At 45.5% G+C, this 144,179-nt stretch overlaps 1 protein-coding gene and 1 long non-coding RNA gene across 3 annotated transcripts; one reads left to right on the top strand and one right to left on the bottom strand.

Annotated features, from left to right (window-relative positions):
- The first annotated feature begins 73,643 nt into the window (after nt 1-73,643).
- SPRED2 (sprouty related EVH1 domain containing 2) lies at nt 73,644-141,047 on the top strand. 2 transcript variants are annotated; one of them, XM_065682262.1, is made up of 6 exons: nt 73,644-73,949; nt 111,738-111,915; nt 113,241-113,409; nt 116,266-116,330; nt 136,157-136,306; nt 137,470-141,047. In XM_065682262.1, exons 1-6 carry the CDS (start codon nt 73,903-73,905, stop codon nt 138,118-138,120), a joined length of 1,260 nt encoding a protein of 419 aa, XP_065538334.1. In that variant the 5' UTR covers nt 73,644-73,902; the 3' UTR covers nt 138,121-141,047. The 2 variants fall into 2 exon arrangements, with proteins under 2 accessions (XP_065538334.1, XP_065538336.1); XM_065682264.1 differs by lacking the exon at nt 73,644-73,949 and adding an exon at nt 102,045-102,158.
- On the bottom strand, nt 74,744-75,863 carry LOC136015800 (uncharacterized). The gene is made up of 2 exons (XR_010613354.1): nt 75,793-75,863; nt 74,744-74,969 (listed from the first exon to the last, which is right to left on the bottom strand). It is a non-coding gene; the product is annotated as an uncharacterized LOC136015800 (long non-coding RNA).
- Nucleotides 141,048-144,179: the final 3,132 nt, after the last annotated feature.

Raw genomic sequence — 144,179 nt, 5'->3', positions numbered from 1 at the left:
CTAAGTGCTATGGTAAAGGGAAACGGCTAATGCCGGTGTGAAACAAAACAATTTGAAACCACAGTCCACTGAAACACTGCTCAAACACAACTGCACTGCCTGCTGCTCCATTTTAACTAGTTTAATCGCTTGCTGACCAAGCAGGGCTTATAACTGTTAAGGAATATATGTTTGTACTTTTCTTGTATTTTTCAAAACCAGAGATTTACAAGACGAGCTCCAATTGTAAGACAAAAGTCACCCCATTAAATCTTAACAGATGTTTCCCAAGTTTAGAAGATTAAGAAAGATTTCAGCATCAAAAATCAAAGAAAATATTCTATGACCTTAAAAAAGGATAAATCACAAAGCTCTAAACAAACCAAAAGTCCACTTTGACAGCTGCATCTGACTGAATTGATGAGGTGCTATTGATGTTTGGATTAAACTATGCCTCTGTGATCAAGTACTCAAACATGGGATAAAAGAGGAATATATTCTTTAATCCCACCAACTAATTTTGTGTAGGCAGCAGTCACAGAAAGCAGTGGTTACAGAACAAACGTTGGAAGTGGCTTCACTTTTGCTTATTGACAAAGCTATTTTTATTTCATTAATTCACCAAGTATACTATCAGCGTTTAAACTAACACAGGGAAATCTATATCAGGCACAGTATTCTCCACAAACAAATCACTGAAAATTTCAAAGTCATTAAAGGTAGAATCGATAGGATATGATTCTGAAGGGCTAGAAAGATGCAGTGCTAAAGTGTAATAGAAAAATTAGATATTGATTCTTTTATATAATCTTGATAAACAAAGTAAACAACACAGGAGATTCCAGTTCTGGTTTTATAGCATCTCTTCTCCAAAAAGGAAAAGCACAGGTTAAGAGACAGTTAAGTAACCTTTTAATTATTGTCCTCATCTATCACTCTGTAACCCTAGAAACTTCCCACCTCTTGGAGAAGACTACATGACAAGTGCTTTCCAAAACTCCCAGCAAGGGAGGAAGCAAAAGCTAGGTTCCAGATGCTACATTAGTGGGAATCTATATAGGAGAAATTCTAAAACAAAACTAGCAACCTGGATACCTGGATTCTCATCTGACTACAACTGGGAAAAGGCTTTGGAGCAAATGAGAATCAGATCTATAAACAGTGACATTGTGTCCACTGCTGTATGCTGGGATACCTCCTGATTCCAGACCCATCACGAGCAGGATCCTGTATGAAGGAATGGGAAAGACTCTGGCTACTTGCAGGAAGACCAGACCCAGGCTGACACCAGGTTGCACCATGCAAAAGTGACAAATGACATGAACCATGAAAAAGAAGAATAACAATGTCTTCACCTGACTTAGAAACCTAAAAAAGGTATATTCTCAGCTTTGGGATAGTTTAGACTCTTTATATGCACGTTTTCAGGAACAAGTTGGATGCAAAAAGAACTTTACATTGCTATCAGTTTATTGTCTTTACAGTCACTTGTTCTTGAGGGATGCCAAAACACACAATAATGTGGCTGGAAAACACCAGATGAGAAAAAGTATGTGGGAATATGTCCATGTATTAATGGATATTTATATAAAAGTATTGTGTTTCTGGGTTGTAGAAAAATACACAGAATATTGATAGAAAGTTTGAGCTTATTGCTGCTTCTTAGTTTCAGCTGGATAAAATAAATCTTTGCGATTCTTTGTTTCAAACTCTTTTTTTAACTCACAAATATATCTGCTTATGTTTCCAGAATCATAAATATGAAACTAAGCAACACCACTGGTTATGATTTATATAGCCGGTCTGTGACTATTATGCAAAGGCAGGTTTTACCATTACAATTATATTTATGTAATTCTGACAGTTTTCTTTGTGTTGCTAGGGAATTCTGTAAACAAACCAAATAAAACCACAGGGTACTTCAATAGCAGTGACAAAATTTCATAGCCACAATACTGAGAATATGGTCTAATTATTCTATAAACACACTTTGATTTGTTTACTTCAGTGTCAAATTAACTTCAAATATGTAACAACAGTCACTGATTTGATATGGTATACAATACTGCCAGAGACTGCTTTCATTGTAGTGTGTGTAAATCTATCTCTTTTGAAAATGAGTTCATTTCTGCAAGCGGCTCTGCCGTACATTGTGAATACTAAACAGGGAAACACATATGCAACTTATTTGAAAGAAAATTATTTCCAATGAATTTTGCTATGATCCAGCATATTTGGGCTCCATTTTCTTTTTCCTTTTGCACAGTAGAAGGAATAATTTCTAGGAAGATTAATAACTCATGACTTAACAGAAACAAATTATAATCTCACAGGGGAAAAATGAGCCAAACTAACCTCATCTCCATCCATGCATTTGCCCTGAACCAGTAGATTGTGCTTATTTTAAGAGAAAGACAGAACTTTGACATTATAACCAATATATAAAACTGGGACAAAAATCAAATTTCTTGAACAGTTGCAAAGAACACTGATCCTGGAAAGATGCACTGAAGAAACAAATGATTACACTGCGGTTTTCATTTCATACTATATTTGACTGAACTCTAATCCAGGGAAAACATCAACAGCTTACAAAAAAATGGCTTAAAAAAGAAGTTCTTTACTGTGAGGGTGGTGAGGCACTGGAACAGGTCACCCAAAGAAGTGGTAAATGCTTCATCCCTGACAGTGTTCAAGGCCAGGGTGGATAGAGCATTGGGTGACATGGTCTAGGGTGAGGTGTCCCTGCCAACGGCAAGGGGTTGGAACTGGATGATCATAAGGCCCTTTCCAACCCAAACCATTCTGTGATTCTATGTTGAATTTTTGCTCTGTTTAGGGAGCTCTTTTCTGCAGAGCAGTTGCTGCATGCCATGACCATCAGTGGTGGCAAGTAACAGATTCAGTAATGGTGCTCTCCACAAATTACTTCAAAGTGGCTTGTGATACACATGCCACAGCTTGGAAAACCCTGGCTTGTGCCATAAAGTGCCTTTCACAGAGAAGGATCTCCAAATGGTTCACAAGCTGCACATGCTATAGACAGGTCAGAAGCCCACTCACTGAAACAAGACCAGCTCAGGACGGAATGAGGCTGCCAAATGGCATCTGTAAAACTAAATAAGATCATTAAGCAGAAAAAAAGAAGCAGTCCCATATTCTGCCAGTGCCAGCTGCTCCTGCCCATTTGCCTGCATGGTACTGGGAGGTGAGACAATGTCCAGCGGACCAGCCTCCCTTTCAGCAAGTGAGCAGTTAATGTCCCCCTCACAAGGGTATAATGCAGAGAAAAGAAGACAGGAGTGGGGACTTGGGACCTGTCCCAAAAGCAGAAGGGGATAAAAATGGTAGTAATGAGAGATACCACTCACGTTCAAGGTCTCTCGGCTCTGGACTGGCAAATTTCCTCCCCTGACATAAAGTTTTGCAGTTTCATTAGGCAGGCAGAGTGAGGTGTCCCTGCCCATGGCAGGGGGGTTGGAACTAGATGATCTTGAGGTCCTTTCCAACCCTAACTATTCTATGATTCTATGATTCTTCAGAAGACCAAACACCCATTCTTCCCTGTCTGGAAATAGCAAGACCTGCAATGAGGTGGGAAAGATGAATCTCCACTTTTTAATCTTCACAATAATAGGCCTTCAGCAAGTCTGTGCGAGACACTGACTCAAAAGAGAGAGGCATACATCCCTTTAACTCCATACCACATGGCTTTCCTACCATGGAGGATGTGACTGCATCCCAACCTGTTTATGCAAGCTGTCTGCTGTGAAAAAGAGCAAAATATTTGTGTTTCAATAACTGAAATGTCAAAATATTGCAGAGAATCACTAGAAGTTTGGGGGATCCTGCAGGGATTTCACTTCCCTCTCCCTGTAAGGCAACCTCCTGGGGTTCCCAGGTTTCTCATGAACAAGACAGACACTATTTTGGCAATATGAGAGAGGGCCAGAACAACCTCCTATGAGTGATTCTGGAGAACAAGGCTGGCTGCACAGCTGATGACAGTGTTGGGCTGGCATTCTTTCTGGCTCTGGCATGAGAAGTGATAACAAACAAATGGATTCTAGGGGAAAACAATCATAGAGACAAGATGTGAAAAAGCCACATAAAGAAGTGTTGTATTTCCTCTGGGACATAAGAAACCAGCTTGGCAAAGACTCCCTGTTTACCTTTACACTCAAAGATCGGGGAAAGAATTGAGGAAATGGACTAATAAAAGGCAGAGGATCTGCCACTGTGTAGGGTCAGCCCCCAGCACGTACAGATATCAGTACTGCTCGGGTTGCTTCAGCCTTTTGGTCTCTACATAAACACTTGCTGAGACATCTCACTCCTGTTCTGCTGTGGGACACTTGAGGAATCTTTGGACTCACAGAGATCCCAGTGACTGTGTACTGTGGAAAGGATTTGGTCCCAGGATGCTAACATATATACAGTGTAATCATCAGCAACACACCAAAGCGGACACCAGTGTTGCCAGCAGTGCACCTCAAATGGTTCCGAGCAGCGACACAAGGACTCACGCCCTTTAAAGGACTAAAATCGTCGGGAAGAAAATACTGGATTTACAGTCATTAAACTGAAAGAATCTAGGGATTCATGGAGAACACCATGGAGTTTTACTACTTGTGAGGTAGAAATTGTGGAAATTAACAATGAAGTTGTGGAAATTAGAGGTTATTATTACAAAGCCTCTACTTAAGGGATAACGTTCTTGGCAGAGAAATATATGAGGCAATAAATTGCATTAGTAGGTGATAATATTCCTAAAGCAAAAACTGCAGTGATGGGTAAGTAACCACAAACACCGTTATACAATAAGGGATAGGATAAAAGCCATCACATTGTGCTTTCTAAAAATATTTCATATACACACATTATTTTCCCCCATTACTAGTGTGTTTAAGAGTATTGTGCTTCATCCTTCTTGGCATTTCCGTATTTACCCAAGTAGTACAGATGAAGTCTAAACGAATTCATTCAGAGGTGGGCCTTCGGACACCTGACCCACCATTGTTAAGGATATACAGATGGTTTGTAGATCAAGTTCATGGTTAGGGAAACATTTTCAGCTTCACAGAGGCCCTCTTATATAGTTCTGTACTTCCATAAGCACAGGAGTACAGCAAGGAAACAAGGGGAAAGGACCATCTTCCCAGAAATCTGTGGTCTATCCCTCTGGGGGCACTTCCACTTGCACAGATAATAGAGAGCCCTAGGTCAGCTCCTCAAGCTGATGAGGGTATAGAGAGCAAATCCCTCCTCCCCATCCTTAGCTCTTAGTTTTCCTAAAACCCACTCCTCCCTCTAACTTATTCAGGGTGAATTTCATCCAAAAGAAATAAATCTTCTGGCACACAGCCCATATGGTTACCTGAAGCAAAGCAAATGAAGAAATACAGCAAGGGCCTTATCTTCATCTTTCTCGTACTTCAGACTTCGCTGCTCGGGGCTCTAATGGCCTCTTGGGCTATTCCAAGACTGTGGTAACAAGGATTCCCTTTTTTCCCTCATTATGTATGGCTGAAAAATTTTTACTGTTTCACAAGCCATGAGCTTCACTGCCATTATTCCTGACTCCATCACATCACTGTAAGCTTGCTTTATGTGTATGGAGCACACACCAACCCCAGGCTACACTTAAACTCGCTTGGAGATGGGAGCAGAACTCAAGATGCCATTGTTATGTGCAAGTTCCCAAGAAAATGATTCCTCCTCTACAATTTGCACTGACTGACAGTGAGCATCCATGAGTGGGAGGTGTAATGGAGCTGATTTTGCCCTATAAAACACTGCTTAGCTCACAGCCCATCTACCTGGCTATTACTCAGTTTCTAGAAAAGGAGGGGGTGCTGAAGCCTCTGGAAAGACCAGTTTCAAGCCAGCATCTAAAGGCAACAGAGGGAAACTCATTCCTCCAATGGACTGGTGAAAACTGTTATTCTCTGAAGTCAGGTGCCTGGAATGAGGATCTATCCCTGTCTCTAGAGTTTGGGTTCCCTACACTGGGGCTACCCTCTATGACCACACTTCCCACTCTGGAATAGTGGCAGGTTTGTGCGTGCAGACATTCCCCAGCTCTACCATTAACCCCTCTCTAGCTCATTTAATGAGTTTGTGAGAACACTTCAGTATCTCTTTTCTGGAATGGTTTTATGGATCCAAAGAGAGAAGGGCAGAGATGATGGGGGTCTGTCGCAAAAGGCCCTAAATAGTTTGTCACCATATTTCTTATGGGCCCTCTTTTAAGTATAGAAAGGCCACAACAAGGCCCTTCTGAAGTCTTGTCTTCTCCAGGCTGAACAACCCCAACTCTCTCAGCCTGTCCTCTTAGGAAAGGCATTCCATGCCTCTGATTAATGAATGCACTGATTTGCACTCCTTACTTTTGAAAATGGGCCCTTCCAAAGTCATCTTTTATTTATCATGTTGATTTATGACTTCTGGAGGTGAAACACAAATAACACTGTCCTTCTGTTAGCAGACAAGAAGACTTCCCTGTACCCAAGGACCCCACCATAACTGTCGCACAAGAGCAACAGGCTCTGCTGCTATCTTGGGCTTTGTAACTCCTGGTGGTACTTCCAAAACTCAACACCAAAGCAGCAGAGCTATTGCTCCAAAGAGTAAACTGAAACTTTACCATCTGTTCCTCTAGGAACCTGTCATTCTTTGACCGTTCTACTTATCAAAGGACCAACATTAATCGATTAAACTCACCCTGCCATGGACAGGAAATCCCAATAGAAGGCAGCTGCCCAGGAGGGATGAGGACCAGTTAGAGGCTGGAATTGGAGTTCTGCAGATCAGCATTTATTTCTCCACACTACATAGATTTCCTGTGCAGTCTTGGGCCAGCCACTCAATCTCTCTGTGAGCTGGCTCTGTGTCTGTTACAGTCGGGTCCACATCGCTATGTTATTCCAGTGTGCCTCACTTGAGACTGAGACTGAGGGATCAGCAGGTTTCTCAAGACAGCACAGCCCAGCACAAACTCTACCAGTTTGCAGCAAGAACCCTCTTCCAGAGATGGCTGTGCCACCTGGGGACGTTCTCAACACCCAGTATCTGTTACTTACCTAAACTGAGTCCCACCTGTATACTGGTGGCACTGGCAAAAAGGCTCACATGAAAGAGCTCCCCAAATCTGCATCCAGCAAAGTGAAATTGCTCAGTTCAAATCATCTGTTTAAGATGGCATTTTTCATTTTGTCTTCCAGTGACTACCAGTGACTGTGTTTGAGCCTTGCCTTTCTGTTCCACTGTGAGCTCAAAACAGCTATATCCACCTCTACTCTCCTCCCATTTCCCTAACGTAATATGCAATTTCTCCTATCTGCTGCCAAACCCACCTTGTCTCCAATCCCCAACCCCAGTTTTAGCACACATACACATTCATCCAGCCCTACACACCAGCTATCTCAATTCTGCAGCATTCCAATCCTGAGGACACCTTGTCGAGGCAAGAGTCAAACATTCACTTCACTAGCTCTTTGGCATCTAAGGAGTACAAACAGCCATGAAACTCTCTTGTGTAGGAAAGCAGGAAGACATTAACTGTAAAATCCTTCCCAAGGTATTTTCTGTGAGTCCTCAAGGGATGACATCACCTTGCCTGAAAGTGGGCCCCTCACACACTTTCAGAGAAGTTTGATTCATTTTCCACTATCATTTGCTAACCCAACAATCAATAAACTGGTCATTGGTTGACAATCAGTTTAAACCAACCCATCTGGCTTTACCTTTAACGGATTAGGGACAATGCATATGATCCCTTTTGCAGGCAGAGTTATTACACTGAGAAAAAACATCTGGATTGTTTTCAGCTCTTGCAGCTGCTTGCAAAGCCTTGGACACAACAGCAGCAGTATTAAGTGAGCGACACAACAGCAGCAGTATTAAGTGAGCAACACTCCCACTACACGGGCTGAAGCTGGTCCCTTTGCAATAAGCATGTATTTTTACCTATAAATGGGTTTCCAGGCCTTAACATCTGAGTCAGATGTGCCTCTGTTACCTGAGAACTGAAAAGAAGCAAAGCCAAATCCAGAGCAGACCTTTTCAGAGGAAGACCTATAGAAGTACCTGAAAGCAATATAAGGCTTTAGGATGTTTTTTATATCTTTTTTTAATATAAATATATTTCCTACTTATCATACTAGCTTATAAAAAGGAATATGCCCATATGAGTAAGTCTAACTGATGACATTTTTTGCCTGTCCTTTTAAATACCCAACACAAGGATAATGGCAACATTTTTCCCAAAGCCTTTTTTTTTTTGCCCTCGGTGGAGTCTTCTCTCTTACCTCCTCACACTTCTACACGTGTAAGATGAATACCAGCTGCATTACCAGCTATGCTGCCAGGATTGTGTGCAAGAACAAAAGTCTGGGGATTTCTAGCACATGCATTTGGTGTGTCAGACACTTCATGGAGTGCTGCAAATCCCCAGTGAAGGCTTTGGATTTGTGTACGTTGGCCGTAAGCAAACACATTTCTTCTGTATCCCTCAGTGCTCACAGAGGCCTTGTGCCACTCACTTCTCCATGTGAGCGGACCAAACTGGCTTTCATGCATGTGCTGCACCAGGTTATGTCTCTGCTGAAAGTCACCCCAAGGAAAAACAAATTAGTAGATATCACAGTTCTTTGTGTTCTTTTTTCCAAAGACAAGATACATTTGGGATGCAAAACAGGCAGAAAAAAATTAATGTAAACCTGTTTAAAATATTAACCCTCCTATCATGGTAATGAGGTTTCTGTGTCTTTCTCCTCACTTCACTTTGACATGTTCTACCTTACACATTCCATTACTACCAATGCACAGGGCAGTAACACACCTTCCAAATCAGCTGATGCCAGCTGATGGTGCAGACAAAAGACCTAAAAACCACCCAACATGTTAAATCACACTGTGAGCTGTTGGGGGAATTGCTGCAAATGACTGTCCTGAGATTCACAGAAGAAAAAGCCCAAGCCACACATAACAGGTAAGGGTTTCTATTTCTGCACCTTCAGTAGATCAATTTGTAGCTGACAGGATGTGACAAGAATCCCACTACAAAAATATTACTTCCACAGATGAGCTTCAAACCCATGGGATCATCAAGGCAGAGGATGGGGAAAAGTGTGTGGGGGCAGGGGAAGTTCTCTCCTCACTGAAGTTCAGTCAGATGCAGTAAATATCATCAGCAACTGTGCATTGACATACCATCCCGCCAAGGTCTCCAGGTGAGGCAAAACTGGGATTAATGTTCTTAATTCATCATATTCTAATTTCTGCAGGAGCTCTGAGGACTGTCCTGTTCCGTTGCTGATATAGCCTGGGCATACAGCAGTGCTATCACACCCTTCCATCAGTGCAAACTGAGATCTGGTGTCAAACTGAGATCCTGATCTCCCTCTAACAGGAGGAAAAGTGCCATTTTCAAATCAAAAAGATCTTGGCCCTGTTCTGGACAGGTAACTTTCCAGAATTTCCCTAAGATCTTTTTCTTCTGTGTCTGCTCCCGAGTGGAACCAAATCTTTGAGAGGCGAGGCTCATAGCCAAGGGCTAGGAAAATGGTCATTCAATAGGAAGGAAGGCAAAACACAAAGGGCAATTGGGAAACTATGTTTTTAGTAAATCAGAGCTACCTAAAAATTTGAAGTGCATGGCACATAACTTCTCTGAGATGCTCAGTCTTCTAACGCATTTTCTTGCCAAGACCTAAGTAAAAGAATAATAAGGCTGAAGTCTCAGTTTAAAAGATGAAACTCGGTACCTAAGCAAACTGTTCAGTAAACTTCATTGCAAATTAAAAGGGCAAGTAGCCCAGACTGACTACAAAATGGGCCCAATGGCTTATGCCACTGTCAAAATAGGAAGAGGCTACACCTGAATCTAAAGTCATAGATTCTCCTTTGTTGAGTTCAGGTCTGCAAAGCAGAAGGGAAGCAGGACCCTGTTATTCTGTTAAATGGCAGGAAAGAGCCTTCCTTATTCAGTCCAAGAGCAATTCTTTAGCTGTAGAGCACTTGTGGGATGGGCTCTCCCCTAGAAATCACAGAGAAACCAGGCACCAAGCAGAGGAGAAAAAGAATCTGATATTGCCAGAAAATCCTGTTACATGTTGCTGTTAGAAGAGGCTTCAAACAAATGACCTTTTGGGTAGCTTATGTCAGTACTCAAGCTCAATGAATCATTTAGTCACTACTACTATTCACTCAGTTGCTATTGAATCTCACTACATCCAATTTAACAACTAACAGCTACAACATTACCTAGCACGTCCAAAGTCAAATACCCTCAAGCTACTCCAGAGAGGGACAACAGCAAATTAAAAAAGATGTAGATACCTTCAAGGCAGATACAGGAATACCAACAAAAAGGTGGCTCAGAGGTGTGCTACCTTTTTTAAATGGTTCCTTAATAGACTGTGGGTGCGTAAGAGAGGAGTTGGCTCAGCTGCCTACAGTAGAAACCTTAATGGTTTTGCAACACAGTAAAACACACACAGAGCTGAAAGTAAGCTGGAAGACAGAAACCAAATTTGGGGTCAGAAAATAAAAGGGCCTCTGTACCTGGCAGGAAGAAGGGAGCATTAAGCTCAGCCAGGGGCTTGGAAACACCATGAGAGAGCCCACGTTAGGAACAGGCTGTTTTGCTGGTGAAAATGTCAGTTGTGAGTCTACCTGCCGACTCTGCAAATGCATTCATAAGAGCAGAGCGAGACAATTTAATAAGCTCACTCCCGCTGCCAATTCCTTTTCCTCCATTAAAAGAAATAACCCATCCCTCTGGTTCCAGTCTGCTAACCATCTGGCATAAAGCCCAAGCGGGGCTCGGCTCTCCAGCCCTGAAAAGGCAAGAGGTGAAATCCAGTCCTTGCTTAATACGAACAGTGTAAAGCCAATTTAAAAGTCTTTAAAAATCTATCTTTGATCGAAAGGAAGATGTTGTTTAATTGAAAAGTCTCCTTTTCTGGAACAGCTGGATTTTCCTCAAGCTGCAGCCACTTCAAAAGGATTCCCAGTAATGTCAGAGCTTCTTAGGTTTAAACTGTCAGCATAGGAAGGGCTGCTACAGGCTTTCGTCTCCTCCAGGTTCCTAAAGACCTCTGGTGTATAAAGATCCATTTTAAGTAATATAAATGCTTTAAAAATACAGAAAGGAGGGAAAATGCTAAGAAAAAGAATTCCCTCCAAATATAAAGTTATCACAGTTTCTGCTGAGGACTGATTTCTGCAGCAGGTAGGTATTTTCTCTAATATTAATACTTTTCTTTCTTGTACCTTAATTTGCATAACATGTAAAGAGTAGTGAGGTACCCACTGCTACAGACACCCAAAAACACGGTTTGGAGTTGCTGCTTTACTTCAAATGCATTGCATTTAAATGCAGATGGAAAATGCACTTAGGCAGGCATTATTATTCAATAAAGTGTGCCCTGTCATGTCTCATCATGCTTGACTAAAACTTTCTAACTGTGGCATAGATGGCATAAAAATAGGGATATGCAAGTATCTGGATGGAGACATAACATTCTCCTCCAGGGAGAGCAGACAGCAGCTTAGCAAAACTGATGGAATTCCCAAACCCCACTGAGCCCCCAGAATAAGACAGACTGACTTTTTTAAACTTTCGCAATTGCCCTCCGCACCTTAAACTTCCATGACCCATGTAAGGATTTACCATTTGTATATATATACAGCTTCAAATTCCTGGCACACACTGTCTTTATAGATCAGCAGAAAACATAGGCAATTGGCTTTAAAAATCATTCCTCCACACAGACAATGCTGAGGTCTGTTCAGGATTAAAGTAGGTGAACAGAGATGCACCTGTATTGTCAAATCTATGGGCTGCTCAGTGTCAAGGACAAAAGATTTGAGACCATTTCACTGTTGGACTGGGGAGAGCTGTGCCCTGGCATCTGCAGAACATCAGGTAGGATTAGTCTCTCTGTTCCCTCAGCTCTCTGCTGGACTCACACAGACCATATTCAGCTGGTCTGGATTCTACTACATCTCCACACCTTGCTCTTCCTGCACATAAGCTCTAATCACAGATTCACAGCCTGGTTTGGGTTGGAAGGGACCTTAAAGCTCATCTATTTCCACTCCCCTGCCACAGGCAGGGACAACTTCCACTAGAGCAGGTTGCTCCAAGCCCTGTCCAACCTGGCCTTGAACACTGCCAAGGATGGGGCAGCCACAGCTTCTCTGGGCACCCTGTATCAGCGTTTCAGCACCTCAGGGAAGAGCTTCTGCCTAAAATCTCATCTCAGTCTCCCCTCCGTCAGCTTAAAGCCATTCCTCCTTGTCCTGTCACTACTCTGAGAGACTTTCTGTTCAGCAGCTCGTGTAAGCTTTGGCACTTTCCCTCCTGGACTTAGATCTCTTAACAGGGAGGTCTTGTCCATGTGTTTCTTTGTGCTTAAATTCCTCACTTGCACAATAAGAACCACAGGACTTCAAGGGGTATTTGTGAGGACAAAACAGGGCTGCTCAGAGACTGTAGGAATGGAAGTCATAAAGTGAGACACTGCAAAACATATGACAAGAAAATTTTCTAGAAGACATGCACATATTTAATAACAACTGATTTTTGGGTTCCCCATGCATGAGAACCCATAAGGACTCTTCTGTCGTGTCACACTGCATTAGTCATAGTCATACCAGCGTATTCCCTTTACAGCAACTGGGGTGGCTGCTTTTCTGAATACTCATGTTTGCTATCAGTAGATTTGGGAGTGAGGGACAAAGAGTCAGACTAGGACAATTAAAAGCTTATTCTATTATCAACTACTTGAATTGCTATGCTACCTCCATGCTGTCCCTGGTGTCATTCTATTAGTTTTTGGAATTACAACAGGGATAAATTTGGCTCAATGTGCTTAAATATTTTTTTGTATTTGATACTCATGGCTGTATTTATATCCAAAGCAATATGTCTCTTATTACAAACATAAGTCTTTGTAATGGCATAAGCCCTGAATGCATAGGACATTTAGCCCATAAAAATAACCAAGGTCTGATCCAGTCTCCATTGAAATCATCTACAAAACTCCCATAATTTCTGATGGGAAAAGAATCAGGCCCCAGCTTTTCTGCCCTTAGAGGGGAGAACTGCATTATGAGTTAGTGGTAATATCCCCATATTGATGAGTCACTCACTTTGCAGTACATAACATTTTATGAAGTAGAGAATCACTTTCCCTAAGCAATTACAATTTTGAGACAGGATCTCAGGCCCTGGCAAGTTCCTTTGTTTCACAGCCCACTCCTGTGTGGCACTACAGCCACTCTTAATGCCCTGCCTGGTTATTTGCTAGGGTAAATAACTGGTAAAATGCGGTTTCTGTGATAAGAAGAAGTCCCAGATGGATGTTAAAGTGTGGGTTAAGATTCCAATGAGTGAGCATTTTCCTTAAACTTCTCATCCCATTTCTTCAGCTTCTTGATTAGGGACCTATCAGTAAGAGTAACAACATCCACCTCTGAAGCATGTTAGCCCCACTGAAAGGAGTCCCCTTTAACCCTTGCCCAGTGTTCAGTATGAACAACAGAAGCTTATCACGTATGTAACAACATGAGCAAGTGCAAGTACTACAGAAATCTTTAAAAACCTCTGTGTGTGTTAACCACAGCACTGGAAGAAATGTGGACATTACTTCTACCACATCTTGGGAAATACTTCAGACCACTAACAAAATCCTCCCATATCTCCAGCAAGGCTGCTAAGATCTGATGTGAGCTCTGCCCACAGGAACAATGGCTGCACTGTGAGCATTCTGACATTTACTGCTCCATCAGAGAGAAAAGTACGTGTTGGTATCAATTGCTCAGCTTTAGCCAGTGAAAACAGGAAGATTTAATTTTAGCGGATGAAGCCTCCAAGCCACTCCTCTGTATTAAGAAAGAGAAAAGATGTAAAAATGGACAGGGCATCTAAAGGCATTTGCTAGACTGGTCTGCAGGGGTGGCTGTATTCTGCTCAATTCGGAAGCGTTTTACAGTACTTAAGCAAAGCATTACCTTGGCCACTTGCTCTCTCTAGTGGCCGTATGGCGAATAACGTAAGCCTTCAGTAGCTCGTACAACGTTTCAAACGTTTCTAATGGAGAAACACTTCTAGAAAAGACAAAACTACAGGCTTTAAACGGAGATCATTAAACATTTTATCTGCAACTCAAAGCTTTGTCCTCCTCCCATCAGGCTGGGAAGGATGTAGGAAACAGGACTGAAGTATGTGATTTTCCTCTAACAAACCTCCTTCAGCTGGTAACTGAACTCCCTGCTTCAGTTCTCAGCATGTTCAAAGTGTCCTTCAGGCACACTGCTGATGTACAGAATGACTTCAGATGGGGGAGAGGGATGATTCAAACAGTGAAGATCCCAGTTCTGTTTAGCTTTTACATGGTATAGTACAGAATAGAACCTGCTCAAAGTCCAAGTGCAGAAAAAAATGATGCTCCTAGAAATTAAATTGCCATGGGCTCTGCAAAACATTCAGTTCTTTTTTGAAAGAGAAATGTAATTATTATAACCCAACACAGTCATATCAGCCAGGCTTTCTGAACCAAAGTATCTGCTTCCTCTTCCACTATAGCTTCTGCTCTTACAACCCTCAGATTGCCTGGCAGCACTGTAAATCCACTTCTAACATTTTCCAACAAAGAGCTGCGGACCTTTGAGTGATGTTCTACTAGAACTGGAGAAGAAGACTTTTAGAATTTAAAGAAGAAATAAAAGTTATAGATGAGAGTCTAAAACGAGTGGAAAATAGACGTAAAACAACGACTTACTGCATAACAGCAAAGGAAAAGACAGTGCCAAGGCTTTGGTTTTAAATGGAATACTTTCGTTCCATGAAATGTTTTAAATCCAGAGATTGACGTTCCAAGGCACTACCTCAGTCTATTGTTTAATGACATTTATAACTCTATAATAGTATTTTTCAAAATTATTGCTTAGGCTTAACATTTCTGGTTATGGAACAGACAATACAGTGATGTCACGAATGCAAAGTTAGCAAATTATAATCTGTCATTTGGCTTTAAATAAGTGTATTTCTTCAGACAATAGGCATGATGAATATAAGCACAAATGAACCATGAATCTTTTCAATTATTCTTATTTAGATTCATTTTCCTCTGAATTTTCATTTAATTCCAATCACAATCTCTTTACCATAAATCAAAGGCAGCCCTGTCTTGTGGCAACATGTCTACTTATTAGAATGAAGAAACACCTGTCATTAAAAATAGCATTTCTGTGATCCAAGGTTCTTTGAGTCTTGTGTTTGAGGCTATATTCTGGAGTTTACAATATCGTCCCTTCTTTCCTACCCTCAGATTGCTACTATCAACCACAGTAGTTACAGGGAAGCTACATTGAAAGCCTTTAAACCCAGGTAACCTGTGGTGAATAAGGGTGTGATTCTCTTAGTGCTAGAACCTCAGCTCATCTACCCATCACCGTTCACCTCTTGCCCTGACAGGATGGAAATGAGCTGGTATTATCAAAATAGCCCACGTTACCTCACTTGGACTCAAGCCCAAGGCCTGAGAGATTCCAGATCCAGCTTTTCAGTTCAGGCAGATCCTCAGGGGGACAACATGGGCTCTAACTGCATCAGTACTAATAAAGATGCTTAGCTTTAGCTGTCCCACTCAAGTCCACAGCCCCCTTGAACATGGCAAGCAGCTGGTCCAAAGTTTCCCAGCCAGAATCCTTGTGCTCCATCTGGCTCCTGCTGTCTTTTGAGTTGCAAACCACACATCTGCACTGGGATTCCCATGCTGCTCGTGACACCCTGAAACCCTCCTTCTGGATGTCGTGGTCTCAGCTGAGGTCATGACCCCTTGCGAGAGTAAGCAAATGCATCCTAACTCTCCAAGTGGCTCCAAAAGACTCCTGTCATGCCCTCTGTTGGGAATCCTGATTTAAAGCCCCGCACAAAGCCCTAGGGTCGTAGGGTACAAAAACTGTGCCACGATTCCTTTATGTTGCTTCTCCCTCACCTGTTTGCCTCTTAATACCATATCAGGTTTTAATCTTCTGTTTTCCTAACCTTTGTGGCAAACAGTTGATCAACTTCAGCCCACTTCCCAAAGTGATCCTGCTCACCCGTGGAGCCTCCTGCTCCTCTCTCCTGACACTCCTATTGTAAGCTAGGAGAATAGGCAGAAGGCAAGGAGATAATCAGGCAGCCAATGTGGTCTGAATACAAGTCTCGTTATCTCTTTATGCATTCTCTCCTCAAATTGTATGACCTGCATTTCAGGCACCCTTGGGCTTGGGATTTACATTTTTAATATCAGGGGCTTGTGACGCCGTCCTCTTGTTGGTTAATTGGTATCAGAGAGCAAGTGTTTTCCCTTCCACTGAAATAAATCTCCCCTAAAGCTGCAATTGCTCATTCTTTTGTTCCAGCCTCATTTGAAATGGGTTCTGCAAAGCCTCCACACCATGCTAAATAATCTTCAACTCTCACTTTTTAAAATCTGTTGGTTTATGCCTTAATGGCTTTGATGGGCTTTGCTATTCAGTCTTGTTACTTAAACCACTTTCCTCCTATTCCTAAACTCTGTGTTTTCATTCATCCTTACCACAGTGGACTCTTTGAAGCTGAAAGGATTTATTTATTATCCAGAATACTTTTTGCCCCTGATTTTGGAAACATACCTTTTTAAAAGACAATGTGACACAGTTCAGGGCATTTTCTTGGTCTAGAATATTGAGCCTAAAACAAATGCATTTTGTGTTCTGATTTGCTGAAAAATCCATCTGTACCTCACAGGGAAGCATTTCTCTAGTGGATCTGTGTCAGCTCCAAACAATAGAAACGTTGCACTCATCATCAGTTTAATGTGATCTGAAATAACATTCTGTTTGAATTCAGTTGTTAGTGGTATTAATAAAAGCTAATCAGTAGCAATGGTGAATTTCTGGAAGATTACTGCACATGAGCTGTAATCCTCTGTCTTCAATATGCATTGCAATTTTAAATTAAACTAATTTGGACACACATAGGAAATGTCAGTCTGGGTAACACTGTGTAAACAGGCTGAAGTATCACAGAGGAGGATCAGGAACAAATAAACTCGTCTGTGTGACTTTGTTCTTAAATCAATGTTGACACTTTTGCTGCTTCTACAACGATAATGTAACTTTCAGCTCCTTCTTCATGTGCTGTCCTTATTGTGCAAGCATGGAAACACTGAAAAGTGTAATCATCATTTTGCCAGTCATTTATTTTAATACTGTTCTCCAAATACTTGAAAATATCTAAAAACAAGGGCAGAATTTCCAAAGCTCATCTATTAGTAGGATGCAGTCAGCTCTCTTTCCAACCCACACACAGCTTCTTTGAAAACTGGAAAGATGTCCATGGATTTGAAATGTTGCCAGCTGCTTCCATGCCAAGATAGCTGATGTGCCCAGATTCCTCTATTCTCTGGGGGGAAAAAAATGCAACCAGAACCAGGAGCGGAAGTTGTTTTGGTTTCTCTTATATTTTTTCCACTGATTCCAGAAAGAGATGGTGTCTCCAAAACACTCTGGTCAAAAAGAGGTTTTCTAGTGATTGAAGCTGTGATTCAGCTGCAGAAGACATGGGCCTTGAGCCAGCCCGAAGCCAGAGATTTCACTTCATCTGGCTTCTATGAGAAAAGAACTGAATCCACACTGAGCCCCAAATTTCTGGGCTGACATGGAATAACATTTGCCCAATTAAAGTCCATCTGGAGGCTTACTGCATAGGAGGATACAGTAAGCTTTTACTTCTTCAAAGCAGTCATCTACAAGGCTTGGCTGGAGACTCTTGCATTCTGTGACCTAGCCAGGACACGATGGTATTTAATGGAACTCTTACTCTTTTTGTATTGCAAAATGGCCCGTGGGAAAGCTTTGATTTTCCTCCAGCCATGGTCCCTCACCTGCAGTACTTACATGCTCCAAGCTGCAGGCTAAACACCAGGTTTAAGGGTGTGGTCAAATACAGAGGCAGGAGTCGAGGTCTGTATCTGCACTGGGTAGCCTGGGGTTAACCCACTTAACTACTACGTTACAGTCATCTGCTTAGTTTCAAGTCGAGAATAACACCACTTATTTTAGTATCTCACAAGAGGGGAGGCACTAACAGCATTAGTTGGTGCTTGCAAAGTGCTCTTGAAGTTGTAAAGAATTTTAAGTGCTATTTTGAGAAGTTGTGTGCTAGCATGACAACACAGGCCGCTCCTTACCAGGTCTGTCAGTCAAGATGGATTTCTCCAGCATCAGTTCTCCAAGTGATGCAGTTACCTGCTCAAATTGTGGCTTAGATTTCCCCAGTGAACAACTTGGAGGGATCCTGCTCTTGGGCAAATGGGAAAATTGAAATCCCTTGACAGAAAGTCTTCCAGCAGTCCTTCCAGGTTAGAAACAGGGTTCTGCACTATAAGATACGCTGGGGCATGGTGGTCTCCCCGCACCTCAGTGAAGTGTTCAACAAGGACAAGAAGAAACATAGCCCTGCTCTGCAAAATTCACCATGGAGCAGTTGTTCATAGCCACAGTTCCCCATGCTTCCAGGAGGACAGTAAATGGAACTTCAAAGCAATGTAGTGTACTATCTCCACACTCCAGTAATACCAAGCAGTATCCATTGGGACTGATCCCTGTTAGTAAGCACAGCAAAAAGACAGCTTGCCTGCCACATATTTTTCCCAATTTTTGCATGATGAGAGAGTCTCAGGCATCAGACAAACATTCAAGACAGCTGAGCTGTGGTAATTGCCCACGCATGGACACCGAATCTAAGGGAGGACTTTGACTCATCTGAATTAGCTTAACTTTCAACAACAGAAATCAGCTACATTCGAAGTGCATTCCAAGCTCGGGGACTAAGTGGTTGTGCATGCATATTCACCACAGGTCAGACAGCATGTTTGAAAATATTATTGCCAAAACTGGCTGACAGTCTTTGTCCTGATTTAATTACTTTAGACATGGTATTTATTTTGTAAACTAACGAAAGTAAATCCACACACCCCCTTCATGCTGACATTTTTACAGAAGAGCAATGGTATAACTTCTACTACTTTCACATATTCTCATCTTCTTTAGTTCTGGGCCCCTCATTACAAGAGATATTGAGTTGCTGGAGCAGGGCCAGAGAAGGGCAACGAAGCTGGTGAAGGCTCTGTAGCACAAGTCTGATGAGGAACAGCTGAGGGAACTGGGGGTGTTTAGTCTGGAGAAGAGAAGGCTCAGAGGGGACCTTATCACTCTCTACAACTACCTGAAAGGAGGATAGAGTGAGGTAGGGTTGGTCTCTTCTCCCAAGTAACAAGTGATAGGACAAGATTAAACAGCCTCAAGACACATGAGGGAAGGTTTAGACTGGATATTAGGAAAACTTTCCTCACAGAGAGGGTGATCAAGCATTGGAACAGGCTGCCCAGGGAAGTGGTGGAGTCACCATCCCTGGAAGTGCCCAAAAAAACGTGTAGATGAGGCCCTTAGTGACATGGTTTAGTGGTGGACTTGGCAGTCCTGGAGGGACAGTTGGACTTGATGATGATAAAGGTCTTTTCCAACCTATTTGATTCTATGATTCTGGCCACAGAGGATGTACCTCAGTCACCGCCCAGCCTTCCACCTCCGCTAGAAAATATTAAGAGTGGGCAGGTCATGCAACAGTTAAGTGTTGTTCTAAACAAATGGGGCTAAGTAACAATCCAGCAGCAAGTCCTAGTAAAAATGACCCAAGTTAAAATGGCAAGGCTTGTTAGCAATCACTTTAACTAGTGAAGACTACTTAAATTAAGTGGGTTTGTTTGGACTTCTATCAGTTGAGGCAGTGACCCCACATACAGTTCAGACAGCAGATGTGAAGGGAAGAAAAGGAATTAGACCCCTGTCATTGAGACCACAGGTATTAAATTAGTGAGAAGCTAAGAGGAGAGAGACCTTCAGCCAGCATAACTGCCTACCTTAGAAAGGGACATCTGGGATAGCACCTTTCTTAACTGAGCGTAGCAGTGACTCTACCTGGAATCTCCACAGCTCACACCCCACAAGTCCTGCAGCCTCCTCCCTGCAGTGTTTAGAAGCCAGGTGTGGATAAATGGCTCCTATCCTGTGCTGCTTTGGCTGCTGGCGCTGGTTTTGCCAGTGTGCCTCTTCCACCCTGGCAGTATCAGCCCAGGACTTGAATCAGTAAGTCTGAACCCAGAAACAAAACAAGCCTGCATCACCTAGAGGAGACAACCTGTCTCTCCCTTTGCTCATTGATTAGTACTTTTTAGCTGCTTCTACTCCCCCTTAAAACTTACAATTCAAGAAGAGGAGAAAAAGAACTCCTTTTATCAGCAATAACAGTCATGTAAAAAAGAAAACCTTTTCTCACTAATTATGAGCATTGTGTTCGCAGTCCATTTGCTTTTGATCACTTCTTTGCAGTTACTCCTTGTACTGCTGCTTCATCCTGCTCAGTGAGTAGGACAGCAGAACAGGGGGATCCAGTACCATGTACTGCTCACCTACGTCTATTTTTGCGTAACCTTAGTGAGGCCTTTCCACCTCTCTCCCAGAGGATAATTAAGTATAGTGAGGGATAACAGCAGAAGTCCAGTGACAGCAAGTCCTGTCTAATGGTACTCTTCACAGGCAGAGCATATCCTAAAACAGGTGGGCCAGCAGTATTATTCCATGGATTTTTCCCTGTCTCAAAGGCAAAAAGAAAGAAACCAATAATCTAAACATAGCAAAGCACTGGAACTGATATTATTTCCTTGGTTTTCCAAAGGAGTGGGTGCAGACAAGATAACTCTGTGCTTAAGAAATGAAGTTAGAATAAGAGATGAGCTCAGCATCCCCAACTGGAAAGGAAAAAAAAAAAAAAAAGACAATTCCAAACTGTTTTCTGTTCATCTTGTTTGCAACCAGACAAACCTCATTACAGCTGAACTTCTGCAGAGCATCATAGTGACATGCAACGAACCACTTGCAAAGTATGCATTTCCTTCAAGTGTCCAGAACAAACTCTGGAGCTGGGGCCAGCTGTTTGTTAGAAAGCCAAGCTTCGGGCAAAACAACCTTCCAAGCTTCCACACTTGCTCAATTTGCCAATTAAACATACAAAACAAATAATGGGGAAAGGGAAGAAGGAGGGGGGAATTGCAGTGTTGCTTTGCCAGAAAATGTCAAAATAAGCCAGAGATAGGAGCCAGTAGAGCTACTTACACCACATTATAATATGCAGAGCATTGCCTGCCTCCTGATCCTGATAGTAATTTGTCATTCTACTGAAGCCTCATTGCGTTTGTTTCCTTTAAGGGAGCCAGAAGTCTCATAATCCACCCCCCATCTTTGAGTGAATGTGGTCAGGCTGCCTATCAAGACATTTCAAGGGAAGGCCAAGATCCGTGCCTTGGAAAGCCAACAGTTTCTCCGTCTGTCCGGAAACCTAATGGACACAACATTATGTGGAACAGTCTGTCCCAGCAAAGGGCTGAACTACTAATCTCTGGCTAAAAGCAGCAAACGCTCCTGCTCTGGAAGCACAGTGAGGTACAGCTCTCAGCCAACGCACACAAGCAGTCAGCACTGCAAAGGATGCCTTGGGATGCCTCTCCAAGTTTTAATACCTGCCCTCTACCTGCATCCGGAGGCAGGTAGCCACACACCAGGCAGGCTAAAGACAGACTTGTGTAAGACCTTCTATATTGGACTCATCCTGACGTCCAGTTTTGTTTGCACCAAGAACACAGCAACTGGACACGACTTAAAAAAAGAACAATGCTGAAATCCTCTCATTTTATCCATCTCTCTGGCTCTCTGAGGGATATTTCTGGCTGGGAATTATGACTTAGCAGGTTGGGTGTCAAAGCACACTCACTGTGGTAGCTCAGGTCCCTGTGCAAGCTAATCCAACCTTAAGGAGAAGTCAGCTCAGTATTTCAGACAGAGCTGGCCTGAAACAAGTTTGCACTTCTAAACCCCACTCCCCCTTCCCGCTTCTAAAACATAACATACCTATCTTAAGCCAGGCCCCCAGCAATGCCTGGGTTGTCTCCCTACCCTAAGACTTAAATTCTTCTTGCCTTTACACGCAGAGCTCAACTCTGTTTGCAAACCTGTCCTTCTTTTTCTAAGTTTTTCCCTTTTTAAGCATCCAAGCTTGAGGGTAAGGTTCCACAGTATTCCATCAAGCTGTTTTGATCCCAACTTCATCCCTGTAACAGAAGTCACATAATCCAGCCTCCTTCCTCACACTGTTATTGGTGGTCATACATGTGGACCAGTTTAAGGAGCCAGCACAGCTGAAAATAACCAACACTAGAGAAAAAAGAAAGGAGTACGTTTCAGAGAGATCAGTCTCCTGAACAGATTCACTGCACGTGAATGGAAAAGGAGGGAAACATCTTTCCACGGGAAAGATGCAACAAAACAGTATGGACGTACTACAGTAGAACTATCCTCACGATCCGTGGCCAGGCCAGAACCTGAGGGTAGATGGACAGAATGAAAGGAGGAGAGTCTAGGGTAGCTCCAGCAAGCTGTGTGTACCTAAGCCCAGTTCTGAATTCTGCACTGCACTGTAGCACTGCAGTAGAGACATACATATGCATTGATCTCAGAGATGGCAAGCAAACCCATCAGCAGTGACTGATTCATCTGTAATTTCCCTTTCTAGCTCCAAAAGTGCCCCGTGAAACTGTTCAAGAGTCTTTCTTCGTATAAATCAGGAAATGCACACATTTGCTTCATTCATTTATTTCTCTCACTACTAGATGCCCATCTTGCAGTTAGAAAGCTTCTGACTGCCCTTAAACTATAGCTCATATCCACCCTTTACTACAGGAAAAGCAGCAAGTCTTACAAAAGACAGATTATTCCAACCCACCATCCTGGTTTAGACTATAGCAATGAAAAAAGGTCATTGGCAATTTGGGCTATTGCTAAATGTGCCAATGGGTTTGGTTTGTACTCTGAAAGGCAAATCAGGTCATTGCTTCGGCAAAACTGCCCAATGCTTATTGTACATGGTTACTGCAAAACCTCCAGCAAAGATATATTTAAAACCAAAAAGTTTTCACAGACTCTTGCCTACCCTCTTGCCCCCACATCTTCTTTTTCCCACCCCAGAATCTCACAGCTTTACTTTATCCCTGACTGCAAAATCAGCATAGAAAGTGAAACCTGACAGGAACTGGGGGAGCAGTTTTTAATTAAAGGCAAAACAAACCTTAAAAGGATTTTGGACATTTTAAAATATTTAAAGACTGCAACCACAAAATCAAAGTTTTGTGTTTCGGGTACTTTTATGTACTGGTCTAACCAAAACCAGCTTTGTATAAAAGTACAGTTTTGCAAGTCAGCCCACTTCCATAAAGAGAACTATCCCCTTAAGCTATTGCTGAAAGGTCATTTGGCCTGCAGGGACTTGCCCCCTCCTCTTGTATGCTCCTGTTAGCAGAATGGGAATGACCCAGCATCCCATAAACCTCTAAGCCCTTAAAATACCAGAGGCAGCCCAGTCAAAGAGTAAGAAAAGCTATTAATTTGGCATTCATTTCCCTTTTTAGATGCTTGGTGTGAGCTGTTTCTGGACCTGGATGCTGCAAAGGCTCAAACACAGGTTTAGCTTTACACACTGCATGGGTTCTATTTACTTCAACAATTGCAAACACTGGGAGGCCCAGGGACTTACAGACATACTGGAACTCAGGCTCTTCTATCTCTTTAAAAAGGATCCCATCTATCTGGAAAGCCCATTTGCACTGGGGGGGTTGGGGTTATTAACGTATTACAGTTACATTACACCATGATTAGTCCAACTGAAAGAAAACAGCAGGAAGAAAAAAAAATAGCTCCTACTTCCTCTCCACTCCCAAGTTAGTTTATTATGTGCATTTGACGGCCCTTCACGAAGAGGCAGTAAGACCCTGAACCTGCAATGACCCCTGTTTCCACACAGAACATATGCGCTTCAGTGCAGGGCTTTGCCTGGAGAGGGCTCCTTGTCAGCTGAGCTCCAACATCCCTGAGCAAGCAGGAAAACAAAAACATCTTTGAATATTTTCCCTTAAAAAAGAAATGAGTAAGTCTAGCAGAGTCTGAATAGTCTGGTTCTATGAGACACTTCCTATCCTGTGGTTTTATAACTGAACACATCCCTGCAGGTGCTGGATGCTCCGCAGGTCTGCGCTATTTGTGTGTATGGCACCATCCTGCAGCATCTTGAGCTGTGTTACTCAGCACCTTTAATTCTTTCTGAACCCTGCAAGAGTTGAGGGCACTCAGCCCCTCTTCGGATGGGACCCAAAACTAGTTTACTTTGATCTTAAGTGCCGGAATTGTTTGTGATTAAATCTAATCTACTCAAACACTTGAATTTATCCGTTCCCCTAACACTTGCAACTTCACTGAAAACAATGCATGTAGAAATCACTAGCATCACACATCCTACTGAAGATGAAGCTAATTTACAGAACCTAGCCTTTAAAATACAAGGATTTCACAACAAATCTGTTGCTATAGCAACAGAGTAAGCTTATGTGAACTTCAGACATTCATATTCATAGAAACTCCTGAAGCAAGACTGACTGTTTGCCATAACATCCCTACTCTTGCCAAGTTTCAAATAGTGCATGAATTATGCCAAAAAAAATGGGTGTGACTAATACAAGCACACAGAACACCGAGGGGAAAAGAAACACCCAAGCTTTTGCCTCTAAGGCAACATTTGTTGATAGAAAAGATGGGCATTTGGAGAGCATGCCTTTTCCTTCCCTCTATCTTTTTGCTTTACTTACACTTCATAAAAGCCCCACATGCACATTTGCCTCCCATAAATTGTACGACTGCTAGTAATGGCACATCTTTGCAGTCTATAGAACAAATCTTGTTTTAAAGACTTGCTCCCTTTGTACTCCCTTGGTATTTAAGGAGCACGTGTGTGCTGAAGGAGGAAAGTCAGTCTGGTTTAACTCATACCCTTCTCTCACAGAGCTGCAAGCAATTCTTTTTGCAGCCTCTGAGAAAAGCATTCCCAGCCTTAGCCTGTGACAAGCTCTGCGACACCAAACCCATCTCTCTCCCATCCCCTCCTGCCCCTCTCTTCTTTGCACCCCAGCCCAGCCTGCCCAGTCTCATTTACCAAGGTCAGACTTTTCTAAGGACCAGCCTGCATTTAACGTGCTGTATCCAGATCCAGAAACTTCCTGCTAATTACTGTGGTCACACTTCCTAATCCAACAAGCATCAAACTGCACAGTAGTCTCCCAAGTGGAATAGGTCACCTAGCTATCTGCTGCAGGTCATTCACTTGGCAGATTCTTCTTGATGAAAGATAGTTCTGCAAGGTAGCTGTTCCAACATGAACAGCAATCTAGACTAATTACATGTGATACACCCACTCTGACTCATGCAATAGCACAGAAGGAAAGGGAGGGAGGAAGGGGAAGATGAAGAGAAACAGGAAGGGTAAGCACAGTAAGTCTTTAACTCATGTAAGGAACAGAGGAAAGTTTCACACTTTCCACTCTTCCCTATGGAACAGAAAGCTTCTGCAAATTTTGGATTACAAGAATTTATTCAAATCAAGATGTTACCCCTCTTCACCTGCCCCGGCTCCATTTCCCATTACAATTCAACCAAAACATTTCCTTCTCAGAACTCAGTAACTGTTTTGGGGTTTGATAAACTCTATAAAGGCTGAACACCACATTATTCAAGCAGCGAAAGCATCTCTCTGGCTGTCATTTCATCCCATATTCCCACAGTTGATTTTACATTCTTTCACTCTGCCCAAATCCTGATTTTTGCTTAATGATGGAATTAACCCAAACACATGTTGAGAGCAGAATGTGAAGACATGGGAGGGCTCAGGAGACTCTGTAGAAAGGAAAACATAAGGCCCAGAGGATTAATTTTACAACTGATGTTGAAATTCAGAGTGGGGATATGGAAGAAGGATTTCTTCTTTGCATGCACTGCTTCAACATTCAGTCCACCTTCTCGGGTCAAGTGCTAGGCCCTGAACCCATAATCTTTCACAGCATGTTCTACATAAAATGCTGGTCTCCAACATGTGTCCTGTCAGGCATTATGTCAATGTGCCTTCCCTCCTTTCAGGAGGAATGACATCCACAAAGCTTCAGCTCAGCAACTAAGTGCGGACAGAACTTTATCCAGGTCTTAAGATGATCACCCCACAACCCCTATGGGCTTATTAGCATAGCTGTTTTTCATTTATCTTGCCACTAAATTGATTTCAAGTGAGTTGAACAGTGTTCATTATAGAGGCTGGAGATACACTGTTTGATAGAAGTCAGCCAGGTCAATAACTGAAGGCAAGAACATGCCATCTCCTTGGAACAAAAGAGTTGGCCCAATGGGATAGATTAAGACACAACTTGTTGTAACATGGTTGCTTCAGGAATGATGCCATGTGGCTGGGTTTCCTTGCATGAGTCCTGTCCTTGGTGGAGGTTGTACTGGTTGCATTTGATGTTCATTGCTGCACCAAAGAAAGCCATCTATGTGATGCTAGCTGATTATAGTATCTTCTGTTAGAATGGCTACAAACGATCAAGAATGAAAGGCCATGAAATACATTAGGTCCTTATGATTACACAACTTGCTGAACCATTTTGTCAGTCCATTGACAAGTCCATTTGTGAGAGAAGGAATTTTCTGAGAGCTAGGCCTGGAAGCTGGGAGATATTCATAGAATCACAGAATGGTTTGGGTTGGAAGGGACTTTAAAGATCATTAAAGATCATCAAGTTCCAACACCCTGCCACAGGCAGAGACACCTTCCACTACAGCAGGTAGCTCAAAGCCCTGTTCAACCTGGCCAATCTTGTATGAAGTATGAAAACAAGAGAAAAATAAGGGGGCAGGGGAAGAAGGTGAGAAGTCACAAAACTACTCATGGTCCACGGATGATTGCAGAACGCCTGTGTTACCTGAACACTTGACCTTGCTCTGCCCTGGATAATTCACAATGCTGGCATCAAGTTGCCACTTGCCAGGAAAATCGTATTGGATTACTCACCATCACATGAGCCAGGCCTACCTCCAAGCACTGCAGATTCGACCAGTGCTGAAAATTGCACGTATTCATAACCCTTTGCCAATTGACTGCCTATTTGCCAGCCGTAAGGGTTTTGGTAGTTTGCCCTCCAGCCTTGTTGCTAAAAGCACTCAACTGAACATAACATTTCTGCTGAGCATGCTGCGGCACCAGCAGACACTATAAAGCCAAATGTGTGCCTGAGGGCTTGTTCAGAGCTCTTAGAAGGACTTGCCTTGCCTAACACAGGCCTTGGGTCAAACTCCAGTCCCTCATATCAAGGCCAGCAGTGGGGTGAGGAACCAAGACGTGGACTCACTCACTAGATTTTACACCACCAATCACAGCTGTTTTACCCTTAATTTGAGTTAGAGGTCACCTCAATCTAACTGAGCCCTGTCATCTGATTCTGAAATGCTGGCTGTGGATTTTGTCTTCTTGTTTCACAATCACATTTTGGTCTCAAGTGATGGGTTCGTGAACTCTGGTGGAGCACTTTCACTCCTGTCTGGTCACAGCACAGCATTCACTATACTGCACGAATGCATTTTCCTCTCAGAACTTTAGTAAAGGGCTTCTGCAGGATGCAAACCTGCACTCCCTCAGGCTTTAGACCATGCATTCTTCCAGCACCATAATGTCAGCATCCTGAGGGCAACACAGACAGTCCCTGGGAAGGACTAGCAAGAGGATCTGGAGCTTGCTTTCATTTCTACCCATTACACATTTCTGGTGTCCTCTACCCTTCGGCAGAAATACTGAACTACCAGAAAGCAGAAGCAAATTCTTATAGTTTCAAACTAATAGTAGCCAAGGCTGTGTTGGCAGGCCAAGTAGTGCCCATTGCCTTTAAATGGATTAATTCTGCTGTTTGGAGAAGCATGCAAGTGAGTCTTGGCAGAACAGGAGTTAAGATTTCAGAGTGGTTGTCCTATAATAGTAGCTTAGCTTAAAGAGTTACAGGTGTTCCACATGTGGGCCACCATGTTCAAACTGGCATTCCTAATACCAGCTCCCAGAACTGCTCAGGACTTGTAGCTCTCTCATTCCAAGAGTTGTGATTAGTTGACTTCACCAGAAACCTGAGCTCCCAGTCGAGATCCATTTTCCATTTCTTCCCTCTAAACCAGATAAATATACTTCTCCCTATTTTAATCTACTGTACTTCTTATTCTTTTCTCCCAGAAAAAAATGTTGGCTGTTTCTAGGCTGCAGTTTTGGGGAGGCAAAGAAGTTTCAGGCCAAAAAAAGCATTTCAGTCAGTTTGTAGCTGTTAACAGCCAGGAAATGCTTGTTCTTCTGTGAACAATGAAAGGGCAGTCTCTGCAGAAGTGCAGGATGTTCTGGATACTGCCACTGAACTGCCCACCACTACACAGCTGTCCGAGGCAGCCTATCTAAACCAGCACAGTGGTCTTGGCCAGGTGCTCTGCAAGGCCTAAAACTACCCCTGGAGGAGATCAGTTTGGTCTTGAGTGCCTCAAGGCTGCCCCCTCCTTGCAATACAGGCAATATCCAAAGTCCCTTAATACTCCCAGGTAAGTACCCAAGTACTTCTGGGAACTGAGGAGTCCTCTGTAAATTTGCAGCGTCAGAAGTGTAAGTGAGAAAGGACATGGTATTGCACAGGGCTTCTTCCTGTTTTCCAGCTCCTGGGATCCAAAAGGCCACATACTAAAATTGAGTAGACAACACACTGACCCAACTATGAACTACTAGGGGCCAGTAGAAAAGACTCCCACAAATATTCATGGATTGAAACAGAGCCACTGATAAGTGTTTGTAGATGCATCCTATTACTCACACTGAAAGAGCTTAACTACTTCTAAAAGAGAAAAGAAAGCACATTCCTAAATGTTATTTCAAATAACTCCAGTGCTTTAAATAAGTGCCCTAAATATCTCTTGAAGTGTCAGGTTCAGAATGACTCTGCTCATGGTAAATGAAGGCTTGAGTTTTCCTGGTAGCAAGATGGAGATCTGGTGCATAGAGATGAAAAACATTTCTCTCATTAATTTCAATGGGTCTGCCTGAAGACCCAAATCTTAAGCACATGCTTATGTACTTGACTGAACACAGAAAGGACTTAAGCACATGTTTAAGTGTTTTGATGAGTGTTGCCATATGAATTTCAACATGGATTTTCAGATCTCTGGCTTGACTGACAGACTCAACCCTTTCAAACATGTATTATCTAATTAGTGCCTGAAGCGAAAGGCCTAGATATAGAACATTTGTCTTTTAGCATACAACTCACACAGCATTTCATGATGTCTTGACACTTATTAATTGCATTCAGTTTGAATATAAACACTGTCACATGATCCTTAATCGAGAATTGGCTGAAATACCATAAACAAAGGATTACAAGCAGAGAGTGGGAAGGATGGATCTCAGGGGATGCCACAGGGAATTTTGACTGTGTCCAGTCTTGTCCTCAAACAATAAGGAAAATAGAATTAAAAACAAGCCAGAATTTGTAGATGGTAGAAAACAGACATGAGAGGAGCTAGAAAAACATACCTAGAAATGTTTGAAATTTGGTGGAAAGAAAGGAAGAGTTACAATGGAAGTGAAGAAAGAAATTTCTGTCTTCTTCCTCTCAGCTGGAACAGAGACAATATTCTTGACACCTTCTGTCGAAAGAGTTAACAAAAACCTCCACAGATGATCCAAAATATGCACAGAGCAACAGTAGAGACAGTATCACAGTATCATACAGAGCAGTAAGAGCTGAATACTGTTTCCAGGAAGAAAGGCAGAGGTAGAAGGTTTCTGTAAAACTACCATGTCTTCTTAAATTCCTAGCAGCAGGAATGGCACCAGTATAAATCCCCTTCCTGCCTCCCTAACGCCTGTCAACCTTCCTCCCTAAGGCTATTCCAGCTTTGCCATTTCCAGGTCTACAGACTATGGACTTCAGTCATCCCAACTCCTGTTACAGGCTGGGACTTGTGACAGAGGCAAAATAAACTACTTTTCCTAGCTTTGCCATGACATCTCATCCAGGAAATTCCTTCCTTGCTCAAGCAATCAGAGCCTGGGACCAGGATGTGACTGCCACCAACAGTCAGTGGAAGAAGTGGAAGACACAGAAGCACTCCTGTGGTTTAGTCTCCTACAAGCATGTAGGATTTTGCATGTGCTCACAAGAGCATGGAAGCTCCCAGGAGACTGCAGGACAAGAGCCTAAACTTGCATTGCAAACTAATAGAAGGACTGCAAACTGATATCCTCTTTCTGGATGGAATATGCTCTATCCTTCAGCTAAGAGGAAGCAGAATGTTGGAGCCTGCATCCTGTATTTGTAGAGCTGCAAGAAATTAGCCCAAAGACATTTTTCCACATTAGTTTGGCATTTGCTAAAAGCCACTACAGTTGCATTTATAGCATATCATTTTTCAGATGACCAGAAGACTTATTTTCATCTGCCTGTCAATTCATTCATTTATCATTCAGACCTTTCCTTTAAGTAAAAGTGTTCTCTCATAACTTTCATACCATTGTAAATTTTTACCATGTGGGGGAATCAAGTAAAATTCATCAGAGCTTTCAATCAATGTGAGATATATATAGACACAGAGAGAGATATATGAAGAAAGTGCAGCAACAGTATTAAATTTCAGAGCAAAATCATTTATTCTGCCTATCAATGAAGCTGCTATCTGGAAACAAGACTGATTATTCATAATACTACCCACTGCTATTACCAGAACTCTTTACAGCCCCCGATAAGCTTTTATCCAACATGTTTAACATGTCAAAGTCAATTTGCCTTTCCACATGTATATTTCATAACGTTACTTAAGTATACAACCAGACACCCAAGTATTATATAGAGTATACATTTGTTTGTATTTATTTAATATTGCCCTAGCTCTTGACAACTTTAAAAGAACAGGCATCTTATAAATAACTGAGGTTTCTTTAGCAAAAGATCTACCATGAAAAGTTATGTTTTTTCTAAGCATCTTAATGGTAGAGGGTTTCTATTTAAAAGTAGGAAGAAAGGTTGTGTAATTATATATCTTTATAGCTACATAGTGTAATATACAGTCTAATTTACATAGCTAGAGTAACAAAGGACAAGGTTATCTTTCCTAACAGCCAGCAACGGCAAACTCCAGATAACATGAGAAATAAGGGGTACACCAGGGAGCGCACAGCAGACAAACTGACCATACAGATTCAGCTCAGATCCACCAGACCTCCTGACCCCCGCAAGGACACTAGTCCCAAGCCAGCTATTGGAATCATTGACAATGCACTGTGCAGGTGGGGCTTCAATAGCTCAAGTAAGGCAACATATAGAGACACGGATCAGGTCCAGTGTGGTCAGTGCTGAATCAGAGCTTTCAGCCCCACTGACACAGGGGCTGTCACTACCTGTGCTCACACTTCTAGAGGCACCAGATCAGCTACCTGCTCAAGGGCTGCTTAACAGCAGTGCCATCACTTCTGGCATCAAGCTACTCCTGAAAGACATACAGCTATTCTCCCTCCTGCATCTAAGCCAACACACCCTATGTCTCTACACAGAGCAAGCTCAGGTAGCCCCATATTCATAGCCATGGTATAATCCAAAGTACCCTGACAACATCCTGCAAATAGTTTCATCTGCCCAAGGAGCTCCACAGTTTTACATGGAGCACCTGCAGGGATAACATCCACTGCTTCCTCCTCACACCCCCCAGCCCATCCCCAAGTACATCCTCATCAGCTCCCAACACTGCCAATAGAGCTAAGAACAGATCACCCACCCTTCAGAGAGCAATTTCTGCTGCCTGGTAACCTCAGGATCCTGCTGCACCTCAAACACAGGGCCCCATCCTCAGAACCATCCTTCCCACAAAGGCACAGCTCTCTCACTCCACTCCAACTGAGCATCTTTTTATAGCCCAGCCTCCTCATGCTGCACAGGACTCCCAGGCTGACTTGAACGCCTTTTAATGCTCCTCTGCCTGGTGAGGGTGGGAATGTGCCCCCTCACGCTGCTTTACAAATACTGAACAACTTCACATTGCCTCTGCAGGACAGAGAAATTGTCTTGTCCCCAGCGGGGAAACTAAGGCAAGCAGCTTGAGCATCATCTCTGCTGACTGTCAGTACCAAACCTATCCCTTTCTTACCTTAGCACACTAAGTCAGGAGTAAGCTGTGTAGGCTCTAAGCAGATCAGCTCCTCACACACACAAAGCCTGTCTGAAGTGCCCAGCACCGATGAGCTCTGAAGCTGATTTCCACACAGTACTAGCAGGGCTTTCTTTTGGATGAAGCACCTGCACAGCCAAAAATGAAAGCCTGAGGAAAGCTTATTATCTATGAAATGTAGACTTACCAAAAAATACAAAACCCCTCAGCATTTTGAATTTAGCTTACCTTGCAGCATCCCTGTTAGTTTAATGGACAGACACATAGGCATGCAAACACTGAGGCACAGGTTAAGAACAGTCAGCTGAAACCGAAGGCCAAGTTTTCTTCCTGTTCACATCTCTGAAATAAGCCCATTGGGGCCAGGATGTTTTTATGCTTTCCTTCCACCAAAATCATGAGCAAAATCCAAACTATTCCTGGTAAAAAACTTCTGGAACATTCATCTTTAAAATACGTGTATTCCTCCCTAACACTATGTACCTGATGGCACAAGAGAATGACAAAATACAATGGTTTTGTGTCACTTGTGTTCTTCTGATTAAATACAGAAAATACTGACAATTTCCCCCTAAGTTACTTTGGCAAAGCTCCTGCAGTCATTCTCGCAGTCTACTGAGCAATTCCTCTAACAAATGCAACACCCAGAAAGATTGAGTTCGTGTCACAGTGACACATCTTTACAGCTGAGAATCGTTTTCAGGCTTTGAATCCAGCTAAAAAGAGATGCATCAGTAAATGGAGACAATGCACTCCTGTTTCCTTTAAAGGAGATACGACCAACAAACATGATGAATTCTGAAACCTTTACATGATATAAATAAACAGACATGATTTTTCCTTATTATTAAATGGAGCATTAGGCAAACTTTTTTAGCTTGAGACGGAAATGAAAGAGACCAGACTTTTTCCCATTTATACCTTGGACAGCGCTGATAACCATGAAAATGGGGTAAAAAGGCTTCCCTAATACCTTGCTATTGTCTGGATGACCACTGAATTTTAATAGCAACTTCAAATAATGAAGATAGGAGAATACCAGGATCATATGAACAGTGCCATTTTGTTGGGAAACCAGAGGATTCATCTGTTAGCCAGCAATGAGAAATCAAAATAACTGCAAGTAGCCTTGGGGCTAGAATCTGCTCTTATTTACACCAACCAGGTAATTCCACTTATTGCAGTGGGATTACTCCCGGCAGATATTGTGGTCACGCAGCTGTTTAACACCTCGTGCAGAACAGAGCCCTCCAAGGAGAGAATTTGGATCCATGCATTTACACTTTCTATCAGGCACATACCCCTCAGGTGCTATAAAGCAATGTTAAATAAATAAGGTAAAATAAAAATAGGGACTCAGGTTTTAACTCTGCCCTCCTGCACAAGGTTCCAACTGATTTACCAAGTTAGTATTGTGCCTGGAAGGCACAGGGAAGTATGAGGAGTAAAGAGCTCATTTCTCCATTACTAATTCCTATTACTGTTATCTGGAGTCAAGAATAAGGTGATTCAGAGTGAATATACCAGAAAAAAAAATGATCAAATAACTTGAACAGCGAATAACAGCACATTGACTAGCTACAGCAGCTGGATTACAGGTGGTAGTTCTTGCTCCCATAGAATGGCTGGCATAGGAACAATTTTCAGGGTGAATCACAAGACACTGCTCAGCAGAGCAAGAGAAGATACAGCCTCTGAATGAATTCTCCATTGCTGCAACCTGAAGTAAGATATCATCCTAGGAGGAGGAAGACAGACTTTATATTTCCACATGCCCTTATGTTTCCTTATGCTCCCTTAGGTTTCTCAGTCACTGTGGAAGAAGTGATAGCTTTTGATGAATCTGTCACTGGAAGGTAAGCAAGTAACATGGCAGGGGATCTATCCCCTGCAAAGGGTCTTTCTGTCAGGCTGCACATGAAGACGATGCCTTTGGTTGAGACCCGTACACAAGGAAGTGTTCGTGCACATCAGTAGTTCAAATGGTGTGACCAGCGATAACAGAAATTTACTCCCTGCCACTAGCTCAGGCAGCAGAATCTCATCCAGGTGTCTGGTTTTTCCTGACCTTTTCCAGTTGCGGCCCATTGGTGGAGCATATTAAAACAAACGTATTGCCTCCATCAGATCGCCTCAGCTCCTCAGTAGGTTCTTGTGACCTCATCACAGTCAACTATGAAACAAATGATCTGCAATATAAAATTACTTCCAACCAAACTGATGCAATTCCACAGGCCTTTAAGGACATGATTTCAAGAGAATGTATGCAGATGCTTTTAATCAGATGCAGACAGAAGTGGTTTGCTGAATGAGAAGCTAATGTGCAGCTGTGAAAGAGAAAGGTTGGCTTGTTGAGATTTCTCACATACCTGGAATAATATACCTGCTTAAGTTGGAGAGAAGTAACTATTTTGTACCTACGCTACCCACTGAAGGCCAAGCAACCAAGTATGTCTTTTGTCTGCACTGAAGTTGTAGAAAAGTCCAGGCAAACAACTTTGCAGAGAGAAAGCACTGTGTGCCATTGCTCAATATGGATGATATTTTTCTTTACAAAACACTGCAGGGGGATGGCAGGGTATCAGCACAGAGAAGTTCTCTGTATTTGGTGACTAATTCAACTTTGGAAGATATTGCTCCTACAGCAGATAACAGACTTTTAAAGAGGAGTCCTGCCCCTGAAATCATTTCCCATCAATCTCAATCACTCTGAAAGGCTCAGCCACCAAAGGTTCCCAAGTCAGCTGGCACACAAATGTCCAGAACCTGCCAATATTTTGTGATCCACTTACTGTAAACACACAGCTAATGAATGTTCATTCCCTTGATGAGTCTTTTGGAAAGTGGAGACACGTCTAAGAGTGTTTAGGAGGTATGTAGTACTCCAAAAAACTGATTAATGTTCTGACACATCTTAAAAGAGAGGCACAAATGCCTTCAGCCAAATGAATAATGCTAATCTTGTATAAAGACACGAGTTATCTCAGGAGCCTCAATGTATTAATTTCATTATCACTGAACACTGCAGTTGTTAAATATTCTGACCCCATGGCTTGGGGAAGGAAGGGAACAAGACTAATGCAGATGAAAATTGTTAGCTGTTAAGAAAACCTGTGCACAACTGTGATGGCAGTTTTGTGTCAGCCTGTGAATTACGTATTTCCACCATCAGCAATGGCCATTGCTAACCCAAAATGCTCACTTAGCAGATTCTGAGGCTGTACAGCTCTTCCAGCAAACAGGATGCCCGGACTCTGGGAGAAATGCTGACCTGCAAGTGAAAAGGAGATGTGCCAGAGTTGCTGCCCATCTTCCCACTGAGCCAAGCCAGAACTCGTCAATGCAGCATCAGTAGCCTACAGGAAGACTTGAACTCAATTTGTCTTGGTGCCCAGAGGGACTGCTCTTCTAAATAGCTGGGCACAAGACGCACTGTAGAGGCATACTGGTGTGCACACAGACATGCATAAATTTAAACAGAGAGTTTAACAATGTTTTAACAATATTGTGCTGAACCACCATGAAAAACATTATTTGACTTGAGTTTCTCTTCACTACAAGGCAGATGATGAGACCCTTTGAACACAGCGAGAATTTGGCAGTACGAAATAACTTGTGGATGGGGTGTCCGACACAGCACATCTACTATAAGGCTGCATTCACTGACTGCCATCTTAGAACGCTTCGAGGCACCAAGGAAGCTGAATGCAATCTTCCGGTCCTCTCGGCCCTTCCACAGACAGCGTGTCTTCCAAGGACGGGAACAGGAAACCTGCTTCTGTGTGTGATCATGTTGCCATCTAGTGACCGCAACCTAGAGACTACTCAAGCCTTAACGGTCCTCCACAAGCACCGACAATGCCGTGTGTGAAGCAACAGGGTCTTGTATAACCAAGACCTCAGGGGAAGTCCAAGCTGTTGCCAAGATATACAGGATTATTTCTCCTAATGTTACAAGTCTCGCTTAAGCAGAAACAGCAAGTTCCTTGAGTAGTGTGATAAGGATCATAGAGGTTGTAGCTCTTGCAGTATCATTTTCGTGCCACCCTTCAGCTCTAGGGCCAACACAGTGGTTCCCTTTCCTGAATTCACACAGGGAGTTGGCCAGACCAACTACAACAGACAGTCATGGCCAGCAGGCCTCTGCCACTCCTGTGAGATTTGCTCAACTTTTCCTGTTATGCAGAAAGAACAAAATATCCCAGAAAGGTACTAGACAGTGCAAGGCCTCCTCTACTGCTCTTTGCACCTAGGTTCAATGGCAGGTTTTCTGGGACAGAGGGAAAAAAACGCAATTATTGCCTACAGCCCAAAAGATGTAGGTAGCCAGCACCCTCTTTTATATGACCAAGACATGTAGGCAAATAAAATGTGGGGATTCCACACACAGGCACTTCTAAAATCCAACTCTCCCTGCTCTTTAAATCATCCTTTACCAATCCTGGCCCAAGACACAATCTCCATAAAAGTTGTCTGAGTGTTTTTTGAACTTAGTTACAATGCCACATTTCTTTTTTGGCCGTTTGAAAAGACAAACTTCCTTTCATAAACATGTATGTGCTCAGTCCATATGTGTGGAAATAAGTGTACATATATGTGTGTGTGTGTGCATGTGTCTGCATGCCTATAAAGACATCTACACAAACAGAGCATCCTCTCCAGGGTCCAAACTTTTTTCCCCCTGTATACACATTGCTACAAACAAAGTCAGTTGTAGACAACTGGCCAAAAGTACAAGGATGCACTTACATGTGACTCTCTGCAGTATCTCTGCGAGTTTTTCACCCTGCCTAAACACCAGCCATTACCAGCCCAAAGTCTCTGCATCCTGAAAATTACTTCTCCCCGCAGTATCAGGTTTTGTGGAATCTCTTTGTTTTTTCCCTTTATTGAAAGGACTCTCTTTCTGCCTTAACAGAGTCATGCATCAATCCGGCTCGGTATCATCTCATTGGTTCTATCTATAAACATACACACAGAGTAACAAAACCAGCTCATATGTTCTTCTCTTCTTATTCTATGTATTATCTATTTTTTTATTTATTTTTTTTTTTTTTGCTTTGGGATCTAAGAAGCCACTGATTTGTTTTTACTAAAATGTAAATAAATTTTCAACCGTATATTCCCTGATCAAATACAGACAATGAAAGGCTAATTTCAGCATACTTTTCTCCTTAAACTGTTATAGAAGTCTCGGTGTGGTTTCCTGAGAGATATGATACACACAAGAATTGCTACCAGATATAATTTACTGGCTCCAATTTATTAGAGATCAAAGAATAGAGAAAATAGGCCTCATCTTTCTTGTTCTTCTTGGCAGTGGAACCTTTAGATTCTCACAAAAGGAAAAGAATCGAACATGAGGATATACAATTGCACTGGGGAGAATATCACGATCACACTGAAATACCCGAAGGACCTAAAGATGGCTTCCAAAAATTTTCATAATAATTAAATGCATAAACCAAGTCAGATCAAGATCACCAAGCACCATGGCTATAAATCAACCTTGGTGCAGCTATGCTAGTGTGAAACAGCTGAAGATCTTCTGCCACTCTGGTGACATTCTAGGGTCTGGGATGGGATAGTTCCAGTGGAATATGGAGGAGAGCACACAGCATGGGAAATAAGGGAATCACATTTCTTAAAACCTTTTCCATAAAAATACACTAGCTGATGAAGCTAACCTCTGCCACTCTGGTTAAATTTGCTCACTTTTCCTGTTAAGCACAAAGAAGAAAAAGACATGAAGCAGAATGAAGGATGCCCATGTGCCGGATTGCCGGTTTTGCTCTATTATGCTATACATGATTATTCACATAGTTCAATTAATTCTTCCCAAAAATAACTCACTAGCTGAGACTAGAGACAAAAATTTTGTTGTATTCTCTCCTACAAGAATTCATATTCCTCAGGCAATTCCTTAAAATCAGGTTTTACTTTAGTCTTTAGCAAAGTGCTTCCTTTCCAGAGAGACCACCCAGAAGAAAATAGGACGCTCCATAGTTTCATATTCTTTGAGGAGCAGAATGCTGAGTTCCAGCCCAATACTTACCCAGCCAGCAAGGAGTTAATGTGTTGAGCAGCTACTTCATGTTCTGCAGCTATGTATGTACTGATTAGCAGTGGTTGGAATAAAAGACTACAGCCCAAGGAAGGCGGAGCATTCTCAGAAACAGCAGTCTGGCAAGAAGCTGTCAAGGGAATAGATCCAGAACCCCCAAGAAGAATGAGACGGACTGACTGGGAACAATTAAGGAAAATCATTCCAGTCTCTATAGAGGGGAGAACAGAGCATCTTTCTGATACTGTGAGGTCCCTGGAAATCACCAGTAACATAGGATACTGAAGGGACTAAAAGACCAACAGATTGGATAATGTCTTGGAGGATAACAGCAAAACCCCTTACAAGAAGAATGGAAAGTCTTCCCCAGTATTAGTCCCTATCAAATAGTAGTAATGATGCCAATAGTGCTTCTACAGCATGTTTCACCACCTTGCAAACCACACAACTGCTGGCTGTTTGAGGGGTCATTCACAGTAGTCATCTATTACTGCCTCGCTATGCAAAATTTCAAATAGCATAGCAAACTGCTCCAATGCCAGTGACCAGAGTCTCCATTCAACCCCTATCTGACCAGAAGCTGCACTATGCTGCTAGGGAAAGCTATCTGAAAGCCCATTCCCAAGCCCATTAGTTTTGTAATTACTCTATTGACAGTGCTAATGATTAGCAGCATCTATTGAGAGATATACGATTGAACTGGCTGACTGACTGACATTACCAGCTCACTTTATGCAGACACTTGAACAACCCCCAGTCCCACCTAAAAACCTTCTTAGTGAATCTTACCCAATTCCAGCTTGGGAAGCAGACATAAGTAGTCACCTTAGAGAAAGATAAGCATGTTAGAGATCAACAATCATCTGTTTACAATCCATGTACTTAAACTTCACCTTGATTCCATCAGGTTTTGTATCTTCTTCAAAAAACATATTTAGCATAAACTATTATGAAACTGGTTACCTTAATTAGGTAAAGAGAATTCCTTCTGTCTGTGTGTTGCTGAGTTTTGGTCTCAGTGTAATCCAGCAGCAGTGAGTTTGGCAGACTAATTCTGCAAGGAGCAGGTCTCCTTAAAGATCGGAGACTCAACTGGACCCATGTTTCAACCTGGAGTGAGGGCAGTTTAAGCTAAGAGAATTGGCACTCTCTCCATAAAACAGGACCGAATGGGGAGACTGAGTCATGGAAGTGTGAGACAGAGGCATATGAAAGGAGAGCACGATAAGCAAGGACTCAGTGAGTCCCATTGCTACTGCAGAGGATATGCCAGTAAGTTATGTTCCACAAATGATGGAACAAGAAGAAAATTCCTGCCATCATTCCTACCCTATTCCTTATTTGGGGAACTTTATCACATCCCATCTCCTTGATCCTTGTAAGGCAAACGAATCTGTTCTGTGGCAGTGACCTCCTTCTGGTACGTGGGGACTAGACAAGCTGAATGCACTACATGACCTCAGCGCTTGTGTCAAGTACTTTTGTGCCTCTATGCCTCTTTTGGGGATGAAGACAGGAGCAAAGCTGGTGACTTGTATCCTGTCAGTCAACATGTATTCTCAAATTCCCCCATCATAATATGCCTGGGTGGAGCAAAAAGATGTTCCTGTTTTTCCAGACTAATATGCTCAGTCCTGGTGTGGAAAAAAGAGGCAAACCCATGGCCTGACTTTCAGAGAACTGGCTAATAGTTGAGATTGGAAGGGATCTATGACAGTCATCTTGTCCAACCCCCACTGCTCAAGTAGGGTCACTTACAGCAGGCTGCCTAGGACCATCATAGAATGGTTTGGGTTGGAAAGGACCTTAAAGACCATCTAGTTCCAACGCCCCTGCCATGGGAAGGGACAAGTCCCACTAGACCAGGTTGTCCAAAGCCCTGTCCAACCTGGCCACTCATCACTTCTTTGGGCGACCTGTTCCAGTGCCTCACCACCCTCACAATAAAGAACTTCTTCCTCATATCCAACCTGAATCTCCCTTGTTCAAGTTTTAATGCATTAGCTCTTGTCGTATCGCTACAGTCCCTGATAAGTATTGTCCCTGTTGTTTTTAGTGGAAAGTACTGGTGCTTACAGCACCTGTGCAAGGCAGATCTCTCACCTTAGGCATGCATTTTATTTGCAATAATATAGAGATCAGGAAAGCAAGTGAGAGTATTTCACATGAAGTAGTGCTATTTGGAATGGAGATGGACTCTGATACAAAAGACTGTAAAACAGCTATTTCTACATGCACACACACACAAAAAAAGCAGGAATTATTAAAATATTTATGTGCAGGATTAATGCATAGCCCATAAAACTCTGACCGCAATCTTACATCAGAATGAGCCATCTGCTTATTTATCCATCTTAGTAAACTGAAAATACATAGAATAGCAAAAATGTACAAACCATCTCTCCCCTGAAAGAAAATACATGTTGCTATCTCAACAGTGGGACAAAAAGAAAAGCAAGTGTCTTTGCAACTTAATTGATTTACTGAAATTCTTAAAGAATTAACTGGAAATGGTAAAAAATAATGCTTCTTAGGCTGTGGAAAAATTCAGTAGTACAAAATCTTATTCTTCTCTTTGAAAGGTCTTAAAATGCTTTGTAAGGGATTGCTATTAATTTACAGATGGGAAAGCCAATGCCTTGCAAGGTAATATGACTCATCCAAGGTCATACCACTCAGTAGTGGAAAGAGGAATACAAACTAAGTTTCTTAATCCCCAGTCCACCAGCAGCTTCTTTTAAGCTTACCTCTATCACAAGCAGGACTCGAACAGCAGTTGATAAGGAATCTGTTGACTCTTGAGCCCTCAACTGTGGCTTTGTCAGAATCCATGTGGAAACATGGAGGGATACAATGTCACTGGTAGACACTCTGCCACAAACCATTCTTCCTCAGGCAACTAAAGACATGAAGATGCAGCAGGGACCCCCATGCTGCATGAAGAAAAAGCTGCTGCAACTTCACACTAGGCTGGAGTGAAACAAACTGGTGTGGGAAACGCTGGGCAAAGGCTTTGCACAAGTTGCCCCAAATCAAGTCACCTGAAGGCATTGCTTCTCTCTCCCTTAGGCAAAGTCAGTCATTAATGTGCCACCGCTTCCTTGTCTTCTTCTACGTTAGAAGTGGAATGAGAACATGTCAGCGCTCCTACTCTTGCGGGTACAGTTCTGCACACCCATGTTGCTGTGTCAACCTCTTCCAGACTCCCACTTGATCCCTTTTACAGGTACCTCCACCTTCAGAAACATTAAACAACGCGGCAGGAATAACACTGCAGCCATGGCGCAGCTGACCAGGCCTCTCCGGCAGGCCGGAGCAGAGGGCCTCGCCCGAAGCGCAGCCCCCCTGCAGGTGAGGATGACCCGGCGGCTGGAATCCTCTCCACCACCAATTACCTCTTCCAGCCGGGCGGAGCAGGGAGCCCCCGCAGCGCCCCTGGCAGAGGCCGGGCCGGGTGCCACAGGCCCCACCGCTGTGGGCACTGCGCGGCCCGGCGCGCTTCGCCACAAGATGGCGCCGTCCCCTCAGGCAGCGGGGCGGTGGCCGCGGGGCCCGCTCCGCTCCGGCTGGGCGGGGGCTGCCCGGGGCCGCCGAGACCTACGGGCCGCCATGCCGCGGAGCGGCTTCGTAAGGCCGGAGAGGGGTTTCGGGGCCCGCCCTCTGCCCGCGGGGCTGCTGCCGCTGGCCTGGCGGCCCCCGCGCAGGTCCGAGACCGCATAGAACCGTTTGGGTTAGAAACGACTTTTGAGGTTATAGAATCATAGAATCATAGAATAGTTAGGGTTGGAAAGGACCTCAAGATCATCCAGTTCCAACACCCCTGCCATGGGCAGGGACACCTCACACTAAACCATCCCACCCAAGGCTTCATCCAACCTGGCCTTGAACACTGCCAGGGATGGAGCACTCACAACCTCCCTGGGCAACCCATTCCAGTGCCTCACCACCCTAACAGGAAAGAATTTCCTCCTTATATCCAATCTAAACTTCCCCTGTTTAAGTTTTAACCCGTTACCCCTTGTCCTGTCACTACAGTCCCTGACAAAGAGTCCCTCCCCAGCATCCCTATAGGCCCCCTTCAGGTACTGGAAGGCTGCTCTGAGGTCCCCACGCAGCCTTCTCTTCTCCAGGCTGAACAGCCCCAACTTCCTCAGCCTGTCTTCATACGGGAGGTGCTCCAGTCCCCTGATCATCCTCGTGGCCTCCTCTGGACTTGTTCCAGCAGTTCCATGTCCTTTTTATGTTGAGGACACCAGAAAAGGTCGTCCAAGGCCAACCATTCACCTACCACTGCCAAGCCCGCCGCTAAACCATGTCCCTCAGCACCACATCTACCTCCTGGGATGGTGACCACCACCGCCCTGGGCAGCCTCTTCCAGTGCCTGACAACCTGCTCTGTGAAGGAAGTTTTCCTAATACCCAGTGTAAACCTGCCCCGGAGCACGTTGAGGACATTACCTCTTGTCCTGTCACCGGCTACGTGGGAGAAGAGGCCGACCCCACCTCTCTCCACCTCTTGCCAGGCAGCTGTGAGAGCCATAAGGCCCTCCCTGAGCCATCTCTTCTCCAGATTAAAACACCCCAGGTCCCTCAGATGTTCCTCATCACACTTGTGCTCCAGACCCTTCACCAGCTCCGTTGCCCTTCTCTGGCCCCGCTCCAGCACCTCAATGTCTCTGTTGTAGCAATGGGCCCAGAACTGAACACAGGATTTGAGCTGCAGCTTCACCAGTGCTCAGTACAGGGGAACAGTCACTGCCCTGGCCCTGCTGCCACACTATTGCTGATACAGGCCAGGATGGCGCTGGCCTTCTCGGCAGCCTGGGCACAAGCTGGCTCATGTTCAGCTCTGTCACTCAGCACCCCCAGGTCCTTTTCCATGAGCAGCTTCCAGCCGCTCTTCCCCAAGCCTGGAGTGGTGCATGGGGTTGTTGTGGCCCAAGGCAGGACCCGGCACTTTGCCTTGTTCAACCTCATACCATTGGCCATAGCACATCAATCAACCTGTCCAGTTCCCTCTGCAGAGCCTGGCTATGCTCCAGCACATCTACAGCCCCAGCCAATTTGGTGTCATCCACAAATCTACTGAGGGTGCACTCGATCCTCTCATCCACATCACTGATAGATATTAAACAGAACTTGCCCTAGCACTGAGCCCTGGCGAACGCCACTTGTGACCTGCCACCAGCTGGATTAAACTCCATTCACCACCACTCTTTGGGCTCAGCCACCCAGCCAGTGTTTTACCCAGCGAACTGTAAACCATCCAAGCTGGGAGCAACCAGTTTCTCCAGGAGAATGCTGTGGGAAATGGTGGCAAACCCTCCTCTAAAGTCTAGGTAGACAACATCCAGTCTTTCCCTCATCCACTAGGCTCAGTCCTACTCGTTTCAAAAGGGAGAGTTTAAGCACTTTGGTCCCAGGAGGACCAAAAGGGCCTCCTGGGACACACAGGCTGCCTCCCCTCTGCAGTGATGTGTCCTGCAAAGCCACAGAGTGCTGGCCTCAAACCAGGTACCCTCTTTGCACCCAGGGCATGGGAGGCTCCAGCTCTGGGAGGTTGTTCGGGGGCCTCACTTCTCTGCTTTACAAGACCTCCTTTCCATGGCCAGTTCATTCTGCTGTGCTCCTGTGACACCACTGTCCTTTAGCCAAACTTATTTTTCACTGTGCCTTCAGAATAAAACAAACCAAATCCATCAGCCTAAAAGGATGCCTGCTATTCCCTGTTGCTAGGAGCATTTATGGTGACACGGTGGTAAGGTAAAGCTACCATCCTTACTAAATCCCCCCATCAGGACCGAGCATCCCTCCAAAAATTACTAAATACAGCAAATTGATCCTAAAATGTGTCTCTCGCAAGGCTCAGCAGCCTCCACTCCTGTTCAGTTGAGTCCTGGAAGGCAGTTACAAGTTAGGACTAAACAACCTGGCTGGAATGCAAACAGCTGCTCTGCTGGAAGATGTGTCCACCTCCCGCCTACTTGTCAGCTCCTGCCTTCTAGAGGGTTACCACCTTCCCGGCTCTGTAGGTGGGATCACCTTATCTAAGTGCTGCCTAATCCGCTTCAGGCACGATCAGACAGGCTGGCTCAGTCTGAATTGGTGGGCTGAGCTCAGCCAGCAGATTTTGCTTGAAGCCTGTAGTAGATGCTAGACACACAACTCCATTGAAGTGGTAGTGGTATTAGCTTGCCATAGGTGCATCCAGATGAAGAGAATGAATGTCTTGAAAGCTGAGTGACCCTTTTCAAATGTACCACCAACCTTTCACTAAGGATGTTGTGGTGATCCTGGAGGAGGCCTCCTATCCCTGACATACATAACATCTAGATCCAGCCCAGACCACACATGTTAGTACTCTGGTTCTGAGTCCAAGAGACTCAAACACATGTGAACATAAGTGTGGGGGAGACGGGAGGAAAGAGGTCATCCACAGCAGCCTCTGAGCAATCCCGTAGCGATGGTGTGTACGGCAATGACGTAGGAGGGTTCAGAACTGGAATCTGCTCTCAGAAAATATTTGCCCTCTGTGACACGAGGAGTCCTGCTGATGTCAATGAGACAGGAGTGGCAAGCCCTGGTCCTCCATAAGGAGTCAGATTTTCCTTTTTTTCTTAATATTCACGGGATTATTATGAACATCTGGTAAACAAATTCTTTCTTAACGATTGACAAGATTTTGACCATTTCCTTTCAGACAGCTGGCTTAGAATAGTGAGACACAGACTCTAGGGTTTAGATTCACTCTTGTTTTCCACATACAGTTTCTTCCACACAAGAACCAAGCAAAGTTTCTGCATATGCATAACTGTATTCACCGTAACTGCTGGGGGGAGAGTTTCCCCTAAGACTGTGTTTAAATCCAGCCATCCCCCTTTTCAAGACTGAGCTCATTGTCACAAGATGGATGCAATGGTACCAGCTCTGTATGATTCAGTGTTTGGTTGGTACCTCTGAAAAAGAAGATTTAACAATCCCAAACTGTCCAGGAAGTTGGAAGAGTTACGTTCCGATTCAATGCACAACAAGGAGATAATTAAACTGGCGCACAGGAGAATCCTTTCTAATTGAGTCTCTGGATCAGATTTTGCTGGCAACCACTGGAAGTGGAGATTAAAAGAGTTTAACAGCTTCCATTTTCAAAAAGGGATTTTTAAGAGGAAAATACCATACTTCGTTAAGGATTTCATTGGAGCCACAATGAATTATGTTCTTAGCAAGACATACTTCATTACTATCTTTGCTTACATTGGTTCTGTAGATTCAAGTGCATTCTAAGGGAGGTTATTTTTTGTTACCATGGTAAAAATTATTTTAACTGTATATGATCATCATTGCCCCCTCTGTTTGCTCATAATCTCTTCTACTCCTCCACTTTCCCCTTCCAAATATATAAGCATCAAGATTTTTTTCTTCTTCCTTTCACTCCACAGAAAAACAATCTCTTAAACACATCCAGGGATGACACCTGTTTATTAACTGCTCTGGATAAAAACCAGCTCTCTTTGTATAGTTAAGTATTCAAGACAAATCCAAAAATTTTAATAGCTAGAAGTTAAACTCTCTTTTTTTAGCCTGGCTTCCTAATGAAATGAGGCTTATGTGAGCCTGCTGTCTGTTTTCCTCTCCTTTCCCATCCTCCTCCCCCATTCAAATGCTTTTAAACCTGTTGGCCAATTCCAGCTGAATTTGGCAGAGAGGTAGGAAAATAATATCTTTGCAACCTTACCAAGCTTAATGAAAATCAGCACTGGGCTGAGAGGAGATAGATACCCAAATGAATGCCCTTGTTTGAGGAAAGATGAGGTAGTTCCACAGCACCCTTTTGGCTCAAAGGATGACCCAACAACAAGCACACACCCGCCAGCCTTTAGATACTGGAGCTTTCCCACCACCAAATGTCTGCTGCTTGGCTAGCCAGTGCTGTGGTGTAGGAAAGCAGGTGGGACTTACACAATGTGGGGAACTGGAGGTGGTGTGGGACTGTGCAAGTCACTGTGTGAAGCTGTAGTTACAGGGTTGTGTATACAAGGCATGGGGTAAAGACGCATAGGAAGCAGCTTTCACTGCATCAGCTGCTCCCAGAACAACTACTTGCTGTGACTGATACTACCCACTTGATAATAGCCACCTTCAAATAGCACAGTAATCCAAACCGGCACGATTCTTTCCCCATGATAGCATTTTGCTGTTCTACATAAGCAATTTGGGTAGGTCACATACAAGAAGATTTCCTGTACAAAATACTGAGCAGGAATATTCCTTATCTTTCCTAGCCACAGCCTCCAGACAACCTATATTACGCCCTTTGCATCCTGGGTGGGAGCCAGGACTGCTAGAGTGATGAATCAGGAACATCCATAAGGAAAATGAAATGGAGGAGGCTCTTATTCAGTACATTCATCTTTTGATAATTGTTGCTATATTTCATTCCAGCCCCCCATCCTTCCAAACGGCTGGGACTGTGACTCAGCTTCAGCAGCTTACATGCTCAGAAGAGAGAAGAGTCACCCTCCTGGGGCTGATTTCACTATCGCTTCATAAGCTCCTCTGCTCAGCAGGCTTGTCCATCACATGGATCCTTTTGCAGATCTCACTCATCCCACATCCCAGACCCATGTCTTGTCCCAGGCAGCTAACCACAATGGACAAGGACAGCTACAGCATCAGGGGCCAACAAGATTATCCTGCTAGCAGGACGGCTGCATACTGGTTATGATACCAGGCAATGCCAGACAATTATACGAGGCTTTGGTCACCTGGCATCATTGTCCTATCCTCATCACATAATCTAAATGACAGAGCATGAACTGGGCCTAAAGACAGAGAAACAAGACCCAAAAATGCTAGCACCTGATGGACAGGCAATGCGAACCAAGAGGGGCAATTCTTTCTTTGGCTGTTGGACTTAAATCCAGTAGATTTGGGTTGTCAGTCATGAGTCAGTTCTGAAGCAAGTTTGTGCCTTCAAGGTATGGTATAGATGCTTCAGAGTTGACACCTAATAAGTCACTCTCTGTGTATGGAAAGCTTAACATTACTGTTCCTAGGAAGCAATTACACTAGATGGCAGGTTTGGAAGGAGGGGTTCCTGCAACTGGCAGCCAGAAAGAAGGACTCAAAATAAAGTTAATGAGATTTCTTTTCAAGATAACTGCTGTGTCCTCTCCAATACAGGGCAAGGCCCCTTAGGTGAAAACTGAGGGAAAACATAGTGAAAGCACAACAAAACAGCAATGAATAGCAACTGGAAAATAAACTAGAAACATATGTAAAACAAAGACAGAGGCAAAACAGACAGGCCTTTCCAAGCCTCACCCTTTATGCCCCAGCCCCTGGAGCCAGGAGATTGCATACAGTCCCCAGTGTCATTAAAGACAGCATTTTCTCCTTTTGCTATCCTCTGCTAAGAAGACTTTAGAAACATAATATAGATGCACTTTAAAGAAAGCCAGAAAAGGCACCCAATTTTGGCTAGCAAACACTGGGTCTTTAAAAGCAGAGTGACCTGGTAACTAGAGATTTGCCCCACAACTTTTGAACAGTGAGGAAGTGTTCAAAATGCTGGTAATACTGCCTGGATTGGATGAATTAATAGTTTGGGCCCTGGAAACACTATACAACTATGCTGCTTTCTAGACACAATGTGCTTATTTTCACTAAAAAGGTGTTTATATGTGCAAATATGTAGCTTTCAGGTCAAAGAGAAACCTGGTATCAGCAAGTAAACAAGGAGGACAGAGATGACTAGAGACGCACTGAAGCCTGTAAACTCTGCATTGTAAGTCTAATGTTCCCAAGTGCATCTGGAGATGGTACATTTATCCTGCTAAAAGACCCAGCTCACACCACAATGACAATGGGACACTATAATGATATTGCTGGGACACTGTAATGATGTTGGCAGCTGACTGCAAGCCTTCTACTGTTAATGTTTTAGAATAAGTCAGACACCACAACCCATATTTAGAGCATGCTTTTCAGAGACACTGGCCACCCACAATTCCTACAGGGCTGGGCACAGACATCAAGCCAACAGCTGTAAAGTTCTCATTTCCAATGTTGTGTTTCCAGTCAACACACAAAGCTTAGGTAGGGAACATCTTGTCAGGAATGTCTTCTGGGTTTGTCCTTTGGTTTTTTTCCCATCCTGTTTCCCAGCTACTCTTACTGAGGAACAAGAAAATCAAATGACTTGCATGGAGGTCACAGAGTGAGTCATCAGCTCAGCCCAGTGACGGTCAAATAATGCTTATTTGTAAAACTATAATTTTATAGTGCTCTGCTGCATAGCTTTAAAAATGAATGTATGGGAAAAATACACCCACATATGACAAACGTACTTACACTCTCTCTGCTTTGGGTGGACGTTCTGTTAGTCACAGGGAAGCATCTGTGTAAAGCTTTTTTTGTTGCTGCTCTTTGCTTCTCTAGACATTTCATCAAATGGTCCCTGAGTCAGAAGAAGTGGGTTTTGCTATTAAAGTCTGTGTGGAGGCTGCATTCCAAAGCTGTTGGAGGATTCAAAGATAAATATTCCTACTTTGGGGAAAAAGGGGAAAAAAATCAAAATCTTTGATTTAAAAACCAGCAGCAACAACAATCCAAACTGAATGCAATGTTTACGAAGACAGTAAATAACTAATGATCCTGCCTGATACTCGCTTTGGAACTGAAACCCAACAAGAGTTTCATTAAAGCACAAGTTCCTTTAAAATTGCTTTCAATTGTACGGTGTGTGTGCCTACCGTGCTAAAAAAAAAAGGGTATTGATTCATATTGAAACTAATTCCAACAGCAACAAAGTATTAGCCAGCAACCTCATAGAGCCACTGTGTGACGAACAAAGCTCTCTGGAGCAGGAGCCATCTCTGTTCTGTGATTTGTATTTTGTGTGGTAAGGGCGGAATGCAAGCCAGTAATAATCTGTCTCAAGAAAATATCTGGGGGTGAGCCTATAGGTTATGGCTCCATTGGCTTGCTACTTTGGAAGCCTTATGTATCCTCTCAAATACAGGGCTTGCATCAATAAAACGAGGGAGAGCTGTGCAGGGGAAGATGGTAGAATCACCCCATCCTGTGAAAGAGTTTCCCATATACATATAAAACCAGTAGCTGAAGAACACACCAGAGGTGCAATATGAGGAGGTTGGACTTCAAATTGAATCTAGGTACAGTACTCAGAGTAGCATCCCCGTCTGAGTTCAGGGCAGCCGCTGAGCAGCACCTGCAGACCCACACTTGCCATGGACAGCAGACATGACAGTCTATGCTTTCCCTGTGTAGTGTCTGTCATCAGCCCTTCCATGGGGGTACCCAAGTCTGGATGATTTTAAACTAAAAGAAGTGAGATTTGGGCTGGACATGAGGAAGAAAACTTTTACAATAAGGGTGGTGAAACACTGGCACAGGCTGCCCAGAGAGGTGGTGGATGCACCATCCCTGGAGACATTCAAGGCCAGGCTGGATGTGGTTCTGGGCAACCTGATCTAGTTGAAGATGTCCCTGCTTATTGCAGGGGGGTTGGACTAGATGAGCTTTGAAGGTCCCTTCCAACCCAAACCATTCTATGATTCTATGGGCTTAGAAGGATTTTGCCCTCCTGCATGAGGCAGAAAGTGTTTCCTCCCTTTTGCCCTGGATACGCTGATGTGCAGGATGGAGAGGCTGAGTTGTTCAAGGATAGGGAAGCTCCTAGCAAACCTGGGCCCTGAGGGTGACTGCAAAGTTGAGTTCTTACCCCATCCCACTTTGCCCATGTCCAGCAATATCCCATGGCTGGGATGATCTACTTTGTACTAAGAGTGCCCTGAATGAGGGGAGGAAGTCCAAAAGCAATTCACCCAGCCTCCCTGACCCCTGTAGCTTTAACTCTTTCTTGCCTGGCCTAGCCATAAACAGCCTAGAGTGAAGAGCTCTGCCTCTAGAGGTGATGAGCCTCTAAAAGTGGAGCTTTGCAGAATGAAAGCTGTTGAGCAAGCCTGCACAGGAAAAGGGGACCATTTTGTTGGAGCTGGCCTGGTCCCAGCCTCACATTGCCCTTGTGATCGTGACAGGGAAGAACAGTCCTCAAGCAGCATTGATGCACCTCATCTCCGATAGCCAGATCACCGAGGCAGTTATAGCTCATGTCCAAGAAAAACTCAGAAGATGAATGAATAAAAATGTTGAAATATTAGATCATCAGTAGAACAATGAAAACCCCAAACAGACACAAACAATGTTAGTGCCTTTTTTTATGGTTGTTTTTTTTTTGTTTTTTATCTTCAAGCTGAAAACCTGTTTGGGCCAGAATTCTTTGGAATCATGCTACTGAATGTGCCTATAGTTAGAAGATAAAAAAAAAGAGGCGTTAAAGCTGCTAGGAGATGTGATCATCACAATGAGGGACTGGTTGCAGCCTGCAGGAACCTGAAAAGAAACTGGTGAGTGCAGGAGTTAGAAGGCATTGCTATGACAACAAAGCAAACCACCCCTGAAGAGAATAGAAAATATGTACAGCCATGCCAAGATCATAAGCAAAGAAATGTATATTCTAAGAGGAGGCAAACGAAACATTGGCTTGGAAAACAAAATTACGCCGTTAGCATGATTTCCTCTTCATACATGGCACCTACTCAGGAAAAGCGTGCGTTTAGCAGAGGGAAAGAAACTTTCGTCAAAGCACCTCTTTGCCCAGTCCTTACCCTTTGAGGAGGTAGCAGGAAGATCTGTGCTCTCTGTTTACACTCTCAGATTTCGGTTAGCCGTGGTTGTTTAAGCTATCCATAAGGTGGTCTCTATGCTTTTTTCCAGCCAACACTTACTGTACTTGTGAACAAATTTAATGCTTACTTGCTTACATTTTCCCTCCTAATAAAATTAATCCAGAAGACGCCTTTTTATTCATATTCACATTCAAAGCTTAGGGTACTCCAAGGAGGGTTAAACCTAGAAATTCCTCTAGCATTCTGGCAGAGAAGGGTTCCATGTTCCTCTACAGCTGCACATAAGTCATTAACAAGATTGGTCCAAGCAGTTGTCTAGACCGTACCTAGCAGAAAGCTCCCTGGTGGCACTGATGCTTGATGACAGTCAACTCTTGAAATCAGAGCCAGTGTGGATGTTGACATAATGGTCTACACTTTGTGTGCTCAGCCAGGAGGGGGAAAATCCTCTGGTTCCTAAAGTGAAGGAGCAAATGAGCAGGCCAGGGAAATACACTATAACAAAAGTGTGCAGGAGAGACAGTGAGCAGCATCTAGGGTTTGTTACTAAGAGCAGAGCTGGGCAGCTTTGTGCCATGGGATTGTTCAGTGTAGCAGATGTCCTGCACTGGGAGAATTGGACAGATAATGCTAGAGGCAGAGCAGTATTAGGCCCTACCTGGACAGTCTTATGGTGGCAATGGTAGGAAGGATGATGTCATATACACAGGCTCGAGCGGGTTGTCCTCTGTCTCTACAGGGCCCTCATGATGAAGCCCCTGCCTTCCTCCAGCAGACTTGAGCAGTTCTGCATCACTTTCTGGCATAAACACTTTCCTGCTTCAGCCTCAGAGATTTCGTTCTTCTGCACCACTCCTTAGCCAGAGACCAAAACACAGAGCTCAAGTGTTACAAACATACGCTGTGCCCCATAATACATCTGGAACATCAGCAAACTAAAGCATGAAAAACATCATTGTGGGCTAAGGAGATATCCTGCAGTAACAACAACAAAGTGTATATGTCCTTGCCTGTCCTGTGAATGCTACTGCCATGGAGCTGCATACCCCCAAGCAGAGACATGACCTGTGCCACCAAAGGGAATTTCAGCCTACGGCAACGCCACCTACGTACCCAGACACGCTAAACTGTCAGAAACACTCATCTGTCAGCATAGCTCTGTCTACACCAGCGCCTTGCCAGCAGTGGGGGAGTTGATTTCTTTCCACACCCTAGAATTACACTGGCAAACTCTGTAGGTTACACTAAGCCACAGAGTGCAGGCCACGTGTGCATACACTTTATTGGCCTTCATTTGATCCTGTGCATTAAAGGCAACTGGGCTTCCTCTCTTTCCAACTAATTAATAATTACACCTATTGTTCCCAGTGGGCAAAGAGACCCTGTTCGCACATATCCAGAAAGACAAGGCGTATAATTAACACCTTGCTGGGATAGAGAGCTTTTGTTCAGGTTAGTTATTACATGTCTTGCAGCCTGAAAACAGTGCTTCTTACATTCATTTCAGCTCATTTCCTCCCTGCCTCAGAGCTTAACTCCCTGCTTCTTCCCAGGTCTTTGTGCATGAATGTGTCCAGCAGCAGTGCTCAGTAAACAGAGGCCAACGGCTTAATACAGATGTCTGGAGCAGGGGGTCCCAAACCACCATGTGCATCCCATGTTCCTGCATGCAGAGGGACGCTGTGGCTGTCCTTACTGCTGCCAGACCCATTTGCAAATGAATGGCAAAGGTCTCCACCAAAGATGCAAGGCAAGGACAACTCTCTCACCTTGAGGCTTGGGCTACAGGAAGGAGGTGAAGTTCGACCAGATGGATGGGTTTAAATAACAGCTCATTGCTTTCTTCTTCCTCCTTCCTTTGTCTTTTGTTCCTTATCCCATTCCCATCCACACTGCAGCTCTCATTCCCACGCTGTGTTCTGTCCCTTCCCTTCCCATGAGCTGGGCTCTACCCTCTGCTGACCAGTGTGCTAAAAAAATCTCTTTTTTTGTGTACGTGTGTTTATACTTTTTACTTTTTTCATTTTAGGTTTCATTTTCCAAGCCTCTGGTTCAGTGCATTCAACTGAGGGATCCCAAACATGCCGAAGACCTGCACAAAGGGGGAAGCAGAATAGTCATGGTTAAAGGGCAGAAAGGGGGTAGACAGGAAAAGGGGGAATATGCTCCCCTCTTCCGGCAGCAGTCTGTCATTAGATCAACTTAAGCTCTCTTCTGTAACTTTGCCATTCATTTTACCATCACAGTGATTTGGATTATAGTGCTATGAGGAGGTAGGGAAGGTTGAACTACATTTTGTCAGTAATAATGTTGCATAGGTACAATTATAGCATCAAAGAATCACTTCATTTCAGGGCCACAATCACATAGGTACTGTATTGACAGAACAAGGGCTATCCTTATGACATGAGCTTTCCAGAAAGGCAACTCACAAACCCTCTGGGACATGGCTACTCCCCAGCACACTAAAAGGCCCCATGACCTATCCAGGCAGAGCAGGGAAATCCTCCCCACTCCAGTGTCCCATATCGCAGCCTCTGCGTACATGAAGTGCTGACAGGACTGCACTTGCATTGACAGCCACCAGCACTCAGGAATACAAGGCAGAGAGCAGCTGAAGAGCAGAAGCTATACTTAAGCCATGAGGAACCACAACAAGACCAAAAACCGAATAGTTTGAAACAATCAGTGCAGGTTTTGGCCATCGACTGACAAAGGAGCAGCTGTGGCTACTGCCTTACAGCAATAAGCCCTGGCAAGCAGCGGGGTTACTAACACCCAACTGACAGGCTTTTGCATAGCCAACATTTCATCACCTCACTTCAAGCTCAGCCCAGCTGGAACTACCTGATTTGGTGAGGCCTCTGCAACTCCAGAGTGGTGCTTCGCCCACCAACAGCTTTAACTATAAATATCCAAAGCATCCTACTGATACAACCTGAGTGAGAAGGAGCACTTATATCAGCTTAAAGACACCTAAGTACCAAGTTCCTTTGATGGGACTACTCTCTGGTCCCTGTCATCAGCATGAAGCTAGAGGTCAGCTCTGTATCAGAGCGCTCCCAAATCAGCAGGATTAACTTAAAACCCCTTTGTCAGCTCCATAAACTAAACATGGTGCACAGCTGGGCTGGTAGTGTATAACATTTTCACTGCCTCAATACAGATCAAGCAGCACTGGTGCTTTGAGAAGAAAAGGTATAAAAAAGTCCATTTCACACCTGTACTGGCTTAATAAAACCAATGGTAGCTGTGTTTTGTAAATGGAAAGTGCAGCCACACTCATGCAATGCTGGCAGACCTAAATCTCCTGTAGTTCTCTCTTCTTTTGCTGCCTCTAAATACAATAGCATCTGGTGCCTTGGGGCTTCAGCCCTTCTAATTAACTAACAAGCTTTATCTCCCACTGGTGCAACTGAAAGGTGATTCTGCCATCTCAGGAAACAGAGATTGCTCTTTTTTTTCCCCTCCCTGCTCTAATTTAAATAACATGCAGTCCCACCCTACCAAATAGCCACTGTAAGGAGCTTTAAATAGGTCTGTACTTACCACAATGAGATGGCAGGAGACAGGTAAGCAATTAGGCAAAGTAAGCAGCAAGTTCCTCTAATACAACAGCCATGCAAAGGTACTGTTCATTTCCTGTGACAACTGTATCTGAATGATACAGGGTGTTTAAATGGATTTGACACATAACATTTTGATAATGATCTCTGGTTGGATACCTCAATGTTATGAAATAACATGAAGGTGTCTTATGTACATACCCCGCCAAGATTAGTAGGACCTAAACAAGCACCTAAAACCACCATGACAGCAATGTCCCTAAAACACATAGTGGTATTATTGGGTTATGGTTAGAAATGTTATTGTTAGAATTAGCAGTTAAAAAAAATCCAAACCAAACCAAAACCCCAGCCCCAGCTTTAGTTCTCCTTCTTTTCCTGTCCTACTCAATAGTATTTCTCCATGCTCTACTCAGCAGCTGCCTCTGGAGAGGCTAAAATATCCCTGCACATGAGTCAGGCACTGCCAGGAGAAGGACACAGTGTGCTGGAGAAGGGCGCTACTTCCCTTATCCCATGAAGCTAGCACAGAACAGCAAGCAAAAGAGTGTTCTTTCAGATCCTTTTGTAATATCAAGTCAGGAGAGCTCAGCAGTGCCCAGGAGGCCAGGCAGAGGCAGAAAGGATTTGTCCCAGCTGCCAAGAACACACCTTTCCTACTTTCCGTGAGAGGTCTCTAATCTGCTTTTGCTGCTGATAGCTGGAGATAATGGCAGCTGTGTTGCCTTGGGCATTTTTCTCCAGGATCTCATCTGGTCCCTTGAATAGGAACAGCGGGGACACACTTCCTTAAGTACCCAGCCTGTTCCCTGGATGAAAAGTTATCTTCCCTCCCAGTTATCTCAAAAGGACAGTTCTGGGATGCGTGGCTTAGCCCTGAAAAGGGCCCTGTTGTGAGGAGACAGGGGAAGTAAGATTAAAGAGAAAAGCAGCAGCAAAGCTGGACCACAACATCTGATTGAAATCTCAGGTTTTACTCACAGTTTACTGAAACTCTCCCCCACTTCCAAATTTTCTCATGGCAGAATGAATTGCTCCATCAGCAAGTGTAAACGGAAATGATTAATTTACCCCTCCCATCCAAACTGATTACCAAGACTTCCATATCTTCAGGACCTGAGTAATGAATGAGCTTCCTGTGATTATAGCCAGGCACACCATGAGGGCTCTGGTGTTAGCATTCACGCCTCTGGGTCAAAAGCTGTAAGGACCACACAGGGTATGTGTGCTCATCAGAGACAGCAGCAATGTTTTAGCATGGCAAACAGTAACCCCTGTAGTCTCTGACCTTGTGCACAGTAGTAATATTGGTTTTAAAAGGAAAAACATTACAGTCTGTGTTTCACACCACATGGAGCACCAGGCTAATGCGAAAGTACTGGATTCCTGGTTTCCCCGCCATGCAGACCAGCTTGGACTTTGTATCTGAAATGTGAGGCTCAGTTTCCTGGGAGAAACACAAGAGGAGTCGGAAGCTCTTATCTCACAGAAAGACAAAAAGCTGCCAGCAGTTAATGGATGGTATCTTGCTTTCTTGTGTGACAAACCTCACTCCCAGTGAGAAGGGAATTCAGCATGAGCTGGAAGCTGCCGTTTCTTACAGCTCCTTCTCTTGTAGTGGCATGGTTCCCAGTGGCTGATCTTACCATGTGCCAAGCAAAAATCTGTCCTCCTGCTATCTTTGGCCTCCATGGTATCAAATGCTGACCCTGATTCAGAGCTCTGCTGGTCTGAGTTAAATGGTGTAGCAGCAAGACAGCCAGGCTTCTCTGCACTAACTCGCTCCCCACTGCTAACAGCGATGGGAAAACCAAGCTGGAGATCCAAGCAGGGACGTGATGGTCACCCTCCTCTGTTCTGTCCTTCAGGCCAGATGTTGAGCCAAAGCCTCTTCCCCAGCTGCTTTCAAGGCAGAAATAACAAACTGTCACCATCATTCTCAACAGAATAAAGCCCGAACCTCAGCCTTAGCACACAGGCCAGCATCCCCCTTCCCCCGGAGGAAAATGGTTTCTGTGTTAAACTTTCACAACTAAACCTGAAACCCAGTGATGTTTGTTTTAGGTTTTGTTACAAACCTAGAACACAGGCCAAGTTTGGGGGAAAAAAAAACAAAACCCACAGGCAAAGTTTCAAGCAAATCAAGACCGATTTATGGTATGAGTGGAAACCATACTCAATTCACTGCTTTCACAGGGGTTTGATCTGAAACCAGGCACAGTCTGGCAGCCTCAAGCTGACTTTTGCTTCAGGTTACATTGAAAGCCAAACCCAGCACATCTCCCCGAGTACCCATGTCCTTGCAAGAAGATGGATTCACAATCACAGATACTCCATAGATCCCATAATTGCACAGCAGTACCTACACACCGCTGTGTACTGCAGTCTCGCATGGGCAATAGATCTGCCTTCAAGACATGAGAGCTTTCAGTATCAAATGTCATGTAATTCACATTCTAGCCTGTCTTTTTTTATTTGCTGGGGGTTTCCTCCCCACATTTCCTTTAATTGTTTGTTTTGCTTTTAATCTCTCTGCTGCTTTGGTACAGTTGGCTTTTTATCAGATTGCAGGCAAAAATTCTGGTGGGTTTGCATCAAAGGCCGTAAGCTGTTGCAGTAATTGAGAATGCTGTCGCAGCACTGATAGTAATTCACCCATTTTACAGCAAGATAAGGTGCATGCCTTACTATGAGCATATACTGCATTATCTCTGATCTTTCTCTGCCTGACACCGATACTTGTGTACGTTTTAGGCCTGCTTTTTGAAATAGTAAAGTGTCCATGTGAAAAAAGTGATGGCAATTGTGAGACAGACAGCGCAGGAGTCAGCGTTTTCAGAGGCACAAGGAAGGCTGAAGTAAATAATGGACAACCAAAGCCATTATTTAATGGTCTATGCCTGGCTTCTACCATTATTTCACATCGTGAAATGTAACGTCTTGCCTCCGTGTGCCAGCCCTCCATGTTCCAAATCCTGCTTAGCACCTTGTGGATCCAGACAGGGAAGGTTTATGCATCCCTGAGCCCGATGAGCTGCTCCAGACACACAAACATTCACAGCACCATAGCCCTAAGTCAGCACATCAGTTTCAGGGCCATGCAGTCCGTGCTTTATACAGATGTACATCTGTGCTTGACTATATGCTGGGAGTAGACTTTCATGGGATTAGGCACCGGGAACATTAAGTGCATGCTGAAGTGTCTGTGAGACTGGCAGCCTATCTATTAACAAAAGAAACAGATACATAAATACTCCTTTGCACGTATCCAGTCCCCCATCCTAATTCTTTGTATTTTAATCAGATTAAACTTTGCAGAAACATATTATTTCACGACAAAAACACCACGAGGAACAATCCTTTGTATAGGATATCAAAGAACCATCTTGAGACATGGCTCCAGTCGAGTTGGCACGGAAGAGGTAAAGAATCCCCAGCCGCGAATCCTCCCCAAGACGGCAGGAAGCCGCGGGGAAGTTTGCTTGCTGGAGCCAGGCTCCTGGAAACGTGCTGCTCTCTGTAGTGGTTTCAACAACAACAACAAGAAAATCTGATAGCAAGTATGAGGGGTTTAACCTATGAGCTGCTCCCCATGCAGCCCCCTTGATTCGCTTCAATGGGTGCAGGGGAATTGTTTCATTACCACCTATTTCCCCAGGTCCCTGCTGAGGTGGGCTTTGCCCCCCAGGCAGTGCTGTCCCAGCGGATATGGGTGGAGATAGACGTCCTCCTCTGGCTGCAGCTGTGCTGGCGGAGTCATTCCCACCGTTGCTGTCCCCATGGGTCCCTCGACCTGCTCTCTTCAAAACCTGCTCCTTAAGCCGCTTATCGGGCTCATTTTCACCTTGCTGTGACATTAACTGGAGCTGGGCTGCGAGCAGCAAACATCTGCCTGCATCTTCACAGGCACATCTCCCACGGGCCAACGGGGGCCTGCCGGATGCTTTGGCTTCCTTCTCCGCAACACCTTGAGCCCCAGCAAGCTGTGACAGCCTCCTCCAGACACTACTCTGAGCGAGGGACCAGCCAGCAGGTTTTGCCTGCAATTCTTCACTTCTACATTGACTTTGCAGGGCGTTAAACCAAAGTAGCGAGTAGCCCAGCACCATGTAAGCTGGATAACCCTAGTCCTTGCTAGCCAGAAGGCAGTTGGGGTTGGTATTTCTTTACTTATCCTTCCCAAATTTACCAGGCTATGTAATATCTTCACCTGGGGTGACTAAGGTTAGGAATAAATGTCTAGATGTTAATAACAACTGCCAGCCATGCCACCACGCAGCTTTGTGCAGAGAACTGCCAAGCAGCAGACCAAACTCCTCCTTCATATAATCCCAACAAAAGGAAGGTTATTCCAGCAGCAGTAATTCTTATTTCTTCATGCTGGCCACATTCCACTTCTTAAATCCAGTTTTCTATTTACATTTTAAGTATCCTCCTCAGAAGATAAGTGAATTAGGCTGCCACGCTGTCTACTAAGGCCTACTGAAAGAATGAAAAGAGAAAACTGGTCCAGCTGAAGCACAGCTGGACAACTTTTCTTGTTCTTATTATTTGATGCCCTTCAGGATATAAAGAAAGTCCATGCTCCATTGTTCCAGTGACAGAATAAGGCCTGCTGAGACCCCACCACTTCATTACAAAACATCGCATGCTGGAGCAACCGCAGAAGGCCACAGCTGGCCAGCTCTGGGAGAATCAGAGAAAGAGTTTGCTGACTTGAAATGGCTTGAATTCAGAAGTTCTGTCCCCTGCTAGTCAGAGCACACAGCATTATTTGTTGGTCTGGAAGGAAATGCCTGTCACCTAAGCTGCCAGTTACCATACATCTGGCTTTAAAGGGCTACTGCCTTCACATTAGATAGGAAGAGAAGCTCTAAGACTTGGCTGTCCACTGGACATTGTGGTGCAACTGTGGTCCCCCTGGACCAGCTCCCACCTGCCCCTGCCTTAGGGTGCCAACCAGTCGGGCAAACACTCGAGCTGCAAACCACATTTCTGCTCCAGTCAGTTGCTTGGGATGTTTCTCTCACGCCTATCAGCATCACCTCTCTTATCTGGAGTGAGCACAAGGCATTTTGCTCTTCTGTACATCGCTAGCCTGACTGCTGCTGAGGAAGCAAGCCCCCAGCTCGAGTGAGGAGGTAGCTCCAAGTGTACACATCCATAGCCCTAACAGGGCAAACCCACTGTAGGAGAGAGCCTTGCAGAAGCCCACAGGGGGTGAGGTGCATACTAACAAAACCAGCTCCCAACACCTTTGCCATGACTCTACACATCTTCCTCTCTACAGCCTGCCAGAAAACCTGGAGTTTCTTGGGATGAAAGGCTGGTTCCAGTGATCCGGTTGTTAGAAAGCCAACCATCCGGTGGCATGGCCATTTCAAACCAAGTGCCGTAAAGCTGCACGCATCCATCCCCATCCTCAACTCCTTCCTCACTGCTGCTTCTCCAATGGCTCTGCTGGGAAGTAAGAGGGCCCTGGTAACGCTCTTGCCTTCAGCTATAGCCTGGCTCTGCCTCAGGTGCTGTGGTGAGCTTCACCCTGTGCCCTGAAGACATGACCAGGAGCTGCAAGCACTCCTGGGGCCTCTTGCTAAGGTGAGCTGTGGCCCCCATTCCCCAGGTTACATGCTCCCCTCTTCTTGTTCCTGCAGAAGCAATTGCTCAGCACGAATTGAATGAGACAAAAAACAAAACCACCCCAAAAATATCTAGGGGAAAGAAAAAACACACAAACCCAAACCGTGCAATTTCTGAGCTTCTAAACCGAATGAAACATGGCAAACATTTTCAACCGTACCCAAAATATAGGGGGAAAGAACATACATATCTACATTTCTGGAAAGAAATGGTTTGTTTGGAAAATGCCACAGCATTTTATTTGAATGCCTCTTAAACACAACCCTTTGATTTGCTATTTTGAAGTGGCATTTTCCACTCAAAAGAGACCTGAAATAAAAGAAAGTGTGAAAAGCAAGAGGGATAACTAACCTCAAAGCAAAACATTACACACAAAATGTGATTGGGGTTGACCCAAAATAACATGGTGGGGTTTTTCTCATTTCCCCCAAACAGCTACAAAAAAGGAAAAACAACCATTTCTTTCACTTTGACCCAGTGCTGTTCATTTCTCTGTGCATTTTCCAGCTCAGCCCCTCAACTGAGGCAGCTATTATTTTGCCAGGTCTTTCCAGAGGGCATGTTTTCTGCTTTGTGCTTCCCTGCCATGCAGTGAGTGCATGGGCAAACACACAGAGAGCAATAAAGCTCTGCTTCTTTGGAGCAAAGCAGACCCTCAGGTGCCTCATTTTTACTCCATCTTAACTTCCACTTAAGAGTTGGTATTATCCAGGGTGACTTCAGAATCACCTGAAACACCCAATGCAGATATAGTCTTTGCATGAGTGCACGGAGCAGGCAGGGTAAGGGGAATCTGTTCATATTCAATCTTCTTCCTAACCCTGTCACAGTTACTGTGTGGCTTTGGCAAGTCGATTTGCTCCCATGGCTCAGTTTCCCAGACTCCAGAGCAGACACGAGCTTTATCAGCACAGCAAGCTGCTGTGCCTGCTCATGGGTGCTGTCTCCTGCAAACAGCACGTTAACCACCGCACTCTTGTTCAGCGATGTATACTTCTTCCCCGCTATTTCAGCATCTACAGGATACCGAATGGTTTTAATGGTCTAAAGCTTGCATCTCTTGGGGGTGTCACTCTGCCTGCAGGGGCAGCCAAGCTTGGAGACAAACAGCTTCTTCCCTCCCCCCTTTTCCCCTTTTCACTTTTTCTCTGCACCTTCCCCTGTGGGTTTCCGGCGGTTCCTCACAGCCCCACAACAGACAGCTGTGCTCACTGTACCTGTGTGTGCATCTGACTTTTCCTCCCCACGAGATCTGTCTAGAAGATAAGCATAAGCCTGCGGAAATCCTGTGACACCGATCAGAGGGCAGCTCTTCATAGCAGGGATCCCAGCGGCGTTTTGTCCTTCTGGAGGTGCCACTGACAGACATATCCATGCATTTTGCACCCCCTGGAAATCTGGAGTAAAGCTTTGGGTGCCTCGCACCGGCTCCACAAAGACACAGTGCTGCACTGCTGCACTGCTGCTCTGTACTTTCGCTGTGGCCAAGCTTACTTTTATTTCCACGTAGTGGAGGGGAAGGTGGTTTGGGTTTGAGACATCCTGCATCGATGCCCTGTGTGCTGCACCCTAAAAACACATAGGAATGCACACATAGGAATGATCCCTCTGAGTGGGATCAACAGGGAATTTATCCCTTGAGATTTGGGAAAGCAGAGGTATAACTGCAACAAAGTTATGAGGCACTTGGTTGGATGATGGCTTTCAAGGGAGAAAGGATCAGTGAAGAGAGCAAGAGCTGGGGCGGGTGGTGAGATGGGTCAGGCACACGTCTCCTGCACAGGAGGGTCCTGACTTCTTGGCATGGAATGAGGTCAGTCCATTGCAGATTAAGAAGGGCTTGCTGGAAATAAAACCATCTCCAGAAAAAACAGCCAGGACAAAACAATATCCCACAGATGCTTGTTAGGATGCCAGGACGGACCCAAGCCTTGGACATCTGGTTGCCCTGAGTCAGAGACAAGTGGGGTGCAGAGCCCCAAGCGGTTTGATGGAGGTTATTGAAGAGCTCAGAGGCAGGCAGATGGATTTCAACTGTTCCAAAGGAGTCACCTTAGTGCCTGAAATAGCCACCTTCTCCTTAAGGACAAAACTTCCCAAGGCTGACTTTACAATATCCATAACAAAGACACACAAATAGACTTAAAAAGTCAAAGCCAGGCTCCCCCTTCGCTGAAGCAGTGCGTATCAGACTTTTCCAGCTCCACTCCAGCCAAAGGGGTATATGCACACATTTTGTTTTCCTAGTTTAGAAAAGCAAAAAACATCGGGCTTTTGTTGCAAAAATCACTCTGCTGTGACATTTTTCAGCAAAATATTTCAATTAGGGGTTTATTGTTCTGTTCTTTTTTTTTTTCAGCAGGACAGATTTAGTATCTGGTTCCATGTACTCAGCAAGAATAAATCAGAATTTACAGGAAACTGGGAAGTCCCAAGTGGAAATACCTGGGTACAGAGCAAAGATTTAAGACTTATTTGGGGACATGGAAGTAAAAAGAACAACAACATTTCCTTTGGGAGGAGCAGCTCTTGTATTCACGGCTTTCAGTTTAAACAGAGATTCTGCATCACAGGCAACCTGGAATAGGGCTGGGAGGGAAATCCCTAGGACACAATGACAACCTGAAGTAACTCCAGAGAATTCTCCTACAGGAAACAAAAGTCAAAAGAGGAAAAGGAAAAAGGCCAATGTCACCTTCCAGTTCAAACCTCTCTGGAAAGCAATTGTTTTGCAGATGAAAATGTCAAGGGAGGCAGTGTCTTCTGGTGGCGAATATTCCTGTATTTCCTCTTCCTTGGGAGCTTGGCTAGCACGTTTGTGTTGAGCCTGGCAACCACACAGGCAGCTGAATAACATTTACTGCAACGTCTAGACACAGGAGAGCCCTGTGCCTCCTAAATTAGCCCAGGGTACTCTGACCATGATGCTTTAGGAGAAGGATTGCCAGTATCTGATACTTTAAATGGATTGCAAAATCTTTCCCCCAACAGTGAGTTACGAATAAAGGGGCAGAAGAGGAAGTCTCCCTCTGGCTGAAGTTGGGGGGGTCTCTCTTTATACCCACATGCTGATGGAGCTGGTGGCTCTCTGCAGCTGTCTGTTTGGCTCCTGGGACTCATGGTCATGGAGAGCAAATTTGGCATCGATCACATGTGAACCCAAAAAGGAGGACTCTGGCTCTGCAGGGATGCAGAGCCTGCGGCAAGGTTTCCATAGCTGCATACCTTCAGACTAGCTGCAGGTCTTTCCATGATACATATATGGAGCTGTTAGAGTGACTCCAGAGATGGACCACGAAGATGATCAGAGGGCTGGAGCACCCTTAAAGTGCTTAAAGGGGGCCTACAATAAATCTGGAGAGGGTCTTTTTACAAGGGCATATAGTGACAGGACAAAGGGGAACGGCTTTAAACGGACAGAGGGGAGATTTAGATTAGACAGAGGAAAGAAAATCTTCACTATGAGGGTGCTGAGGCCCTGGCACAGGGTGCCCAGAGAAGCTGTGGCTGCCCCATCCCTGGCAGAGTTTAAGGCCATGTTGGATGGGACTTTGCACAACCTGCTCTAGTGGAAGGTGTCCCTGCCCATGGCAAGGGGTTTGGAACTGGATGAGCTTTAAGGTCCTTTCCAACCCAAACCATTCTGTAATTCTATGATACCCAAAAATAAAGTTGCCAGTGCTGTTACTCCTGGTCGATATCACCATACTGGAGAGGAAAATTTTTCTCCTATAGTCTTAATGAAGAGAAAGACACCTAGAGCTGAACAAACAGTTCTTTACACTGGGCATGACCAGCCCTCCTCAGCCTGCAAACCACTGAGCAAAATCTTCACACCACCAAACCCTGACCCCTGAGCCTGCGAACCATGTGGAGGAGGAGCTGGGAGGCAGAAGAGGGAGAGTTACCCCATCCCTGAGCTCTGCAGCTCCCTGCATCGTGCCGGCTGCCTGGCCACAGGAGCTCCTGCACAGGCTCACAACATCCGTCCAGCCCCGATTCAGTGCTGGGCTCAGTCTTCACAGTCGCACATGTCTTCAAACCAGTGTGAATGAGAGGCTTTTTGATCCGACTTCCATGATTCAGAAGCTTGCAATTTTGCGGGATGTGGGTGCTTCCCTCGCGTGGGACATCTGAAAAGCCAAGCCTTGCTCATCTTCGAAATTACATATAGTGTTTGGATATCTTTCATGTCGCAGTGCAATTTCCAGGATGAATGCACATGCTGCACCCCTTTATGGTAAGTGTGTTTTAATTTAGGCCTCTGTGATGTAAGACCCTGAAAAGTGCATTTAAAGTGGAAAAGGCAGCTGGTCCTCAACACTAAAGGCACAAATACGATACCACAAAACATTTTCTGAAGGGTGTGCCTTCTTCAAACACACCTTCATTAGAAAGATTAAAATTCAGCAGAGAGGCAGCATCTGTCTTACAGTCATTATTAAAAAAAAAGGCAGGGGAAGCATTATAACTAAGAATCTAAGTTTAATTCTTTATCCAACTTACATGTTGGCACAAGTGCAAAGGAAAGGGCTCTTGTTTAGGCAGCAGAAAGTATTTGTAGGTGAAAACACTTTGTTGGAGGGTGAAAAATGTGTTTCATCTGTACAGAGTTCTTTTCAAGCTTGGAAACCAGGGAGTGAAGCATTTTCCTAGGGTGCAAACGCTCACTGGAGCACTTTTACTCAAGCCACACCAAGGCAAATGATTACAACCACGTTCAGTTTGATGAGGCAGCTTCACAGCAGCATTTCATTTTAATCCATGCTGCTCTAAACGATGAGAAGAGAATAAGCAGTGTGGTATTTAGGCTTGAAGCATTTAACTTTACTCCAAATTCTTGTAAGTTTGGAGTAATTCTGATAAGTCTCTGTCCTTTCTGGTAGTGAATTACCAGGGAACAGAGGGGCTTAGGTGATTTAAACACCACTTAGAGCCAAGCAATTAGACACACATAAATAAGCACGGGGAATTAAGCTCAAGTGGATGTTATTTTCCTGCCCTAGATGACTCCCAAGTGCTCCTAAGTCTGAGCTCTCCCCCGACACCTGGGTATCTCCTCAGGCTGTGATTTCTTCTGCTGTAAGGGAAGGCCAATGCTGTTCTTCACTTTACAAATGACTATGAAGGATACTAATGAAAATTAGCATGTAAGAGCAGACATAATTGCACAGATGCACTAGAGATATAAAAAGTTGCAATATTTCATTTATTACCTGGGTGATTATCTCTTTTCAAGATCTCATGTTCCTCAGTGATTATCTCCTCATGATACTTGGAAAATGAATACAAGAAAATTCTGTACAATGAAGTACCATTGGTAAAAGGTCAAAGCCCCTTTTGGGGTAATTGTGCGCAGCAAAGCTGCTGCAACGCTTGCACGCTTTCTGGTACAGCAGATGTTATGATCAAGTAAAGCTCTGGCTGTGATTCTGGTGACAGATGTGTAGTAGTAGCATGAAGTCCTTTCCAGTGTTAGTATTGTTCAGAAAGCAGAAGGCAGCAGGCTCTGGTGCCCTTAGTCAAAGGGGGATTTGCTCATCCCATGACTAGCAGAGGTGAAGTCCATCTGTGAAAGGGACAGAGTTGACCTTGACTTGATACAGCAATGTGAGTATCACCTCTGCTTTGCACCCTCTCAGGATTTTAAAGCAAGACAGACATCCATCTTTCTTTCAAAAAGACAAGGACATATCCTGGTTTGGCTGCATCCCTGGGAGAGGAGAAAGGCCAACATGAAGACTGCCATCTCCCAGGCCTTTGATCAAGTCTTGTGGGGAGAGCTTTCACGTTTGTTACTTCCTTAAGACTCAGAAACGTCAAAGAGGAGATCAGATCCCTTTAGAGCTGAGCAGGAACTGATTTATGCGCAGCTTTTCAATGTCACTGTTACCCAGAGCATTTTATGCAGCAATAAATGAAACACTGGTAGCGTGGCAATGGCTTTGGTATGAGGAGCAGGAGTTAGACGCAAGGTAATGAATATGGGCCATATGGTTAGAGTAGTTCTGTCACCCCCTGATGAGTTTTGAACTACATTGTAAGTAGTTCACACAAGGTTCTAGCACACACGTGTGTTCTCTATGTCTTGAATGAGACCTCTCTGATGTGTGAATGAGTAGGCAGGAATTTGCCATAAGCCACTGAGGGTACAAGTGGCTATTTAAAATACAATACCTCTTCTGGCTGGCCTGATCCTGCTTCCACAACCTTCAGTAGAGCAGTTATCACCGGTGCCACGTAACTCCTCCCATACAAACCACCCCTCCAGCCATACTTTGTAAAGCTGCAGTCAAACAATTATCACATGTCAGAAGTACGTGCAAGAGGGGATGAAATTCTCTTCCTAAACACAGCTTTCAGCACATCCACTTAAGTGTAAATGCTGGGGTTTATAGACTCAAAGAGAAAAACAGAATCAAAGGCAAATGTTTACCTACCATGGATCTAGGCTCCCTTCACAGTCCCTGCAATACAAGTCAAGTATACTCCTGACTATGGGAATTAAGCTTATTTTCCAGAATGTCTTCTATTTGCTGTTTTCCAGCACCTTCTGAATAATTCTTCTTTGTCACAATAAACCTTAAATTAACCTCACTCCTCACCTCTGCAGTTTTAGCACAATAGCATTAACTGTAGAATGAACAAAAAAAGCCCTTCAGTTGCTACTTCAGTACGCCCCATCTCTTGGATTGGTTTTACTTTCAGCTTTTAAGGTCAGAACAAGCGCTCAGCAATAGCCAGCCCTTTTATTATCCACCAAGACACTGGAGAAGCTCCTACCTAAAACACAGGAGTTTTGTGAGCTGGCTGCAAGCTCTGAGGAGGCAAGCCTGTGCCTTTAGCTTTGCAGGCGTGAAGCTCTCATAACCTGGGCTTGCACTTCTGGGCTTTGTTAAACCTGGCAGCAAACAGCGCTGGAGATGCAGCTGGTGGCACGCATGGGAAAGGCCTTGCACCCAGCTTCTGCAAATGGCAGTGTGCTAATAACCACGCACAAAGCAGAGCTGTGCATCTTCATTCCCTTCCAGACAGAGCTGGAATACATACCGGAGTGTATGTACAGTCCCAAAAGATTTGTGTGGGGTGACTAATTACTTTTCTCCTTAGAAGTGGGCAGGGAAGCATAATATGTTTGTGATTACAAGGACATAAAAGGAGCATATGATTATTTTCCATGGGAATCCTTGGGAACAGTGGTGCAAGCATCTTGGAGGATGGCTGTCTAAGGTGGTGCTTGCTCTCTGCAGGACCATTAAACTCTCCTCCCAGCTCCTTTGTCATGTTCTGCGATTTACCCTGGCAAAGCTGTCCAGTGGTGCATGTGGTTAACCATGGACTTTCTTTAGCTTTAACTCCCCACCTCTGAGTCCTCCTAGGACACTCATAGGCCATGTGCTATATTTGTCTAGCTGGAGTTGTTATGAGGACATTGGCACAATGGAAAATACCTGCCTGGAGCAGAGGGTGGACTGCTACTCTTTGAAATTCAACATCGTTGAGCATCTGTGCGGGTCAGTGTCACTGAGCAGCCCTGAAGCCAAGGGCTTGGTTAAGGAGGATACAAGCAGGGTAGAATGCTCATTCCACTTCTTTCCCATGTACCATACACCACCAAATGCATGTCCTCATTCCCGTATTTCAAAAGCTTAATTTAACTCCAGAAGCCCTTCCTGATCAATACCTGTGTGTGGATTTCTGCCACGGCTGGGTCTGGACTGGGTAAACCTGCAATAATAACTGCTCAGGTACTGAACTGAGACCCTCTACTCACAGCAGGACACTAGGTGAGAAAAGCAGGTCAAGCCACAAAAACTGGTTTTGCCAAAGCAAGTAGTGAACAGTTCATCCTGTCACCTGCTGAGGCCAACCGAAGAGCTTTGCAGTAAAGGAGATAGGGGTATTCAGAAGGGATGTTCTCCCACTAGCTGTGTGAGAATAGGAGAAACAAGTTCTTGACTGAAGTTTGGGTATTGTAAAGCAATTTACGTGTATTTTAATACACTTAAGGGTTCAAGCCTAATCCAAATAATCCCAAAGAACGGGAGAGAAAGGTGTGCACAACCCCAGTGTTTTTCCCAAAAAACTTTTGTGCTCCCTGAAGTAAAACCGGATTATTTGGCATCTGTTTATCCAGCTCCCATGAGGCCCTGGAAACAGCTGTATCAAAAATGCAGAAACCTCTCAAGGGTGGAAAGGCACGTTGAGAGGAGAGCAGCCCTTCCCTCATGCCTGAAGTAGCCCGGCTTCAGGACTAATCCTGAGGCTGCCAGTGCATCCATGCCACTGGCAGAGCCTGTGTACACTTATTTTTTGATGGGCCAGGGCACGCTCTGAGCTGGGACTACACAGAAGCGAAGCACTGCTAGGTGTGACATGTAAAGGTTTTGTAGCAGATCTTCTTTCCAAGCATTCAGCAGAACGAAGGTGATCAGCTGTGCACCCATCTCTTATTGAGTCCATGCTGAGGACTCAACTCTAGTGGGACTCCCAAAACACATCATCCGGCATCACTATGTCTGAAGGATTCACTCCCACCAATGCTGCTGTCTCACTAAACCTGCTAATGCCACCCTGCCATTGGGGTGAGGCTGAAATGTTGAACTCACCATCAGAGCATTTTCCTGCTATCATCTGCACCCCAAAGACAATGTGCCACGTGCTTGTGAGATTACAATTTAGGAGCTTTATCATCCCTTTGTATCAAAAGGAAGTTACACACACAAAGGAAACACCAAACCATCATGTCATAGAATCATAGAATCATAGAATAGTTAGGGTTGGAAAGGACCTTAAGATCATCAAGTCCCCTCCCCAGGGGCAGGGACACCTCACACTAAACCGTGTCACCCAAGGCTCTGTCCAACCCCACCTTGAACAGTCAGGGGGCTTTAAATCACATACTGTTGAATATTAAGAGGACATCAGAATACTCAGGAGGAAAGAAAGGGTTTTGAAAAGCCCTCTTTTTCTCACAGACCCCTCATTTCAATAAACCTTGCTTTTATTTTGTGAGAGGGGGAACAAGAATGCATGGTTTCATGAACACAGCTACAAATGAAACCAGGTTTGTCCCATACGTGTGACTCATGGCTGACTGCATGTGCTGGTCAATGCCTTCCTGGCCATCATGACATTGCTGTTGCCCAGGTGGATCCTGTGGTGTCCAGAAGGAGCTGAGCTCCTATTCCACCTCTGTCTTCAGCTGAAAGCACTGAGCTGCTCCTCTAAACACCCATTTACTTCATTTGAACCTGTGAGCACTGGGTTATTTTGGAGACCTCTACTCGCCTTCCTGGCTCCTCCTGTTCCCTTCACCCCCCTGGCCACCAGCCCCAGCCTCTCAAAGTTGTACAGAGGTGCACACATGCAGTAGCTAAGAGATCACATAAGCTTTGTTGCCATTTTCTGTCATAGTAAAACACATGCTTATAAAACCCAAGAAATGGAGAAAATGGTGGGATACTCAGATCTTGGGCAAACCAGCCCATCTGGCAGCAAGGGTCCCTTTCTGCTTTCCTGCTCTGGAAGGGTTTTACCTTCAAAACATCAAAAGGACATCCTGAGAGGACTGCGAGGAACTTTCCACCTTCTCTTCCCCCAGCAAGTGCTTGACAGTTCTCTAAAATCACATGCTGAAATCCCACTTCTGCTGAAAAACAACCCCTTTGTATTTCCAAACACCAGGGCCCCCCAAAACATGTCAACTCTGAAAGCTTTCAAGCTGACTGCAAGTGTTTCGGATTGTTTCTGCAGCTCTTACATTCTGAGCGATTACAATGGGGGAAAACACGTATGTAATCATCGCTTTTAAAATATGATTGCTGCTCGAAAGAATTATCGGGGAGGGGGGTAATTGTCTGGAGGATGGCATGATTCAGGACTGCTGACTTCCACTCCTCACTCATTCAAAGTCACCGAGTGACTCAGTGGAAAAGTCATTGAAACTAGCACAGTCAACAAGGTACCAACATTCATATTTAGATTCCTAAATCAACTTCAGGGAAGATTTCAGCTCCAAGGCATGGGTTTTAAAGGCAAGGGTAGGTGAAGGTAGGAGGCTACACTGCAAGCCTGCAGTAGATAGAATCATAGAATAGTTAGGGTTGGAAAGGACCTTAAGATCACCAAGTTCCAACCCCCCTGCCATGGGCAGGAACACCTCACACTAAACCATGTCACGCAAGGCTCTGTCCAACCTGGCCTTGAACACTGCCAGGGATGAAGCATTCACAGCTTGCCTGGGCATCCCATTCCAGTGTCTCACCACCCTTACAGTAAAGAACTTACAGTAAAGATGCTATCCTAAACTCTGCCGCTTCAAATTCCAGTGCTTCTCACCCTAAAGAAGTACTAGCCAAAGGTGTAACAGCACTCAGGGAAGTCCATTGTCAGTCCAGGGGTCCGTAAACCGGGTTCTCCACAGCAGCTAAAGTATTTCTCTGCAAGATAAACGGTCCTTTTGAGTATAAAACACAGAATAGCCACAGCATGCAAACCATCAGTGTGCAGAAGCTGCTGTCTTGAAGCTCTGCCACCAATGGCTAATTAATCCTAGGTACCGTAACGATCTCATCACAGGGAAGCGCTACTCTGCATGTAAGCAGAAGTTCTATATCCAAACAGCACAATGCACAAACAGAAATCGCACCTCTGAGAGCCTCTTCATTCAGAAAAGCCAGTCATCTTGAAAGCACTATTCACAAGAACCAGCACAGTAACCTGAATAGTAGCAAAATAAAATCCAATATTTATCATTATGAAAGTAAGAGGGCTGTGCAGTAAGAGAAATCCCTCAGAGAATAAACAGCTTAGCAGCGTCCAAATTAGCTGGACAGTGAGAGCAGAGATCAAATATGAGATCTCACAAATCAGCAGGAAATGAGTCAAGAAACTAGATCAAGTAAAGACTTCAGCTTCCAAACCTCAGACACATTTGCTTCTTGCCACTGGGGCAAGTATACAAATACACACATGCATAAAAATACATCCAGATCATACAATCAAGCTCCCAGGCACTAATCACGGATTAATACCCAGCCCTCCTCAGCCATATATGCTTTCTAATGGCCTTTTCATTACATGATTGTGTCCTTGGTTATTCACATGGCCATAACTCTCTCTTTATTCTGGTTCCTAGTAGCCAACTGCTGAATGCCATGCTCCGTACTTCACATGCATCAATGCTCCTGCTGACCATGGAAATTTTTGGCATGAAAGATTTTCAGGATGTTAGATGTCTGTGCAATCTCAGCATCGTTTAGGGAGGAAAAAAAAGACATAAGATGGGTGGAAGTGTGTCAAATTGTTACCTCTGGTCTTTTATGGTACAGCAGCTGAAGACGTTCCTGCCATTTCCTTGCCCCCAACCACTTATTCCTGCCCTGACACTTCCTTTCACTGCCAGCTCAGCTTTGCCAAGATGTTTATCATGCCATTCTGCAAGCTGGATTTTTGCATAACTTTCCAAAATAAAGAGGTATTGGGGGGTATTATTAGCTGGGACCATTTAGCAGATCCAGCAGTGTAACCCCCTAAAGGGGGGATGCATTAGCACAGCCAAAAGGGTGTCCAACCGTGCTTTGCATTGGAATGAATGGGTGGGAAGGGGATGGGGAAAGGGACAGCATCACCACCCAAATGAGCATGCCACAGGCTGCTGAGGGCTGGGAAATGGGCTTGTCTTCTCACATGTTATCCCATGTTATGGTGAATCTCTAGCACTGAGAAGTGTTTTGCTGTATCACTGTAATGCCACCAAAGCTGCAGATTCTGGACATGCCGCTTCTTGCTCTGGGGAACCTTCCATAAAGAAGACCTCAAAGCTTTCATCAGCTCTTGCCCCCATCGCATTATTAGCAGTCCACAGATTCTTCTCCAAGTTTCCTCTTCTGGTCCTGAAACAAAAATTTGTAGCACTTAGAAACTGGTGCCTTGCAGTAGAAACACAATTTCCATTCCAAAATCTGAAGGCCCCTTCAAGACAAAATCCCATAGACTAGACTTAAAAGATAAACCAGTAAGGAGCTTCTTTAGGAAGTGCAGCTGTGCAGGGTCTGAATATCCCTACACAGTGAGAGGGGTGACAGGACACCTCCCTGCCCACAGTGTGAAGGAGATGCCGCAGCTGAGGAGCTTGTAGAGGCCAGAAGGGCAAGGTGATGTGTTTGGACGGGACAAACAGATTTCTTCTCCCAAGATTGCCCTGGTCACAGAGGACCCGATGGAGAAAGCAAAACCAAAACTCAGTGCTACTTATTCAGCTTCATAGACCAAAGTTTCTTTCCAAAACTCAGCTCCTGTCACCCCCTGTGCTGCAGACGAAGCAAGATTCCAGGGCAGGAGATGTCACACCACATGTTGGGAGAGCATTTATGGTTATGGCACTATCCATTGTGCCAAAAAACCATTTAAACTGACCTAGAAAATAAGCTGCCCCATGCTACCAGCGCTCACCCCACTGTCTTTGTCAGCATGGCATCAAGGGTTGATGTGAGCTCTTGTAAAGGGCAAGGGAGGTTGGGAACTACACAAGGGAGGTGAGACACTTAGCTGTATGGGCAGAGGAGCCCGTCGCCTTGCACAACAGCTTGGCAGGGGCAACACGGCCTCTCTGAAACTCTTCTTCTACCAACAGGCTGCTAAACCCCTCACCGTGTGCGTAAATCCTCCCTACGGGCCTTGCCAGCCGTGACAAGGCACCGTGCCAGGAGAGCTGCCTTGGGCCGAGCCGAACCAAGCCGGGCCAGGTGAGGCTTGGGCTGAACCCTGCCGGCGGGACTCGCCCTGAGGAGAGCTAGGCCTGGCGGGAGCGATATGAGCCGCTCCGTCCCGAGCCGGGCCTTGCTGGGGCAGGCTGAGGGGGACAGAGCGAGGCCGGGTGAGGCTGAGCCCAGCCGGGACAGGCTGAAGTGAGCCGAGCCCAGAGCCGAGCCCCGCCGAACCGAAAGCCGAGCCGAAAGCCGAGCCGAGCCGGGCCGAGCCGAGCCGAGCCGAGCCGGGCCGGGCCGGGCCGGGCCGGGCCGAGCGGCGGCGGGCGGGGCTCGGGGCTGCGGCGCGGGGGGCGGTGCCGGCGGGAGGAGGCGATCGCGGCGGCGGCCGCACCCCGGGCGCTGCGCCGCGGGGGCTCGGTGGGCCGGGCCGGGGCGGGCCGCGCCGCCGCGGGGGAGGCGCCGGGGGCCGGCGCGTCTCCTCCTTCCTCGCCGCCGCCGCCGCGGCTCCCTCCCTCCCTCCTTCCCTCCCTCCCTCCCGCCCGGGTCCGGCGCTGCCCTGCCCGCTCCCGGCGGCCGCGGCCGCTCGGCAGCGCCGCCGCTTCCTGCCGGGACTCCGCCGCTCCCTCCCCGCTCGGCCGCCACCCGCGGCGCCCCGCCATGGCGTGAGCGCGGCCATGGGGCTGGCCCGGCGCCGCCGCCTGCCCCCGGGCGCTGCGCCGCTCCCCCGGGCCCGGACCCCGCGCCGCCGCCGCCGCCGCCGCGCCCCGCCGCGCCCCCGCGGCGCGCTGACCGCCGCCTCGCCGCCTCCTCCGCCTCCTCCTCCGCCCGCCGCCGCCCGGCGACGAGAGCGGCCGTAGCCCCGCTCCTTTCCCTGCCCACCCCCTTCCCCCCCTCTGCCGCCGCCCGCGCTCCCGCGCCGTCGGGCCCGGCGCGGCCGCCAGCCCCGGCCCGCCGCGGCGCGGCCTCCCCCACCATGTGAAGCTCAGGAAGATGCGGAGGCGCAGCCCGGCCGCCCGCGGCGAGGGATGAGCCTAGACGGGGAGAAGATGACCGAGGAAGCCTACCCTGACGAGTGAGCGGGGCCGGGGCCGGGCGGGCGCGGGGTGGCGGGGGGGGGGTTCGCCCTTTGTTGCCCCGGTGCGGGTCCCTCGCCCCCTCTTTCCCCTCCGCAGACACACCGACCGCGGGCGGACAGAGGGACACGGACACGCGCGTACGTGTGCGCGCTGCCCGCCCGTGCATCCGCCATTTCGCGCTCCCCCCCGGGCCGCGCTCATTTGCATTCCGCCTTTTCATTCATAAAAAACCCCCGGACGGCGCGGGGACTGCGGGGCGCACCCCGGGCACCCCGCACCGGCACCGCGCCAGCCCCGGTGCGGGACTCGGGGCGCCCGGCGGCGGCCTGCGGCGGAAGCGGGGGTTGGTGATGGTGGTGGAGGGGTGGGGGGGGGGGGGGGGGAAGGCGGCTGTGCGCTCCGGTTCCCCCGCAGCACCGGCGCTGGGGGGGGGGGGGGGGGGGTCGGGGCGTTGAGGGGGACACCCACGGGACATCGCGGGTCCCCGCCCCGGCCGCCGCCGTTTTTGTGAATAGGAGGGCGGCCGCCGCCGCCGTCACATGACGCCGCATTCATAAACCCGGTCACCGGCGGCCTCCCCATTCACCGCCACCTCCCCCCCGTACCCCCGCGCCTCGGGGGGCTGCGGGTGCGCACCTCCCGCACCGGCACCCCCTTGCTCGGCAGCGCTCCCGCAGCCTCCCCACGGGTAAACCCGCGGAGAGGCCGTGCCGAGGGTTTCAAAATGCCTGACGGTGCTCTTTTCCCTCTGGACAGTTTTTCTTCCCCCAAAATACAACTTCAGAAGGCATTAACGGCGAAATTCCGGGAAAGGCTTTTAACAAACCGTGCCGGGCCCGAGTGTTGTTCCTGGCTATCTCTTTCTGCGTTTTGACAGTCGAGAAAAATGAGTCACTTGCGTGCAGGGCTGGTTTCGTGCCAAGCGCCATAGGATGTACCACGCTTTAAAATGACTTCTCTCAGGGCTTATAAAGCGGCGTCGGAATTGTGCAACTTTTCGGCTCGGTTTTGGAGCCCTGAAAAGAAAATAAAATGCCGTAATTGGCGGCGTGTGCTGCGCTTCTACCTTTGTAATGTCAGCCTTGTTTTGAGGGGGTTCACCGGAGGAGCGCGAGTGGCGAAGGAAATGGCTTCTGCCTGCGACGCGTGTGTGAAGGGGAATTGTTATTTTGGCACTTCTTAATGAAGAGACTATAAATACGTGTTTATGTGTAGCTTCTGAAATTGTGGTTATTTTGAAGTTGGGATGGCTCTTCCCAAAAAAGAGAGAAAAAGTTGACTTTCTCTCTCGTGGATTGCCATGACCTAGCAGGCTGGGAAACTGCAGCCAGCTTGTTTCCAATAAAACCCCACTGGTTCTTGGTTAGTGTTTTGGGTTTCATTTCTCAAATTGGACAAGAGGAGGAGAGATGTGTCCCTCCCTCTGGGTCTGAGAGCGCAGGGGCAAACTGAACCTGATTGAGTGGATGAAAGCTGGTGCTCGCCAAGCTTCATCTTGCAGGAAGATCTTGCTCTGAGCATGTTTTCCTGCAGGGCTTGGTGTGGAGGTGAGTGTCGGTGTAACACAGTGAGTGCTTGGCTCTGATGGTTGGGTTGGTTGGGTTTTTTTCCTAACTTAATTGTAGGCTGCAGTTTGTTTTGGAGTGAATCCTTCCTCCACGTGCCGCTGTGCTGCCATGCCCAACGAGGCTTTGGCGGGTGGGTTTCATGTGCTGAGCTGGGGAGGGAGGCTCTTGGGTCATGCTGCCTCTATTGGGGATCACCAGTCAACCCAGCACGGTTGTGCTTCGTTCCCTGGGAGATGGGGAGCGCTTGTGGCCACAGCGAGATAGTACCTACCCCATTCCCAGACCAGCGGTGGCTGTTTTCTTGGCGTACGGATGTGTTGGCATTCAGGGTGAATGACACACTGTGGTCCTTACTCTGTGCACATCCCAAGCAGCTGTTTCAGAAGCTGCGGTTGGGCTTGTCGCAGTTTAGTCCAGGCCTTCTCCTTGCAGGGCATGGTGAGGTGTTTTAGGTAAGCCATGGTTTCCTCCATAAGCTCTTCGCTTCCAGCCTTGCATTGATTGATAGCGTCGCTGAAGCCGGTGACTCATGGGTTGTTTTTCATTTCGGCGGTGGGTGAAGTGATTTGATTTTTTTTTTTTATCCAATATATATGGTGTTAAAAGAAATAAGGACAGGCTCTCCTGATAAGTTTTCTCAAGCTGTCAGAACAATGGTAGTATAGCGTGCTATTTGCCCTAGATATCTGGCTTTAATTTGCATAGCTATTCTCGTTTCACTGAGTGCACTGTGAGCAAATGTTAACAGCCAGATTACAAAAAAAGGACCACTGTTAGGATGCATTTTAAAATAACCCTCTTCAAGTAAATGATGAGGGTCACCCCCTTCCATTTTTGGCTGTATTTTTATTTTAATTTGAGAACAACTTAGTAAGATTTTTGAGTTTTGACACAATTTATAAACCAAGGAGGGGGAAAAAAAATAGGGCTCAGGATGCTGGAAACTCATTGGTCCCTTCATGACTGCACCATTTCAGATCGATACTTAGAGGTCAATTTGTCATTGCAAAGTGAGCACCTCTTTCTGCATCTCAGCCTTTATTTCTGCTTCCCTCCTTCCACCCCCCCGCATCTCCGCTGTGCTTCTCCTTTGCACGTTGCAGGGCTGGGGCGGGGGGGGGCGGAAATGGGGCCGCCCTGTAATAAATCGGAGGCATGAAGCTGTGGTGCTGAGTGTAAGTGGTGGGAGAGTTTTGGGCAGTGCTGCCTGTACCCAGGAGAGGGGCAGCTGCCCATCACCATCCGTGACCTCTTCCACAGCTCCCGGGTGGGCTGCTGGCGACTTTCCATTTGTAAGTAGGAGGATGGAGCCGAACCCTTAAAACGATTCGGTTATGCCTGGAGGCTGCCGCCTGCTCGTTCCGATGCACGGTTCCAAGAAAGTCACAGGAAGTAATTAAATGGAAAAGGTCAGAGAACGAGGAAGTGTTGGTCCGCAGCCTCTCGCGGCTTGGGATGGAGCCGCGATGCCCTGCCGGAGCCAGGCAGCGGCTGCATCCCTGCAGGGTCCCCACCACTCGGCTTGATTTATTCCAGCGAGCCCCAAGTGTGTGTGCCAAGTGCTTGCAAGTGGGAACGGTCCCCCGGAGGCTTTTAACAGGCTGGGTGAAGCGGGATATGCCTTGTGCAGTGGAGGGGGTTGCTGTCGTGTTGTCCAGGACAGCAAAATGTGATGCGAGATTACGCTGAGCCTTCAGGGTGATGCGTTTTTCCCAGTCCAGGGAAAGAAAATTAAACTTGACTCACTCTCGTTTGTCCTTTTGCTGGTCCCCAAATCCCTTTTCTCTCCATCCCTGAGCAGGGACCAGCAATACTTGCTCTGAATACTGCAAGGCATTGCAGTTTGCCCTTTACACTGAAAAAATAATCCCTTTTTTTTTCTTTTCCATCATTTTCACCACACTTTTGCCCAATACTGATGATTTTTCTGTAGGTGTCATAAGCGGCTCATCCGGCTAGATTTTTTTGCTGCAAGCTTAAGCCGGGGAGGAAGGCATGGGACACGCTCTGTGTCATGACATTATTGCTCACAAATAGGACAGGAAATGAAGGATTGCCAAAATATAACTGTTTATTTCTTGGCCTGAAAACATGGCTGTTTAAAATACAGCATGTAAGTAGCTGCTTTGTTCAGTTGCTGGGAGAAGTTGCTGTTTATGAGGGAATAATAGCTCTGTTCGATGAAGGAGGGAGGACTAAAAAGGGATTTACCCTTTCTACTTCTGTCTTGGGAACGCCTTGGAAAGGAAGGTGGAAGACCTATAGAAAGGGCATTTGGTTGGACAGCTGAATGAGCGACCTGTGTGAAGAGGGTGCCACAAGCGTGAGGGAGCCGAACTTGTCTCAGTCCATCCTCTGGCCACAGACAGCCCTGGGATAGCCCGTAGCTTGTACTGAAGAGGAGAAACCAAACAACCTGCCTTTGGGTGAGAATATGAGGTTTTTTGGTGAGGCTGCCCTCAGCAGGAAGCATGGTGGGACGGTGTTCCACCAGCAATGGGATCGCCCTCCAGTGTGGCTTAAAAGGTGGGCTTTATCCACCCATGTAATGAAATCCCGAGGCTGCAAACAAAGGTGTGTTGTGCAGTTGGGCTTGCTCTTAATGTGGACTTGGTTTGCTGATGGCTGGATTTAAACCACAAAATTGCTTCCTGTCGGCCACTAAACTGCAGGAAGATGATGGTAATTGTCCTTCTTCTTCTGGACCAGGCTGGAAATAGTTCGGAAATGAGACACAACTCTTGGTTCCAATTACTCCTTTTGCTTTCTTACACACTCTGGCATGCTTGAGGAATCGATAAATCCCATTTCCTTCCCTCCAGCAGAATAAGGATAAATGATCCTGCAGAGGTATTAAACCTGGGAGAGACATGCTCGGGAAGTTTGAATACCAAAAGGGTGCGGGCAGTTGGCCACATCCCGACACAAATGATGTCGCGTGTTGATCCAGCCTGTTGAATGGCAGGGCCCTCATTCTGCAGAAGTGGAGCTGTTGTGGCTCATTGGCAAAGGTGCATCTCTTGCTTTCTGCACTGTAAGGACCAGCTTTGGCCGTAAGAACTGTTCCCTAGAGCAGATTCATTGAAAAATGTGTTTTGTTTCATTTTCCCTGTATTATTTTTTCCTTTTTTTATAACAGTAGAAGGTAATCCTGCTCACAAGAGATGTGCAGGAGTAGAGAGGGCACGGAGGCCAGTAGAACTGAAAGTACAGCTCTGGAGCCTGCAGTTTTGATATCTGCCCTGTTTGCCAAGTGGAGCTTTTGCTTTTTGAAGGACTTGGACTTCTGAATCAGTGCAGAAATGTAAAAGGAAAGAAAACGAAAAAGGTCAGTGGACTAAAAAAAGGCACAAGTAGACTGTGGAGTTGATTGACAGCAGATGAGAGCCACAGCGGTCCCCGTTTCTGTGGACTACCAGAAGCAAGTGAGAAGCTGTTGTCACATGAATCCCAGCACTGGTAGGAGATGTCTTCTCCTGCAGCAAACAGAGCAGCGCAGCGTCTCCCAGCACCTGGTTTGCACTGACCCTTTCTTCCCACTTTGGCTGTGGATAAACTCAGCTGATGGTTTCTGATGCTGCTTTTTTTGTTGTTTCTTTTCTTACCTATTGATTTTCTGTGAAGATCTGGTGAGTTTTCTTTTCCTTCCTTCCCTTTTCTCTGCCCACGTCCACCCCCTTTCCTTGTCAAATTTCCTTTAGTCATTTATTTTTCTGCTGCTTGCTCAGTACTGAAAACCTGAGCCTCTGAAGCTGCAGGAGAAACATAGCAGGGCTGCACCAGCCGCCTGTTTGATGCCTTCCCTTTCCACCTAACCCTCACCTTTGGTTTTGCAGCAGCCTTTCAGAGCAAAGGTTGAGTTTGCCTGTGTAGGATCTCATGCTTTGTTTCCTCACATGGCAAGGCTGGCTGGCTGCTGGTCCCCTCTACTCAATAAGTCGAGGGTGATGTGTTGCTGACAGAACCAGGGAGAGGGGACAAGCCCTGCTAATGCAGCAAGAATAGCAAAGCAGTGTCCACACACTGCTTCTGCCTGCTGGTGCAGTGGGTTTGGGGGTTTTATCGTATCTGTGTGACCACTGTGTTTAGTACCTGCAAATATCACGGTGATGTGCCTCGCCTCTCTTTCTACACCAGCTTGATGCTGAACAGATGTTGGGTGGGCAGAGGAAGATCACCTGCTTTAGGTCCAGGAGGATGTTTTATAGTTAAGCCTCATCGCTGTACTTCCTCTAGCACAGTCCCTGGTGATTCCTCCCCCCCTTTCCCCTTACGCATCGCACCCACTGGCCCGCTCTTCAGTGCAGGAGGCTCTTCTTTGCCTTGGGCTGAGGTTGAGAGGAGCTCTCCATGCAGAAATGATGAGGGGCTGTTCCTTCCGCTGGGTTTCTGCACTTTCCTGCCCGCTTTCTCCGTTTCACTTCTCGGTTTGTGTTCTTTCGTTTCCTTTCCCCTGTACTCGTGGGGTTTTGTTGGTTTGGTTTTTTCTTTTTCTTAGTTTATTCCTTCATGCGTTGCTCTTGTCTGGAAGCAGAACTTCTGCCATTGCTGCCTGCTGCTCCTGTTGCAAACCAGACCCTGCTGCCCTTGTTTTTTTCGCTGGCATGTTCATTTCCCGAGGTGTTCTCCCATAACATACACCTGGTGTAGCCATTGGAGCAAAACACTGCTTCATGCTTCACCTTAAAAGTAAGCTGTGTTTTATCAACATCAGCATTACAAAGTACGCTTTCAAGGCTGTTAAAGCCCTTTCTGCCAACAGCTGGCAGGTTCTACCTGTTGCAGTAGGTCTAAGTGAGTTTTAACCCAAATTACTATTTTTGTCTCTGGTTTACTTGTTCTTAAGCTCTTTGAATAACTTTCTTTGACTTTCTTTGCTTGCAACTTGCCCTTCAAGGACTGTGTTTTGGGTTGTTTTTAGTTTTTTCCCCTCCGCTTTGTTCTCAACTCCTACGTGTGTTGTAATCAGAGAAGAGATCTTGAGTCTATCAACTGAGCCTGAATTCTGATGGCTCTTCCAGCTCCGAAGGAAACTTCGTACTGGCAGGCATGGGGAGGAGGGGTTACAGGGCTCTCTGACAAATAACTTGGCTTCCTCATCTGTGGTGTTTTCAAAAGTGAGGTTGCAGAATTGTCCACCTTCACAAAGTTCTTGGACCTAGACAGTGGTGCCTAGCAAGGACAGAGATTGAATACTGCGTAGTCTGAATACTGCTGTTGTAGTGGAGGGCATTGCTTGCTGGCTAGTGCTTTTTATCCAACGTGCTACAGAAACTAGGCAAAATGCAAGCCAGAAATAGCATCTTCAGTGAACTAATTAAACAGTTAAATAGATAAAGCAAGGTTGGACGAGGCTTGGAGCAACCTGCTCTAGTGGAAGGTGTCCCTGCCTGTGGCAGGGGGTTGGAACTGGATGGGCTTTAAGGTCCCTTCCAGCCAAAACCATTCTATGATTTGTTTGTGCGTGTATCAAATGGCCCTTCAAAAGTAACACTGGGATTTGTGACCTGTCTGCATCTTTAGGAACAAAATTATGTACGTCTTATTGAAAGCAACCGCTTCCCTGCCCTCGTTTAATTGCACAGTTGAGTTGGTCGCTGTTACACCTCTGCTGCTGCCCTTTGAGTCTCGCATCGATGGCGCTGGGAGACGTGTTGTAAAACCTGATAGTGTCTTTTGATGTAGCGTATGGGAAACTTGTCTCTCTGCTTGTAAGGACCTGCGCTGCCATGCAAGGACAGGAGCATGTTCTGCATATGCACTCAAGTCCCAAGGAGGTCTGGAAACGTTTAGATTATTTTCTTTAATTGCATTATACGTACATCCTGTTTGGATAGTCCCATTACTTCTTTTTTGCCTAGTTAAAAGTGCGCTGAAGAATAGGCAGCTTTGCTCCCTGCGCTGTACATTGGAGTGTTCAGCATTGCTTGCCTGTTCATTGAGTAGTTAGGAACAGGATTAGTTCCCTTTGCGATAGCTGAAATCCACTGAAGGTGTTTGCACAGCAGTCGGCGTTTCAAAACGCTGTGGGAAATCACAAAGCTCCTTCCCTAAACAGAGCCTGTTGCAGCCCCACGGTTTCACCTACCAGCTCCTTCCCGGTCCTCCCCTTGCCTGCGGAAAGACAACAGTTCTTAAATGATGTGGTTTTATAGGAATTAAGCCCATGCTTAGGATTAGCTGATGCCACTAGCAGCAATTACCATCTGAGCTGAAGCACATCTGGGTAATTATTCTTTCTTTCCCCTGAGTCTCTAGACTTAATGCTTTTTTATTTATTAATTCACATACTGGTGGTGGGAAAAGAAAATTCACACGCTGGTGGTGGAAAGCGTTTTTCAGGGGGGGCGTGATGTAAAAGAAAGCTCTCCTTGTGTATATCTGTTTCTTGGTGCGGTGTTCCTTCATTTCGATATGAACCACACTCATTTTTCTGCAGCCAGAATGACTCCTCACCCCTTAGCACCATGAGCAGGTCCCTGCGATGAGGGAGATGCAGCCCAAAAAGATACCAGTCGTGCTCATTCCGCCTCCATCAAGCACTTGTGCTCGCTGAAAGCTGAGAATTCAGCTTCCCTCTGCTCACTGCATTTCTTCCACTGACATGTCCAAACATTCCTGCCTGGATTTTTAAGTGCTTGGGAGGCAAAGCTGGCTGTTTACGTGGTTTTACAAGTGGAAAGGTATGCCCGCAAGCTGATATAAGGTTACTGATGCTTCAGGTTGAAGCATACAGGGGAAGCGTGTGCTTTGTCTCAAGCTGGGATGAAACAAGGGAAGAGGGGGAGTGTGAATAGCTGGGTTTGTGTCCCTCCAGTGGGCAGCAGCCCTGGGCAGGTTGTTAGGTTCATCCTTCTTCCCTTGCAGGCTGGCATGACAGGAGGATACCACCACAATGGTTGTTCTTGGGATCTTTATGTTGTCTCTGAGGGTTGAGAACAGTATCCAGGTGTTAACACTGGAGAGCTACTTCTTTTTGGTTGTTTTCTAAAAATCAAAGGGATGCTCTGAAGAGCTGCTGGAAGGCATCAGCATTGCTGGCAAGTAGACTCAGCCGCTGCTGCAGGGCTCCTGGCTCTGGGGTTGTGGGTTATTTACAAACAGTCCGGTTCTTAAAAGTTATGTAGGGATCTGAAAGTATCACCCTGGGTATCTCGAAGCACGCTCGGAGGGGTTTTCAGCTGTTTCATTTAGTTCTTGTCCAGCTGCGTGATTCCTGTAACACTTGCGCCTTTGCATCTCTGTTCATCTCTATTGCACGGGCGGGAGTGTGAGGACAGAAGTCCAGTGGCACAGTGGGGAGATGAGTGCCTAACTTTCCTTTGCTGGCAAGCTGGGAAGTCCACCCACCTCCGCTGCCAGATTGGCCGCTGAATAGCTGCATGAGAGAGCATGTTGCTGGAGGTGGGGGCTAGACCTGCCTTTACCGTCCTCCCTACAGCTTTGGTAATGCCGCTGCTTTATTTGATCAAGTTTCCTGAATCCCAAGCTGCCTGGTTCCTTAGAACTGATTTATTTTAATTACTTTTATTTACTTCTCTTAAAACCCCCAATGCCTCAGTGGGGACGAAGAACCAGGGTACAGCCACCCCCTGGTAGACCGCAGCTAAATCCCTGTATTTCAGAGCCTGTTGCACTCCGTGTATTTAAAGTGTGTGTGTACATTACAGAAAAGCCACAGATACTTCAGAAGAGCACACTTGAGCTTTTTTTCTTTAAATGCTGGTGAAATTACAGCGAAGACTTTATCATTGGAGATTTACAGCACTGCCAACATAATTCATCCTTGACTGAAACTTGGTATAGGAGGTGTTAAGCTGGTTGCAGCCCATCATTGCTTTACGTGTTGTTCCTGGATGTATGCTGTTTGGTGGCTGTAAAGAGTGAAAGGTTAGGAAATGGTATAGAGTTTAGCAGAATAGTACTTCCAATCCTTCCATTGCTTGAATGATCTTGTGTTTTTCAAAGGGCATCTGATGTTTAGTTGAACTAGCAGAAAAACTTACTGCAGAGCTTGTTTTCAGTCTTCAAAACCAAGAATAAAAGGCTGCGGTACAATTAAACCACTAGAGCTGCTTAAGAGAAAAATTTCCTGTTTTATTTCTCTGCAAGTACTTAGCATTTGTATTGTAATACTGCAGGAGAGCCCAAACGTTCAATGGCTGGGAAGTTATTCAGCGATGCTGGAGACGAACTTCTGCTTGTTGTCTGAAGGAAGTGAAATGTGGAGAGTTGGCTAGATTGCTTAAAAACAGCAAATAAAAAAGGCGGAGTTAGAGGAGAGGGGGAGGAAGGGGATTAAATGCATTTTAAAGATGTGGTTAAAACCCCATACCGTGTTATGTATTATATAGACAAGGATAATCTGCAGGTTTTTCTAGGAGAAGGCACATCAAGAACAACTGTAGTTTTCCTGTATCTTGTCTGCCTCCGTGACTTGGAGCTCAGTCCTGCTGGACCGCAGGACTTCTCATGAAGCAGCTACAGCTTCTGTACTTCTAAGGCGCTGGGTATAAATATTGCAGACAGACAGGCTCCGGTGGGGGGGAGCGGGAGGCATATGGAGAGCACAGTCTCACAAAAGCAGTCAGGAAGTTCTAGAAATACCCTTTATAAACACTGCATCCTACAGGAAGAACCTTAAAGCCCAAATAAACCATTTCCCCTATGCCTATGTATACATAAACTCCACTGGCCTGGAAGATCTTATCAGGTCAGTGATGTGCCTTTTTACAGGAGTTCCTAAAACAAGTTATCTGATAAATGGCAACTTGTTGTTTGAGCTGTTCATCAGTGCCTTGGTCAGCTATTAAAAAGCCCTTTCCCAGAAGTCACAAATCTTCCCAGGTCAGTTCATCCGAATAAGTGACCGGTTCTGCTTAAAAGCCTTCCACATGCAGAGTTGTGCGGATGAGCAGAGGCAGAAGGAGGGTGGGTGATATTATCCATTCAACGTGATGTGTGCGTGGGGGGTGGATCTTCCCCCACCTAAAAGTTGTGCTTATACGTGTATGGTATGTGTAGAAATGATTAACAGACAGCAGGTAAAGGGGAGGCAGAAATAAGCTTATTCTGATGCCTTGGATTGAACTCCAAAAGAGTTTGTTGGTCCTGGGGTTGCCGTGGTCATCTTGCATGATGCTAGGCTTGACAATGTATGTGTGCTTATAGGACACATAGGATGTTTTTACCCAACTTTTCTCCTGTGTTTGCTCATTAGAAATCTCCTTGCTTCTCTTCCAGTTTTATTATTAGGCCCCAGAAATACTGGTACATCCAGAGGCTAGGATCTAACTGGGGTCTCCCACGGTGTGGAGCTGGCAGCGGATGTGCCTGTTGACCTTGGCCATGCCCATCATCCCCCAGCAAGCAGTTAAGAAGCCTTTCGATATCACAGCCTATGAATGAAAAGAATTATGGCTTAATGAAGCCCGGCACCAGCCACTCATTCGGCTTGGTTCTGCATGCACGCCTTTAAACAAGATCCCTGAAATCAATTTCCACGGCATGCAGAAACGGCCCCCCCTTCACCCCAAACCTCCCTAAGCGACAAAAAACCCTGTTCCCTAAAGTTAACAGCTGCATGGATTATTTTAGGAACGGTGATCATAGAGATCTATAAATTGAAAGCCCCATCTGTGGCATTTTTGTCTTGGATGTGAGGGTTTGGCTGTGGAGCACTGAGATTGTGCAGTGCTTGCTGCCTCTGCAGCCATGTAGCTCTATATAATCTTGTTCAGGAAAGCGCTGGGTGAATTGTAAACTGGGTTAATTTGTTGATATAATGCACCATTCTGTACAAAAGTCATTAAAAAAGTATTTCTGGCAGCTTTGTTGCTGGTGGGGTGTTTGGGTGGGTTTTTTTACCTCCTTCCCTTTACTGTATCTCTAAGGAAGTGTGGGCTACCTTTATCAGAGTATTGGTGGAATAGCTTCCCCAAGCTTTCATAAGGTCGAATAGAAAAAACAAACACTCCTCCTTATGGGAAGGAAGGGATGAGGAGAGAAGGGTGTTTGTGTACACTTTCCCATTCATGTTTTAAAAAGAAAATATATAAACTTGTGGAGTGGGTGCTGTGTAATTCATGCTGTTACAGGAGCTGGAAGTCAGAAGCTTAATTTGCTTTCTCAGTACTGACTTAAAGAAACCAAACCAAAGGGCAACAGCAGTGAGCAGGAGAGCACTTACTGCTTTGGTTTTGCCTCTGTTGAGCAAAATGCACTCCCAAGTTCTGCAGTGATTTCAACAATAAAATCGCCAGATGCTTCTGCTTATCAGTTCTGTTTGGATTACGAATTTATCTGAGGTTTGTGTGTTGATTTGGGGTAAGATGATACAAAGGAAAATGTGTCCTTTGTTCTAGCACTTAAATTTAGAGATTTCAACACGTACCTTTTGTGCAAACTTTGGTCAAGAAAAACCAGTTCAATGTTGCTGGACTGTTTCCCTCTTCTGCTTCCTCTCTTGCTGCAGGAATAGGAGGAATCATTTTTCACGAGACCAGGTTGTGGTTCTGCATTGAGTCTGGTACCTTCTGGAAATGCTTGACTGCAAGTAGGACTTCTCTGGATGTGTTTTAAGAAGGAAAAGGTTCTGCATTTGGGGTACACATGGTAGAGGTGGGACTAGAAATGAGCATCCCTGCTTGAACCTTCTCCAGGTGATCATCAGCTTTGGGTCGCTAGTGGTGATCCCTGGCTGCCTACTCCTGATACGGACAGGAGCCAGCTACCAGGTACTGTGTTTGTCCAACAGTAAAGCAACCCCTGTCCTGTGAGCAACAGTAGGAAAACCCAGCTGCTTTGCGAGAGGCTTCTGGATCTGTTGTCTCTGTCTGTGAAACAGTTGGGGACAACAGAAAAGATTTGCTGTTTGCTGCTATTAATGTTGTAAAGGACTTAGTCAGTGAACTTCCAAGGATCTAGCTGAGCAGCCTGGTCTAGTGGAAGGTGTCCCTGCCCATGGCAGGGGTTGGAACTAAATGAGCTTTGAGGTCCCTTCTAAACCATTCTGTGATTCTGTGGAAATTCCTGCTAGTGGCTGTGGGGAGCATGCCTGTGTCTGGAAGAGGCTGGCTCTTCAGATGGGAAGAATGGGATGGCAGAGAAATCCGCTGACTTAACTGGTGATGGGCAGCAGAAAAAGCACTTGTGTTTTCTGTACTGATTCGTTCTGATTTGTGGTTTTACAAGTCGCCATGATGTGAACCTGGGCCTGTTGGGTCACCCCTTGCTACAAGGGGCATGGGAAGCTGGCGGCTCTTTTTCTAAGACCAGTAGAGTCGAGTCATCTTCATGTGTGCAGATAGTGTCTTCCAATGTCAGATGCAGTGCGTCTTCCTTGGCTTATTCAGGGGCATGTTACTTACCAGGTACAGAGCATCTGGCTTTTTTCTTGCCCGTTAAGCCTAGTATTGTGTCTTTCTGGATTAATGGCACAGTGCGGATCCCCAGCAGCATGGCAGGGAATGTGCTTTTAGCCTCAGCCCCAACCTCTAGTTCAGGCACGCATGCCATAGGTTCATACTCGTTGCCTTGCTCTCTTCGTGTCACCCACATAGAATCATAGAATAGTTAGGGTTGGAAAGGACCTTAAGATCATCCAGTTCCAACCCCCCTGCCATGGGCAGGGACACCTCACACTAAACCATCCCACCCAAGGCTCTGTCTAGCCTGGTCTTGAACACCGCCAGGGATGGAGCACTCACAGCTTCCCTGGGCAACCCATTCCAGTGTCTCACCACCCTAACAGGAAAGAATTTCCTCCTTATATCCAATCTAAACTTCCCCTGTTTAAGTTTTAACCCGTTACCCCTTGTCCTGTCACTACAGTCCCTGACGAAGAGTCCCTCCCCAGCATCCCTATAGGCCCCCTTCAGGTACTGGAAGGCTGCTCTGAGGTCTCCACGCAGCCTTCTCTTCTCCAGGCTGAACAGCCCCAACTTCCTCAGCCTGTCTCCATACAGGAGGTGCTCCAGTCCCCTGATCATCCTCATCGCCCTCCTCTGGACTTGTTCCAGCAGTTCCATGTCCACATGCATGATGCCAGTGTGGCTTCAAGTGACTCCAGAGGTACAATGACAGCAGTTGTATGGAGCCACTTGGCAGTGCTGAGTTGCTGTGATGTTTGCGGAGGAAAACCCAAATCTCTTTCCTTCTGTGAAGTGGTGGGGAGCACAAGGTCATGCTGAGCTCCTGTGTGCGACATAGCCCAAGAGAGAGGGGTGCTTTGGGTTTTTGCAAGTTCTTTAACTGAAAAAGGCTCCCAACAGTTCTTTAAACCTATAATTTCCTTAGGTGGAAGGAATTAATGTTCAGCTTCTTCCCTCTACTTTTGTATGTGACTTTTGTCAGCAAGAAACTTCTGCTGCCCTGTGACCTTCTGAGTAAAACCAGCTCCTCGGGACAGAAAAGGGAAACTCCTTGAGAGCACTTTCCAGTGTTGAAATGCACCGTATAAAAGCACGTTTGTACATTTTGTTACGTGAAGGAATTCCTGGCCGTACCCAGCCTTAAGTAAATAGCCAGGGAGAGGCGACTGAAGCATGACGGATGGCTGTGGTTGGCGAGGAAAGGCGCGCGGCGTGGAAGTCCGTGGTGCTAAGCAAATGATGAAGGGAACTGTGCTGCTCTTTACAGAAGTGGTGTTGTGTTAGGAGAAAGCTGTCCGGTGTCTAAAGCTGTGCCCAAGGTGTCCTGCAACAAGTACAGAAAACACAGAAAGGTTTTCCTCAATCCATACGTAAACTTTCCTTTTGTGCCATGTATTCCAAGCTACTTGAAAACGGTGAGTCTTTGTCAGTGAAAGGAGGTGATCACTGGGGCGTGTTGCTGATTGGATCTTTAGCTTCAGCTTCTGGATAGAAAAAAAGCCTTGAGAAGCTTAAAATCCTTTTCTAGTGATGCATAATACAAGATGTAGGAAGGTCCAACCCATATGGCAGCTCAGGCAGTCTAGGTTGGTGAGATGGCAGGAAACAAAGCAGGGTTTTCCTTGGATGGCTCAAATAGTGCCTGGCTGAGCACCTGGTTCAGACACCTCTTGCTGTATGATTCATAAAGGGGATCTAGAAATTCCCTTTACAGCAAAGGTAAACTTTTAAAACCCGGAGAAAACTTAAGACTGGAGAGGGGGAAAATACAGCTGTTGGAAGGTGCTGCCTTGCAGGGAACATGAATGCTGCTGTCCAAGAGTTTCTTTGGTTAATTTTGAGTAAGAGAAGTTGCAAGGGTTGCACATGCTCACAGCTTGTGCATATTCTTGCTGCGTTGTATTTAACTTCTTCTGAAGACTGTATGCTTTAAATACAGGGAAAGAAATACCTGAAAGGCTAAAATTCAGTCTGTATATATTAGCTTTACTTTGGAGCATCTTAAATACAGGAACTTTCTTTTGCAGGAATGTGGCGTTGTCATTCCTGATCTAATTAAAATACTGACTACAGTAATCTCTTTTGTGCTTAAGGAAGATGTTTGCTTCTGTATGTGGTAACTTCCCTCCACAGGATAGCCTTAACTTGTCAAGAGTGCCTTGTTTAAAGGTCAGAAGATGGTTACCATCTTCCCTGTGATCAAATGTGTACAGGCAGATGTGGAAAAAGCCTCTCTGAGATTGGTCTTTGTGGTTTTTTGTACAAAAACATGCAACAACCTGTAATGGGGATGTGTAGGCTTCCAAGAAACCTGTTTATATGAGAAGGTATTTACCATAGAATCATAGAATAGTTAGGGTTGGAAGGGACCTTAAGGTCATCCAGTTCCAACCCCCTTGCTGTGGGCAGGGACACCTCACACTAAACCATCTCACCCAAGGCTCTGTCCAGCCTGGCCTTGAACACCGCCAGGGATGGAGCATTCACAACCTCCCTGGGCAACCCATTCCAGTGCCTCACCACCCTAGCAGGAAAGAATTTCCTCCTTATATCCAATCCAAACTTCCCCTGTTTAAGTTTTAACCCATTACCCCTTGTCCTGTCACTACAGTCCCTGACGAAGAGTCCCTCCCCAGCATCCCCATAGGCCCCCTTCAGGTACTGGAAGGCTGCTCTGAGGTCCCCATGCAGCCTTCTCTTCTCCAGGCTGAACAGCCCCTACTTCCTCAGCCTGTCTTCATACGGGAGGTGCTCCAGTCCCCTGATCATCCTCGTGGCCTCCTCTGGACTTGCTCCAGCAGTTCCATGTCCTTTTTATGTTGAGGACACCAGAACTGCACACAATGCTCCAGGTGAGGTCTCTCACCATGTGTTTGGTGATCAGGAGGTAGCTTGATGATAGTCTTCTGCCTGGGCACAGCCAGCAGCCTCTGCGAGGCCATGCCTTTGGTTATGATAGCTTAAGGATGAGGTTTGCAATGGGCTCCTTTAGTGCAGATGTGCGTGGTAGCTTCAAGGGTTGTGTAGGCTTTCTCCCCACGTTGTATAGTACAGCACTCTTGGCTTATGCTGTCTATGGCTGTAGCTGTGGTTGTGTGAAAGCTTTGTGCCATGTAGAGCTCCCCTGTGTTATGGATCATGCACAAATTAGTGTGTTTGTGTCGTGGAGCAGCACTGGGGCAGAGTGGATTTTTGGTTTATTTCTTTAGCTAGGCAGTGTGCTGAACATGTTCTTCCTTTTGGCTAAAATTAAACCACCTCCCCACCCCAAGCTGCCCTCCCACCCTTGGACTTCCACTACGCAAGGCATGAGAGACATGCAGAGCACACCATAGGTTGGCATGGTGTTTCAATTGACTATTAAATTCCTTATCCTGGGATATGACCTAATGAAGCTTGAAGAGCACGCTTGCCCCAGGTGAATAGAAGGCCTGCCTGAGCAAGCATTGGGGTACCAAGCAAGCATTAATGCATACCAAAGGAAAAGCTTAATTTTAGCCTTACAAGTCTAAATGTGATGTGGCACCTTCAGCAGCCAATGGATGGGGGTTACTGTGCTGCCAGCTTTTGGCAGGTTAGAGTTAATAGAACCTGTTACTTGGAAATGGTGTAGGCACTGCTGGGTTTATAAGAGCTGCAAGTGCCCATTTCACACCAGCATTTCAGGGAAGCAAGTGAGGGGCCACTTTGAGCTCACAATGCCGCCTGCTTGGCAGAGTGTCACGAGGAAGTCCCTAGTGCCAGGAGCGGGATTGTTGGGATAGTCCCCGTACCATCTTCCATACCGGGAACAGCTGGTCATCACAGGCATGATGGGCATCTGGGGTCCCTGGCACCAGAGCCTAGCCTTCCCTCGTGCTACCTTGGTTGGCAGGGGAGTCACTGTCTGCAATGGAAATCGTCCAGGCTGCTTGGTTTTCCTTTGTTGTTATTATATTTCTGATGCCGTTGGCATACATCTGAGTGGCTGAAGTACTCAAGGACCTCAAACACTCCTTGATTTAATGAATAAGGCCAAAACTCCCTGTGCAGCCAGGGCGGTGCAAAGCCGAGAAGCAATGAGATGCCCCAGAAGAAGAGACGTATGATGCTTTGAGCATCAGTTGGTTTACAGCTGTCTGTGTGCTGTGTGTTCTGTAACCAGGGCTTCCAAAGCCTGGGGGGCTGCTTTGGACCAGGCACTCATCACTCTGTTGTGCTTTTTCGTTACTTCATGCTGGTTTTATATGCTTTGAAGAAAGGGACTTTCAGAGCCTATCTTTGGGTATTGGCAAACAAGGGAGAAACATGGATTGTTGTATTCTAACTGGCTCTTACTTGATGAGCTGCCATAGTGGCCAGAGTCAGAATCTGGTATTTTTGTGGAAGTATTGTCCAGGTGGTGGTTTTTTTTGGTAGTTCATCCTTCATCTTCATCCAGGGCAAAAAAAGGGGTGAAGCCAGAATATCTGGGTGTAACTTCAGGGTTGAGATTGCATTCGTGGGTGACATTTCAGGGTGCAAAGCACAGGGAGCCTTGTGGAGCACAGTATATGGGTGCAGCTTCTCACCAATGCCTCGAATACTTCGTTAGCCAAAGAGCGTGAACTGTAACAGCACTCCTGATAGCCGTTTCCTAGAAGCTGGTGCTCAAGGGCTCTGTCTGTGTCTGTTGTTATTATCCCAATATCTGCTTGTAATGGATGCGAGTTTAATTACCGATGCTGTCAGTTAACATGAGGAGCTACAAGGTGGTGTAAAACACCTTGTCACGCAAACCCCTGGTACACCAGCGTATGTGGGAGACAACAACAAAAATTAGGACAGATTAACACCTGGTCTACTTGGATGTGCAGCAATTCAGCAGGATTTTACTGGAAATAATCACTTGGAAAAGGGAATGGGAATTGGCATAAGGCAGGTACCCACTAGCTAGCTCAGGTGGGCTTTTAAGCAGACCTTTGCTTATCCCTGGTCTTTGGGGAGCGTGTTGTTGCACTCTGTGCCACTGTAGCAGCATTGAGGTTCCTCTAGACAGGAATAATGTGTGTGAACTGGGGTTTTAAATTGTTTCTGACTTGGATACTTGCTTCTCTTGGTTTTTACAGCCATTTAACTGATGATACTGTTATAATCAGTTCCTATCCTAGTTGATACATACAAAACCAGAAAGTATGTGGCTTAGTGGATTCTGTGTCGGACAAATAGCAAATGCTTAATATTTGAGACAGTGTATATTTATACAAATGTTCCATGCAGTAAGCACACAAATGGTGTCTAGGTCTTTGCTGCAGTTGTGGTAGAGCTCAAATCCAGGTGGAAAGCAGGGTTGATAGTATTGCACTTGCTTTTTTTGGTGGTTGTTTTTAGGGCAGATCACTTCCTCCCCCCATAGTTAACTAACATCTGCCAACTAAATGTGGAAATACAGTTTCTTAAGCAATAAATGCCCTAGTTCAAAGGGATCACTTCCAGTAGACAAAAATAATTCAACTATATATGGTACTAAAGAGCGAAGTGCCGAGAACGTATTAGAAGCATAAATATTTAAACCTTGTTTCAGGTTAAATTAAACTTAATTTCTGTACTGATGGCTTTCCATGCTCTTGGAATTCTGCAGACCGATGTGAGCTGAATTCAGCTCTGAGGCTGGCATTCAGTTCATGTGCGTAGCATTGGTTGCAATGGGAATGATCTAAATTTCTTGAAGGCTTTTGCAAGAAAAGAGTTGGAGAAGTTGCTTCAGAAGGTTCCTGGGTTAGGACAAATGGGTGGGGTGTCCCTGTCCCCTGCTCTCCCCACCTTCTTTAACAGAACAAGACCCCGCGGCAGCTTTGTGTCTCAGCCTGACTCACTTAAAATAACTTATGTATAAGATGTGTTGCAAGTCCAAGTGCTCCTTGTGATGCCACCATGAACGAGCATGAGACGTTTCCGAGGTGGAAGGAAAGGTTAGTGTCTCCGGACAAAGCTGTGGTGTCACTTCAGTTTTGGTGACTTGCGTTGGTCCGAAAAGACTTGTGCCACTAAGTTGCTGCAGAAGCAGTGGTTCGCTCAACGTGTGCCCGCTGCATCCTTGGGGGACAGTAACTCATGGCAGTGGTAGGAGTCTTACTTTCATTTGAACAAAAACCAAAGCAGGAGAGTCCAGAACAGCTTTTCTTGATAGCTTTGATGTGTGGCAAAACCGTTCCTTTCCAGCAAGCACTACTTTAACGTTGGGTATTACAGTAAATACACCAGTATCTGTGTATCTGGAGGGAGCGCCTTCATCCTGTGCCTGTGGGGGGAAATGCGACAGCAAAATAACTGGATTTACTGGTATCACCTATGGAACATTGTCCATGCAGTGACAGCCCTTTCAGTGACTTTAAATGGGGTGAAAACCGAATAACAACGTTGGCCAGGGAGGCAGCTAATCCGTAATGTGCAGGATGGCCTCCCCGGATTGACAGCTCTTGGGACCTGGATGAGGAAACTCTGTGCAGCTGCTTTTGCATAGAGAATAGTGTGACCTGCAGATGGAGGCTTTCGCCGGTATCTAAAGCTTCAGAAAAACAAATATTCCCTCAAAATAACACAAAAAAAATAAACTTCCACTTCTTCCTGTTTTTATAGTTCGCTTATTTCCTCAGTGTCATGGTTTTGTCTCCAGTACTGTCGATTATTAATCTTCAGAGGATCAGGACCTTCATAGAAGTATTTCCTGTACATGTTTATCTGTCTCTTTAACAAATCAGTATCTACTTGTTCTCTTCTGAATTTTCCTTCAGATAATGGGAAGTTCTCCCTTAGTAATAAGACTTTTTGCTAAAAAAAAAAAAAAAGTCTAAATGAATCACTGCCAGGGGTTAAAGTACCTTTTGTATGACTTAGTTGATGGCATCCTTTAGGACATCTGCAAGTAGCACCAAATTCCAGAGGTCACTGTCTTCGTGTTGGTTTTGGCAAAGCACTCTTTCAGCTAAACTTCATTTCTTTAGTTGTAAGTGCATCTGGAGGTCTCCTGTCCAAGTGTTACTTGATCTTCTAGAAGAGGGATGCTGCTGTGTGTAGAGCCGCTTCTGAGATGGCTATGGATTCCCACCTACTTTATGAGTAAGGTGACCATCGGCCCTTGGTCAACAAAGAATGCCCATTTCCTACATGCAGCTCTTGCATTGCTGCGTTACAGTGGAATGGAGGCAATCTTTTCAGCCACTACACTACTAACATAGCTAATCTCAACTCAGTTTGTAAATACATACATTATATATGTGCACCTAAACATATTCCTCCTAAAACGTGCATGCATGCATGTGGTGGAGGGGAACTCGGCTCCGAAGTTCTCCACGGACTCATTACAGCCTGAGCACATCCGGACAGGCTGAAGTGAGGATGTGGTTTCTCCCTTCTACCTCAGAATTGATGATGTGCGTCATCCATGCATCTCCAAGGGAGAGCACTGGGTTGGGATGAGTAGCTGTCTTTCCACCTTGGCTTTCCATTTCAAATGGAGCTGTCAGCACCTAACTCCATCACTGAATCTGCTGAAGCTGGGTCTGTTACGCTTGTAACTCAACCTTTGTGCTGGTACTACCTTGGGTTTCCACAGCATGCACAGGATTACGTCTGTCTCCACAGCATTTTCATAGTGTTTGCCTGGCGGTTCCTCTAGTGCTGTGCCCATGGTGGAGGAAACATGGGTTGGGCACCTGCCTCATCATAATGCTAACATTAATAAAAAGGCATCCGTGGATGGAGGCAGAACCTTTTGAATTGCTCCTTGTCCCACCTCACAAATTAATACTGGAAATGGCACTTGATCAGGAAAGCTGGATTTGTTTTGGTCGTCCGGCTTTGGTTTGTGTTCTGTTGTGTTTTGGGGGGGGAAGATGAAGTTCAGACAACTTGTGATTTCCCATCACGGTGCGAACTGTTTAGCAAAAGCCCCATTCAGCTTGCTTTGGGGGAATGTGTACGTATTGCTTCCCCTTAGCACACCAAAATGCCATTGCTGTTTTCCCTGTATATTAGTTTCTAGCTGACAACAAGGCCTTGCAGTCTTGGCACGTCGCGCTTCCGCCGCTTTCTTGTCTGGGAGCCAAAACGTCCCGCTGGAGTGCTGGGCGTGGAGCTGCCTTCCCTTTGCACGAATGCAGCGGAGACCCGTCTTCCTCCCTGTCATTTCTCTTGCTCCAGAATATTAGTGGACATAGTGGCAGAGGCAGGTAAATCTAAGCAAGGAGGTCGGAGACTCGTAATACAACTGGTTGAAACCGCCTTAAGGAAAAAGAAACCCCAAGTTTGTAGATGGGGCGTTGAAAGATAAGTGTGCACCTCCTGTCGGTATTGTGTCCTCGGTAAACAGGAACTAAAACCCGAGTTAAATCTGAGTTTAAGGGGAGGGGAAGTAAAAAACCCAACTTATTTTGGATCGAGGTAAATTGCGGTTCTCTTATCATCTGCTGAACATGCATAGAGGGCTTGTAACACAGCTTGAGACAGAAAAAAACAAGTGGGAAGCTGGGGTGGGGGGGAAATTCAAGATATATCTGGTACATCTTCTTTCTCCATCCTAGGCGCTACCTTCATTTCCTGGAGGTGGTCAGCGTACAGTATAGCTGGGGCTTTGCCCAAACATTAAAGGTGAATGCTTTCTTATTGCAGATCTTCAGCAGGAAGATAATGTTGCTTTTCTTCAGTAGTCGTTTCTGATGTTTTTAAGCAGTATCGTGGCCCATTAAATGAGTAAACTTGCATAAGCTGTTACTAGATATTTTCTAAGTTTAGCAGTTCTTCTGGTCTTGTGTGGGGCATTGATGTTCTGGTATTCCCTGATAAACCCAGAAGATTTAAGATTGCAGCACCCAGTTCATACTGTTTGCATGAAAAACCCTGATGGGAACAGGATGAGAAGCTCCTTCACCATCTTTGCTGCTAAAAGGAAAGACCGTGGGAGGCTTCAGTCACCTTCAGATATGCCAAAGGACTCCATCTCCCTAGGCAGATGTACCCAAAACTTAACCTTTTTGGAAGCAATTGGCATGAAAACATGGATTTGCAGCATGTTGAACAGCTCCTCTGTCAGAAAGAGAATATAAGATGACCCCGAGGTGATCTCCCCTGGTTGACTTCTCTGCTGTATGTGAACAAAATCACTCTTGTCGGTGATACATTCAGCAGGCACTTCACACCGCCATATCTTCGAGCGTTTAAAAGATCTGCCTGTTAAACCAGAGCACAGGAAACATAAGCTGTTAAATGCAAGTGACACTTGTGACCGGGCAAAGGGCCGTGGTAGGAAGAGAGGCACGCAACTGCCTGCGGCTTGAGGAAGCGCTTGTTTGTTTGTGCTGTTTCCAAAGCCCTTCAGCTTTGCAAGGGAAGCGAGGGCAGCGACGTAAACAGGAAAGCTGGCTGCAGGGAGAACAAAGTAGAGGTTGGGAGATGCGCGCAGTTGGGTGGAGGAAACCGAAGTTAACTGGTGAGAGATCTCTGGCTGCTGTAGGACTTAAATAGTAACATCAGAAAGCTGAATAATAACGCTGGCTGTCCTGCTGCAGAACAGGCATGGCAGAGCTTGCAGTACTCAGTGCAGGAGGGGGAACCTGCCCTGAGTCCTTTCTGTGCTCCAAAAGAGGCAGGCTGCGAGGACCACTGTCCTAAATGAACAATAAAGTCATTCCCTACTATTCAAAATGAAAGCAGAATCACAAGCACTTAACTATCTTCCTGTAAGTCTCCAAAATAGGCTTAAGGTTGTTCCCAAGAGCACTGAAAGAGCTGGACAAGGTGCATTTTAAGGGCAAGATAATGTTTTACTAACACCGTATCATGGTGCTTGCCTCTTGGTCTGCTGGATCTTGCAGGAGCTGTGACATGGAGTCTTGAGTCCTGGCATGAGGGCTTTGTGAAAGATTGCACCAACACTTCAAGCAGCAAAGAGGATTTGAAATCTAGAAAGAAGACATCTGAGAAGACAAGAAACTGGATATATGTGGTCTGGGATATACAGAATTAGACCAAGAGTACTTGCATGGGAGACTTATCCTACAGAAGGGGGACGCAAAGACACAGTAGTTAGAAGTTAAAGGAAGATTCACACCTTAAAAATCCCATTTTTTTTTCTAGGGATGTTGTAGGTTCTTCATCACTTGAGATTTGTTGCAAATAAACTGGAGTAATGCATTTGTTAGACTAAGCAGTCGAGATTAAAGCTGAAAGGAAACAAAAGTTTGATTTAGGAACAACCAGCCAAGTCAAGCTCTTCAACCTGTGTTATGAGCAGTAAGTGTCTTCAGGGGATCAGAGGTATGAATCAATTTGTGGCAGTGATTGATCTTGGCTCGCAGAGGCAAGGAGCTCTTCAATGGATGATTTGAAAGAAGCAGTTGAGCCCTGCCATCTGGCCAGTCTAGGAGATACTGATATTGCTGCAAAGAAAACACAAATCCAGATGCAAACTGTGGAGGGGCAGGACATCAAAAGCACCTCTCCTCGGAGCTAAGTATTGAAGCGTGTAAAAAGGGAGGAGGAAGGTCTTAATTTCTACCAGCTTTCTGTTTTACTGCTTTTTTTATCATGAAAATGAAAATTTGCCGTCCTGCGATGACCGAGTCCCTGTGACATGCATAAGGCAAAGTACAGGGTTAGATTTCCTGGAGTGTGTTACAGCTGTTTGCCCAGGTATCAATTAGGAGCTATGGAGGAAGGGTTTAATTAGCAGAAAAGCACACAAGGCTTTTCCGGCGCAGAGGAGCTTGGTGCATGTCATTTGTGTAACCTCTTTTCTGGTCATGGATGTTTATTTGGAGTCGAGCAAGACGCTCTCAGCAGCTTTTCTTTGATCTGTCTGCAGGAAAATTAAACCCATATGGCTTTCACTCAGAACCTTTCTGCATCCTGGATGGAAATACCCATCTATACTGGGGTCATATTTTATTGTCATCCGTATGTACAAAGGTCCATTCATCTGTGAGAATGACGTGTCTGTCCAAGGCATAAGCTTTAAAACACCCAATAAAGAGAAATGGTTGTTGCAAGCTGTCAGTCACCTGGAGATGGACTTTTTAAACCAGTATGTAGAGAGCTGCCTTGGTTTGCACAGTTTGAAGTGGCAGTGCTGCCTCCAGCTTGCCGTGCCTATTTAGCATCTCTGTAATTTATAAACAGGTTGTGTCTTTGCTAGGACCCAGCCTTGTAATATGTGTAATTACCTGGTGTCAAAGGGATGCCTGCAGTAGTCCAGCTGGGATGAGGGCCTGGGCCGTGAGCTGCAAAGCTCTCACTGCTGGATGTTAATGGCAGGATGCTCTCACCATGCCGGTGGCTTGCAGCTTGCCGGAGCCAACTGCAAATAAAAAAAGGGATGGATGCTCTCTGTTTCGGATCAGATGATGTCTACAAGAGATTAAATACTGCAGCCTTTCTCTTTCTTTAGTTTTACTGGAGAACTTGGGGTGCATTTGTGTTGGGAAAGCATCATGTTCACTGGCAACATCTGGGGAAAGTCTATATTGCGTATGGAAATGCAGAAATGCATAAGCAGAATTGAGCTGTGCTGTGAGCAGGTCTGCTCCTGCATGGGTTCTTATGGCCCATCTATGCCCCAGAATACTTCTCAACTGCTGAAGTGCTATTCAGCTGTACTTTTAATACACAGATGTGCAGCATGGGAGAGCCTGACTCTGGTTTCATGGAAAATAGGGAAAGCACGGTAAATGGTGAGGAGAGAGGCACATTTCGGTGCTCCTGAATATTTCGCAGTCCCAAGCACATCATATAAAGTTTGAAGTCGTTCCTAAGAATCAGCTTTTCTGCCCTTTTTCCTGGTTTTGCTGTACTTCAGCTCTTCCTTACAGCATGGATTGAAGGAACGCTGCATGCAAGAGGACTTTGTGGGGAGCAAAGACAGCACGAATGACACGGGTGTCTCTGAAGTGCTGGCCAAAAAGCTACACTGGCCATGTCTGTAAAGTCTTTCGTTTGGGTTTGTTTGTCTCACTTGGGGTTAGTTTTAATTAAAACAAAAATGAGAAAAGCAATCTCTTTTGCACCTCACAGGGCACGTTTAGGCGATATTGTTACAGCAAATCTTGAACGCTACGCCAAAGGCGGGTTGCTTGGTGTTCCCAGATGATGAGACATTGCAAGTTTCAGAGTGTCCTATGCAGAGCTGCGGCTCCGTAACTCGGCAGCCCACGCTGCGCCAAAATGAAGCGCTGGAACGTCTTTTTGCCTGGCTCACAAGCTGCCAGGGCTTGGTCCTGTGTGTTGTGCTAATGTTGTGCTGCAGAAGTTCAGACCATTAATGCAGCTGGCATTAATGAGGTGCCTGAATTTCATTCTCTTAGTCGCAGTCACAGCAGCTACAGTGATAATGGGCTCCTCTTGCTCTGACCAGTCTTGGCTCTTTGAACTGTGCTTGTAGTTGGCCAGTAGGCAGCAGAAAGCAGATCCGTTGCCTTGTTGGCTGTCCAGTTGCAATGTTTACTTTGGATTTCTAATAGCAAAGCCCTGTAGCAGCGTGCCTCCCATTGGAAACTGGGGAAAATGTTCATTTGCTAGAGCAGCCACTCATCAGTCCAAGGTAGGAAATGCACAAAAGCTTGGAGGATATTTCACCAAGCACCAAGCTGCTAGGGATGGATGTGCTGAAGTGTGCTGGACAGGGTAGCATTTAAGGGGAAAAAGAATAGTAATTAAAAGGAAAAAAAGAGTTCAGCAGTATTACCGAGCCTGGAGCTGAGGTTTGTTAGCTTAGCCTTGACTTTAAATAGCATAACCCAACGAGTGATTCAGTTGATGCTCACAACTATCCGGTGACTTGATATCCGCTTCCTTTCAGAGAAAACCCTTGAGAGTAGGGCTCGAAGCCAGCTGCGTTTGGTGGTAGTGATGGTGGTTCTTGACTGATGCAACTTCTTGGTGTAGACAGAAGGTCAGGGCTTTATTTGCATCCATACGGGTTGAGGATGCTGTAACATTTATAACAGAGCTTTTCCGTGTCTCGTGTTTTCACATGCAGCATTTCTCCCTCCCTGCCCCAGATCCTGGCCCACAGCAAACAAGTGACTGAAGAAAATTCCGAAGTCATGGCTTGGCCCAGCCGTGTGTAATGCTGGAATTGTGCTTGTTGCTGCTCGTCCATAAGCGGCCTTATGTCGCTGCACAGCCCCACTCCCACTGCGTGCTGTGCTTTGAGTGCCTGCGATGAGCAGTGACTGGCTGGTCTGTGGAGCAGCAGAAGGCAGGAAAACAGGGAAGCTTTGGGGAGATGCAACTGCTCAAGCTGTTGTCTCAAAACCGCGATTACAACACAGCTTATTCAAGGATAGTTTTGTCTTACACTGGGAGACTTAATTTCAATTTCCACTGTCCCTTGGGGGAAAAGCTTTAGAAACTGGTCTTGCAGCAGAAATGGCCAGGCATCTTCAGGTTTTCTGGCTGATGTTGCTTTGGACTTGTGTGGCGATTTCTTGCTGGAGACAGCAGGGGACGGAGCTGCTGGGTGCTGTGTTAAGCGTTTGAGGGTAAAAGCAGTGCTGCTGCAGAGGTTGAAGAGGGAAGCAAGGCCCACTAAACTTCAAATTTACTTTGCCCACTAAATTAAGAACCTTCATTATGAGAGGGTAGTGAGATGCTGGGACAGGTTTGGATGGGGCTAGTGGAAGGTGTCCCTGTCCATAGCAGGGGAACTGGAACTAGGTGAGCTTTACGCTTCCAACCCAAACTATGCCATGGTTCCATGTTTCTCTGACTTCTTTATGTTGTGTATTGAAATAGAGTATATGCAGCTATCACTTGATCCCACTGGAACAGACCTAAAATGCTGTTGCCTTCAGTGTGACTTTGGACTGTAGCTTGATTCCGTTGTTACAAAATCCAGCCAAGCTGTGCATAGGTGCCTGCAGCTACACCTTCACACATGCTTGCTGGGTGCTGGGAAGAAGCAGTGAACACGTGTGTGTCCTAGTGCCTTGGGATGTCCTCAGCATCCTCTGTACAGCTTGGCATCTGTGCACTGAAAATGGGTTCAAGCCTTGGTGGTCCCAAGCTTGGTGTTCCCGTGGTCCAAACTTGAAGTTTTCAAGATCATGTGTGATTTTGGGTTATTTTGTCTGTAAAATGGGGCTGTATCTCTCCTAAAGGATGCTTCTAGTTAGCATCACCTCAGCCACTGTTGTCCATCCTAAGGAAAAAGGTATTTTTGCCCCAGTTGAGGTTTAAGACACTTTGGATGTAAGGAAGGCAGAGGCAGCTGTGCCTGGAAACACTTAAATTAGCTTTTTCCCCTCCCCGCTCCTGCCTAATCATCAGTGTAGATTAGTTCAGAAACCGGGCAAGTATTTTTAGAAGCTGCTTTCAGAGCCCCAATGTCACAATTTTTGTTCTCGGCGTCGGTGCTGAGGCAGTTCTTGAGCAACATTTCTGCTTTAGAGAAGCGGGAGGACATTTAGGGGTGATCCTGTAACTTGAATGGGGAGCACACACTGCCTGGTGAGGAGCTAAAGCGATACTGAAAGCTTTTGAGCGGTGAGCGCTTGAGCCCGACTGCCCAAAGTGAAGCAGGGTGTTGCTGTTTTGGCACTGCGATTGGCTGGACTGCCTGCAGAGGTAGGGTATGCAAGGACCTACAGCTGATATTTATTAATACCAACTTGTTGTGAACTGGAAGCACTTAAAACCCTGTTAAAAGCTGCAATGGAGACGAATGCTTCCCCCAAGCCTATCGAGTTATTTGTACTCTTGTTCCCAGCGCTGCGTTAGCAGCTTTTGGGGAATAAAGTGCAGCCAGGGTTACCGGAGGAGATGACTCCCGGTTCAACTTTGGACCTGTTTGCAGTGCTGGGTGAGCAAGTGACGTGCCTGCTGCTCTGGTGCAACCTCTGGGCAGCGTGTTTGCTCTGTCAGCTCCTGCCGAACGCCCCCGTTATTAGTTTATGGCGGTTGTATCATAATCACTCTATTTCTTTTTCCAGCCTATAACCGGGGTGGGGAAGCAAAGCAAGGATCTTTGGTCCGTGCGTGCGCGTGTGCTCTCGGAGCCGGGAGGAGGATGTTGGGAATGAGTAATGGTCCGGCCAGAGCTGTAATATGCAGAATACCTCTGGGATGACTCACCCGGTACAATGCAGCACATCCCTCAAGGAGACTGAATCACGCATGGGGGGAAGCCGCTGGCTCGGCAGCAGCCAGCTGGGACTTGGGGCAGCCAGCGCTGATCCAGAGGCTGGTAGTGGCAGTGATGGTAGAATGGAGCAACCGGGGTGTAAAATGTAGAGGAAATGGCATCCCCCAGCAGGTACGTGTGCGTGCTCCCACCGGGTGTAATTTCATGTTTTCTCACTCCTTTTATTTTCCTCCGCCTCCCCCCATCTGCCCCCACAGCCCTTCTGAATCTCTTCTACATCAGCATGTAATTCATCAGTGAATATGGATGACTGTGAAACACAGGCTTTCTTTGATGGTTACAGATGGAATTCTTTGAGAAATAAGGCTTTAACGTGCACCCTCTCTTAAACACCGAGAGGAAAATAGATGCTGCTTCCCTTGATGTCCCTCTCCATGGACACTTTATGGAGTAGGGAGGTTAAAGAGAGGTGGAAGGCAAAAAAATCAATATCCATGTTGGGTTTGATGTAGTTAAGACTGTCTTCTTTTGGTTTATTTCTTTAACTGCATTTACCTGGCAAAAGATAAAACCCCTTTAGATTTAGAGCACAATTATCCCTCCTCCATTCTCTGATAGAAATTCAGCTGGAATTGAGTCATAGAAAATGTATATATGTTTGCAAAATGCTGTCTTCCCTTTGTAGTCAGATCATACGTGTCACGGAGGATGTTTACAGGGGGATAAATATAGTTGTGTTCTGCACTCATCAAAATGGAGGAGAGTGGGGGAAAATGCATATGGCTTAAAGCGAGAAATTCGGGGGTTTTTCCTCTGTAAACTTTGATATTTTTCAGCACTGTTGTGTATATTTGTGTGTGCATGCGGAAGTATTCCTATGGTCTGGAGCATCATTGATTCTGTAGCTAAGGACAAGTATCCTTTGCATTATTTTCTCTTGTACTGTAATATTTATGGGTAGTAGTATGGATGGGTAGTGCTTAGTGTGCAAAATGTATGTATGGGAGTAATGGGATAGCTCTTCAGGCCAACTCTTTCGTGGCATCACAGTCTACAATGTGACAGCAAAGACTCACTGACTGGGGAAGAGGGTCATGTGGAAATAGCATCGTCTTGTGAATGGAATGGATTTCTCCATTGCGTTCCCCTGTGATTTTTGGCAAGCAGAATCAAACCTTGACTTTCATTTTGCAAAATAAGGAGGGTGATAAAACTTTGTAAACCTGGAATAGTTGCTGGGCTTGTTAGTTTTCTTCTTTTTGCTAAATGTCACCATTCATTAGGTAACGGGACAGTAGGAACGGAGCGTGCACGGTCAGTTTATGCTGGAAAAAAAGATAGGGTAGAACTTAGTTGTGGCTTTGTCTGCAGTCAGGTAGGGGGGATCAATTCAGGATGCAAATCCCATGCAGCTACCTGTTTGACTGGGTAAGCTTTTATGCGACTTTTGCTTATCTTGCGTGAGATGTAAAACAAATACCATCTGTCGTGCAATAGCAACTTCCTTTCTCATTACAGTAAATGATAGTGCTAATTAGCTTTCCTTGAAACCTGTTAATGTTTGTGTCCTTGCACAAAAAATAGCAGGACTCGAGTGTGCAACTCTTACCTGTACTGCACGCCGGCGGGATGAGCTGCAGGGCAAACTAGTCAAATACAGTATAGTATTAAACTGGTTTATTTTGTTCTGCTGCTCCTTACCTCTCTCCAAGGCGCGCTGTCCTGTGCCGTTATAATGACTTACTGCTGAATTCATCCATTAAATCCATTTGAAGAAAAGTCTTCCGGTTTTGGTTGGGTTTTTTTGAGATAAACCCTAAACCTGTAATTTGCCATCACTGACAAAGCAGCCGCTGGGCAAAGCTGCGAGGAAGCTTGTCCTGAGGTAACTCAATTCTCCATTGAGCCCGAGGTTCACTGGGATTTTCTGGGTTATTTTTAAAGCGGTTTCATTAAGCAGTCATTCAGTAAGATCTTTGTCATTAGCGTGTGTCCCAGTGGTGTCGTGGTTGTCTTTTAGGGAGAAATAAACAACTTTTGGGTATTTGTGCAGCAAGGTTTGCTGTGGGGTTTGATAACTCTGACATGGTTTCACCGATACATTACATAGATACTTCAGTGCGGCCATAAGGAGTAAGTTAATCTGCCCCTGATGCGGTTAGACTTTCATTTTAATCCTGTATTGTTTGTGTAGTAAGCTAATTTCTGGGGATAGCCCTCAAAATCCGTGCGTTTGAGCTGCATCAGTGAATATTTGCTTGCCCATCAGCATGTTTGTAAGCCTGCTTTTTCCCCTAAAAAGCCACTTGCTGCTGGATCATTTGGGGTTTTGCCCACATGTATGACACTTTGTGGGATCAGCAGGCAAGCCTGGCACAGGAGGAGAGGTTGTGCCGGCCGAAAACACGGGTTTAGCCCATGCAGCGCTGAACCACCCAGCCCTACAGCTGTGTGGATAGCAGCTGTGTTGCCCTGCCTACACCAAACCCTGTTGGTTTTTAACACCAGATCCATAGGGAGAGAGGGCCAAGGGCCCGTGTGCAGCTGAAAATTGCTCTCATAGAATCATCCCCTAGTTCAGTGCATCCAAATTAGCTGGGACATTGCACTGTAAAAATGCGCTGAGAGTTACTCTCACAGCAGAAGCTGATGCTTCTGTGTGTCATTTAAAACACTGACATTATACATGGCTATAATATTTATATCATCATAGAATCATAGGATAGCTTGGGTTGGAAGGGACCTTCAAAGCTCGTCTAGTCTAACCCCCTGCAACGAGCAGGGCCACCCTCAACTTGATCAGGTTGCCCGGAACCACGTCCAACCTGGCCTTGAACATCTATATTATAGTAATTATATTATAAATTATATATGTATTAAGTATATATATATGAAACAGCTTTTCATATCTACATAGATGCATATAATGTAGGTAGAAAATTTGTCTCATGTTGATATGTATATAATTTTTATCTTTAACGCATAAATATATTAAATATATATTAAAAATGAGTTTTCGGTGTACTTCCTAGGAGGATCTGAAATAACCATGGAATTCTGAAATCCCACTTGAGCAAGTCAGGATAGAGCTGTTTCTCGTAAACGCAATAAAATCAGCTTAAATGCTTAACAAACGTTTTGGTGAAAGGCTTCCTTTGTTCCCGCTTGCCTCTGTGTTTAAGGGAGATGTGGAGGCGGGTGGCTGCATGGGTGCAGGTGTCTTGGTTTCTTGAGAAGTCCTTTTCCATCGGAAAAAAGCCAAACAAAACTGCCGTTAATCTTTGCTATGGAGGGGGTTTGTGCTACAGCGCTGGAAGCAAACCCAGGCTTGCTGGGCACCGGCTGCGGAGGACCTGACCCCTCTTTATTCTGCCTTTAGGCTGTTCTAGACCCAGAAAGGCATCAAGGAATGAAAAATCAAATCAAGAGATGGTACTCTGGGCTTGCTTCAGCCTCCTGGAGCTGTGTTCTTTGCATGAGGCCATGCATTGCATAGGAAGACAAGTTTCTGAGGGCTGAAGATGCTGGAGCCTTTAAGTATTCCTGCCACATCCAGGACCCTCACAGTCCATCAGTGATAACTCTGATGGGTTGGGGTTTTCTTGCTGCACACAAGATTTTAGGCATTGCTCAGCAGAAAAAAACCTAGCATTGGGTAATCTGTGTGCAGAACTACTCCTCTGGAGTGCTTTATGGGATGTGCAGGTAGGACTGCGCATGCGTTTCCTTCAGGGTGTGATTTTCCTCTTCCACCTTCTGCACTGCTGAAGTTAGCGGTGTGCTTGGAATTCTTTCTTCTTCCCCCCTTTATTTTGTGAAATGGTGCATGTACAAGCTGAACATGCACTGCAAACCTCTGGTCAGCAGCCAGGCGTGAGCGGGGGAGCTAGAAAACTCCTTTCCATTTCCAGAGGGAAGCTGGGAGGAAATACTAAATGCCAACAAACCTGTCTCATTTTGTTGAGACAGACAGATACAGCCTAAAATTGACGTTTGTAATGTTCATAGTGGTTTAGGATGCAGTGGCCCAGGACAGGCATATTGCAGGACTCCACCAGCATCTCTGGAGCAAGGCACATGGAGGTCAAGCTGGTTTGTATTTACTCTGACCAGGTGGAAACCGGAATTTCACAGATGCCTTTTTGTTCTGGCAGTATTGGATTGGAAAGACGGAAAAGGGCAGGTTGCAGTGTAGGGATGGTTACGTACACAGTGGTGCCGTGCTCCTGGTGTGATGCAGAGTGAGGGCAAGGAAAACTTCCGGGAGTTTTCTACAGGCTCCGTTTTACTGTTGGATCTGACAAGAGTGATGCAGATGGCTTTTTTTCTTTGCTGTATTTTGTATTTCCGGCAGGTTTAAAGCTGTTTTATAGACGGTGCTGAAATATCAACTTTACTTTGCTGTGGTGCCGTGTGCTCAGTTTGCTTTCTAACAAAGCAGTAAGTTAGGGTTTTGAAGAAGAAAATGCTGGTTATAACCTGCAGATATTTCCCCCTTGCTGGAAGGTTCATGACCCAAGCATCAGCTCAAGAAAGTGGGAATCCAAAATCAGCAGTTTTTCGTGATTTCCATCAAAACGCTGCTGCTTTCTGGCTGCAGGATGAACTCCAGAGGGGATCCGTGCAGTGTCATTCCCACCAATCCCCTGGGTGGAGCGGCGTGGCTTTAACTCCAGCTGTCAGACTTGCTGCGGCAGGGATGGAGAGCAAAGGAAGAGCACCACGAAGCACAAGCCAAAGACAGGTTATGCCCCAGTAATCATGAAGTTAAACTTGCATGGTTCCGAATACTTTAAATTGTGTTTAAGTGCCTGGTGTCCGTGATTCAGTTGAACAGCCCATCCTGTGCTGCTGTTGCATTAGCAGCATCCTGCTGTTCTTTTGGCTCTTCCCTGAAATCTGGGAATGCTGATGCATTAAAGACAGCAGTCTAATTTTGAAACTTGTTATGTGCAGTTATCTTCCTGTCTGAGACCTGAATCTCCCCTGGCCTTGTGAGATGCAAAGTCAAGAAGGGAGGAAAATGCTGAAGTGCCTTATGGCATCGTGGGCATGGGAGGTTGTGTTTTGGTCAGCTATCATGGCTAGAGGAAGAAGTGTTATTGCATTATGGACCATGTTTGGGAAGTGTTTTAGATGCTAAATGTCAGAGAAAAGGAGTAAGTGTAGTGGGTTGAGCTACTATTGGTTAGGGGGTTCATTCGCTTAGGATTTTTAGACATCTCGGATGGTATTTGCAGTTGCCGTGTTTGAAGCCAAGTGTCTGGTAGGAGGGAGCTGTGTGCTTTGACCTTCCTTTTTGCAAAGTCACTGGCAAAACTAAAGCCTTAAGGAAGGAATTACTTGCCATTCAGTCCCGGGTGCAGGATTGCAGCTGCAAGTCCACACCAGGCATACAACAGGGCTCAGGGCTTTGTGCCCCGCTGGTTTTGCTGCGCTGTGGTTGCTGTAAGTGACGTGACTCGTGGTGGAGAGCTCTGGATGGTGTCAGCTGCGTTTTACGCTGTGATTCGCGTGTGCTGAAGGAAAGCACTTTTACCCACCTTAAACATCGGCTGTGTTAGACACACGAATGTGCTGTAAAAGTGAGGCTATAGGTAATAAAACCGTGGTTCAGCTATCACAGAGGTGATCATTCAGTCACTTACGTAGGAAAATTCTCAATACCCTTCAGAGTAGCAGTTATACACGCACACGCTTTTCTTTAGCTACATTTTTCATATATACATGTATGCACACCCACGAGCTATCATTTTTAAAGGGCTCTCTTTTCCTTCCAATAAAAACAGCACGTGGTTCTCCGCGCTACCTTTACTCCCCATGTTCATTATGGGCTTTCTGCTCAGGGTGGGGCGGGCGAACAACCTGAAGCAGCATTGGAACACACTGGCCGGCTGCCATGCAGCTGGGTAATCCCTGCAGATACTTTCTTCCCAAGCTTTTAAGGCTGCTGAAGACAAATCTGTAGGGTTAAGATAGCAAAGTATTGCATTTAAGAGCATAATTAAGAATAGTTTGCGTGAAACGCGTAGCGCGTAGCCCATAAAGCCAACAATTAGAGCAGTCTTACAGTTTTAAGAAGGCAATAAACCGAAGGGAACTAAGGCTACTGCAAGTTTCTTTTGGCTGTTTCGTTTTCAACTACATGAAAGGTTTATCTAATCTGATCTGCAGTCAATGGTAATGGGCCACATGTTTTCGTGTACCTCATGAACCATTTCTCCTGCAATAGTCAAGTCGCACAGTTGCCGTGATAAAAGTGCAGGTGAATGAGTTGGACGTGGCTGTTTTGCTGCTTCAGCCCACCAGGGTTTCAGCAGTGACATGCACGTGGGCTTTGCGGGTCACTCCTTCACTCCTGAGGATTCTCAGTGCTTCCAACCAGCTGGAGCCTTGGTGTGGTCATGTAAAATTAAATAGCAAAGAAAATAAACAGCTTTTACTCTGAGGAAGCGGGGTCCTCCTATGGACCTGAAATATTTGAGTACCTTACAAATATTTATAATGCTGGCATAAAGGAAAGAAGCATTGCCTCTTCTAGGCTTGTGGAAGGGAATGGAGGCAAGATTTCGCTATAGGAAACTGAAGGGAAGCAGTACGTAGCCTTGAAAATCCAATGTGCAGCTTCCAAGACCTAGTCCAGTGACTAAAGCAAGATGTCAAACCCTAAGAAGCCTTAACCCCCTTCTGTCCTTATTTCTTCTCTTTCTTCTTCCTAAGTCACTTGGCATAGGTTGCACGCTGGGAAACGTGCTTGTGGCTGGAGCGCAGTGGGAGCAGGGACGGGGCTCTCCAGGAGCGCAGCGTCACCGGTGACTTTTGATCCTGCAGGAAAGCGTGCCAAGGGGTTATGTTAATGGAGCCAGAGCTCTGCTTACCTTGCCAAAGGTGAGCCCTTCTGCTGGACAAGGCCCTCTTCTCATAGCAAAGCAGAGGTCTTGCCATGGTAGGGAGATGGGAGCAAGGTTTTCTGGCTTGATACATTCAAGGAGGTAGCTCTCTTCAAGGTGGGAGAAGTGCAGTTTATACAACGGTCTCTTGGCACGGGGACGAAATCAGTGGCTTTTATGGCAGAGGTTAGGTCATGGTATTGGTGTGGGTATGAAGACGAAAACCATATGGCTCTGTGCCACCAGATTGTGATTATATTGGGCAGGTATAGTAGTCAGGGGAGGTAAATTGAACATGTAGACATCCGCTGGTATTCAAATGTAATTATGAGCCTAGAGAAATCATGGAGAGGCGATGGAAACATGCAAATAATTGGTAGAAGTCACAAAGCACTGAGGAGCTGCTGCTTCCTTCATTTTCCTTTAAGTGGATGATTCCTGCAGCAGAGAAACCAAAGAAGACATTGCTTTTGGGACAGCCAAAGGCTCTGGCTGCTGCTGTGGAAGTGAATGGTAAATCCTGCAGGAGAATATAGTTGCTAGTATCAGTTTCCAAGTGTGGAAAGAGAAGCAGCAGTTTGTGTGGATGACTTTTGCGGGAGGATGGGAAGGAAGGTCGTATTGATCAGCTCCGGCTTCCGAAGGGGGCTAAAAATAAGTCCAGAAAGGATCCTTGGTGAACAGGAGGAAAATATAGAAACGTATAGTTGGCTTTCTTGTTTTATTCATGTGTTAACTGCTAATTCTCATAGATCATATGGGGAAGGTACAGAGAAGGAAACAAAATCGTCTTGGACAGAAGCAGCTCAATGTTTGCACAGTGGAAAATTGGCCAAAGTATTTTGATTAGTTCTGAGTATCAGGAAGCCGAGGGACTCAAGTTGCCACTGGTAAAATCCAGAAATGGGTTTTCATTAGAAAGTGAAACTTTTCATTAGAAACTGGATCTGTTTATGGACATGCTTGCCCTGTTTCCTGTACCAGAATGCTGCTTTAAGGACTCAAGAGCAAAAATACTCTATAAAATAGCGTTTCTCAGTTCTGTGAATGCCTTATGTGTGTTAGCTGTGGTACAGGCTCTGTATCCGAGTGTGCTGAAAAGCTTTTTATCAACGAGTGCGAAGTCTTCAGAGCAACAGGGAATGAACCTTCAGCATCTGTGTATTGCCTTCATCATGCAGGTCCAGTGAGAATATTGGGGTATCCGTAAAGTAAAGCTGGTGAAGGGAAGGTTGCAGCCTGTGTTTTGCAGGGTCTGTCTAGCTGGAGAAGAGATGAGCTGGTCCCAGGTGCCTCTGCCCAGAAGGTGCTTGGTCTACCCTCAAAACTGCCTTCAGAGGCCACTTGCTCAGGTATTAAATACAATCTGGTTGTGTTAGGGAAGGGGAACTCAGACTTCAAGCACTTGGATTGCAGAAGTGATTCAAAAACGTCTGAAAGCAAGAAGCAGTTTTGCCTGGTTCAGGATGAAGAAAGCTACCACTGCGTCTAATTTTGGGTAGAAAGGGCCCATTCTCTTGTACAGGATGCTGGGAAAATGTTTGGATGCGGAGCTTTCCGCAAGCGGACTTTCTTTTCCTAAAGGTGTGATACCTGTTGTTTTCAAAGGTTGAGCTTCTTCCTTCTGGTGCGTTCACCTCATTGCCCGGAGATGGACGATTCCTAGGCAGTTCTCTTTGCAGATCCATTTTCTTAGTCCCTGCTGACATCCCCAGGTTTGAGTGCCCTGCAGCACTTCTGCAGGCGCTGGTGCAGTCTCAGCAGCTCTGCAGCCCACGGTGCCGTGGTCGTGCATGGTTGACATCCGGCCATGCCGCGGTGACCTCCCTGGGAGGGCGTCACGGCTGTCAGCGCTGTTGCTGAGCAGGCACTGGGTTAATCGATGTCTAACACGTGATGGGGTGCTCTGAGCCAGGGCTGGGCAGTGTGAGGACAGAAAAGCCAATGTGGGTATTTCCCAGCAGCTCTGGGGTGGGGGCAGCTCGTTTCAGCTTGGGTCTGTTGTGTGTCCCATGCAAGGAGAACACATTCTGCTTACATCCTGTAGTGGTTTTTCTGCTCCTAAATGACCCCCTCCCTGTGACGCTGAAGCAACTGCTCTATGGAAGGGGTATGGGAGGAGGCCTGAGGGAGCAGAGCCTCTTTCTGTAGGGGCTCATTTGGCCCCTTGCAATGGGTACCTGGATTATCCCCAAATCTCAAGTGCTTCCAGAATAGCATCTTTTGAGGTTATGACATGCCGCCTTTGAGAGCCCCTCGGAACGTTGGTTGAGCTGTTACAGAGACACGATGTGGTCTTTGTGACCTGAACTGAAATGATTCTTGTCTCCTTTTGCCTGAGGTACCAGCCGGAGCGACACCTATGGGTTTTTTCCCATGAGGCTGTCCTAGTTGTGGAGGAGTTCGAGCGTCATCTTCCAAAGCTTGCTTCATTACTTTGATCACAAAAAACTTTGTTCGTGGGTTATTTGCGCGCTGTGTGTTCTTCCAGTGCTTTGGAGACCTGATGCCCCAGTGCGCCTCTTGAGGGTGGTGGCCTTGGGGTGCTGCCTGGCTCACCCTGCTCTCTTATTCCCTGTCTCCAGCTGCGTGAGAGAATGAGTGTCAGGGACCGTGGGTTGTTCGATCTGTGTGGGGACATCTGGAAACCTAGTGGGTTTCTTCCTTGCTTTTTGATGGGCCTTCCCTATGGTGGCTTGAGTGGTCAAGGCCACCCATCATGGAGATGGACTTGAATCCCAGGCGGAAACTGTGTACCAGAGTCAGAGCAGTGCTGTCTAAACCCAGCCCTCAGGAAGAACGCGGTGATGACTGTGCGATGCTGACAAAAGGTTTTGTTTTTGTTTTGTTACCATTGCAGTGACAGCTATATTGTGCGAGTCAAAGCTGTGGTTATGACCCGAGATGACTCCAGTGGGGGATGGTTGCCGCAAGAAGGAGGCGGTCTCAGTAGAGTTGGCGTCTGCAAGGTCACGTACCCGGAGGGCAATGGAAGAAGTGGATTTCTAATCCATGGTGAAAGGCAGAAAGACAAACTGGTAATAGACCCTAATTCAACTTTTGTCTGTTCTTATAATGAGAATTATCCCAAATCTGTTGCTATTGTATTCTTGTACAAGTTTCCTTTCTAAACATAAAAGCCAGGCATGTTCAAATAGTACCAGATAGGACCAAACAAACCCATCCTCTAGAACTGCCACCTTTTGCTGTCTAGGTTGGCGTGCCGCCACCTGGAAAGATCAGGTATATTGTCAACATCTATATGCAAAGACCCCCTCTGATTGAAAAAGAGCCTGTGTGTTTTTTATCCCTAAGACCTAGCAGGGGAAGTGAGAAATGAATTGAAGTGTAAAGAACCCATGAAGCCAGTCACATTGCACTGAGTAATGCAGTGCAAGCCTTTAAAACGGCCATGAATTATTTATGCTGCGTGCCGTTCAAGGTTTGAACAGACAGAGTGAGAATATGAAGACAAGTTGTCTCTTATGAATTGACGCACTCCGTTTCTCATGGTAGCTGTTTATCCAGGAAGGAGCCCTCTTCTTTCCCCGCACAAATCAAATTAATAAAGCCTCTTCCCTATTTCCAGGGTCCGGTTTAGATGTTAGAGTTTGTTATCTCATCCCTATATATTTGATTCTTCTGAAACTGACTCCTGTGAAGAGATAGACTAACTTAAAACTGCTGCTCCCGACACAAGCTCTGTGAACTAGTGTTTGAGCAAGAAAAAATATATTAATTTGAGTCAGAAATTATTTTGGCTTAAAAAAAAAACTAGTGTTTTTAAGCTGTTTCAAGTATACTTTGTCCTTTGCAATACTACTCTACTTAGGATGCTTTTTATGACGCTGTGTGGGAGCCATGCTTATGGTTTTGGGGGTTGGAATAAGACTAATAAGCCATTCCCATTTCTCCCTGAGCATCACCCTAAAGATGGTTTTGGCATAGCAGAGCTTGAGTTAGGTGCCTGGCTGGGGGTGAGGGAGGGAAAAAAGGTGGGGGGAGCATTGCAGCACCTCCTAAATCTGCTGCTGGCAGGTTCCATTTCTGTTGAGCACAGTTATTGAAGGAAGAGGTTCTTCCTCCAAATAACCCCCCACTAGTAACCAGTACCACACTGGGTCCAAAATAAGCTCCTAGGGTAGGGAGCAAGCACCTATTCAAAGCACAAGCAAAAGATGAATGTGCAATGGTTATGAGAACAATTACAGTGTCTGGTGTTTATTAGTCATCGTTCGGGAGGGAAGGATGTTCCCCTGTGCGAGGCATGACTTGGCTTTCATTTGGGTCTGGGCTGAGGTGGTGCCGGCTGTGCCCTTGGAAAAGTGACTTTGCTCCTCTTTTGGGGCTCACGCCCTGCCAGGTGGTGCTGGAGTGCTTTGTGAAGAAGGACCTGGTGTACACGAAGGCGAACCCCACCTTCCACCACTGGAAAGTCGACAACAGAAAGTTCGGGCTCACTTTTCAAAGCCCTGCCGACGCTCGAGCCTTCGACAGAGGAGTGAGGAAAGCCATCGAGGACCTCATCGAAGGTACCAGGGCATGTGGCAGTGGCCGCTTCGACCCTTGGAAGAGTGGGGAAGGGGCTTTGAGTCATGGAGCTGGGGAGAGGGATGGGTTTAGAATCAGTTCTTGGGCTTGGACGTCTCTTGTGCATGTATCTGAGCGTAGCTGGGTGCTTACACCGTGCTGAGCGAGCCCCAGCTTTTAAGAACTGAGTTTTCTTATCCCTTAAGGAGAGAAGGGATTCCAGCCCAAGTATTTGCCAATCCTATCTGGCCTGGTCTCTCCAGACTTCCCCTCCTTAATTTCCACTGAGTTTGTTGTTACCCCTTTTTGTGATAGGCTTGGGTTTCATGCTAGTGACAGCAACTCAAACAGCCCAGCTCTTCTTCATATGCAGCCAAATCTTGTCTGAGTGAGTCTTTGTTAAATCATAGTATGAATTCCTGCCTGGAGTTGACTAAAACTTTGTTTTGTTTTGGGGTTTTGTTGCAGTAATTAGTTCTGTCTGCGTCCTCTTGTCTGAATGGTCCTTCTTGAAGACTTTGTTGTGTTGTTGGTTTGGGGTTGTTTTTATTCTGTAAAAAATGCCTTTGAATTGCCTGGCCTTTGAAGTTGTCATAAATTTTTCCTTTTCACGTTTCGTTTCAATCAGAACAATCAGAACGCAGCTATAGTTCAGTGGGGCTTCATGGTAATGAAATTGGAGTCTTCGTGAGGGACTCTTATTCATTTAATTTTCATTTTTTGAGGATCCTGCCTCAAATGTATATACAGATGTATATGCTTTTTGAGGACATTAGCTCCATAAGACATATTAATGTTCTGAATGCCCTGTTCCTTGCTTTAACATGGAAATGGTAGATACTGGGAGAGAAATAATCCCCCAGGGCTCTCTCCTAGTAAATACCTCATCAGTTAAAGGAACGATCTTCTCAAGTAGTTACTCATTTGCTTTTTCCTGTGTGATGAAGGTGAAGAAGTTACAGTTAGGCCTTCTGCTTTTTTCTTGCTTGCTAAAACTGGGAAGCACTTTGGGTCATAAAAGTGATGTTTTGTGTAAGTAGCACGGGATGGATTGAAATTCTTTACTGTGAGGCGCTGGCACAGGGTGCCCAGAGAAGCTGTGGCTGCCCCATCCCTGGCAGTGCTCAAGGCCAGGTTGGATGGGGCTTGGAGCAGCCTGGTCTTGTGGAAGGTGTCCCTGCCCCATAGCAAGGGGTTGGAACTGGATGGGCTTTAAGGTCCTTTCCAACCCAAACTATTCTGTGATTATATGCTTATGCAAAGTTTCATTGAGATGATAATTCAGTTGCATTGAGTTGTATTTTGGAGATGCCAGTATGTGGCAGCTCCTGTTCTGCTCTTTCTGATCCGTTTTACAGTGGAGGTGTTTCAAATCAAGTTCTGCTGTATCTCGGATACTTCAAAATCAGCAAATCTATATTTATCCCATTAACAGCACAGCCTGATCCTCATGAATGCGTTCCTCCTTAACTTCCAAATAAAGCTTTCTGAATGAGAAACAATAACTGGCCCGTGTGCACACTGCATCAGGCAGTGGATTTTGTTTATCGTTCGCAGTTTTGATTCATGTAGCTGGTCAGATTTAGCAGGTAACATTAAGCTCTGTGCATTCAGAACTTCATGAAATCCCTGCCGCCTTTTAATATTTAACCTGGAATTTGCTCCCCATAGCATCAGAAGCATGGAAGTGTTGTGCACCAGCACAGGAATCCTGTGCAGCTCTGTAAAGTGTCTGGATTTTTTTACTTCTAAGGCTAATGTAGCAAATGGCACAAATGTTTTCGCATTACTTAGTGTTTTAAGTGGGCTTTCGCACTTAGCTCTGCACATCTTCGTGATGATGCAACTGAGAGCAGCCAAGGCTGGTGCAGAGAGCATTATGTAAAGCACATTACTTTAAAAAATTCCAGAATGAAGGTGGTACAAACTGTTCAACTGATTCAGTTGGGGATGTGATGTGGCCTGAATTCAGTGTAACAGTGGGCTTACACTAAAGAGAGCCTTCGACTTGGGGGTTTCTTCCCCCTGTCAGAGCATCTTCTGCACTCACCCTCCTTGGCAGCCCTGTAGGGGGTGAAGCCAACCAGAAATGGGGCCCAGCATCCTTGGGGGGTAAGGCGAGGGATCACCTCTGTTTACCCCCAGCATAAATTTGCTAAGTCCAGCAATGGCATGTTCCACCCTCCCTGCTGCCCTTTTGCTATGTGGGAGCTGACCGGACACTTGGGCAGCTTCAGAAGGGGACACTCATGGCGTGGGGAAAGAGGTTGGAGGAAGGCTTTTCAATATCCTTCCCCACTTTTCCAGATGTTTGCTGTGTAATGAATGAGAACTGCACCCAAGTATTTTCCTCCTCTTTATGGTTTTACACATTTCGGCACCTTTCAAATTCTTGGCTGACGTGGGGCGAGGTGGTTCTCTGAGAAATAGGTAATGACAGAGAAGACCTTTACAATATAACAACTTCTGAAGTGAGAAGGAGGAAAAACCCTTCATTGTCACAGTGAGGTTTATTTTTTCAAATAAAAAGTCATTCCCCCCCCAGATTTAGGGCATGCGCTTAGCGCGTAGCTTTACCATTCTTCAGAAACTAAAGTCTTCTGTAATTAGAGATGGTAACTGCTATTTTTAACATAGTTAATTAGCATTGGCAGCCATGCAGCTGCAAGTCAAGAAACACTTTCAGATTTTACCTTTCCAACCCGGACGGGTTTTTCTTCCTTAATTTGAGCCACTCTTTTGCACATCCACAGCATACAAACTTGTGAGCATCCAAATGTTTACCAGCCTGATTATAAAAAACCCCTAAAGTCACATAGAAATACTGAGTGCAAAAACCTGTTGTGTTGTTTTTCTAGGGTCTACGACGTCCTCATCAACGCTTCACAATGAGGCGGAGGTCGGCGATGATGATGTCTTCACTGTAAGTACACGTCACCTGAGGTCGTTCTCCTTCATGCTCTGCTTTACATGGTCAAGTTGGAAAGGGTTTCTTTCTCTGTGCTTCAAGGGTTGGCTTCCAGCACTCATCGCGTTTGGCCAGTGGGTATGTTTTCTTTGATGGAAGTATGTCCTCTACGCGATGTGGAGCATTGGGTTTCTGTTGGCCTCCCGTTGCTGTGTGAAAAGCACGGCAGGGCAGATGTTGTCAGGGTAGAAGTGAGGAAGTAAGCACAGTCAAATTTCCTGTGGGTTACTCTGAGTGGTGTGCACAGCTCTTAGGACCTCTCTCTCTGTCCTTGAGAAGCTTCTCACAAAATGAAGTAGGTGGCTTCTGCTCAAGTACGTGCTCAAGGAAGCAAGATTTTGAATTGCAGTTGTTACCGAAAGCCCAACTTTAAAGGTGTTTGAGCTATCTGCGTCTCATAATAGGTGAAACAAGTGGTTTTCAGCTAGAGGAAGGCACAGCAGCATGTCATTTACTAACCAGCGGTGACTTAAATAGGAATGAGTTGTGGTAATGTCTAAAATGTACTTTGGAGCTTTCCTGAAACAGAAGCAGCTGGTCCCCACTACACTTGCACACTTTAAAAGGGGGGAGAGAACAAACAAAAGTGAGATGAGATGATAATCTGGTCACAGATATTCCATGGGCTTGAAAACAGGACACTCGCAATGAGTACTTTGTCTTACTGCATTTATTTGCATGGATCTCATCTCAACCCCCCCCACACGTCTGTGCATTAGTTAGGTTATAAATGCTCTCCTTGTCCAATGGTGCAGTTGGGGACTGGGTGGCAGGAGGACAGAAGGTGGGATGTCCTCAGCGCAACAGCAGCAAACTCGAAGTCGTATTTGGGATACTTCCCTTGCGTCTCTAAATGTGGGAAAGCTGAGGGCAGGCGTGAAGCTGTTTGAAGATGGGCACTGGGAATCACTGCAGTTGGAAGGTGTTTCTGAGGGGGATGTTTTTGCCTGTGCAGGACCAGGGCAGGTTCCCTGCCGAGCTTTGACCAGTTCCTCCCGCCGGCTGGCATGTTGTCTGCATCTGTCCTTTTGTCACGGCTCTGGGAGACAAACAACAGCAGGCAGGGTTAAAAGGTGACTTCCTGCACTCCACAGCAGAACTATCATTAGCAGCTGCTTCCCAACTACCTGCCAGAAGTGATTTATAGAAGCTGGGATGGGGCGGATCGGGGGAGGCATCGCTGGAGCCAGAGCATTTACCAGTTTGTGCTGCTTTGTCCCCACATTCTCTGCTGGGGATGGATGGTTGCTGAAAGTGCGTGCAAGTCTTCTGTGCTGGTCACATAGGGGACTATCATCAAAATACGCCTTGGGAGGGGTGTGTGGTTTGTGTGCCAGCTTTCGCTGGGTTAGACATGGAATTACTCAGTGTTAAAGCAGTGAAAAGTAGGAAATAAGAAAATGTATTTTTGCTAAAATTCAGCCACTGATGTTTAGGGACCTGGGAGCGCTCCTGAATTTCTCCACAAACTCAGTCTGAGTCTGAGTGTTGATTTCTAAACTCATAGGGTGCCTTTTACCAGGAGGAAGAAGTTGTTTCCTTTAAATAGGTGTTGCTTTACACTGGGGAAGTTGGATGAATGGTGCTCCAGCTGCGTCACTCTAATTCCTGCATTCAAAGTGAAGAGCTGAAACTATGAGAGGTTTTTCCCCCCTACTTGACCCTGGGGAGGTGACAGATAACTCCCTGCTGTGCAAATATTTATGGGTAGGATGCTTGGTGGAGAAGGAGGAGCAAGCTACTTGACAGCATTAGGAAGGAGGGAAGACTTGGCTGCCGTTGGCACCCTGTTGGGGTGCAGGGGGACATTCACAGAATCACAGAATCACAGAATCCCAAGGGTTGGAAGGGACCTCAAAAGATCATCTAGTCCAACCCCCCTGCAAGAGCAGGGTAACCTACAGTACATCACACAGGAACTTGTCCAGGCGGGCCTTGAATATCTCCAGTGTAGGAGACTCCACAACCCCCCTGGGCAACCTGTTCCAGTGCTCTGTCACTCTTACAGTAAAGAAGTTCTTCCTGATGTTAATGTGGAACTTCCTATGTTCCAGTTTACACCCATTGCCCCTTGTCCTATCACTGGATATCACTGAAAAAAGCCTAGCTCCATCCAAGTTGTGTCCTGCTTGGCAGATCTCTCTGTGTGTTGCTTGATCTCCTGAGCATGAGAGGGACTTCGATGGTAGTAGCTCATGTGGTGCTGTTGGTCAAGCTGTCACATCAGGGTGGGTGTGTTGTCGGACTCCAGAAATAAGGCTTTATCCTTTTCCTCAATATTTCTTCTTTGCTTTCCCAGCATGAAGTCACTCCTTTCCCTGCAGTCCTTAAGCTCGTTGAATCTCTCAGCTTCCCATGTATCTGGTGGGAGATGATGGAGTATGAAGTCTGCCTAAGCCAGAAATAACATACTGAAGCGTGGAGGGATTTTAGACTGGAAGAAATTGATAGGGCTGTGATAGATTTTATTTTTACCCTTCTGTTTCATTCTGTCCTTGCACATCTTTGACTTGTGTCTTGCAGTCCATTTGGTCACCCTCGCACACAAAACTTCTTTACAACTTCCCCGTAAACTCTTTCCCCCAGCCCCAGCAGGGGATTGTTCAGGTTTGGAGGTCTTTTTGCTCCGGTTTAAAGAGAAAGGAGATTTGTTCTTTTTTTATTTCCTAAGGTAGTTATTAAAATCTTCACAGCCCTCCCCCTCTCCCACACATGCATGAATACACTTAACTGTGTGCGGCAGAATTTGCAGAAGCATCTGCATGATTGAGTCATTTAATCAGTCATTTACCCGTCTCTGAAAATCCCAGCCGTCGCTGCTGCCTCGAACATTTGGCCTGAGGTCCTGCCTCTCCTTGAAGATGTTTCAGTCCCTTCAACCGCAGCAGCCCAAACCTTCACCTTTCTTAAGCTGTTTTGCAGATGGCCACCCCAACTTTATCTGGCACATCAGCACTGATGTTTGCACCACTGTAATGGTACCAGCGTTAAAACAACCACCCTCATTACATATAAGCACTGACCCTGGTATGGCTGTTGGATATTGGTTGACACGGGGCTTTTGTACTGTTCCTGATCCTGTTAGATTCAATACAACTGTGTGTGTATTTTTGTGCGTGTAACTCATACATCATTGTTATGAATGCTTCATCCCTGGCGGTGTTAAAGGGCAGGTGACATGGTTTAGTGTGAGGTGTCCCTGCCCATGGCAGGGGGGTTGGCACTTGATGATCTTGAGGTGCTTTCCAACCCAAACTGTTCTATGATTCTATGATCATCCGTTTCATTTATTCATCAGCCAGCACACAGCCCTTCCAGGCATCCTGCAAGTTATTTTCATGGGGAAGAGAAGGTTTGCCCCAGAGGTAGAGCTCTCCTTCAGGCCATGATCTTGTGTGACTTGATGTAGGATCATTTTCTTATACCAGAAGGTGGTTTCTTTTGTATTTCAGGGGGTGAGTTATCCATAGCTGTGGCTGCATGAGCATTTGTTTGGGAAGCATCACTGGTGTTGGTGGCCTTATCCCTTCCCATCACTGTAACTTGCAGTGCTAAGACAATAACTTGGGCTGCAGTACCTTACCCCATTCCTATGGCACGTGCTCCCCAGCCATCATTCTAACACATGGGTTATATCTTTAAAAACAAGGCTTTGCCATCTAATGATTTCTGTGGATTAGACCTACAGCAATTAGACAAATCAATATAACCCCCTGTTCTGAAACTCATACCTGACAGTGCAGACAGCAAGTGTATAGAACTAAATGTCAGTGGCTTCAGGGGAAAAATGCCTATTTCTAACATGAACTCCCCACTTAGAACTTTTAACAATATGTAGTTGTGTTTCTTTAATTCCAGATCCTCAGTAGAGCCCATAAATGTTTTCCATATGTTAGCAAATAAATTTCTCCTGTCTTGTACATTATAAATCGTCCTCTCAAGAGATGCAATCTGAGTAAGACTAGCCATCCGTTCTGTCTCCATTGGGGGAAACATTGTCATTGCAACGGGCTGAGATTGTTCTGTTTGTCTTCATCCATCCAGCCTGCATCTTCAGCCTTCTTTAATTAACATTCACTTCGGAGCTAATATTTAAGGACTGAATATATTCTGTAGTTCCTCTGCCACAGAATTTGCCGTGTAATTGAGTTCTTGGGCAAATTTTTGTCTTAATCTACACTTTTAGTTTCAATTACAGATAATAATCCCACATGATCATGAAGTGAAAAATGTGAATTGAATCCAAGGAAAAAAAGGTCAATGTCTTCCAGAGTCTGCAGAGTGCCTGAAATGGTCTCTTTTAGCAACCCATCTGAAAAAGCAGAGGTGTTTGTTCCAAAACCTTATGACCAGTTAACTGAAACACTGCTCATGTGTTTTTCAGATACATCCACAGCCCTGTGCCTGCTTTAGCGCTAAAGAAAAGACACCCACTGCCAGGAGGAGCAGCAGCTCCCGTGTCAGTTGTGATTTGTGAGCCTAAAAACTGCAGTCCCCTTCTGGCTTAATGGGAGTGTAAGGGAAAAACTCAACCCTGCTTAGTCTGATGTGCATGTTTCAATCATAGCTGGTTTATGTCATCAGTAATAAGTGCTGAAAAATCCTAGGTTTTGTTCAACATGAGACTTGCAGAGTTTTGCAGGTAGAGCAAGCGTGAACTAGAGGTGCGTGACTGAGCTGCAGGGTTGCACTTTTACACAGCGAGGCTCAGTCCATTGTTTCTGATGCCGACCCCTGGCTAAAACTACCAAGACAGCAAAACAGGAACAGGGTGCCCAGAGAAGCTGTGGCTGCCCCATCCCTGGCAGTGTTCAAGGCCAGGTTGGACGGGGCTTGGATCAGTCTGCTCTAGTGGAAGGTGTCCCTGCCCATGGCAGGGGTTGGAACTGGATGAGCTTTAAGGTCCCTTCCAACCCAAATCGTTCTGTGATCCTGTGAAGCGTTCTCCTACTTCACAAAGGTTATGTGGACAGATCTTGTTGCCACCACTGCCTTTCTTCTTGGGCTTGCAGCAGAAGTCTTGAAACTCACGTTTTCACCACAAAGCTTCGCATTTGGAGAGATCCTGCACCCCTTGTTCCTTTGTCTCAGCATGAACGTGCGCTCCTATGCTCAGGGGTGTTCGAGTTAGGAAGTTTGTCATGGGGCTTGGCCGCTGCTGACAGTTGTTTAAGAGACAGACACAATCACCCATTCTGTGCTGTAGCGGTGCGGATTGTGGCAGATGTTAACGTTACAGTCCTCCTCGCATCTCTTCTGGTTTCCTAATTAAAAAACCAGATCCCTCCCTGCTGCCTTTCCTTGAAACCTTTTCCCTACTTTCATCTCCCATGTGGGCCTCAAGTGTGTTGCAGCCTCACTATTAAAATTTATAAGATTTATGTTAGTTAGATAAACACTAAATCTAATTTTTCTGGCTGGCTTCGTCACTTCACGTTCAGATGGTTCTTTTAAAGAACGACTGCACCTCTTTAAAGTAGACGTGTAGAAACCCAGTCCAATTACTTTGGAATATACTCGTAAGTTCTGTGTGATGCTGGAGAGTCTCTCGTCCCATGGAAAACAATGTTGCCGAGAGCAGAGGAGCACTGAGTTGTAAGATTTATTTCTTTCACGAGTTGCATTCGGGAATTGAGGAGCCACAAGAGCCTGTAATTTCCTTTATCTTAAGGCTAAAGTAGAACAACAGGGAGGGAAAATGCCTTTTGGAGGAGCAGAGCTCCGGATGGGGGTGGTGGGGTGCGGTGCTTAGGTTGTCACCGTGAGCAAATCCACCTTGTTTGCTCTCTGAGGCAGAGCTAAGCGATTAGGGGATTGTCACAGTGATAGGACTGGATGGCTTTACTGATGTTGTTCTTCCTGCTCAACAGCCAGCTGTGCTCTGCATGTACAGCCGAAGGGTTCATTGCTGCTAGCCACATCCTCTGATGTCTGGATTTGGGGCTTGCATTGGAAACCACAGCTATTCTAATTCAGATTTTAAAAGAGAAAAAAATGTACTTGCCAAGAAGGGAGAAATTCACACACAGAAACCAGCAGGCTCAAATCCTCCCTCCAGAAACGGGGGAAAAAGAACCCTTCCTGCCTTTGAGCAATGAACTGGACTAAGATTTATTCATGTTTCCTTATAATTGAGTCTTTCAAGTTATATACAGTGCTCTGGGCATCCCTGCCCTACACTTGAGCAGTCAGTGAGACACCAACTGAGCAGTGGCTCGTCCTGCCTGAACATGGCTTTCGCTCTTCACACTTCAGAGCTGTGAAATCTGCCTTGATTTGCTCCAGCAGACTAAGGTAGTTCCGGAGTCTGAAGTCATTGCTTTATCTGTAGTTTGATTTTTTTCCTTCCTCCCATTAACACCAGGGTGCATAGGCTTCTCAGTGGAATTCTTCCTGCTTTGACGCCAGGGGTAAGGAGAGGTGCCGCTAAAATAGTGGAAAGGTCCTGAACATCCAGCTATTTTAAGGCTAGCTTCTTTTTATTCCTTTTTTTCCCCCTGCCTTTCTTTAGGTTAACGTTGCCCATGACAAATTCGTGTCACTGAATGGGTATGGATGGATACCAGTGCTCAAAGAGATTTTTCAGTAGGGAAAGTCAGGAAAGTTCTCTTGGGCTGTCAGGTTTGTTACACAGTGTTGTGCTTCCCCCTTTCCTTCAGGAACTCCTGTTTCTTTTAAGTGATTTGGAAATGAACCCATTTATTTTCCTACTCTTTCCATCAGTACAAGCAAGCGATGCTCACTGAGGATGCAGTATGACTGTCGCTGAGACGGAGGTATCGCTGCTGTCATCTGGAATGGCAGCTGCTCTTCTAAGTCCTTCAAAACTGCAGGGACAATTACTCTCTGCTTCAGCCTATGGGTTGATCATCCTTGCTCAATCGCAGCCTGGTGTCTGGACAGGAGGAAATACGAAAATATCTGTTGTGGGGAGGTGCCCAGAACGTGAAACCTGTTTATTCTTGTGTATGTAACAGAGTCACAAGTGGTAACTGAAATGAAGAGCTATGGGGAGCTGAGAGGGACCCCCCTGGAGAGAACCATGGGGTAGATGTAAGCTTTATTTGCTTCCTTTAAAAGAAAGGATTGGGAAGTAGAGGTCTTGCACAATGTATGTATTGCTTTATTGTACTTATCATGCTATTCTTTTGCTTTTGGGTCAGTCTCTGGTGGGCAAAGCAGGCTTTTCTTGCTGCAGATCAGGAATACGCAGTTTAACACAACTCCCAAAAGCACTGAACTTCAGTTGCTTTGGCACCGTTTCACTCTTGGGCTTTCAAACAGTAAAACCTTCTTTTAATTTCTTCCTTTTTAAAACCAAATCACCGGTCTGGTTGTTTCACCACACACAGCCCTCAACCTCCCCAACCCCTGGCAAGGACGGGATCACCCCACCAGCACTGCAGCGCTTCCCCAGGGTCTGGCAGCCACAGCTGTGCCAGCGGGGAGATGATGGGAGCGCGGTCGGAACTTTGGTCAGTCACAGGCACCCGCATGCACTTTGTGAAGGAGGCAGAAAGGGATTTTCTGTCACAAAACCAGACCCCAAAGAAAGGATGTGATTTTTCTAATGTCTTTTTTTCATGCCGGTAGCCCAAATATGGGAAGCAGCCCTTTCCTGCAAGCCTTCTGAGAGCCTGGGACTTGTGGGGTGTCTATATGAAGACAAGACAAGGAGCATCTCTTGTTCGGTAACAAATTACTAAGCAGAAAGTATCCGTATTCCTGTTGGGTATTCCAAGTCTCACTGTTGTGTAGTTTTTACATGGCTAATTACAGCAGCAACTTGGATGTGTTGCACTACTTTGCTGAGGGTAAGCAATTTCTCTTGTCACAATTCTTCCTCTCAGGACCATTTCTGTAGTGTATTTTCTGGCTCTGTATCATTCCCACATACAAACACAGTTGGTCCTGTGCTGGGATTGGGATATATCCTGCAGGAAACTGAAATCTGATCTTTTGCTGTGATGGAAGTTTCCTTATAGCCGTATCTTGCCAGAACTTGTAAGTGGTGTAATTTGTGCACCAGTATTGAGTTTTGTTCAGTTGGTCCCAGCAGTTCAAAGGAGATTTCTGTCTTGTGGGGTTTCTTTCTTACTTTATAACACACGTTTTCTCCTTTTCCCTGTGCTTAAACAGTGTGGTGGTGTATTTTAGTGTGCTGTCTCTTTTTGGTTCTATGCATAACATACTCTATATTATGTATAACCAGACTTGCATTCATTTAAGTAATCTTCAGATTACTGAAAGCCTGTTTTCTTGCGATTCTGAGTCACCTGAGGCTTGGAGGTGAGAAGGGTCACCAGCAAACCTGCCTGTAGGATTCCTTGGCCAGGGGTGAATTGACTGTTGCCTCCCTAGCTGTAGTTCCTAGCTGATGAATCCATGATCCTAGTGCATTGTAGCACCGTTTCACATTTGTAATCAGCTAGCTGCATGTTTGTCTTCTGAAGAAAAGAATTTGGCTGTGTAGTAATGTACTTAAACTATGTGATGAGTTAAAGTGTGAAGCTGTTTATGAGCGTGTTCCCTTTTAATTCATCTGGAGCTGAATGCTTTAGTGCGTTTGTGTGCTCAAGGCACAAATGTGTCAGAAACAAAACACAGCCAAGAAGAAATTGCCCTTTCTTAATGTACAGTAAAATGGAGGGGGAAGAGGGTTTTCTTTTTTTACATTTTTCTTTTTGAAAGGATTGTTTTGTAACCTGGATCAGTTTACTGCTTGGACTCAGCACTCAGCCCCGCAGGCAATAGCAGCAGCCCAGATAAAGGGGGATGTAGGGGGGTGAGCATCCAGAGGTGGAGCCAGAACTGCTGACTGCTGACAAAGCCATCCCTGGGACCCCTTGCTGAAGGTGAGCTTTGCTGTTCCTCCCTGAAAGCAGCCTCTGTGGCCCTTGCTGTTTCCCTTTCATAGCTCTGATCCCTCGCCCTCAGCCAGGAGGACTGTTTAGTACAGCTCCTCTTTTCCATGTTTTGCCCACCTTGGCTTATCAGCATTGCTTTGCAGTCTGGGTTTGTGGCCTTTTCACTCTGGCCCTGCTTTTGTTCAGCTGTGGTTCCCTGGGCATTTCTTCGGCCTTATGTAAGGGGGACCTGATTTGAGGCAAGATGCCTTTCTCCCTGGTGTGGGAGAACAGGAATGGGGTTTTAGGGTTATTTTCGTGCTGTATATGAAGCCACAGCCGAGGGATGCGATGGGGGGTGTAACTTGACTGATGAGTCTTTAGCCTCAGCTCTGCTGAGAGACAACAGAATGGAGAGGGGCTCCTGCTGACCCCCTTTCACCAGCACGGCTGACCCTGTGCTAAGCCAGACAGGGGAAGTGAACCAAAACCTAGCCCTGTAAAAGAAAGCAAATACTTTTCCGGTGGTTTAGCTCCTCAAGCCAGCTCTCTGTAGGGCTGGAGAAGCAGAAGTGCTGGCTCAAGGGAAAACGTAAGAGTGATTGGCTAAACGGATGGCAGGAAACCTCTGCTACCCCACTAATATTCATCATCCCACCTGAAATGTGTCATGTACCCCCTGGCCATGAATACACCGCCTTCTGCAAGACAAGCTTCATTGCAGACCTTTGCTGTGCTAGTGCCAGTGGTACAAGTAAGTTGGCTCTTGCACTTGTGGCTGAGCCTGGTTTAGTATTTACGTCATTCTTCTCTTTCATATCACTACTGTGAAATTCATCCTTCAACTAAGACAAGGAGGAGACAGCAGGATAGCTAAGGCAATGTAGATAGGGGTTTGTTATGGCCAAATATTATGCTTTTACCTTGAAAATACATAGTTGATATTACTACAGCTTTCCATTAGGTTCCTTCTTTAATCTGTGCAATGCAGTTAGCCTTTGAAGCATATAGTCCTTTCTTTCAGCCACAGGGTGCTTGAAAGTTTCAGAGAGACAGAAAGTAGCCTTTCACATTATTTCAATAGGCAGCCCAAGGAAGTTGCTTTCAGCAAGCAGCTATATTTGTAAGCTATGATCTCTCTGGCTGCTGCGGTCAAACACAACACTTTGTCCCAGGGCACTCATGGGAGGCAGCACCGGGAATGCCGCCCGGATTTGGGGTGTGTCAGCCAGCCCCGGGTGCCACCTCTGAAGGTGACAGCAGAGTGGACCCCATGCAGGGTGTAAACAAGGCTGCAAAGGGCAGCCTTGGCCAGGGGACAGAGCGATGATTGACAGCTTCCTGCACCATGGCTGAGATAAGGGACCCGCTGCCCGGCACATAACCCAGCAGTGCTGGTTGGAGGGATGTGGGGCTGGAGAGAGCAGGCAGAGCCGTGCTCAGGCCCATCATTCCAGCCTCTCTGCATAATTTAAAGGGCAGTGAGCATTTAGGTCCTGGTGCCGAACTGGAGCATCCTCTTGGCAGTAGTATGAAGGGAGCTGCATTGGAACTGTGGGGCAAATGACTACGTTGCCCTGTTCTTCATGAGGGAGCCTATAATTTCCACATGCTGTCTAAACACTGGCAAATCTGGTTTGAATCTCTTGTCTCATATAACAGGTAGAAAAGAAAAGAGAAGAAAAACAAAGCATGGAGTTCAGGCTGCTCGAAGTACACTGTTGTTCTGCTAGTCTAACCAAAATTTATTTGCAGCCTCTCAAAAGGTTGGTTTTGGTGTCTGGGATTTCTTTTTGGGGGGAGTTTGGAAAGGAAAAGGAGGAGTTTGTTAAAGCTGAACAATGAAACTTGCCTTTACATGAGACTTCAAGAATGATTTTCCTTTAAAGTGGCAGGCTCTGCTTTTTACCCTTTTAAAGAAAGAAGAAAACACCCAAAACACAACCTTCTGACAAAAACCTGGAGCGCTCTGCCCCCAGGCATGTGTTTGGTAGTAAATGAGGATGAAGGACAGAAGAGTCTAGGGAGCTCAACATGGACCTCTGCCCAGTCCAGATATGCATTATAAACAACTGCATCTAAGCAGCCCTGTTTCCCTCCCTCACCTGCCTAATGTGTTTTGCCAGGGGTCTGCTCGCCCTGTATCTTGTAAATATTTGATGAAAATTAAATCAGAAGTGATTATAGGAAGCAGTTCATCTGGCTCTGGCTCTGCCTGCAAAAGGAGAAGGAAAGGCAGAAGTAAGCAAGTACCATCACATTTTTAAGCAGAGCCTGACATATTTGCAGTGCATGTGAAGAGGGTATTTTAGAAGTTTGCATCAGCTGTTGGGTTCTATTTTGGTGATGAATTCCAGCTAAAATAACGTAGATGCTCATAACTGTGTGAATAAATGACCCCTAACTGGCTTCTTAAAATATCATATCAGTCTGCTGTGGGAAGTCTGCATTTAACTAGGGGTTTCCCCCCCTCCTCTGTTTGTAACCTGGTGTATAGTGGGGGTGCTGCTGAATTTAGAGGCTGAAGTGTTGAGTTTGTACATGATAAAGACATTAATGATGGATTAGGTGCGCTGATTCTTTTAGTTTAGCTAATCCAAATTTCATTAGCATTTTTCTCTCGCCTTCCCCCAGTCTTTTCTACCCCCAGGTAATTTCTGTGTAGAGGAGCTGAGATGCCAGGGGTCAGTTACGTGGCTCCTTCTGTTCCCAGCTGCACTCAGCAGCAGTGCATGCTCATGCCCTGTGCATGTCCACTGCTGAACACCCCTGGCTGAGCTTCACTCCTTTATGTCCTACCATCCCTACCCATCTTCCAAAAGGAACGCTTCTAGGCAGCATTGGATGTGCCAAGTTCTCTGTTTGCACCTTAAAATTAGGAGGTAGTGGTTTCCAAATTAATTGCAGCCATGCTTTTCAGAACCTGCATCTTTATCCCCTGCTTTGCCTGGAGACCATCCTGCACCATCAGGACGTACCTCTACAAGTGGTCAGCCAGGTCCAGGGAGTTGATACAAAGATGATTTGGGACTGGATTGCTGTGTTCTCCCCCCGGACATGTACACAGAGTAGGTGATGGGACTGGTGAGAGGGAGAAGCCAGGACCATCGCCTCCCCACAGCAGTACAGATCTCAGCGGCCGTCTCTCATGGCCTTAGCAGAGCACAGCTGTGGTAACGTGGCTAATATTACTCGTTAGAGGAGGGAGCCTTTGCTAATCTTCAGAGCTGTACGAACACAAATATTGGGCAGCTGATCATCCCAACAATGCTGTAGTCCACACCAAGATGTCATTTCAAAGGCATAAACAGATTAGTGGAGCCCTTTATGCAAAGAGGAAAAGCCTCACTCTGTCCTTAGATGGTTTTAAGCAATTAGTTAGTTTAAATAATTCCCAGGTTTAGGTAAAAAAGTCCCACTGGATCAGTGTAGCTTGTATCAGCATGGAGAAATCCAGTCAGGCCACAGCAAGGAGTTGTTATAGGAGTGAAGAAGGCAATGTAGGAGTCCTGGTAAGGAGATTGATGAGGATTTGAGTGCCTCATGGGTAGGCAGAGGCACCCCACTCACCACTGTGGGATTGCTGTGCTGTCTGGGGAGCAGCCCCAGTAACCGGGGCTTGTGGTTTGGGGTTTTTCCCATTACAGCATTTTGGTTTTCCCTTATAAATACCTGATGCAAAGACTTTTCCTTCCATTGAAGTGGTACTCTAGCCCAGTGGTGCAAGGCAACGAGTATTGTATGGCAAGGAGATGGTGTGTGCACCCCACTTGCAGCCTCTGGTTCTGGGCTGAGCCCAAGCAAAATGGGGTACTGTCTGCCTTCAGTCCTCTGACTTTGGAGGCATCTCTCTTTGTATCTCTTCAAATGCCTGCTTTTGCAGAGATGTCTGACGCCTCTTATGACTGGCAAGTGGTGAAACAGGAAAATCTCACTGAGGTTCCCCCTTACCACATCTGAGTGTTTGCTGTATCATTTAACCGCGTCTGATTCTTCTTACTCCTCGAAGTGAATCTTAAGTCACATCTGTGGTCCATGCAGAACTGAGTGGTGATGCCAGAATCGGGTTTAGCATCAAGCTTAATGGAGATGATCTTGTGCACTGAATCCTTGTAAATGTTCCTGAAGTTTTGCTGACTTAAGACAGCGCAGCCACCAGCATCTTTCTGGCACTAAAAGCTATAACCACAAAGCTTAAAAATAAAGAAGGTAGCAGTAAAACTAGATTTTTGTGCTTTATATTGGCATTTGTTTAAGCGGTGACTAGGAAGCAGTCCAAATGCTGGAGAAATTATAGTCCTTTTCTGGTTTGAGAAAGAAATCTGAATCCGTGCTTATTGTCATAGTTGTGTACAGCCAATTTGTCTTTGAACTGCACTGGAATGTGATCTAACATGAAGCTTCTCCTTCAGACTGTCTGCTAGGGAGCAGAACTAGATTCAGCTCCAGCAGTCCTCAGTGGATGAGAGCGTCAAAACGTTTCACACATGTGTGGAAACAATTTTCTTCAATACAATTTCTGTCTTCAGTGATAGCAAACAAACAGAAAGTTGACAAAAGCATTTTCTTCCATGGCTTCATCTTGCCATAACAAATTAAAAGCGTGTGCTTAGGAGACAGGAGTCTCAAATCTGAAGAGGTTTTTCACACTGAACCCTCTTCTTAGTACTTGGATAATCTAAGCCCTCTTTGAAGTGGGCTGCCCTGAGTATACAGGGCACACTTAGAACTGGATGCAAAATGTCAACTGTTTCCTTTTCTCGTTTTCTTGAATAGGGAGAAAAAGGTGTTTTGAGACAAAAATCAGGATTTTTGCTGTGAAATTCAAGTGCTGTATCTCCTTGGGCTTTGAAATAAAGAGGGGACAGGAAGGACTTGTTCTGGCAAGATTAAGCTGAGGGAGTTCTGGGAGACTACATTTTATCTTAATTTCTTTGGAAAGGTGGAAGTTGCTTTGCCATGTGTCCGAAATAACTCTCAGACTTCCTCTTTGTGAAGTTCATAAACAGTGGAGGCTCTGCAGATAAACTTCACATTGGCGCTCAGCACGGCACTGCTCGTTGCAGTACTGTTTCACTGGCTTTATCATTTTCCTTTCCGTATTGATAGCACAGCTGTGTTTTCCTTTATTCCAGCAAATGAAAAGGGCCAAGCAGAGAAGAGCTGGCTTGTGCCGGGGATCCCAAGGGATTGCACCTGGGCAGAGCACACAAAGGGCTCTGGCTGCCTGTGGGGAGCTCATCGCATGGGTCTTGGCCGGAGGCTGAGGCTGCAGCATGGGGAGGATGCAGCTTGCTGGATGTCACTTTTCCAGGCTCATCCTCAAGCTGTGAATTGGTGAGGGAACTGGTGTCTTGTCCTGGGGATGGCACAGATGTATTTCCAGATGACAAGATGGGGCTCCTCTTTAACCTGTCCAGGCTTCCCAAAGTGAGCACAGGGGCCACTGCAGGCAGCTTTGGCTTTTGCCTTGGTAAAGATGAGACCGTGAGCCCTCACCATTGTTTTGTGTTTTCCATGCTGTGTGTCAACAGTCCCCATTAGATACGGGTGATGAAGTGAGAAGCTTTCATGGCAGTGGGAGATGAGCAAAGAGGAGCATGGCAATAAAGAGCAGGTCAGCTTGGAGAGTATTTGTGCTCTGCAGAGGCCAGGCTGGCACAGGGTTTTGATTCCTTTAGGAATCATTACTTGCAGAACTACTTGTTCAACATCATCATACTAATATCCCCCCTTGTCCTCTCCCCCTCACGTAGCCATTAAAATCCTAGAGGGGAAAAAAACGTCTTGCCTGACCCACAATTGTTTTTGACAGCAAGCTTGTGAATGCTTGAGCTGGCTGAGAGCACTTCTGGAAGTTACAACTGACAGAGCTCCATGAGTTCCCTCTGGCAGCCAATTTCTGACAAGCTGCTGCAGATTTATTGCTTCTGAGTTTTGAGATGAATCTCTCTTCTCTTTTCATAGTCACCTTTGGATGTTGCATGACATGGGGTGAACCTATTTTGTAAAACCAGTAGAGGCAAGGTGATCTGTCCAGTTCCGGAGCAGGAGAAGGCTGCTTTTTCTCATCAGTTTTCATGATAGATACTTATCAGAATGCTACTTAAGGCACCTGATTAGCCGGCCATTCCTGTGTAACGAATCCATTTCAATGAGAAGCAAACTGCAGTAAATGATTAACATAATCTTCTTTACTAATGACTATGGGTTTTTAATTTAATGAGTCACTTTAAGTCAGAAGGGGAAACAGGACCACTTTTTAATATATATATATATATATATATATATATGTATGTATAAAAATTATCACAGTGCAGCCATTTGCATGTAGAAACCCAGTGTTGTGTCTCAAAGCAACCATATCAAACATGCAATACGTGTGCTCACTCAGATACGTACAGCTCACTTGCAAAAGGAAATGTGTTGCACGGGTTTTACAGAATTACTATTATGGTCATGATTAATGATTTTGTTATCCAAGCAGTGAAACCACAAGACTTCATGACCGCCGTAGCAATCACAACGTTCTAGTACGTGCGGCACAAGCTTCTCTAATTGAGCATTTGAGGGCATGTTGAAACAGAGGTTCTTACTGGACTCCCTGTTCCAGCAACTTTAGTTTTGGGTTCATTTCTCTTATGTGGCTACTGGGCATGTTTTCAATAGTTTCCCCTCAAAAACAAATACTGGAGCTGGATTGGTTTCAACAGGCTTTAGAGGAAGACACTGTTTCTCTGACAAGACTAGTGACTCGATTGTTTGGGACATTTTTCCATCAGTGAAATAGCCTGGCTCTGGTGACCACGTCCTTTCTAGATGTATTCCTGTAGGTGAGTGTATTGTATTTGTGTTCCCTGCAACAAACCTCTCATGTCTCCCTCCTCCAGCATCCTCCCCAGAATTTTCACAGCTATGCTGGTGGTAGGAAATCCCAGTCAAGACCCATTGTTGTCGTGGGGGACAGAAGTTGTTTCGTTTCCATCACCAAGAAACTCTTGTCCTCATTTGTTTGTAGTGGCACTTGGCTGAAGATGAGAGTGCCTTTTCTTTGAGAACATGCCTAATTGTCACCAGTCACCAAGTGCAGGTTCCGTCCCGGTGGAGTGGTACTGAGAGAACAGAACAATTCTGAAGGCCTGAGCATTGTCATGCCTTTGATCCTCAGTCACTTACTTTCTTCTGAGGGTTTCCATATGGTTTCTTGAGCCATGTTTTAACTATGAACTCTGTCAGAAGTACCTCCTTGTGTTTGAACCTTATGTGAGCCTGTTCCAGTGGATGCTTTGTGATCTTCTTTTCTGAAGAATACCAATAGGATAATCTCTTCCTATTCATGTTCCCATGGGACTCAGGATTCAGTAAACTTCTTCTCTTCCCGTCTTCTTGGTCTCTTCCATCATCTCTTTTCCAGGCTGAAGAGACCCAGGCTCCTTAGTTAGCTGTTGTTGAGAAGCCATTCCATGTCCTTGATTGTCCCGACCATGGCTCTGTGAGCTTGTGATGAAAATACCCTTATTGACTCAGGGGCAGAACCACAGACAGATGGGGGAAGCTCAGCAGATACTTGCAATGCCCTGATGATCATCTTCATTGCTGCTGCTGCTTGATTTTGTTTAATCTGTTGCTGAGCCACCAAGCTGACACTGTCACAGGGCTGTCTGGTTTAATCCCAAGACCTCTTTCCTGAGCAGTGATAGCTGGCTCAGAGTACATCATTGTACAAGTCAGATGAAGGTGTTTCTGTCACTTTTGCTCTTCAGGGGGAAGTTTTTGGTTTACCATCCGGTCTCTCAGCATTATGACGTTCTTAAGCAACTTTTCAGGATCCGCTTTCATTTTTTACCTCCTTGAGTAATTTAAGTTTCATCAGAAAACTGTGTCATCTTCTTCATTTCTCTCTTCACCTCATTCATGAGTATGCTCGCTAGCACAGGGGAAGATCCTGTGGGGTTCATTGGTGACCTGCTGCTTAGGAAAGGGGGGTATTTTCTACCTTTTATTCCCAATCTTCAAACCATATATGAGAAGAGAGAGCCTTCTTTCTTCTGCTATAGAAGTTTGAAGCTTTGATGGGGGACCTTGTTGAAAAGTAATAGTGCTTATCCCAGCCAGTGGTCAGCAAGGTAACCCTGCACACAGTGAATTTGTCAACCAGTTGCCTTTAGAGTCACCAAACAGGAGGCAGCATGAACTGTTTTACGGACCAGTGAGCAGAGCCCTAGTCTGGGATAACTTGCTTTCCCCCATTCTGAGCGCTTAGAGTAAGTGTTTGTGTTGGCAAACTGCCCCTCTAATCTGAGGACATTGAACGTGGAAATACAGCAATTTTTAATAAGGTGAAGGCAGAAGCTAGAGCCGCGGCCTCCGTGGTATGCTGCAAACAGGTTCTGTAGCCATGTCAACACATGTGGAGGAGAGGCTCTGTTGCCCTGCCGGGTCTGAAGGAGAAGAAGGTGTGGAGGAAAGCAAGGGTAGATACAAATCGGGCGAGATAAAAATCGCTACAGCCTCTTTTCCAGTTGCCTATTGCAGAAACTGCCTTCCCCGAGAGGCAGCAAATAGCACGCAGTTTGGAGGGCTGGTTATAGCTCCCAGCTGCCCGCTGAGATTATCTTAGCAGTTATATCCAGTTTGGGATTTTTATTTTCATCCAGGAGGGTGCGGGGGTTGCAGGCCAGTATGTGCAGCCTCCTCCACTTGGGTAACTTTCCCAGGCTTCCTTATTTTGACCATGAGCACCTATGATGTTTTTGGAGTGTATCCATGAAAGGCTTGTCCCAGCAGGGCTCAGCCACGGTTCCAGTTGAAGGTAAAGGGTCCTGCTGCATGGCATGGCATTAAAGCCCTGCCTCCTTTCTGGTTCATGGCAGTCAAAGTTTAACTTTGAGAGCACGCTGCAGGCTGAGGCTGCCCGGAACATGGGGTGTGTGCCTTTCTGGTGTTGTTCTGAGCTTAAATTACAGCTCGGCATCTAGGTCTGCACTGCACACAGCACTGCGAAAAGGTACTCATGTGAGGAGGCTGTTGTAACTAAATCCTAACTCTCCTTTGGTTTTCCAGATAGATTGGAAGCTCAGTGTTACTATGAAGTACTTGCTTGTAGAAGCTGCTTGTTTTCTTTTGAAATGCCCACCAAATATGCTAGGCATTGTAGGACCTAAAGTCCTCTAAGAATTGTCTTTGAAGGGTTTAAATGCCAGATTTGAAGTGCCTTTGTCTTACAAGTCACGATGACTGGGTTGATCGAACCACTTTTCATAAAGAGCCTGAATATCAGTGCAGTTACATTAGGGAGGCATTAGCTACCTTTAGAGTCCTGCTTCTACATCCTGGTTTAAAGAAAGAAGGAGAAAAAAACAACCAAAACAAACACATGCATTAAAAGTCTGTTCCTAATGGGTGGGTCAGCCATTCAGAACTCATTCTGCTTGTTGCACCTCTCCGATAACGCAGCCTGGCTTTACATCACACTGCAAACAGATCTGTGTGTTTGCTTTCAACAAAATAAGTTGGGAGTGCAGTGCTTTTTTAGTGCTGTACAGGTTAAAGAGGATCAACATCTGGTTTGTGTTGTAATGCTTTAAGGTGTTCTCACCTTTGGACAGAGTCTTGCAGAGCGTTGTTTTCAGAATAAACAAATATCCACAATGAACGTTCTTGTATTCTTGGAGTAAGAGACGTGTCTAGTACGATTCATTGGAAAACAACATTCAGAGAGCTCATTCTTGACAAGGAGAGAAGGTTTTTCAGGTGAAACCAGTCTTCTCCCATTACCGATACAACTTTTTTCCGCTCCGGAGGTTGTGTCTCTAACTAACTGTTGTGGCAAATGGAAACCTTTCCCTTGGACTCAAGCACAGCTTATTCATTGGAGGGGGATGGAGATATTTTGCAGTTCAAAGTACCAGTATTTAGTGCAGTGTTCCAGCTCTTCTGATGCATGGAGGCTCTTTTTTCTGCTCATGATCTGTTAGTGTATTTAACAGTTGTCCTCTCATGGTAATACAAAAAAAAGGCCCAAGCAATCTATGAAAAGAATTAATGGGTAAAATCCTGAATGTCTGGGTATCGCATGGAAGCAGTTTTAACCAAGGAAGGAATATGGAGTGAGGGTGGCTAAAAGTGGTACCCCACTGTGTATTTCTCTAGGAAGAAAAATACGTAGATTAAGAAGCTGCAGGTATTGGCAATACCAGGTTATTGTGTGGTATTTCACCCTTTCATGGTCGTTGTTGTGTAATGATGTAGCCAATTAACTTAAAGAAAGCAGTCACCATGAGGCAGGAATGTATATAAATACAAGTAACACTCATTGCACATTAGAAATTGGTGACAAAGTGAGGGGGGAAAAGGTCCCTGAAGTTTCTTAAAGGGAAGCTGATTGTTCAAGTAGCCTGTGATGAACTGGAATTCAGTGAGTGTTTTGAGAACTTGTAAGGGAGTTTTTGGCTTAATGGGATGCCTGCAGGTTAACACAATTGCCAGTATTTCTGTAGCCTTTGTAGCTATCAGGGTACAGCCTGGGTATACAGATGCTCAGTCTGAGTTTGCCCACAAAACTTACACAATCGCATCAATTGACAGGGTTTGACTTTGCTCTTCAGGGGTATTTTCTAGTGTGAACACTCATCATCTCGCAGTGCCCAGTGTAACAAATAGCATGCCAAGCAAATACAAGTGGTGTTGGTGAATATGTCATGGGTAGGCTATGGCATATTATTTTTCCATGTGTGTGGCGACAGCTTTTATGGCCTGGCAACAGATCTGCTGCTTTCAAGTATTTTATGTGAAACTTTATGAAGCTGCCTGCCGTCAGGTGTTGCCTACATTGCAGGTGTGCCCAAAGTCAGTGAGTAGTAAAACATCTTTAATACCATGTGCAGTAACAGCTGTATGTGTGACAACTTTTCCCCTCCTTTCCCTTTAAAACAGAACGCTACAGATAGCTCCTCTAACTCCTCTCAGAAAAGGGAACAGCCTGTGCGAACTCTGGCTTCTCCTGCGTCCTGCGAACACCGAAGAATTTGCACTCGTGGACACCTTCACGACCATTATAGCTCTGACCACTACCATCTAGAACAAGTAAGGTTTCTTCCAGTGTTTCCACCTGAAGGGTTGTGTCTGCCATAGCTAAGACTGGTGTTTGGGTTTCCCCCCACAACCTAAAAGACACCACCCCCCTTCCTTTCTGCCCCTTTCCTTCTCGGTTAGCTTTAAATTGCTTCCAGTTATTGAAAATAAATAAATACATAAATAAATAAGTGGGTTTACTCTATGATCCAACTCCAGAGGAGGGCCACGAGGATGATCAGGGGACTGGAGCACCTCCTGTATGGAGACAGGATGAGAAAGTTGGGGCTGTTCAGCCTGGAGAAGAGAAGGCTGCGTGGAGACCTCATAGCAGCCTTCCAGTACCTGAAGGGGGCCTATAGGGATGCTGGGGAGGGACTCTTCATCAGGGACTGTAGTGACAGGACAAGGGGTAACGGGTTCAAACTTAAACAGGGGAAGTTTAGATTGGATATAAGGAGGAAATTCTTTCCTGTTAGGGTGGTGAGGCACTGGAATGGGTTGCCCAGGGAGGTTGTGAGTGCTCCATCCCTGGCAGTGTTCAAGGCCAGGTTGGACAGAGCCTTGTGTGGTGGGATGGTTTAGTGTGAGGTGTCCCTGCCCATGGCAGGGTTTTGGAACTGGATGATCTTAAGGTCCTTTTCAACCCAAACTATTCTATGATTCTATGATCTGTTCATCAGGGACTGCAGCGACAGGACAAAGGGTAATGGGTCTGAACTTAAACAGAGAAAGTTCAGGTTGTATGTAAGGAAGAAGTTGTTTACTGTGAGGGTGATGAGGTGCTGGCACATGTTGCCCCGTAAAGTGGTAAGTGCTCCATCCCTGGCAGTATTCAAGGCCAGGTTAGGCAGAGCCTTGGGCGACATGGTCTAGTGTGAGGCATCCCTGCCCATAGCAGTGGTACGAAACTAGATGATCTTTTCGACCCTAACCATTCTGTTATCTAGTACTTTATGCTGTACCATGTGCACACAGACCACTGTAGGTCTGTCACAGTTGTTCTTACTCCCAAGTCAAAGCTCGAAACTCTGTGATCCGTCAGGGAAGGGAGTAAAAAGAAGGAAAGAAGAAATTGTTAAATATTGGCTTTTCAGATAAGCTAGGAGGCAGTGATTGCTGATAGCAAAGTGACCTTATTTATCTTTTCTCCCTCTTCATCCCTGCTTCCACAGTCAGTACCGCGATCCTATCGGCACGTCAACTTTCCAGATGATGATGAGGAGATAGTGCGCATCAATCCTCGAGAAAAGATTTGGATGACTGGATACGAGGACTATCGCCATGCCCCAGCTCGGGGAAAGAACTTTGATCCTGATGACATGGACTCCTACGTACGTTTTGCCAAAAGTGAGGCCTCAAAACACGAATACACTTATCCTTACGTAGACAACTCGGACTTTGACCTGGGTGAAGATATCAAGGGTGCTGTGATAAAGACTCAACCTGTCAAGTTTAAGCCCAGGCGGAAGGAAGATGGGGAGAGGTCGCGGTGCGTGTACTGCAGGGACATGTTCAACCATGAGGAGAACAAACGGGGTCAATGCCAGGATGCTCCCGACCGCGTCAAGACTTGCATCCATCGAGTGAGCTGTATGTGGTGCGCAGACACTATGCTCTATCACTGTATGTCCGATCCAGAAGGAGACTATACAGATCCTTGCTCGTGTGACACCAGTGATGAAATGTTTTGCCTCCGGTGGATGGCCCTTATCGCCTTGTCTTTCATTGCTCCATGTATGTGCTGTTACTTGCCGCTTCGGGCTTGTTACCACTGTGGGGTCATGTGCAGGTGCTGTGGTGGAAAACATAAAGCTGCTGGATGACTACAGATGCATTCAAAGTGTTACGTTTTTTCTGTAGTTCAAGGAACACATTGGTTTCGGAGCACTGAGATCACTCATTTTGATGCAGCCACTGTGCCCAACAGCATCCAGAAACCACCAGTTCGGATCACTTTACATTTGGTCGTCTGGGGCTCACACTGCATTGATTTGCTCATCAAGTGTTCTAACTAACTAACCTACAGCATAGACTTTTGTATTATTAATCTGTAATCGAACCAGACTGTCTTGTACATGTTTTTTTTTTTTTGTTTTGTTTTGTTTTGTTTTGGGTTATTTTCCAGTTAAGATGAGTTTGAGAAAAGAACTTTAAATGGTGGTGGATTGTAAAACATCTCCAGGTTGTGTCCATCTTGCCTCCGCTTGTGTGGTACCATCAGCGTGTTAGCAAGCTGTGGCATTTCTAGAAAGGGGGTGGTGTAGTGAATTGAAATCTCACTTGGAAGATATTTTAACTTGCCGTCAAGTTATTGTGTGTGTATAGAAGGTGTGCTAGTAACAAACTTGTACCACAACACAGTATTTCTGTCACTGGTTTTCTTTGGGGTTTTTTTGTTCTGTTTTCCAAAGCAAAAATAGCCATCTAAGCTGCAGTTTCTCTTCTAGAGTCCATCGTCATTTCCTTCAGCAAACATCTTGAATTATTTCTGTTCATAAAGCTCTGTGAACAGAAGGCAAGGCTCAGTTACCATAGTCGCATAGCCATTGAGGATCTGGTAGTTCTCCTTACCTGTAATCATTTCAGACCACTACTTGAAAGAGAAACTTAAATTTTAGGGTTTTCTTTTTTCCCTAAATAACATTGGAAAAATGAAACTGTGGGTTTTTGAGAGTTCTGCCCAAAAGAAAGGGAACTTCTTCCTTAGCCAGCCGTGTAATGATCTGTGAATAAAACACTAAGGTTCCAGATGAGGAAAATTGTTGTTATGCAAAGAATTACTAACAATGCAATGTCAAAAGCACTATTATGGCAATTCTGGGGAAATGCTGCATTAAGTGGTGGATTATATGGAAAATTGTATTTGCTTGTTCGTTTTCTGTACAATAACATGAGCATGAGAACATACGCGTCCACGGTAGAAACTACATTTAGCAATCTAAGCAGGTATGTAAAACCAAAAGCCAGGCTGTTAACCACCACTTCCATTTCCTGACCTGCGGTCCCAGTCCTCCAGATGCTTACACGTGTCTCGATGTATTGCGTGTGGGATGAAGCATGTGAGGCTTTGCAGGAGCCAGACCGAAGCGTCTCCCTGGCTTTCCCTTCCCCAGTTCACCACCCAGATTTATCAAGTGGATGCATAAAGGTGCATATACAGCAGGATAAGATTACTTTAAGTTTTTTATTTTATTTTTTTTTTAAATGTCATGTTGTCTTGTGTACAAGGCTTGTAATTAGCTTGGAAAAAGAGTATTTTTCTAATATATTACAAGGAATAGCCAAATAATTTTTATTAAAAATAAAAATAAAAATGATTTAGCGCAGTGAGCTCTAACTAGCATAGTACAATCTGAATACTTTGAGGCAGCTAGGGATTGGCTTGTCAAAGCTGGCACTGCTGTTCCTGCCATAATTTCTTTCTGCAGTAAATTGCCAGTGGGCGCATGTCCTTTCCCTCCCTCTATTGCACATTGACATCAGTCTTAAAAAGAGAGGAATATTTTCTTTTTTTATTAATTTGCCAAATAAATGTAAAAGGAACGCTTGCCATTCTTTCTTGGTGGAATTTCCCAACAGTTCCTCTGAGAGTTAATCACAGCTTTTTAGTCAACCATGAATTAAGTATGCAATGTGCTTATACACTATAGAGTTTGGTAGGTTTAATTCGTAGCAGTTGCTGGGGATTTTTTCGGTTGGGAAAAAGAAACGAATGACAGTGGAAAAGGGATGGAGTGTTACGCTCTGGGTGATGTGTCTGGGTTTGCTGAATGAAATAGAAGTATTTTGTGCCTAATAGCAGTTGACAAATCTCTCAATGGTGTCTAGTAAACATCAAGCCAGCCTCGAGAAAAAAAAAGAACCATAATGGAACAACCTTTTCCTTTTGATTTCTGTTCTCAAAGTTGTTTCATGTAAACAAACATCTGTAAGATCTTCTCTCTATAAAGCACAACACTACAAAAAGATCTTACAGCTTTTTGTCCGGTCTTGAAGTGCCCCTATTTATTTAAGTAAAGTAGACATACTCCAAGCCTTTCTGTATGTCTGGAAATAAAAGTTTAACAAAAAAAAAAACAAAAAACAAAAAACCAACAAAAAAAAATCCCTCTTTTTTTATTATTATTAATTTTTTTCCTTCCTTTTCCACCCTTTTCTCTTGGGTTTTTTGTAATACTTGTAGATTTTTGCTGCGTGTGTTATTTGGTTTGTGAAGGCAGTGGTGTAAGGGCACAATGATAGAAATGGGTGTTGTTTTGTAAATACTTCTCCTTAGTTTCCACACTGCTGCTGAACAGTGTGTGGCGTTCTCCCCGTCAGCTTTGCAATACTGACATCGATCATTTGAGAGGAATTATTCAGATTTTATTTTTGTATCTGTGGTAACAAACCATTAACCAAATTTTCCTCTTTTTTTTTTTTTTTTCCTGGTTTTTTGGATTTTTTTTTTTGTTATTTTATTTTTCTCCAAGCTATCGCTCACATTAACAAATTAAAGTGCCTGAAGCCTCATCATTATTGTATCTATATACTAAAAGTTAAAACCCTGTTGTATTGATTTTTATAAGCCTTTTTACCTCTGTGTAAAAAAAAAAAACCAACAAAAAAAGACAAAAACAAAAAATATATATACAAGTGTATGATGTACATTTTAGTTCTTAACTTCTTTTTTTATTGTTTCTAATATGTATGATCAGTGTAGCTATTGCTTTAAAATGTACCATGTAAATATAAATACATCATATCAAAATGATGACGTTTATTGTCGCAGTGATGCTCTTTCTTGTTGTCCAGCTGGAAAATGAGGGGGGAAGGAAATGGGGACGCCTCGGGAGCTGCCTCCCCAAATCCTTGGGGTTTCTGAGGTAAAAAACTTGGTTTATTGAGCATTTTTGGGTGGTGAGCGTTCCCTGCCTTGGGCACGGGCTGTTCTCACCCAAACGCAGTGGGGAGCAGGGGAGCGGGTCTGTTTCCAAGTGGGTTTTAGGTCATTTTTGGCTGTTTCTCACATTCTGCGGGAGGGTGCCCAGAGGCCTGTGCCCCAGGAGGCCATGACAGCGGCCCGGGTTCCTTCATCTCTCCCTTCTCCCCAGGCCCTTCTCCCATGGGCTGCTTTAGGCAGAGCTAAATACATTACAAGGGCTGTTTTATCTTGCTTCGTACAAGCAGAGCAGCCCCAAATGAGGGGGAAAGCAGAGAGAAAAGCAGCAGATAATGGCTGCCGAGCAAGGGCGGCCTTGCTTTTTGAGGGCACGCAGTGCAGCATTGCAGGGCTGGCCGTCGGCTGCTGCTGCTGAGGGGAGAGCCCTGGGGCGGCTGGCGCTGCCGTCCCTGCTTGGAGATGATGGAGGAGGAATAACGCGGCTGATACGAGCACCAGGCTGCAGGCAACCGACTGAGGAAACCAGGGGAAATCTGGTGAGTACACCGGGATCTTTATTTTCAAAGGGGGCTAGTCAGGCCGATGCCGACCGCTTCCGTTTCATTTACTGTAGGTAACCTTTTGCCCAGAGAAGCTGTGTTCAAGGGAGGATGGACAGGGCCTGGAGCAACCTGCTCTAGTGGAAGGTGTCCCTGCCCATGGCAGGGGGTTGGAAGTGGATGGGCTTTAAGGTCCCTTCCAACCCAAACCATTCTATGAGTCTATAAGTGATGTAACCAGCTGTGCTCCTTCTATGTGCTGCTGCTTCTTTCATTGCTGAACAGGAAAGCTGCCTCAAGCAGCATGTGAGATGGGAAGCCAAGAGTCCATGCACCAGACTGCATATTGTCTTTATAAAAGGTTTGCTCCCTGCAATGGTGCTTTGCATGATCTGCACCCACCCAGCGCATGGGCTGGCACATTGGTTGTGTAAGTAACCTCAGTGTTTAATTTGCCACAGCTTTGCAGAGATCCCCGAGTCCCCTCTCACTTTTTATTAGCTTCTATTTGTATTTACATACTTCTAGAAATATTATATGTTTATATAAACAGATTGCTGTGTATGTTTATTATGCAACTGTATGTTATACATTTAAAAACAAAACAACTTTGTGCACTTCGTGGGAAACACTTGCATGGTGGGTTCAGTTTTGTGTTCAGGACTCACTGCACACAAAATCCTTTGGTCTTTGCTTGGGTGGGCTCCATCTGTGGCTAAGCCAGGGGCAGAGTGACTCTGACAGCCTGTTGCTCACAGTCCATCATGCTCTCTTGGCTAACTATGGCAAGAAGACTTCTACCCTGCTTCCTGGTTGGTTGGATTCAGAATGTCCCACAGAAGACCTCACTAAGCCACATATCTTGGAGCCTGCAGCCTTCTTGCTTTCACCTGTGAATCAGAGGGGTTACTTATGCCTTGAGATTTCTAAAGTGAACCAATAAATGGCACATTTGGACTCTGGCTCCATGGAAAATGCAAACTCCACCAAGATACAAGGCAACATGAAAGTCAATCAACCTTCTGCAGGCTAGTTGGTGTGGAGGTCCCAGGCTTACTCGTGCTGATCATCTGGGATGGATACTATCCTCTCGGTAGGACGCAATCAAGGAGATTTGGAGAGAACACATATTATAAGCTCACAACCATAGGAAACAAGGTTGAGTATTTAATGGCCTTTATATATATATATTTCACTACTAAACGTAATACAAATTACATTTTAGAGCAACGTCCTTTCACCCAGGCTAAGTTTTAGGGGCTGACAATGCAGCTTTGCATTTTATAGCAAAGAGACAACATTAAATCTGCTGCTACCACTACCTGGGTCAGAATGGCTCTGCTGGCCTCTCCTTTCCCTGCTTTGGCAGCAGGAGCAGCACTGATCCAGTTCACCCCCAAGCCTTTCTCCTAGGGAGGCATCCTTGGGTTCAGACAAATGTTATCACAGCAGTCCCACCTGTGTGAGCTTTTCTCCTTGTAGCCTGTGTAACTGAAGAGGCAGAGGGCAAGGAGAGGATTTTGTTGGCTGTGCTCACTCAGGAAACGTGCAAATACTTCTAACAAGCCTCTCCTCATAAAAGCAGTGTCAGGTCAGGAACTGCAGGGTGAAGGGAGGGTGACTGTGAGGGATAACCAGTGTGGGTCCCTCCAGCGACAACAGCTGTTTTCCTGCAAGGTATCAAGATAAGAGCTAGTCAGGAGTGACTGTAGCTGCCCACTGTTGCGTTCAGGGGCAGAATGTTTGCATGAGGAGGGCTCGCCCAACCTCCTTTAGTCACTCAGTAATAAAAAGTTTTTCTCACTCTGCTCAAAGAGCTGTAATTTAAATAGGAGGAACTGACTTATCCTTGTTGTGAAAATGAGTAAGTCCAAGCGAGTCTGAATGATTTGTGTAATGTTACACAGTAATCTGTGGCCTGGAGTATCCTGAGCGTAAATCCACCACCATCTTCATCCAAAGGTCATCCCTCTGGTCACTAAAGCTTGACTGAGAGGTTTGGGATTCTACAAGAGCCTCATGGCATGGAGCACAAACCAAACCAATGGGCCCAGCCAGCAAGGAATGCATAAATCTCCTTTCTCTGCTAATTCCACTTAGAAATGCAAATTGGAAGTAGCTGTCAGGATGCCTGGAAACAAGAGGTATCACTGCATGCGTTCCCAATGCTTATCACAGGCAGAACTTGGCTTCTTGTACAGACCAAATGCAGCCTTTTTCACAAATCGATTGAGAGTGTGCTTGCAGCACTAGCAACAGGAAATGCTTTTCTTTCTTCACCACATGATGTTAGGTGACTTAACATCCTCCTAACGCCTTGTCCTTTTCCAGGATGTTCAGCCTTCTGGTATTTTCTTAACATTTTGAATTAGGCAATTAAATTCCTTAGTATCTTGGTGGCATACGTGGAAATAAATAGAAAAATGTTTGGCTTCCACCCAGAGACAAGATATTTAAATGG

This window comes from Lathamus discolor, chromosome 5 (genome assembly GCF_037157495.1).
Source record: "Lathamus discolor isolate bLatDis1 chromosome 5, bLatDis1.hap1, whole genome shotgun sequence".
NCBI lineage: Eukaryota > Metazoa > Chordata > Aves > Psittaciformes > Psittacidae > Lathamus > Lathamus discolor.
Note: the sequence above shows the minus strand (reverse complement) of the source record. Positions and strands in the feature narration are given on the sequence as shown.

What these genes read in the sequence shown, in the direction of transcription:
- SPRED2 (XM_065682262.1), top strand. Translation starts at nt 73,903, where the DNA reads ATGAGCCTAGACGGGGAGAAGATGACCGAGGAAGCCTACCCTGACGA. An exon ending in AAAGGCAGAAAGACAAACTG is followed by an intron (nt 111,916 to 113,240) that starts GTAATAGACCCT and finishes ACGCCCTGCCAG; the next exon opens with GTGGTGCTGGAGTGCTTTGT. An exon ending in ACCACTACCATCTAGAACAA is followed by an intron (nt 136,307 to 137,469) that starts GTAAGGTTTCTT and finishes CTGCTTCCACAG; the next exon opens with TCAGTACCGCGATCCTATCG.